We start from the raw sequence: 121,365 nt of genomic DNA, 5'->3' as shown, positions 1-121,365 counted from the left end.
ACAGAAAGGCTGTTTGAGAACACAATGCTTGTTTCTTTAAAAAAAAAAAAAAAAAAAAAAAAAAAAAAAAAAAAAAAGGTTTGCTAAGGGAGATGGACATTTTCCATCTGATTTTTAGGCTGCTGTTGCCCTCTGGTGCTCATTCCTGAGCTTTATTTACCGGTGTTCCCTTCTGAGACTCATCATCACAGCATGAACAAAAACAGAGTTTTAATTAGAAAACAAGCATTTGAACAATATATCAAAATATGACAAGGCTGAATAAACAAAATATGATTTTATTGAACAGTTGTATGTGTAAACATCTATTTATGTCAGGTTATGTCACACTTGTATCATTATTTGTTTAGAAAGGGTAATAATGTAAGTTGTTAGAGACATTCACAATGACCTCATTTAAAGCACCATGAACATATTTAAGGCACGAATGCATTTCAGCATCTTTATTAGAGAGAGTGGCTTTATTGCATATTTCAGCTGATCACGAAGGAAGGAGCGGTCATGTGATTGAGTCTTCAGTTCCTGCCGTCCCGCTCCACACAGCCCAGTCCTACAGCGTTGTCTGGACATCTGCATGAGCGGCCAGCAGGAGTCGCCAGACACAAGTGAGTGCAGCCTCCGTTATTGGTCGAGCAGTAGTTCTGACCTGATGGGGAATATTGACCACATTACGATACCATTAAGATCATTTAAACCTTTGTTTTAGGGGTTCAGATTAATACATGAAAAGCAACACCTGTTTCATTTAAAAAAATAGACAATGTGATTGGAGTGCCGAGAAAAGCGCTATATAAATGTAAAAAATTATTATTATTATTATTGGTTACATTAATAAACCAGGGATGAAAAATATGGTAAAGATGAAGATACACATAGCTAAATAGGCCGACCAGGCATATCAATATGACCACTGACAGGTGAAGTGAATAACACTGATGATCTCTTCATCACGGCTCCTGTTAGTGGGTGGGATATATTAGGTGGCAAGTGAACATGTCCTCAAAGTTGATGTGTTAGAAGCAGGAAAAATGGGCAAGCGTAAGGATTTGAGCGAGTTTGACAAGGGCCAGATTGTGACGGCTAGACGACTGGGTCAGAGCATCTCCAAAACTGCAGCTCTTGTGGGCTGTTCCCGGTCTGCAGTGGTCAGTATCTATCAAAAGTGCTCCAAAGAAGGAACAGTGGAGAACCGGCCACAGGGTCATGGGCGGCCAAGGCTCATTGATGCACGTGGGGAGCGAAGGCTGGCCCGTGTGGTCCGATCTAACAGACGAGCTACAGGAGCTCAAACTGCTCCAGAAGTTAATGCTGGTTCTGATAGAAAGGTGTCAGAATACACAGAGCATCTCAGTTTGTTGTGTATGGGGCGGCATAGCCGCTGACCAGTCAGGGTGCCCATGCTGACCCCTGACCCCGCCGAAACACCAACAGTGGCATGTGAGCATCAGAACTGGACCGCGAAGCAATGGAAGAAGGTGGCCTGGTCTGAGGAATCACGTTTTCTTTTACATCACGTGGATGGCTGGGTGTGTGTGTGTGGCTTACCTGGGGAACACATGGCCCCAGGATGCATTATGGGAAGAAGGCGAGCCGGCGGAGGCAGTGTGATGCTTTGGGCAATGTTCTGCTGGGAAACCTTGGGTCCTCCATCCATGTGGATGTTACTTTGACACGCTCCACCTACCTAAGCATTGCTGAGACCCTGTTCAGCCTTTCATGGAAACGGTATTCTGGTGGCTGTGGCTCTTCCAGCAGGATAATGCTCCTGACACAAAGCACAAATGCTTCAGGAATGGTTTGAGGAGCACAACAACCAGTTTGAGGCGTTGACTTGACCTCCAAATTCCCCAGATCTCAATCCAGTCAAGCATCTGTGGGATGTGCTGAACAAACAAGTCCGATCCCTGGAGGCCCCACCTCACAAATTACAGGACTTAAAGGATCTGCTGCTAACATCTTGGTCCCAGATACCACAGCACACCTTCAGGGGTCTAGTGGAGTCCATGCCTCGACGGGTCAGCAAAAGGGGGACCAGCACAATATTAAACCTAATTTATGCCTGATCAGTGTAAATAACACAAGCACTGCTGCTTTTCAAAAAGAAAATCCAGAATTTGATTACATCACATAATAGCATTCATGACATTCAACTTGAAGATGGTCAAAAACGGACATCATTAATGAAGAATTTAAGAATAAAGGCTCATTCACTTCAAAGATGATAACTATAATGAAAATGATAACAATATTGTTTTAAAAATCGTTCTAAATATAAAAGAATAACAAAGCTCACATCACAACTATAATGATAACAGCACAGCTTTTTCCAGCTGACAGCCAATCAGAATCCATCCTGCTTTTCGAGCTCGAGCATTTAAAGAGTAGATGACAAAACTACAGGGCGCTTATAATAAACAGACGATATCATCCTAATATATTTAGTTAGTAAAGGGAATCAGCCTTAAGAACTGGAAGACATGAGAAAGAGGAATCATACCTGAGGGGCACTGGGAGTGAGCGACTGTGATCCCGTACAGACGCGTCCGTTTCTGAGGCTGGAACTCATCCACCTCTGTTCTGGTGTAGCGATCCACCACGACTACAGAACCCCTGATCCAACACACACACACACACACACACACACACACACACACACACACACACACACACACACACACACACACCTCTTTATGCTTATAATACATATGAATGTACAGCATATCTTTTTTGAAAGAAGTCTCTTCTGCGCTTGAGTGCCTTGAAAAGCGCTATATAAATTGAACGCATTATTATTAATTTTCTGCTCACCAAGTCTGCATTTATTTGATCAAAAATACAGTATTTTTTTTACATATTATTATAATTTCAAATAACTGTTTTCTATGTGAATGTATAGTAAGGTATAATTTATTCCTGTGATCAAAGCTGAATTTATCATCATTACTCCAGTCTTCAGTGTCACATGATCCTTCACTAATTATTAATAATTTGTCTATAATTTGTCTGTAACTAATAATAAGCCCTCAATTATTAATAATGCAGCGTGTAATTGGCTATTGTTCCACTTAGCAGCATGTGAAACAAAACTTTTATTCAATGGATTATAGCTATATAGCCTGGAAAACACGAAAGAGCGCTCACTTTAATTACTTATGCTGTCACTCATCTCAGTTCGCAAACTCTCATTATGCAGTGTAGACAACTTTACTGCTGCAGTATCTCTTACATCATGTCTTTGTTAATGAGAGAATTCACGAGAGAGAGCAAAACTCAGCACTGAATAAAAACTGAGTGGATTAAAACTTAAACATCTCTGATTGGCCATTGCGTTCCAGAGATCAACAAGCATGTCTGTGATTGGCTACATTTCTCACCGCTACAAAACCCGCTGTGAATAGGAATATTTCACGTTCCCCAGAGCGCAAACTCCAACGCAATGTTTGTCAAATCTGTTTAGTCAATAATATTATACTGTTACTGTATCAAAGGAGGGTGCGCTGCTTTCGTTTAAGGGTGCTTATATTTGAATTAGTGATGTTTTTTACCCCATGTAATAATTTTATTTATCGAAAACATTAATTGGCGGTTGACCTGCAGTACCACTTTGGACCCCTTAGGGGTCCCTCGACCCCCGGTTGAAGACCCATGCTTTAGTTTAGACACTAAAGGGTGGTAATTATAGTAATGATTATAATTATTATTACTGTAAAAAATATTAACGTAGTGTCTGTGTCATCACCCATAGGATTCTGAGAAGAGTCTTTGAAGTGTAAAGTCGGCCATTGCCATCTTGGTCACACATCACTACCAGATAACAGAAAATGGGCAAAGAGGCGGGACGTGGGCGGAGCTGAGGTGACGTGTTGATAAATAATGGCTATCCACCTGTCACTCAAAGTGGCCACGCCCTTAATTATGCAGAACTTTAAGGCTTTATATAATGTAAACGAATAAGTTATAAAAAACTTCACCCCCCTCACAGAAGGGCAAAATTAGCCGTAGACCAAAACCACAATTTGTACCAGACTGTAAACGTTTTATCCCGCTGTAAAGTTGGGACCGATTACTCTGGCAGTAACTTGAGCTGCGTGTTGCTCGATAATCTCATGACACCAGCAGATCTGACCGCGTCTCTCAGATAATGTTACACTGACGTCCGTCCATTGATAATATTGCAGGAAATCCCTTCACGCTGCTAATTGGAGCAGGATGTGACGACACACGGACTGTGATAAAGGCATTTTCCTCCTAAATTCTCTCTGCTGTAATGCACGCTGAGTTGTTTTTGTCCTGCTCATTATTCTCAATAGCTATAATAAGCTCTATTGTGACTGTTCACTAACAGAGAGGAAATGGCTGTAGGAAGATCAGAGAGAGGCCGTTGGACATGCCGTGAAATTGCACGCAGCTGCCACAAGCCTCAAAACAGGCCTCTTGACCCGACCTCAGCGCCTCTGCATAGCAAACACATTCAGGGTTAAAGTGCCAAATCTGTGCCGACTGCTGTTGAGGGAATCCACGCTAGCAAACAGACACATCAAGGCCTCAGAAGAACAGTCACCGGTTTAGTGGACTGAACCTTGACCTTGCTTTCCAATCTTGAACCACAAACAAACAGACCAAATCTGATGATTTTCCAACATTATTCCTATTATTCTCTTGTTATACACTACTATTCAAAGGTTTGGCGTCAGAAATAAATACTTTTACTCAGAAAGGACGCATTAAACATACATTTCTATTCAATTTAAATAAAATGTATCACCGTTTCCACTACTGTTTTCAACACTGATAATAATCATAAATGCATCTTGATCATCATATTAGAATGATTTCTGAAGGACCACGGAGGATTTCTAAATTGCGTTTGGGATGTAAAATGTGTTATTTTGGCAAGGTTGCCTGCTAAAATTCGCATTTCTATGTCTATATATCACATAAATGAGGTCGTTTTAACCCGTGGGAAAAAGCGCAGACTTGGCAACACAGTGCAGTAGAGCTCTGTTGATATTTGACAACTAACGTTATGTGTCGCTCCGTTGCTCTGATTGGTTGTAGGTCTATCCAATCAATATCTTTCCTGGTTCGGTTGAAACGCCCCATAATCACAGCCCAATGGAGCATCAGACTCATATTCTGACTAGAGCTGAGGATGAACACGTCAGGCTATTCTATCTGTGATCCAATGTGGACTCTGAAATATTTATATTTAATGCATAAGACTATGCCATTACTATAGTAAACATGGTAAATATGATCGCTTGAAGAAATCAGACCAATCATTTCGGGTGTCACAATCGTGTGTTTATTTAATCTTTTAGTACATCTCGTCTCATCTCTTTATACCGGACTGTCTGATATCCATATTTAGCTCCACGTCATAAAATACTGTTTCTCTGACTGAAAATACTGCATTTGGACTGTCACTGGAGAGAGTACTAAAGCTCCTCAGGTCGTATTTTTGGTTAAAAAAAATGTGTAGAAATGATCATTCTTTCTAAATGTGATGTAAACTAGGGTGACCATATTTTGATTACCAAAAACCAGGAAACTCTGCCCAGCAGCGAGATAATTGTAGATTTCCCTAGTGTCGGTCAATTACATGCCCCAACGAAAAATAATGAAAACCAGGACATTTTCACCACTTTATAAAAAACAGCCAGGATGGCCAGGACAGGACTTGAAAACAGGACATGTCCTGGGAAAACAGGACATTTGGTCACCCTATGTAAACTGTGCTGTGACTAAATAAAACAGACATGACTGAGTACAAGTGTGTCCTCTTTCTTGTGTGAAATAACGGTAAACCCTGTTGAAAAAAACAGCATATGCTGGTTAGGTATGTTTAGAAGCACAGCAGATGATTCGAGCTGGTCCTGAGCTAGAGCTAGTTTGTTTTAGGACCAGCACCTTGACAAGCTCAAACCAGCTGCCATGCTTCAAAGCATACCTAACCAGCATAAGCTGTTTTTTTTTCAACAGGGAATACCACTTTATTTCTGTGACTAATGTGTAATCTTAAAACAAAAAAGAATGCATCATGGTCAATGCATCACTTATTATTGTAAAACTGTGGTAAAACATTGATGCTTAGGGTTTTAAATCTTTAAGTAGTCAAAAATGGCAACAAACAACCGCTTTTATCATGTTGGTTTGGCAATCTGGCTAGTTTCCAGTGATTTCTGTCCGAGTAGTTTTTTGATCAAACATCCATTAGTTGGTGAAATGATGTGTGTGTGTGACATTGTTCCAGAGAGGTGTGTTACGGGTGGGTTTGAGTGAAGTTCTGCAGTGCTTCTGGCCCGACAGTGGAAACACAGTGTGGTTTTGGGCTCGGCCTACAGGTCTGAAGCTATTAGCCCAGCTTGGCCTTTTGAAAGCCATGGCTCACACTGGCCCAACGGTAGAAAAGCAGCTAATGTTTACATTTTGAGTGAGATAAACCCATCAATTGTTTACTAATAGTAGTCAATGAACAATAAACTGGGAAAAGAGAATGCATTCTTTTTTTTTAAATCACCTTCAAAGGAAGTGTATGTAAGATTGTGACCAAAACTGGCACTACAATCACTATCCCCTCTCCCCCTCCCTCTGACTCGAGGTTGCCAGATTGGCTGCAGGATCAGAAGGAAAGTTCTGCAGCTGTGGTAAGTAGAGCAGATCTGGCAACCCGGATTCAGAAACACTACTGACTTCATGATTGGTCGATAGGTGGAGGGCGGAGCTTCAGGCCAAAACACAACATGTCAACATCAACATCAGTTGAGGGCTGCAACAACAACTTATAACATTTATAACATTTATGATTAATTGAAATACATTTTTTACCTACAGTTCCTTTTAAATTGAAATAATATTTTATAATACTGTATTTTTATATCAAATAGATGAAGTCTTGGTAAGCAGGTGAGACTTCAGTTAACTTCTCATTAAAGTGTAGTGCTGTTGAAGGGAAGGTTTACCTTGTCCAGTCAGTGTAGTACAGGTTTTTTCCATCAGTTGTCATTGCGAAGGGATACTGAATTCCCTCCATGAGCTGCGTCCGACTGCCCTGCTGTGGATTCATGCACTCCACTTTATGCGTGCCTGCATTAAAAACACCAAACATCACCATCAACACGAAGATTTTGTTTTTATGGAGCTTGTGGCTTTAGTGAGCTAAAATAAGTTGTTTTCCTGCCTAGAGGCTCAAACAGCTGTCATTTTATTGCACTAGTGAATGTTTTTCTGAACTGGAGACGTACCGGCATCCGCCCAGCACAACAGAGACGTCCGCGGGTCGAAAGTTAAACCATTGGGGAGGCTTAAGTCATTCTTGGCTAGGACCCTCCGATTTGTGCCGTCCATGTAAGCCATCTCAATTTTGGGGGAGTCCCTGTTCCAGTCAGCCCAGTAGATGTAGCTGATGGGGGAACAGGCATTGAAAATGCTTGGTACTTTGGGAATCATTCAAATTCATCATGCCAAGTATATAAATGGTGACACTTTAAGACTCTGTTAGTTCATGCATTAACTTACATTAACTAGTAATGAGCAATTCATTAGTTACAGTATTTATTCATCTTTGTTAATGTTAACTGTTAGTTAGTTCATTAGCACAGGTTCATTAAACAATATTAACTTAAATGTATTAGCACATCTTGAAATTAACATGAACTAAATGCTAAGTTTAGAGCTATTTTGTTAACATGTTAACAAATCTGACACTGTATCCAGAGTTCAAAACTAACAAATTAAATGTGTAAATTCACCTGCCATAAATATTTTGCACCAGCCAATACATTTTTTAAAAATAAAAGTACATTATTATGCCAAATTTTCACCTCAAATGTAGCACAGAAGTGTATAGTTTGATCCTAGGGGCTGAGGTGGGTCTGACCAGGCATAATTAGTTCTGACTTTTATGCAGCATTATATCTTTACTTGAATTATTTCAAGTATAATACTTTACTTACATCTTGAATTTTGAGCAGGCACAGATCTCACCTGTGTAAAAATTCTTTATTATTGAATATTATGGCTTGGCATTAACTTTTTTGCCCACCAGTCACTCAGTCACTCTTTCTGGTTTTCCAAATTTACTAGCCACTCAGCATTTTCACAAGCCACAATTTTGACATTGATACCATGGGGGAAAAACTGCCATATAGATATCTTCAATATTATCTCATTATTTGTTAGCAGGTTTATTATGCTGCAGTCACTTTAAAACCTGATGCCCTAATCCTAACCCTAACCATTTCACTGTTACACATGTTTTCTTTCTCAACTGTTTACATTCACATAAAACAGAACTGACTCTGTTTACGTGAATACTCGCCAATACCGGCATTGACATTATAGTGTGTGTTTTTGGCTGTTTAAGGGCAAAAGGCAGCGTAAAAGAACTCAATTTAGTGCTGAGAGTGGCTTTATGTGGTTGTAAGCAACAATATTCATCCGGAGCAAATGAAGCGAGTTAGTGAGGAGAGGCAGGTTTGTGGGTCACTCGCTGTCAGAGAGATGCATTGCAGTTTATTTCAGATGCATTTTTAAAAGACTATATTTGAAAAATTCAACCTGACAAAGTGGCTAGAAGCCACTGCTAAAATACACCCGCATTTGGCGGTTGTAAATGTCAAGCCCTTTTGAATATTATTGAATCACTTAAAAGGGTCAGATTATCCTTCTTACAATTTGATTTAATAGTGTGTTATGTTGCATTTATATCCGAGGAGGAAATAACATTTTCTTTACTTGCCAAAACTACTCTGAAGTGTGCATTTTAGACCTTGTGGCCAGTTGCATGAAATGTCTTAATAACTAGTCTGAGCAACTAATCAGTCTTACTTTTCTGGATTCAAATTAGAAATAGAAAAATCTGGATAAATTGAAGACTAACTTGTAAGACTAGTCTAAGCAGTTTATGCAACTGGCCACTGGTTGTTCCTAATTAGTCACACACCCATTGGTGGGGTCGGTGAGGATGGCTCTCGGGTTAACCAGGTCTGTGTTAATCAAGACGCGTCGCTTGGAGCCGTCTAATGAGGAAACTTCAATCCTGTCCTTCATGGAGTCTGTCCAGAACATGTTTCTGCCCAGATGGTCAATAGCGATGCCCTCAGGACTGCCGAGATCTGAAACAAAAGTCATAATTTTGCAAACATTATGGAAGTAATGTTCAGAGAAAATTTAAAAGTAACATATCGAACGTGTAGTTGGTTGGAAATGTTGGGAAACGTAGTTTGCGCGCTGGAGAGAGAGAGAGTTGTTGGCGATTCTTCCTCCTGTACACTCATGCAGTGTGAACGCTCCTGTCGCCGATCCATCGGTCAGTGTGAACACAGCAGTGACTGACTGCTACCCCAGATAGTCATGCAGTGTGAAAAGAGCAGTGACCCAACCAGTTTAAAAATCATGCAGTCTGAACTAGGCTTTAGTGTTGGATCGTCCTTGTTCCTGTATTCTCCTGAGTATTTTGGGATTTAAATTAAAGTGAATCTCCTTTGTCGAGTTTATTGACTAGCAGTACGGGACAACTATGTAGTTTTATTTTTACATTTGATTATTCAGTTTCTTACTTGAATGATACTGTTAAACAGACCTACTGTACAAAAAACAGCATATTTCATTTGTATCTTTATTAACGGTATATAGCATTTGTCATATTTTTTTGTATTGTGCATCTCTGTTCTTACTTTTAATAACAATAAAATAATTAAAATAAAGTTGTATTTCATTTAATTAATTAATTAATTTAAATACATTCACAAATATTGTGTGTGGGTGGGGGTCTGGTAAACCCTACATTATGGGGACAAAAAAATGTTGGTCCCCATGAGGAAAACAACTTATAAATCATACTAAGTGATGTTTATTAAAAATGTAAAAATGCAAAATGTTTCCTGTGATGGGTACGTTTAGGGCCAGTGTAGGGGGATAGAATAAACAGTTTATACAGTATAAAAACCATTACACCTATGGAAAGTCTCCATAAAACTTGTAAACACAACGTGTGTGTGTGTGTGTGTGTGTGTGTGTGTGTGTGTGTGTGTTTGTGTGTGTGTGTGTGTGTGTGTGTGTGTGTGTGTGTGTGTGTTTGTGTGTGTGTGTGTGTGTGTGTGTGTGTGTGTGTGTGTGTGTGTGTGTGTGTGTGTGTGTGTGTGTGTGTGTGTGTGTGTGTGTGTGTGTGTGTGTGTGTGTGTGTGTGGCCTGGTAATCCCTACGTTATGGGGACAAAATGTCCCCACAAAGATGGCAATATCTGAAATCCTTGTCCTTGTGGGGACATTTTTAGGTCCCCATGAGGAAAACATCTTATTAATCACACAGAAGGAGTTTTTTTGAGAAAGTAAAAATGCAGAATGTTTCCTGTGATGGGTAGGTTTAGGGACAGGGGCAGTGTAAGGGGATAGGATGTACAGTTTGTACAATATGAAATCCATTACGCCTATGGAAAGTCCCCATAAAACATGGAAACACGACAGTGTGTGTGTGTGTGTGTGTGTGTGTGTGTGTGTGTGTGTGTGTGTGTGTGCGCGTGTGTGTGAGAGTGTGTTATATATCTAGCAAGTCGTACTTTATAACTTAAGTTTATTTTGCTAGACACAAACTCGCCATTGCGAGAAAAATGTCAGAATTGTGGGATATAAACTTGCCACTGCGAATTATAATGTCAGAACTTTTACGATAAAAAGGTCACAATTATCTTTTTTTAATTTTTTTTATTCCCTAGTGGAAACAAAATTTATAGCATACTACTCAGTAATTAGCCAAAAAACATCTTGTCTTAAAAACTAACATGAAAAAGCCTGAACTTTATTTTTTTTTTAAATATGGCCCACCTCTAGTTTGAGGGGATATTAACCAGTGTCCCATGAATCATGCAGGTTTGGAAAGACATTAGGGCGAGTCTAAATGAACTCCACCTGATTTAATGAGATGGACGGGCTCTCCTCCTTGTAGATTAGCTTTGCTAATGGCAGGTGTGCTTATGTCTGTCCAATACACCATCTTCTCCACGCAGTCATAGGCAATCCCAATCACCACTTTCTCCTGGAAAACCAATAAAAAGATCTCACAAACATGCATGGAAGTGTTTAAGATGACAACACGGCACTAGTGTTTCCCTCCAGCATTCATTCATTAACTAAACATCTGTGAACGCTGTCTAGACAAAACATGAAACCACACATTCAGAATGTGAGTGAGTCAAGTTTTAATTCTAACGCATGGCTGAGTTTTTCCTTGTTTAATAAGCTTCAGTTATGTTAGTCATTACAGTAAGTGCTGACATGTGAGCAATAAATGAGAGCAGATGGGAATGAAGATTCACTGAGATTTATGATTTCCTACAGTGCTACACACACTGACGTCTAAAAGTCAATTTCAGGAGTCAACAGATGAAAATATAAACCTTGTGCATATGCCACATATCTAGCTAAACAAAATAGTTGGGCAAAATAATCAGGAATAGTGAAAAAACTAATATTTATGTGCTGACTGCTGAAATTTCTTATAATGTACTGTATATCTAAGTCCCTTTTAAAGGGTTACTTCAGCGATTAGCATATAGCTTTGTATCAGTAGAAACCCTGGAGAATATTCAAATGATTGTGCTTTCCCCCCTCATATCTCCCTGAGACAAGAGATTTATGCATTTTATTTCTGGAAAAATTCCTCCTATGATGCAAATATCGTCAATTTGCATCATAGGAGGAATGTTTGGGCAAAGGCTAAAGACTACAGCCAGCAGAGGGAGCCATTTCCGCATGTTTTGAATCCGCGCATGGGGGATGGAGATCACACTCACAGCTCAGCTCAGCTACAGGCACTCAGCTATGGTGAGCAATGTAAGTCTTTTAACTTCTCAAATTAATTTCTATGAAAGTTAAGCTTCCAAAGGCATGAACTGAAACGCGCCAGACTGAACTTGCGTTGTGAATGTATGCCGTGAGTATAGTCGCGATAACCTCAGCTCTCATCACGAGAGCTCATCAGCTCATTTATCTCACTCCTGCAGTCAGTGCTCAGTGCTGTGAGACTCACGCGGTGACTCAATCGTTATATTGAACAGACACGTTCAGTTTTTAATTGTAGTGTCTTCTCCAACTCAGTCACAGTAATCCAGTAGCGGTGGCTTTGGGAATGGCCTCACAGGGCAGCAAAGCATTCTGGGAATTGTAGTCTTTCATCCCCATGAGACAAAAATACATTTTCTGTCTTTTCTCAGTCTAGAAGACACCAAACTCAAAAATAATTTCACATTTCTACTACATTGATGACCCAGTTTAAATACAGATTCATCTTCCCAGCGCTGAAGTACCCCTTTAAGGAAAGTATGTTCACTGGGCGGCCATATCATCCAAGCCCAAGTCCTATTTATTTGAATGTGGAATCCTGAAATCTCATAAACAGCTTGTCGAACTCATAATTAAATAACATATTTCAAATTGGCAACAAAATCTGACATGACCAGTCCTATAAACGTTGTTTCTAATGTTCATATAGCATTAAAAGGCTTATTTTTCAGGCTGGACCAGCCAATGAGCATGTGCAGTGATGCGATGACTTTAAGAATCAGCGATTGGCTCTTTTATTTAGAAGGCGGGACTTTTTCTGCCATATTACACATTGCACTTTCTCCCGTTCTTAAGTAAAATGAGTAACGTCTTCCTAAATATAAAGTAGTCTTTGGAATAGCTGAGAGATTACCTTTGGAAAGATGATGCAATATATACTAACAGACCCAATATTATCTGAAATGTAAGAGGCTTAAAGTTATTAAAGACCTCCTGTGGTGAAAATCAAGTTTTTTAATATTGGGTAATTTTAGCAATATAGCAGGTGATTATGTATATTATAATGTTATGATGATCTATATGCCTTTCTCCACTGATGTTCTGAGTTGTTCAAAGAGTTTCTAAGGACGCTGATTTTCAGAAGGCAGACTGAGATGGCGAACGGGAACATGGTTTGTTCCCGTTCCCATTCTCTGAGCTGGTGTAAGTGAGTGGAGGCTGGGCTCATTTGAATATTCATGCATATTCATATACTAAATGAGGCAAGGGTGTAGAGTTACATTCAAGCTATTTTAAGGCATGAAGAAATTTTCAGAGGGAAAAACTTTAAAAATGTAATTTTGGCGATCAAAGATAAGTTTTAAGGGATACAATTATAGACTACAGCGGACCATCATTAAAAAAAAAATTAATAGAGCTAAGTGTGCTTCACTATTGTAGCTGAAAGATAGCAAAGTTATTTAATAAACAAACAAAAAGCAAGTGACTTACATAACTATGAATGGCCGTATTTTACTTCTGTGGTAATCAGGTTTTAGGTATTTGTGTGTGTAGATTATGTGAGAACATGTGAAGAGTTTTTACAAATATAAGGTTCTTAAAACAAGCAGTAACATTTAATACAGCACAAGTCAATAACATCAGAACAGGTCAATTTCTCAATTTGTTTATACTAATATTTATAGTTTAATACACTAGAATTCAAAGGTTTGTGAAAAGTACCTTAAAAAAACTTTTATTCAATTAGTATTAAATTAATTAAAAAATATTCTTAAGTATATTGAAATAAATTGAATTGAATTTTCTATTTATCAAAAGAATCCTGATCAGTTTCCACAAAAAATGAACTGTTTTCAGCATTGATTATAATCATATATGTTTGATGAGCAGTAGGGATGTGACAGTTAGGAAATTTCCCCACCGGTTAATCGACGTGTGACAACACCGGTATGATATCACCGACTGGGGGCTTTTAAAATGCTAATTTCAACCCGAAAATAAAATGTGCACAGTCGCTCTGGCATTCATAATGGTGAAAAGCAAAGCAAATCTGTTTTCAATGAATTTCTTCAATGAAGCTTCCACAGGAATGTAACTAAAAACGCGCCAGTGAACGCACACTGTGAACGAATGGCAGTGCCAATTCTAATGGTTTAGAATTAGTGCCAATTGGGGGGTGAGTTGCTTGAATTGTGAGTGCATTAGCCTATTATTCTTAATGAAAAAAGCAACAGAATAGTACAAACTCCTTTAAATAGGCACTTTCACATTTCGCTTTGAAACCAAATCTTCTGTCATTCAGCTCCTCTTGTGATGAATGAGATCCGACTCCTGCTGCGTTTGTGCACCGACTATCGTTCGGCTTACGCTGTATTGAGCAGACACGTTCCGTTTTTAATTGTAGTGTCTGTTTTCGAACTGAACTAAATTATTTTATTCCTATAAAAATCTATTTATCAATTTAAAAATCTAATCTTTATCATACAAAGCATTAAAAAAGCTCACCAACCCCAAACTTTTGAGCTGTAATGTACATTTTTAAGCAACAGTTCAATCCAGGGTGTCTGCAGAAAACATGCATGCTAACATCGTCTTCTTTTGTAAATCGTCTGGTCTGTTTCTCCTGGAATCTCTCCTCACATACGTACGGCTAAAGGATGGCGGTTATGTAATCAGCGGAGGCAGCATATGGTTCTGATAAACACAATTTCTCTCGTACGCATATTTCCAAGAAAAACAGAGTTAAGCAATCCTAAAATTCCCCAGCAATCCCCCCAGAAGTTCTCTGGCTCTGTGTTATCAACAGTTTAGCCAAGAGACACAGACTACGAGGAGAACACAAACTGCACGTTCACTCTGAATTTGCTAACATCCCTAAACAGGCTTTGTATTTATGCATACCAGAGCAGGGAATGAATCCGGGTAAAGACTTCTGGGTGAATCTAATAGTTTTGTGAATGATGTGTAAAACATACTCCACGCAAGCACTTCTAGACACACCAACTCATTTCTTAACCAACACAATTAGTTTTTTCCCTTCTACATTACACTAACAGACTTTACCGGGAGGTGCAGTGCAGTCTTGGCTTCATTCTTCTTCAGGTCATGACCATCCAGAGGAACATACTCAATCTTCCCGCTCTGGGTGAAGAGGATGTAACTGCCCGGAGGCAAAGGAGTAATGTTGGGGTTGGGTGTTGGTCCAATCGGGCCGGGGCCATCATGAGCAGGACCTGAGGAACAGAGGATGAATATAAATGATTATGGAAATTCATATCCTATATATACAGAAAATGGTCCCTGTGACAATAAAAACTAGGGATGTCCCGATCAGGTTTTTTTGCCCTCGAGTCCGAGTCCGAGTCATTTGATTTTGAGTATCTGCCGATACCGAGTCCCGATCCGATACTTCTATAATACATAAAAAAATTATAAAGAAGAGCGAAAAAACGAACCAGGATGTTCCTTATTTTTTATTTTATTCACATTATTTTAACATTCAACAACTCTAACAAACAGAGCACTGCTGTGAGGTAGCTTGAACAATCAAGTAATAAATAACATAAATTCTTCACTTTTGGATTTTAGTGCAACAGTAAATATAAAAAAGTCCGGGACCGGAGTTGCGCAGAGCAGGAAGTACAACGGTGATATCAAAAGCACACCCATACTCTCACAGATGCAGAACAATTCATTATGTTGGTGTGAAATAAACAGTTATGGAAATTAAATTAAATTAAATAATCTGCTCCCAAAAATCCTGAAAAAAATCTGTTAGTGCCTCAGTGACAACACTCAGAGAAGACATCGATCTCAGCTGTCAATCATGACGTCACACAGCCGTTTTTATAGCATCAAATAACTAACTTAAACTAAACTTATTTAAAAAACAAACACTTTAAATGAAATCATTGTGATGATAACTGCCTACAATGACATAAATCAACTTTGGGGAAAAAATATTTGAAGTGTAATTTGACTGAATTGTAATTAACAATGTTTTTCAGGTTTTTATAGGTCTAACATTAGTTTTTAGGTAGAGAAATTTAATAAAGTAGGGTAATGAAATGTAAAATAGCTACATATTTAACTGTTTAAATTAAAGAATAATCCTTACAAAAGCTATTTAAATCAAGAGCAGTGAGTGATTCCTTATCTTTTGTTTGGCATTAAACAGACAGCAGTAAAGGCTACTGCCCCTTTAAGACCTAATGGAAGGCTCTGTCGTCTTTCTCGACTGTATACAGTCCTCTTAAGGCATATTCAGACTATGTCTGCTTGGATACTCATCAAGATGGACATGCTGACATACTTCTTGTGTGAGTTGGTCCGTTTAAGCGCAAGTCTTAAAAGAGAACTCAATATTTGCGCGCTGTGAGACGAGTGCGCGCTTTCGGATGATGCACAGAGACAGATCAGCGCGCGCGTTCTCATTCGCGTCTTCTGGCGAATATACACGGGTGATATTAGCGCTGTTGTAATGTATCACCGAGGAGCCAGCACGTGTATCCATCTACAGAAACATACATAAAGCATTATTTTCAAGTTACAACCCATATTATTGATGCGTCATCATGCTCAGCTCACCCCAGAATATACATTATATCCGAGTCCTGATCGGGATGTAACGTCCGATTCCGATCGAGTCTGAAATCACGTGATTGGGCCCGATTTCCAATCATGTGATCGGATCAGGACATCCCTAATAAAAACAGTGTCTTTCTTCCCACTGGTTCTCACCCAAGGGGCATTAACAGACCATGGTTTATAGACCATGGTAATGAATAAAATGTTAATGGTGCAGTGTGTAGTATTTATGAGTATCTATTGATAGAAATGCAATTTAATATACATAACTATGTTTTCAGTGGTGTATAAAGACATTTCATAATGAACCGTTATGTTTTTATTACTTTAGAATGAGCCGTTTCTACTGTATCTACACACACACACACACACACACACACACACACGACGGATGACGACATCTTTGTACTGTGTCGGCCACCATAGCTTCGAAAGGGAGGCGTGAGCGGTTGCGATTTGCAAACTCACCACTAAAATGAAAAGTCATGCTTTTTCTTTTTTTTACATTTTATTATAATTTTTTGTCAAGCTCGAAAATATTTGAATAATAGTTTAGTAATAATTTAATAGAAATTGCTATTTGTGCATAAAATGTAAATATATTTATTTAAAAAACTGTAATTACAAATGACAAGAAAAGTAATGTGAATTCATTGGTCGTAAAGTGTAAACCCTGAAACATTCTCACTATTAACTATTTTGCTTATTAGCATGCATATTGCTGTTTATTAGTATTTATAAAGCACATATTATTGCCTTATTCTGCATGATAATATACTACATCCCATTATTCTACCCAATACCTAAACGTAAACGTTACAAAAACGACCTTAATTAGAATTAATAAGCAGTAAATTAGGAATTTATTAAGGCAAAAGTCAGTGAATATGTGTTCCCCATACTAAAGTGTTACATTTTAAAGTGTCCATATTTTGGGGTCTACTAGAATAAATTTACATGACTTAAGGCCCTGTTTACACCTGGTATTAAGATGTGTTTTGGTCAATCAGATTACAAGTAGACAAATTCCTGTTTACACCTGGTGTTTTAATCTGTCTCTTTTGTCCGCTTTTAACCATTTCTGTCCTGATTTCGTCATGGGGAGGGTCTATGGGTGGGTAAATGTGTGGGTTTTTCCAGTTCTTTCAGTCTAATGGACAAAATTAACTCGTGTAATTTACATATGAATGTGTCCGGAAATGGCAAAAAACATACAGAGAGCAGCTTTCGTTTCTGCTCTGTTAACCATACTGAATGCTGTGAGGGTGTGTTAGAAATCAGGAATGGTGAGAGAACATTATGCTTGGTATGTTTTCATCTTTACACCAAACTTGGATCTCCAGCCGACAAAGTTTTAATCCCATCTGGCTAGCGTCCATCCCATAAAGTTTAGCATTAGGTCAGTAGACGGACTGTAGAGCAGTCTTTTGTGGCTGTTCCAGTGCATTCGACCACAGGAGCGTTTACACTATGAAAGTAATCTGGTTGAATGTGTTTTTAACTACCTCTTGAAGTGGATGAAAGTGGACAAGAACAAAACATTTTAGATCCCATTTACACTTGTATTTAGCGTTGTCCACTCGCGATCTGATCGACCAAAGCGCATCTTAAAGGGTTAGTTCACCCAAAAATGATTTTTTATATAACTGATGACTCACCCTTATGTCGTTCCTCACCCGTAAGACCTCCGTTCATCTTCACACACAGTTTAAGATATTTTATATTTAGTCCGATAGCGTATGCAAGTGTATGCACACTATACTGTCCATGTCCAGAAAGGGAATAAAAACATCATCACAGTAGTCCATATGAGACATCAGTGGGTTAATTAGAGTCTCTTGAAGCATCGGAAATACATTTGGGTCCAAAAATAACAAAAACTACGACTTTATTCAGCATTGTCTTCTCTTCCGCGTTTGTTTTCAATCCTCAAATAAAGATTCAAACGGTTATGAATCAGCGAATTGAATCATGATTCGGATCGCGTGTCAAACTGCTGAAATCACGTGACATTGGCGATCCGAATCATGATTCAATTCGCTGATTCATAACCCTTTGAATCTTTATTTGAGGATTGAACACAAACACGGAAGAGAAGACAATGCTGAATAAAGTCGTAGTTTTTGTTATTTTTGGACCAAAATTATAAAAAATAATCTAAAATATCTAAATATATTATTCTAAATATAAAATATCTTGTCTGAAGATGAACGAAGGTCTTACGGGTGTGGAATGACATTACGGTGAGTCAATAATGACATAAATTTCATTTTTGGGTGAACTAACCCTATTACACCAGGTGTAAACAGGGCCTGTGAGTAAAGCACGTGAAGGACTCACACTCAGGAAAGCGTCCAGGTCCCAAGCGGGTGCCAGAGATCTCCTGTCCATCGCGGTCCACACACCAACACTGCCTAATGCTGGCATGACACTGCATGGGTTCGTATGCGCCACGGTCATCACAGGTCGGCACATACTGACCGGGCACAGGACGAGCACCCCGAGGCTCAAACCCAGAGCCCAGAATGCTCTCCCTATGCAGCTCGCAGCGCGTCCTCCCACGTTCTGAACAAATGAAAAAAACACACACACTTGACCCTTTAAATCCAACTGAATCATATTAGATATGCACATTTCTATGGCCTCTAAATAATCAACATGATCAAAACTTTGCTGATAATAATATTTAAACTGGACGGAAGAAGCTTCAGTTTACTTGATTATCCAGACATCATTTATTATAAAAATCACAAGTATCAAATATTATCATCAGGCTTTTGAGGAAGGTTTATTAGTTTATCTGTCAATCATAATTGCATTGCATTATACGTTTTAAAACTACAGATCTAAGCATAAAACTAAGCATTTAAATATCATCTTACTAAGACGTATTATTGGCAGATATTGATATTTATGCATTTTATGTCAGAATCTGCCATCTCAGTGATTTAAATAACAAACATCAGAATTTCATCACTTTCTGTCCATATAAATATCAGCTTGAGCACCAAATTGTATATTTTTGCTTAGTTTTGGCCTTTGAATAAAATTGGGGTGTTTTTCCTCCATATTCTCACAATATCATACTACAGTCCCTGACAAAAGTCTTGTCGCTTATCTATTTTCTAGAAATACCTGATATTAACCTGACTTTTAATTAATTCATTGGTGTTAGAAATAGCTCATATGAAAAGCTAAAACCCTCCCAAATGATGTTTAATGCACTGAAATAAATAATTTTCACAGAAAAAATATTTATCATTTAATCAAGACAGAAAGGTCAAATTTTGGCAAGACAAAAGTTTTGTCGCCTATGCATAAATTGAACAAATTTACTGCAAATACAAAAATATGTCAGCAAATTAAGTTGTGGTGCTGTGAGATCCAAATGTAATATCTTGTATGACTTCCATGAGCTTGAAGGACTGCATCCATGCGGTTTGGCAAGGATTCATACAATTTATTGATGAAGTCATCAGGAATAGCTAAGAAAGCAGTCTTGCTTGCCTCCCAGAGTTCATCAATATTCTTTGATTTCGTCTTCCATGTGTCCTCTTTCATCCTACCCCACATATGCTCAATGATGTTCATGTCTGGTGACTGGGCTGGCCAATCCTGGAGCATCTTGATCTTCTTCACCTTGAGGAACTTTGATGTGGAGATGGAAGTATGCGATGGAGCACCGTCCTGCTGCAGAATTTGGCCTCTTTTATGGTTGGGAATATAAGAGGTAGCTAAGATTTCTTGGTATTTTAGACTATTGATGTTGCCTTCCATCCTGCAGATCTCTCGCACACCCCCATACTGGATGTAACCCCAGACCATGATTTTTCCGCCACCAAACTTCACTGTTTTCTGGGTGAATCTCGGATCCATTCTGGCTCCAGTAGGTCTCCTGCAATATTTGCGGCGACTGTGGTGTAATTCAACAGAAGATTCATCTGATCCTCCTTCTGCCACTTTTCCAGCGTCCATCCTTTTAGCAGGCTGTGGGCCTTGGCAAATGCCACACGGTTTTTCAATTGTCTTTTGTTTAGTGCTGGCTTCTGGGCATCATTCGACCATGGAGGCCATTTCGAGACAGAATCCGACAAACTATTCTGGTTGACACAGGGACTTCAGGTGACCAGGTCTCGTGGAGCTCTGCTGCAGTGGAAAATGGGCTGGCCTTGGATTTTCGAGCCAACAAACGGTCCTCTCAAGCAGTTGTCTTGCGGGGTCTGCCTGACCTGGGCTTGTCAAAAACGTCTCCAGTCTCTTCAAATCTTTTTTTTATCCTCTGTACTTGATGCTGAGACACATTGAAGGTTTCTGCCACATCAGCAGTGGATCTGGTCTTCAGCCTCATGATAATCAAAACTTTAGTCTCAGGGTGAATCTTAGGCATGTTTGCAGAGGTCTAGTTGCAGTTGATGTGAAGGTCTAGTGTACTGGGGTTCTTTTTATACACACTTGAGACCTAATTGATCCATTATTAGTCACAGGTGAAGCTCATATGACAAGGTGACAACACTTATGTCTTTGCAAAAATTGACTCAATGGGCTTTACCAAGCTGTGAATATTAGAATACTTTTTGAAAGTTTAGTTTTTCACTGAAACATTATCACAAAAGCTGGTGGGATTAAAATGAGCCATTTCTTGTAAAAAAAATCTTGATTAGAAATATATTTCAGCGGCACTTTAGGTCAATTTGTACACAAGCGACGAGACTTTTGTCAGGGACTGTACACTGCCGTTCAAAAGTTTGGGGTCAGTGCGATTTTTTTGGACGAGAAATAAAAGAATACTTTTATTTACCAAGGATGCATTAAATTGTAAAACAATAATATAACAAAAGACTCCATTTCACATAAACACTGTTCTTTTGAACATTATATTCATCAAAGAATTAATGAGTTTCCACAAAAACATGACAATGATAATAATCCTAAATGTGTGTTGATCATCAGATCCTCATATTAGCATGATTAGTGAAGGATCATGTGACACTGAAGACTGGAGTAATGATGATAAATTCAGCTTTGATCACAGGAATAAATTACACTTTACTATATATTCACATAGAGAACAGATGATTTACATTATAATAATATTTCACAATTTTTACTGTATTTCAGTATTTTATCAAATAAATGCAGCCTTAGTTCGCAGAAGAGACTTCTTTCAAGAGCATTAAAAAAAATCTCACCAACCCCAAACTTTTCAACATTTACTTTTTAGGAGTACACTAGCAAATGATGACCTTCCATCTCAGAAACATGAACTAAAAGTCACAAAACTCTCTGAGAAACCGAAGCAACTGGCCCGTTCCCAGCAGACATGCAGCTGCCGTGCTGATATTCATGACGGCAGGGTTAAACCTCAAGCTTAGAGGTCAAGATGCCAGGTCATGTTGTAATATTTAAAGAGTTGAGGGTCGTCTGTCATTAGAACGACTGATAAGGTTTGTGGTTTGAACTGTGAGTAAAAACAGCTCTCAGCTTCCTTTCCACTCGAGGCATTGAAACTTTGCAATACTGTAGAGTTGCTCAAGGCTGGATGCTTAAGCAAACATTCTCCAAACCACGGCATGCAAAAACCTAATGAATTTTCTCTAAATGTGACAATAATACCATTCATTTAAAGCTGTAATCTACCTGTCGAGCAGCGGAATCCGTCGCCATAGAAACCAGAGTTACACTGACAGGAGAAAGATCCAGGTGTGTTGAAACAGACGGCATTCTCATGACACTGGCTCACCTGACACTCGTCTATGTCTGAAGAGAGAAAGAAATGCCCATTTTTAGGACCATTAAAGGGTGACTTAACCCACAAATGAAAATTATTTCATTAGTTACTCACCCTCATGTCGTTGGACACCCGTAAGACCTTCGTTCATCTTCGGAACACAAATTAAGATATTTTTGTTGAAAGCTGAGAAAGGCTTCAGAAAGGCCTCCATTGGCATTCAGTACATTCCCACTCACAAGACCCATAAAGGCACTAAAAACTTCGTTACAAAGTCCATCTCACTACAGCGGCTGTACAATAAGTTCACAATGCGACGAGAATAGTTATTGTGCACACAAAAATCAAAATAACGACTTTATCCACCAAGTTATTGACTTGACCTCGACGCATGCGCGAGAATATGACGCAGATCCACCGTTCAATACATGACCCGGAAGAGGAGGAGCCGCTATCACCTGAGTTCACGTCCGAGACCTACACGGAAGACAATAACTTAGCGGATAAAGTCATTATTTTGATTTTTTTGCGCACAAAAACTATTCTCGTCGCTTCATCAAATTATTGCACATCCCCTGTAGAGAGATGGGCTTTGTAACGACGTCTTTAGTGCCTTTATGGGTCTTGTGAGTGGGAATGTACTGAATGCCAATGGAGGCCTATCTGAAGCCTTTCTCAGCCGTCAGCTTTCAACAAAAATATCTTCATTTGTGTTCTGAAGATGAAAAAAGGTGTTACGGGGGTCCAACGACATGAGGGTGAGTAACTAATGAAATCATTTCCATTTTTGGGCGAACTAACCCTTTAAGACATTGAATAATTTGTTTAATTAAACACAGTGTGGTCGACACAACCCTATGGAAGCATGTTTCCTCCACAGAATAAAACATGTTAAAAGATAATTCTGACATCACTACATAATTCTGACTTTATATCTCAATTCTTATAACTAATAATAATTCATAATTATTATAAATTCATAATCATAATTCATATCTCATAAGTCCAACGACATGAGGGTGAGTAATTAATGAAATCATTTTCATTTTTGGGTGAACTAACCCTTTAAGATTGTTTGCATTTGCATGACAGCTAATATAACACAAATATTTAATAAGCAAGGAATAATTTGTGATGGCCCACTGAATTAGTAGAAAATAATGCACACCTGAGGTGGTCATGTGGCTACATTATTCAGTTTATACTACAGTTCCCACACCTCAAGACATTGTTCAGATGTTGTATTTAAAGACATTTGTCAGGTTTTGTCTTTAAAACGCTCTTGTATGTTGGACCTCCGTTGCTAATGCCAAACTTCATTTTAGTGGCTCAAGTAATGGAGGCTTGAGCCACTGACAGCAGACTCATGCAGAATAAATCAATTGATCAATCAAACCTGGCCTGCGTTTCCCAAAAGCATCGTTAGCCAACTATAGTTGCAAGTTCTGTCGTTATCAGCAAAGTTCAACCAGTCGGTGTTTCCTTTCGTGAGTGCCCCCCGGCCTGCCAGGGGCGATGGGGGAATGTGGCAAGCAGCGGGGCGAGGGGCCGCGAGAGCGGGCCGGTGACTAGTGGTAATGAGTGCCAGCTGCATGACACACCGGTCTCGTCTCGCGGCCAAGTGACGGGAGCATAAAAGGAGGAGCGAAGGGAGCGGAAGACGAGAGAGGACCAGGCCTGGACTTTATGTTATGTTTACATTTTGTTTTGTGTGTGTGGGCAGTCGTCCGTGAGGGGCTGCCCGCGTTTGATTTTGTGTGTGTGTTTGCAGGCAGTCGTCTGTGAGGGGCTGCCCGCGGTTTTACTTTTGTTTTGTTTATTTATTTTGAAATTAAAAAGTTTGTTGAATGTTTCCCGGTTCCCGCCTCCTTCCTTCCCAACTACGAACCCTGTTACAGCGACAATACGGTTTTGGAAACAGTCGTGACGAGCTAGTTGATTTCTTCAATGATGCATCGTACTATGGTAGTTAACCAGCGAGTTACGTCGTTGTACGGGAAACACACCCCACATCAGGCAAGTTTATCAGCCAATAATGGCCAAATATCTGCTGAAAAATAAACAAACACATTGTTTCATCGTGCACCTGAATATGATATCTACTGCACTGATCAATGCATATGAAATTCAATATGTCAGCTAGTACAGTTTCACATACAATGGTGTGCATTCTTCCTGTCTTGTAATTTAAAGTGTGTCTAGTAGGGATGCCACAATACTCAAAATAATAGTGAACCGTTCGGTACGGCATTCACGGTTTAATACGCGCTGGTGAATTGCGTTTTTTTCCAGTTTTGCATTTAATTAATTATTTCAATTTTCCTCCGTTTGAAATATTCCTCTATGTTTATTTCGGCTCTTTTTGAGTGTGCCTGTGAGCCTACACGCTGATATGAGCAAATATCCAATCATATGCACTAAAGTTAGGCGGTGTTAGCCGCGTTTTAAAGCCTTGCCGGTTAAACATTACATTTTGCGTGCTTATGCACTGTTTTGCATTGAGTGCGCGCACTAAACGTCTGTCAAACACACGTGATTACTGGACAGTCTTACTGGCAATAATACTGTCAAATACACACAAGGTTAACATATAAACACAGTCAGTTATGTGTCTAAAGTGAAAGTAAAATTGCGCGTCTGTATGAGATGTGACCAGTTGACAGCAGCGCAGCCTAGTCCTTAAAGGGACAGTTCACCTCTAAAATGATGTTATTAAAAAAACAAAAAACCTTTAATACAGTAGCTTTTAATCAATGTTGTATATTAAAGACTATGTAGTTTTAATTTTAGCCTACATATATTCATTTAATTTCATACTTGCTACTATACATCTATGAGCTGTCACTGTAAATCTTTATATATATATATATATATATTTATTTTATATTATACACTGGGAATGTGTTTTTTTAAGTAAAGTTTTAAGTTAAGTTAACTTAAGTTAAGTTTAAGTAAGGGTTTTCAAGTCTTTTAAGTAAAATCAAGAAAGAGTATTGCAATAAAAACATTTTCTTCCTAACCTTTTTCTGTTCCTGTCACCTAAAATAGCAAAAAAACGTATCGAACCGCAAAACCGTGGTTAAAAACCGAGGTGTGAATTGAACCGTGGACTAACTGTATTGTTGCGTCCCTGGTGTCTAGTATAGAGAGGAAGAGACAGCTGGTGCAGAGCGTTAGTAACTCACCCTGACAGCTTCGCCCATCTCCCATGAATCCCGGCAGGCAGGAGCAGATGTAGGACGATCCGCCGGTGTAGCTGCATCGAGCGCGTTCAGGGACGTCACAGTCATGAGTGCCAATGCGGCACGGGTCTACGGGACGCTGCACTTCTACGGGTTTCAGTAAAACCAATGTTCAGTAAAACCAATGTAGCTATAATATAGTTTAGGAAGTTCAAACACTTGCTAGATTCATTTTAATTTGAATTTGAAACAGGAGTGTCTGAATATCCCCACAGGAATCAGAAATCATATAAGAGATATCTAAAAGGTGCAGTTAATCTTGGACTAAATCGCCCACCGTAGGAGTTAAAACGAAATCGGCATTGAGAGGAACTGAAACTTATATTCACTGGATGGTATACTAATATTCACCTTTTCACCACTAGATGGGAGAAAATATTACACAGTTTAGCTTTAAATGTGCAGTGTGTACATTTTAGTGGCATCTAGTGGTGAGGTTGCGAATTGCGTGCGCGCCTCCCTTTCGAAGCACAGAAAAGCTACGGTGACCGACACAGGACAAAGATGTCGTCGTCTGAGACAGCAGAGAGTAGCTAGCGCTCTGTAGAGAAGTTTGTCCCTTGAGGGCTACTGTAGAAACATGACTGTGACTTCACTATAAGGGTGTGTGTAGATCGAAACGGCTCATTCTAAGGTAATAAAAACACAACGGTTCATTATGAAAGGTCGTTATACTCCACTGAAAACATAATTATGGATATTATATTACATTTCTGTCAATAGATCCTCATAAACACTACACACTGCACCTTTAATTATCTCAGTCTCACAGAAATTAGATTAAATAGAGAGCAAACTGAGACTTTTGCTAAAGTCTACAGCTTCTTAGATGCTTTAGAGAAAAAAGTCAGTAATCTAACATGCATCTCCTTTAGCGATGTAATCAAAACTCACAGATCTCAATCCTAAACATTTCTCCTCAGAGGATATGAGCTGCTGTTCACATACATTTTAACATCAATCAGGCATCCAATTTTATATATATATATATATATATATATATATATATATATATATATATATATATATATATATATATATATATATAATGTTTTCGAAAGAAGTCTCCTCTGCTCATCAAGGCTGCATTAGTGTTAAGTTCATCAGCTAGATTTTTTAATTTAGTCTGTTTTAGGCCTGTGTCAAATGTGCTTTATAGTTATCATCATATTGAGTCCTTAACATACCTTGTCCTGTTTTTGTTTAGTCAAGTTCTAGTCAACTAAATGTCTGAGCATTTTAGTCTAGTTTTCATCACTGAAAATAACTCTTTAATATGTGAATATATAGTAAAGTGTAATTTATTCCTGTGATCAAAGCTGAATTGATCATTATTACTCCAGTCCTTCACTAATCATTCTAATATGATGATTTTGATGCTCAACAAACATTTATGATTATTATCAATGTTAAAGTTCATATTTATTTGAAACTTTTGATCAATTTAATGCATTCTTTCTTGGGGAATCAAAATATTTATTTCACTTAAAAATATTTTACTTTATTTTACAAGTTTGAGGTCTATTTAACAATGAATCCTGATTATATTTATTTATTGCCACTTTGTTAATTTTATTCACAATTTGTATTGTTATATTGTATGTTTATTTTCATGTGTAAAGCTTTGGCACTATTGTATGCAAACACAATCATCCTAATAAAGTATTTAAAATTTTAAATTGACATCTATAAAAATGTTCATATGTTACAGGTTGAGAAAATGAGAAAAAATACATAGGGAATTTTTTGGAGGGGTCTTATTCTTATCAGAAACATAATAAGCCCCTTTCACACTGCACGTCGGACCCGCAATATTCCCGGAGCATTGCCGGGTCGCCTTCTGTGTGAAAGCAACCACGTCCCGGCATTGATTACCGAATTCGACCCGGGTCGGGGACCTAGTAATATTGCGGTATTCGACCCGGGACGAGCGCTGTGTGAACAAAAGCCGAAACTAATGCCGCATCGTGTACGTAGTTATCGTGCGACTCCTAGAGCTTGTTTTTTCAATAATACAACCCTGCAGTGCCAGAAGAGCTCGTCGGTGTTTTAAACGCAGAGAGTGTTCGTATACAAAAGAAACTAAAATTAAAGAAGCAGAAATGAGCGCAAACTGGACACAAGTCGAGACCACGGAGCTCCTTACTATCTGCGCTGAAGCTGAGATCGCTCGCCGTTATACGGCACATCCGGATGTCACGTGTCAACTCGACCCGGGACCGTTACGGGTTGTGTGTGATAGCGCTCATATTACGGTATTTCGCTCGCAGTGTGAATGGACCAAATCTAGCGGCCCGGGAACAAATGCCGGGTCGCATTATCCGTGTATTTGCCGGAATCGCAGTCTGAAAGGGGCTATAAAGGAAGAGACTCTGACTTAAATATCCATTGGCTTTCCATTTAATCTCAGTCTTGTCTTGGAAAAACAAATGTGATTTGTTTCATTAAAAATTTCCCCATTTCTTTAGAATATATTTAGACCATTACTTTTTACAATGTGGACATTTTATGGTGCAAATCGACTGAATTTAGCTTTATATATCTAAATAGAGGGGGATTTTATCAACAAATAATGATGAAGATGCACACAGACAGACATAAACATGTACAGACACACATACCAACACATGTCCGTCCATCACTAGCGAACTGGAAGCCGTCCTGACACTCGCAGCGAAATGTTCCTGGCTGGTTATTACAGACGGCGTTCGGCCCACAGATCTGAGGGCTTTCCCTGCATTCATCGATGTCTGAGGACAAAAGGACAGCAGACTAAACTTCCCGAACTGGGCTGTAGTGAGCATTTCTACGACCTCTTAATGCTAACGTAAACAAAAAAGACGTCCTTATAGTCACATTCCCATGGATCACTAACGATGATACCATCGGTTCTCGTAATTACATCTTTTTAAGATAACATCTGTCCCGTTTTTGTGCAATTTCCTTTCAGCATCAAGGGATGGGTCACATCCTTAGAGGTCTGGGGGAATATTTATGTAGACACGGATACAATTTTGACGTCTGATTAGAAGATTGCTTTGGGAACGACCCCCTTAGGAAATCAAGCTCTACTTTCATGAAGAAAATTGATTTCCTTTTGAAAGGAAGCAGATTAGTGGTCGTTTTAGAGGGAAATGAAACAGGAAATGGTTTTAATTAAAATGAGGATAGTTGTAATTGTGGTGAAATCTCAGATTATCCATACCATAGCAGGCGCGTCCGTCTCCAGTAAAGCCTGCGGCGCATTCGCATGTGAACTGGTTTCCTTGTCCGGGTCTGCACACAGCATTAGTATCGCAGCCGTGTCTGCCGGTGAAGCAGGCGTTCTCCTCCGTCTGTCCACCTGTGGGTTTTGTACAAGAATCAATTGTTACTTTCACAGATTATGAATACACATTAAACTTAGAAATTGCTCACACCTCATGTCGTTGCAAACCCATCTTTCGTTTATCGTCAGAACACAAATGAAGATATTTTAATGAAACCTCAGAGATTGAACCCACTCCACTGAAAGTCTATTCACCCAAAACGTTCATAACGAGATTGTAAAATAAATCCATATGAATCGAGCGGTTTAATCCAAGTCTTCTAAAGAGACATGATTGCTTTATATCAGGGCATAAAACTAACGTTTGTTAGCTACTAACTGGTGGCTAAAATGTTTCATCCTGTTTTTGGAAAAACAGGCAGTAATGACACCAAAATATTAGATACCAGTGAAAACTTACAATTCGCTATTCTAATTTTGATACCACAACTAAAACTCCTAGCCTAACTAATATAAATACAATACATTATTAAAGGGGTGATGAATTGAGAAATCAACTTTCCCTTGAGCCTTTGATATATAAAAGGTCATGGTAATATAAAAATATCCTGTAAGTTTCGGAGCTGAAAACTACCCACCAATTCGCGGAGCTAAACGAGCAATAAACACGCTGAAGATAGCAAGATAATCATTTGTAAACAAGACACAGGTCGAGACTGGATTTGCAGACATATTGAGATTAAAACACAATGCTGTGCTTCTATATTGGATACGACAGGAATGGTGCAACACACTTATGTGAGTAAAACATGTTTTTTTTTATGTGATAGTATCGCATTGTTACAGATCGATTATATGTACGTGTCTAACAGAAAATACCTTAGCACGCTGTCACAGGCTGGAGAATCCTTTATTTGCTGGTTTATTGCGATTCGGGATCAGAATAGATAAGATCGGACATGTAGCCTAATGTTATAGACCGGGGCTCGCAAAGCCCACTATCCCAGGGCTGTGTGTTTTCCAGACCAAAACGTAAGCACGTCGGCAGGCCGGTGAATCTTCAATAGTAAAATAACATTAATTTCTTGATCTGCGTTGTTAATGTTCACTCCACTCTGCGTCCGCTTATGTGTGTGCGGTTCGCACTTATATCCACCGATCGGGCAGGCAAAGTAATAAAAAAATAAATCATTGCAGGTGGATGAGAGATAAATCATTGTGTTTGTTTGATAAATTCGTTTTGAGAGTCCTGTCAGATAATTATTCCGGTTGCCGCTTTCAAAACAATCTCTTCCGGGAACTGACAAGGGAGATGAAGCTCATTAAATATGCAAATCTTATCCAATCCTAGCTGTGGGCGTTAACTTCCAAGTCTCCAGTGACACGCCCATCAAAACCCAGCGTTTAGGAGAGAGCCTCAAAATCAGTGCAGAAAATAGCCTATTACTTAATAGTTATGATGTTTTTGAATGTAAAAAACACACGAACATCATTAGTTGGCCTCAGACAACAGTATAAAAAAATAAAAAAGCCAGTTCATGACACCTTTAAAAGACAAGTAAACAGTCAGTTATGCTAAAGAAAAAAATTAATATAATTGAACAAAGATATAAATGAAATTAAAGCTGTAAGCAACGATGAAAGGGCCCTTGCACCCGGGGCCACCGCCACCGCCACATTTACATTTATTAATTTAACAGATGCAGACCAGGTGGCCTCAGGCAAACAGTAAATAGGCATGCATTTAAGCGGGTAAATATAGTAGAAATATGGCAGTCACTTCGATGTGCCACTCTTACTGTTGCCAGCAGGTGGCACTTTGACTATAACTGAATATTGCCAAGTAAATGTCTTTAGGTCAGGACTCTTATCAAACATGAAGATTAAGGCGTATCAGACATTGTAGGCCTGAGTTACAAAAACTTCTTGTTTCATGGCGAAACATCAAACTTTGCCAGACCTCCACGGACACGCCCTTCAATGAAAACTCAAGATCTTCACAATTTAACATCACCAAGACCTTTAGATTAGACTGACTAAACATGATGTTGTTCTGATTAAATCTCAATGAGGAGTTAATCACAGTGTAAAACATGCCATTTCCTGTTGCCAGTAGGTGGTGCTATGACTGTCACTGAATATTGCCATTTAGATGTCTTCAAGACTGGACTCTAATAAAACGTGAAGATTGAGAAATATCGGACATTGTATGCCAGATGAGTTATAACAACTTCCTTTTTCATGGCGAAACATCGAACTTTGTCAAGCCACAGACACACCCTTCAGGGAAAACTCAAGATCTTCACAATTTAACATCATCACGGCCTTTAGATTAGACCTACCAAATCTGATGATGATCCGATTAAAACTGTAGGAGGAGTTTGTTAAAGTACGAGGCCTGGAAATGTCTTACATGTTTGAAACGACATGAAGGTGAGAAAATGATGAGAAAATTAGAAATGGGAAAATTACTGATTTTTCATTTTTGGGTGAGCCATTTCATTACAGGTGAATAGGGTAAAGAAAATTACTTACTGATATTTCCCATTTGACTGATGATTGCATGAATGCATGGAAAATGACAATATTGCAAGTTTTAAATATGCAAGATGCATTATCTAATTAAATATGCACTCATTTGCATACATTTCCAGAACAGAAACATGAAGATTGGAGAAAGCCAGTCTTGTTTGATTTCGTTGACATTAGTCTCTTTTTATCACATAAATCAGAAAATACTGTCAACAGCCAAAAAAAGGCACGTAATATGAACAAATTCTAGCTCCAGAAGAGGAGATTTCTGACTCAAACTCACTGCCTTTAAATATATGGATTATAATTGTATAGATAAAGTTAAACAAAACAAACATGTAAAGTGTATTTTGGAAGTTTTCTAAAACAACACTTTATGAAAATCCAAATACTCTAAAATGGTTTTGTGTGTAAGGAATTATTTTCACAGATCAGCCCTCACCGTTGACGTCTCCAATCTTATTACTCATGGCGTAACGCAAGAGCTGCTCATCCATTTTGTACATGACGAACACCTGGTCGACGCTGAGCATCTGTGTGGATGGCGTCGCCCTGACGGCTTCATCATGCTGGCAGCCCTGGAACGTGATGGTTTCTCTGAAGTTGTAGCTTCTGCTCTGGGTCGAACCGTCCTGTAGGTTGAGCACATACTCCCGTGTCGATGAAGAGGTGATCACTGACAGGAAGAGACACACATGCATCAACATCCTTTGTAAGAGCAGTTTGATGCATTAGATGTGCCGACCCTGAGTCTCCTGTCATCCCTAATTGGGCAAAGTGGGAGGAGTTTCTGATTAGTCTCCTTTGCTAATTGCTTGGTGTATATAAGAGTGATGTGTATCATTATCAGTAGCTTCCTCTGTGTCATAGACCTCCTAAAGAGGTGGCTCTGTGCACTGATGTAAGCTCTTATTGATTATTTTCTCATTCGTGTTTGTTTGTAATTTCCGAAGTCATGTAGTGTATTCATATATTCTATTATATGTTTATTTGTTTCTTTGATCCCTAGACTTCTGTTTGTTTCTATTCATTCTTTGTGGTGTTCTTTCACTTTAATAAACTAGTTTTATTAACTAGAAGTGTTGTCCGTTTTCCCCTTTTTATGTTGCGACTTTCAACAAGCGGGTCGTAACATAGATAATACTGTGCGTCTTGAGTCTCTCACACTGCTGTACAAATTTTTGTGGTTGGTGACTTCATGCTTTTAAAAGACGTCTCTTATGCTCACCAAGGCTGCATTTATTTGATTAAAAATACTGTAACAATTGTAAAATATTATTATAATGTAAATCATCGGTTCTCTATGTGAATATATAGTAAAGTGTAATTTATTCCTGTGATCAAAGCTGAATTTATCATCATTACTCCAGTCTTCAGTGTCACATGATCCTTCACTAATCATGCTAATATGAGGATCTGATGATCAACACACATTTACGATTATTATCAGTGTTGAAACAATCATATTTGTGGGGAAACTGTGATAGATTATATTTCTCAGGATTCTTAGATGAATAGAAATTTCAAAAGAACAGCGTTTATTTGAATAGAGTCTTCATTGTGAATGTATTAAATGGAAATTCAGCTTTGATCACAGGAATAAATTACACTTTACTATATATTCACATAGAAAACAGCTATTTTAAATTATAATAATATTTCAAAAAAAAGTATTGTATTTTTGATCTAATAAAGTCAGCCTCGGTGAGCAGAAGAGACCCTTTCAAAAACATTAAACAATCTTACCAACCCCAAACTGTAAAAGATTAGATGTGATGATGAATATGATACTGATTTTTACTGCTGTACTCATTAAATATTCAAGAAATCTTCAACTAAATTGTGTTGAAAATACAGTAAAATAGCATTCAAAAGTTTGGGTCAGAATAATTTTTTTAATGTTTTTGTTAAGTCTCTTCTGCTCATCAAGGCTGCATTAATTTGATCAAAAATACAATAAAATGTGTTCGAAATACAGTAAAAGTAGCATTTAAAAGATTGGGTTTAGTATTTTTTTTTATATATTTTTGATAAAAGTCTCTTCTGCTCATCAAGGCTGCAATAATTTGATTAAAAACACAGTAAATACAGTACAAATTTTGAAATATTATTCCAGTGTAAAGCATCTGTTCTCTATGTGAATATATAGTAAAGTGTAATTTATTCCTGTGATCAAAGCTGAATTTATCATCATTACTCCAGTCTTCAGAGTCACATGATCCTTCTTTCTCATATGAGGATTTGATGATTAAACTTTTGACTCCAAACTTTTGAATGGTACTGCAAATAAAAAAGCAATTTTTCTCTTTTTTCACTTCCAAAGAAACACTTTTTTGCACTATGGCAAACTGAAGTGCAAAGGATACACAGACTATTTGATCATTCATGTGCTGTGAATGATGGGAAATCCTGCATGTTTGACTCACAGTTGCTGTTGTACTGGTAGATCTCGGTGTAGGGGTCGATCTGGACCGTGGCTCCCTGAGGAACCTCGGGAATCTTCCCTTCGAGTCTGGTGTCAACCATCAGGTGGTCGTGCTCATCGATGCCTTTGAAATCCTGAGAGATGGTCAACCTCTCTCCACCCGGCTGGAAGGTCACGTCGGCCCGGCGTTTGAACTCTCCGCCTGAGAGACAGGAGAAAGATGGGAGTTTCCATCAAACATATCAAACAACTCAAACCCATGTGTCAAAGCAAAGAGTGTTTACACACTAGAGTTTGCTGAATATCCGTTGAAATAGTTGTTAAAGGAACACTCCGCTGTTTTTTTAGAAATATGGCTTATTCAACTTCTTTCCTACACTGCAAAAAATGCTTTTCTTACTTAGTATTTTTATCTTGTAATCAGATTATTTAGCTTACTTTAAGCAAAAACTCTTTTAATTTGTAGTTATTTTTCCTCAAAACAAAACAATTTTTACTGGTCGAGTAAATGTTTCTTAATGTAAGAATTTTTGTGATATTTAGACGATTATTTAGTTAATTTTAAGCAAAAACTCTCATAATGTTGAGTTATTTTCCCCCCAAAACAAGACAATTACTTTTGCTTTTCTAGTAAATACTTCTTGTTTTAAGACTTTTTAGATGTTTGGACTAGAAACAAGACAAAAATACTAAGTAAGAAAAGCTTTTTTTGCAGTGCATTTAGATATGTGGGCAAATGCATTTTTTGTCTCAGTGCATGCATTGTTTTAGTTTGGCAGAGTTGCCGCTAGCTTAGCTTAGCATAATTAATGAAATCCTATGTTGCCAGCTAGCATGCCCGAAGTAAAAGTGATCAAAAAACAAAACAAACACCCAACCTAATTACTTCTAGTGGCCTGCGTATTCACAACGAGTACAAATAGAGATGCGGATTAAGACTAGGCGATTTCCTAGGCAGATATTGACTTGGGACTATCTTATGGGGAAGCACAGGCGAAGCACTGCTACTTTACGTGCAGAGATATCACGCAACACATTGCGATCGCTCAACAGCCAGAGGACGTGAGGATGAATGAGAGCCGTATATATAATAAGCTAAGCTAGCGGCGACCCTGCCAAACTAAAACAATTTTTATCCGTTCTAAATGTACCTTAAATTATTATTATTCACGTTTTAATACTCTAATCAACATTGGTATTGACAAATATGCATGATTTATGCAAATGTACGTTTATTATTAATGAAACCATACTCAGAGCATGAAGACTAGTCAGAAATTTTTGTCCAACTTTTTATCTTATTCTGACTTTATTACTTCAATTCCACACAATTCTGAGAAAAAACTGTTAGATATAAAGTTTGAGCTGAGAAAAAAAAGTCAGGAATGTAAGATAAAAAGTTGCAATTAACTTTTTTATCTTTTATTCGGGTGGAAACAAGATTCCTGGAAAATCTAAATAACATTTTTTTTTTTGGTAGCACTTTATTTTACAGCCCTGTTATACTATATACTTATTATAGTAATTACAATAACTAGATCTTAGCCCTGAACCTAACCTTGTGTTGCAAGAAAAAGTGTGTGAACCGCATGCAGAATCTGTGAAAATATGAATAATTTTAAACTAAATGTGAGTTAATACAAAAAGCATGTTATTTTTTTATTTAGTGCTGTTCTGAATAAGATATTTTACATAAAACATGTTTACATATAGTCCACAAGACAAAAAAAACAGCTGAATTTATTAAAATGATCCATTCAAAAGTTTATGAACCATTGATTCTCAGTACTGTGTGTCGTTCCCTGATGATCTACAGCTGTGTGTGTGTGTGTGTGTGTGTGTGTGTGTGTGTGTGTGTGTGTGTACATGTTTTCTAGCCTGGTGGGGTCTTCAAACTGAATGCACACAGACTCATGTTACTGTGGGGACCTAAATTGAGGTCCCCGTGGGTACAAAAGCTTATAAATCATACAAAATGAGTTATTTTGAAAATGTAAAAATGCAGAAAGTTTCCTGTGATGGGTAGGTTTAGGGGTAGGGGCAGTGTAAAGGGATAGAAAATACGGTTTGTACAGCATAAAAACCCTTACGTCTATGGAATGTCCCCAGAAAGATAGTGCACTAGACGTGTGTGTGTGTGTGTGTGTGTGTGTGTGTGTGTGTGTGTGTGTGTGTGTGTGTGTGTGTGTGTGTGTGTGTGTGTGTGTGTGTGTGTGTGTGTGTGTGTGTGTGTGTGTGTGTGTGTGTGTGTGTGATGGTTATTCTTGTCTCTCTTGTTTGTGCTGAGCGGTTAAACTGCCCAATGTTCTTCAGAAAAATCCTCCTGGTCCTACAAACTCTTAGGTTTTGAGATCCAGCTTTTCACACTGAGGACGATTAAGGGACTCAAACACAACTACTAAAAGGTTCACACATTCACTGAAGCGCCAGAAGGAAACACGACGCATTAAGAGCCGAGGGGTGAAAATTAGTAAATTTGAAGATCAAGGTAAATTGTGCTTAATTTGTCTTCCGGGAAACATGTGAGTGTGTTCTGTTGCTTCTGAAGGGCAGAACTACATGAAAAAATGCTATTTAAACAAAATAAGAAACATTTGGACCCCTTCATCCTGAAGCTCTTAATGCGTCGTGTTGTCTTCTGGTGCTTCAGTGATTGTGTGAACCTTTTTAGTAGTTGTGTTTGAGTCCCTCAATCGTCCTCAGTGTGAAAAGCTGGATCTCAAAATCCTGCAGTCACTGCTGGAGAGGGTTCACATATGCAAAAGATGCTGGAAAACTGAAGAGTTTGCAGGACCTGGAGGATTTTTCTGAAGAACATTGGGCAGTTTAACCGCTCAGGACAAACAAGAGACACAAGAACAACCATCATACTCACACACACACGGCTCATAAGGGAACACACAGTACTGAGAATCAATGGTTCATAAACTTTTGAATGGGTCATTTTATTAAATTCAGCCATTTTTTTGTCTTGTGGACAATATGTTAAAAAAAAAGATTTTTTTTTTAACTTAAGCCGGGTGCACACTGCGCGATTTTGGCCACGATTTGGCCGTCTGAGACAAATTTAGGAAATCCTAAAAGATTCCTCAGATCCTAGGCTAAAATCTGACGTCTTTGGTCGTTAGTTTGACATGTTCACCGGCCGCCGATTAATGAGCTCTGCGATCAAATTTTACCTCAGACGAAATTCTGGCAGTGTCAGAAGATTTGGCACACAATCCTGCAGTGTGACTTCTACGACGACAGTCAAATATCTCCGTTTTTCAAGACAAACTATGATCAAAACGAGAGCTAGAAATTTATTTGTAGCCAGTATTCAGTCCCGCGTGTAATGCAGCTCACTGTCACTGAACGCGTCATTCATTGATGATATAAAGCTCCGGGTGAGATTTCTTGCGCGCGTCCGTTTTTAGCGCGCCTAAACTATCGTGCAGTCTGACATTATGGCAAATGAGATCTTACAGTGTGACATGGCGATCATGTTCGTACAGTCTGACAAGGGACATTCGCAAAGGATTTTGAAAAATCGCACAGTGTGCAGGACCCATTACTTGAAAATCTTATTCAGGACAGCACTAAATAAAAAATAACGCATTTTGTATGATCTCTTATTTTGTTAAAATGGTAAAACTTTACAATAAGGTTGATTAGTTAACATGAACTAATGATGATCTGCACTTATAAAGCATTTATTTATCATTGTTAATGTTAATTTCAACATTTACTAATGCATTATTAAAGTCTTGGTAACATTAGTTAATGGACTGTGAACTAACATGAATAAACCATGAACAGCTGTATTTTTATGAACTAACGTTAACAAAGATGAACTAATGCTGAACAGAGGGGTTGTTCATGGTTAGTTCATGTTAACTAATGCATTGACTAATGTTAACTAATACAACCTTATAGTAAAGTGTTACCGATAAAATTATTATTTTCACTGATTTTGCAAGCGGTTCACATACTTTTTTCTTGCAACTGTACCTTATTAATCTGTGCATTCTTAGATAAGTACACATAAGCGCACGTACTGTAAAATTAAGTGCAACCATTTTTTTCGAGGTTGACACGGGAGTGGATTTTCAAACCTCTGCCGTCCCACTCCCACAAAAAATTCCTGTCCCATCCCAATCCCAGAAGAATGACTCCCGTTCCCTCCCACTGCCGTGTTGTTCTGTCGGTTACAGTAAAACATTCAGTACTGATCACAGCATGCCCAGCTTAATAAAAACCCAAAATGTTGTTTTTGTTTAAGATGGCTTTTAGTTCAGTATAATAACGATGCACACACATTCAATTCCACGTAAATCATCTATGCAAACACACACACGAGCGCACACAGTAAATGTCTATGCCGTTTTCACGTCTTCTTTTTGGTTAATTCAGACTGCCCTCGGTGAGCTCAACTGAGGAATCGTTTTCCAACAGTAGTCGTTGCAGCATAGCTTTCATGTCTGACTCAATTTTGATGATGATTTCTCAGCTAAAAAGTGCATGGGGAAGCCTCCTTTCTCTTATTATTGGTGGTTGGCATTGATCAGCAACTGTTACGGGTGTGGAGTTCGTCATTCACTGAACCAGCCACACTAAAGCACACAGGAGAGCTTAAAGAGACAGGGCAACTAGAATTGAGTCAAAATTAAAACGTATAGTTAATTTATATAAACAGTATATTTGTATAGCTGGTATCATATATGTTATTACAATTCCCGGTCCCGCCCACTCCCGGTTAAAAAAAAAAATACTGCTCCCGTCCCAATCACGTGATTTTATTTCCCTTCCCACGGGATTCCCGGAAAAAGTTTGCCTAGAAATCTAGACGAACCCTAGCGGCAGCAAATCTAATCTGCCTGCAATTGTCGTCTAGCAACTCTCAATACCCTTCTGAGCTATAAACGCCAAACTCTGGTCGGGCCAATCACATCGTGTATAGAGACGGTGGGCGGGGCCATAATAACGGCGGCCGAGTTGCGCTCGTGCTTCTAGTAAACACAGAAACTGGCGAACGGCGGTCTTTCGTAGCTTTGACCACGACTCTGGAAGACTTGAGTTAAGCTTTTCTCTGAGAAAAGAACAAAGAACGGCACTGAAGTCATTCTTAAAAAGGGAAGATGTGTTCGGAGTTTAGCCGACCGGATACGGCGAATGTTTAATCTGTCAGCGAGCTCTGCTTCACCTTCGTTGCTCTGGTTGGTTGTAGCGCTATCCTATCGCGTGCAGAGGGAGTTTGAAAGACAGCCGTTTATCCGCCCCTTGGATTGAGCCGTCAATGGGGAGTTTCCAGACCAAACATCTTGATGTGGGTCAGGCTCATCAGGCTAGAAAAAAGTGTCAGCCTCTACTGTAAATCTCACCGATGACGCTGAAGCCATTCTTAAAGCCCGGCTGCTGAAGTGCAAAAGCCCATCCGATGACTGCTCCCATTGACGACAGCGGCTGGAGAGAGAAGCCCACGACTGGGGGAATGGCGCTGATGGCCACATAGGCCCGTCCGTCGTTGACCACCACATACGAGTGCAGATCGTTACTGGCAAAGTCCACCGGCACCGGCGAGTTTCCCACGAACACACGGCCGCTCACTTTACCGTTCATCCTCTGAGGGACGCCTGTGGAAGAGCCATCAGTTCACATTATGCTTTTCTCAGGACTCAACACAGCACCAGATACTGTATAAAAGAAACAAAAATACTCAACAACTAATTATATGTCAAACTCATATTCTATTTTATTTTTGTTGTTGTTGAGAGAACCACAAGGGATTCGTGAGATGATGAAATGCTAATAATTACATTTATTTTAATTAATTAATTAATTAATTAATTAATTAATAGTTATTGTAATTACTATTATTTTATTTTATTTTATCATCAACATATTATTATTATTAATAATAAATATAAGTGTTGTAATAAAGCATAATAAAAATATGTTTATTTTATTATATTATTATTATTATTATTATTAAATATAAGTCTTGTAATAAAAAGCATAATAAAAATATTTTACTTTATTTTATCATCATCATATTATTATTATTATTAAATATAAGTGTTGTAATAAAAAACATAAAATATTTATATTTAATTTTACAATCATATTATTATTAAATAAAAGTGTTGTAATAAAAAAGCATAATATAAATTATTAGATATTATTCTATTAATATCTAATATTAAGTTATTAATATCTAATATTAAGTTATTCTATTAATAACTAATATTAGTGTATTTCTGTTTAACTTGATGTACTAAAATAACTAAAACTAAAGATTAAATAAAATAAAAAATAAAAAAAACTATAGACATATTTTTTTTAAAAAAACTAAAATTAACAAAAAATGACAAAAACTAAATTATAAAAAGTTTGCAAATGGAAAATATTAAAATTATATACTAAATGACACTAAAATAGCTGCTGTAAGCATGAATATTAAATATGGTATTAAATTCTGATTATTATTATATATATTTATTATTAAATTATATGTTATTCTATTAAACTTAACATTAACTGAAATAAAATACAAAAAAATGAGAATTTTAACTTGATGTACTAAATTAACAATTAAAAAATTAAATAACTAAAGCTGAAATAAAGATTTATCAAAACTATATAGACATATTTCTAATAAAACTAATAAAATGACTAAAAATACAAGAAAAATATTTAAAATATTTAAAAATATAAAGATACTTAATGACACTAAAATAACACTGCTGTATACATGAATATTGAATATGATATTAAATTATGATTATTATGTTATTATTATATATGTGATACTTAATGACACTAAAATAACACTGCTGTATACATGAAAATTGAATATGATATTAAATTATGATTATTATGTTATTATTATATATGTATTAAATTATTGTTATTCTATTGAACCTAATATTAACTGAAATAAAATAAAATAATCAAAAAACATGAATTTCTTTTCAACTTGATGTACTAAAATGACAACAACAAAATTAATAACTAAAACTGAAAAATATATATCTAAAAACAATAATATAGACATACAGTTTTTCTAATAAAACTAATAAAAATGACTAAACTACAAGAAGATTATTAAAAAATTTAAACAGGTATATATTTTAAGAAAATATTTTAATACAAAGATACTAAATTACACTTAAATAACTGCTGTAAACATGAATATTGAATAAGGTATTCAATTATGATTATTATTATATATGTATTATTAAATGTATTATATGCTATTCTATTAAACTTAACATTACTGAAATAAAACAATTTCAACAAGTTCAACTTGATGTACTAAAATAAAAACAACAAAATTAAATAACTAAAGCTGAAATAAAACTTAATATAAACTATATAGACATATTTCTAAAACAACAACTAATACCAAAAAAGACTAAAACATCAACAAAATGATTAAAAATATAAAAATAAACACTATTTCAAAATATAAAAGATACTAAATGACACTATAATAACAGCTGTAAACATGAATATTGAATATGTTATTAAATCATTGAAATATTAACTTAAAATCTAATATTATTTTTTTTTTTTTTGCTTCAATGCATTAAATATTCACATTTTGACAGGCTGTCAGTGGTCATAACTAAAGCAATAACAGCCAAAGTCCATTAGCGAGAGGCATTACCATCAGACACACACTGAATCCCATTGCCGTAGTATCCCGGCTTACACTGGCAGCATCGTCCACTCGGATAATTCCTACATTCGCCAAATTTGGAGCATCTGTGCCCGCCACATTCCCCAGAGTTGTATGTAAACACTGTAGGCAAAGAATAAGAGTCATTTTGGCTCAAGAACTACGGTGGCCGGGAAGTGCAAAACAACATTACAAAGTGTGAAACACTTTAACGAAGCACAAGACAAATTTACATTCTGTAAATCATTTTTACCTGTCATAAAACACAATTACATGGGAAAAACACTTTGACCAAGGACGAAACTAATTATGCACATGCAAATCAACTTTCTCCTGCCACAGCCAGCGGTATCATTTCTGTATGTCATGCACTAGCGTAGCTCTGATTGACAGCTTGCCCATCCTGTCAGATCCAGGGAAATACGTTTTTTAATAATAATACTATTTGTTATGCATTAGAACTCTATTCTAATATTAATACAAAATATGCTAATTCGTCTCTTCAGTTAAGTCACGTTTTACGTAGTAATGTTACATAGTAATGTTATCCTTTGCTTCGCGGCAGTCTCCGGATTCTATTCCAACTAGCAGCGCCTTATTTTGTTATTAAAACATGGAAAAACTTAGCCTAGAAATCTAGATGCCCCCTAGCGGCAGCAAATCTAATCTGCCGCGAGTGTCGTCTAGCAACTCTCAATACCCTTCTGAGCTGTAAACGCCAAACTCTTGTCAGGCCAATCACATCGTGTATAGAGTCGGTGGGCGGGGCTATAATGACGACGGCCGAGTTGCGTTTGCGAGCTTCTAGTAAACACAGAAACTGGCGAACGGCGGTCTTTCGAATCAACTTTGACCGCGACTCTGGAAGACTTGGAGTTAAGCTTTTCTCTGAGAAACAAACAAAGAACGGCACTGAAGTTATTCTAAAAAAGGGAACATGTGTTCGGAGTTTTGCCGACGGGCAAATATCTTCAATTTGCGTCATCTGAGAAATATTTGGCCAGAGGCTAAAGACTACAGCCAGCAGAGGAGCTACCTCAGCTCTTATCACGAGCTCATCCATGACTGTCAATGTAATCTGACTCCTGCAGCGTTTGTGCTGTGACTCTCCCTCAGCGGCTAAATCATATTATAAAGAACACACACGTTCAGTTTTTAATTGTAGTGTCTGTTCTCTAACTGAACTGATTTTATGAAAATGAACGCGGTCGCGGTGGGAAAGTGAAAGTGATCCAGTAATCTAGTAGCGGTGGCTTTGGGAGTGGCCTCATAAGGCAGCAAAGCATTCTGGGAGTTGTTGTCTCGTCCTGTCATCTTTGTCAATACGTGTTTCCTTCTTAAAGCAGTACTTCAGCGCTGGGAAGATGAATCTGTATTTAAACTGGGCCAATAATGTAGTAGAAATGTGAATTTTTTTAATTTGCTGCTTTCTAGACTGAGAAAAGACAGAACATTTATTTTTGTCTCATGGGTATGAAAGACTACATTTCCCAGAATGCTTTGCTGTCCAAAGCCACCGCTACTAGATTACTGAATCACTGATCACTCTCCCACCGCGACCGCGTTCATTTTCATAAACTCAGTTAGAGAACAGACACTACAATTGTAAACTGAACGTGTGTGTTCAATATGTGATTTAGCCGCTGAGGGAGAGTCACACAGCATAAACACTGCAGGAGTTTACACACATTCATGATGAGCTGAATGAGCTCTCGTGATGAGAGCTAAAGTAAACGCAACCGTGTTCGCGGCATAGATTCACAGCGCATTTTCAGTTCATGCCTTTGTAAGGGTTAGGAATTAATTTGAGAAGCTAAAACACTCACTTTGCTCCACGGGCCGCACTGTTTACAAGAATGCCTGCAGCTGCGAGCCAAGCGCTGTGAGTGTGATCTCCATGCGCGAGTTGAAAACATGGAAATAGCTCCCTCTGCTGGCTGTAGTCTTTAGCCTCTGTGCAAAAAATTTTCCAGAAAAAAAATGCATAAATCTCCTGTCTCAGGGGGATATGAGGAGGGGAAGCACAATCATTTGATTATATTCCAGGGTTTCTACTGATACAAAGCCATATGCTAATCGCTGAAGTAACCCTTTAAATGTAAATTTGTTTCGTCCTTGGTAAAAGTGTTTTGCCCATGTAATTGTGTTTTATGATAGGTAACAATGTTTCCCAAAATGTAAATTTGTCTCGAGCTTCGCAAAAGTATTTCACACTTTGTTATGTTGCTTTGCACTTCCCGGCCACCGTAAAGAACAGAACAAAGGTTTTATTCTAGTAAATAAACCGCGGGTGCTGACCGTCCACCTCGATGTTGTCTTCATTTTCGATTTCCACCACCTCGGGATCTCGCGGTGGGAACTGAACCGTGTGCACCTGAACGGGTGGAGGGTGTTCTGGGCGATGGTAAACTCCATCCAGGTTCTCCTGCGGGACATCAGGATAGACCTGCTGCTGCTGGATGTGGGAGTCCAAGGGAAAGTCCGGCACTTCTCCAGGAGCGATGTTGGTGAAGTGAGGGAACGTCCCGATTTCATACACCCACACGCCGCGCTTCCCGGAGTTAGTCTGCCTGGAAAAACACATTCAACACCGGTGTGGGAAAACATGCTCAAAGTACAAAAACAGTGGACAAGTCACCCAAACATTATTATTAAATCACCTAAAAATGAAAATCCCAATCCAATCCACTTTGCTGTTACTTATTTTCTAAATTATTCTAAACTATTTATTATTTTAAGTACTAAAATTACTAAAACTAATAATAATAACAGTATTAATAATTATGTATAATAATCGTGTAAAGTTATAGGGATTTCCGCCTGGATTTGGCCGACCCAAATTGAAAACCCTCCCATACACACATACAGTGGTCCAGGTTCAAAATGTTGGTGTCATTTTACAGGAAACCCTTTGAAGTTACATAAAACACTGCTAAAAGTGATAAACATGTAAGTATATGTTGTGTAAGCTGTAATAACCCCCCAAAAAAGTAGGCGCTGCAGAAGAAGTTTGTCTGTGTCATGTTGTATTCCAGATTTATTCAAATGTGCCTGAAGGGATGACCCCCCTTTTTCCCTTTCCCCCCCTCCCCCGACCCTGCTACCCCCCTCCACCATCATGTACAGTGATATAAATGCAATATCCCAGTGTCATTAAACGTGCAGTATGCAACTTTTGGCCACTAGGGGTCACTCATTCAAAATAATAACAACTGACGTACTTTGGTGACGTCGGGAAAGTGCGTGGGCTCATGGGAGTTGTTGTCATTATTGCCACTGTCAACCAGCGAATCTGGCATCTCCAGCAGAAAACATGTTCACTGACAAGGTAATTGATTGTTATATTACATCTCTATTATTGTTAAGTTTAGTTACGGCTTTTCACTTTATGAAATGTCAATCTAATGAAATAGCAGCGAGCTACCGTTACTTAACAAACTTATCAGTAACGTTAGCTAATGTGCGAGACAGAATGTTGTGCGGGCGGTCGCTATGCCAACATACCTATAAGTTGGTAGGCTATGTTGACATATTAACCGCGCATCATAATTTGAGTTACTCAAATTATAGATATATTGACATGGCATCCGCGATTGTCGAACATTCTGTATATCAACTGTTCAATAAGGAAATACATTTCAATTTAGTTTATCATTACCAACATAAAACATAGTAAATGAGAGAACCAGCACCAGCAATACGTTGTTCATTGGAACACGCGCTGTGTCGCTCCCCACGTTCATCAATCCTTCTAATAAACATTTATTTTGGAACTCGGAGATATATGAATAAGTAGATCATTATTAAATCAATATTATATGTAGCTAGTATTAACATATGATAAAAGTGACGGTCACCTTATATTAATTGACCAAGATAGTGGCATATTACCTTATGAAGCTAACGTTACTTTCTCCAGCTACATATAAAACCAATAATAGCTAGTCCATCTGCGTTTTACACACGACATCATCGTGTCACCAAATATACGGATAGAAATACTTTTGAATCAGTTTTTAAAAAAATAGCTCTTTCAGTCTCCAAAAACAGAGAATCCGCCTGTTTGAAAAGCCGATACAAAATGTATAACATTACGTATTCAGCTAAACGCGTCTCAATGTGGTCAAGATCGCTATGCAATATGCAAACATACAGCATGTTATGATTATATGATTATTATGTTAGCTGAATGGTTACTTAAATGACCTGTTTATTAAAACGCAAGCGAGATCAGCATATCTCTGCAGTCCGAGCTTGTCACGAAGATTTCGCCATCTCCAAAGGCTTCTCCAAGGTTTACACGTCTCTTGCTTCTTCTACTGTACCAAAATCTTCTCGGGTCATTTTTTTCACCCGTACGTTTGCGCTTTGTTGAGCTGGCAAAACGTACAGGCAAAGAGTAGTCATGATCCATTATCATACAGACTTTTTTATACGGGGGTTCCCCTTATACTGTCTGTCAGTGTTCCTCTTTGAGTTTGGCGGTTCCGCCGAGTTCCGCAGGAAGCAAGACGCAAACGTGGATATGACGTGAAAGACTGGCGACATAACGGAAATAAAGACACGGTCCGTGTCTTCGAATTAAAATATTAATTTCTCTGGATTTAGAAGTTAATTAGAACTGTCGGGATAATGTAAACACACAACTTTTCAAAATATATAACATAGATATAGTGATCTTTTATATTTTTAATGCTGAAACATTACATATTGTGCCTTTAAATTAATTATACATGCTGGAAGCAACCCAAACTGTCTGCAGGGTCCTAGAGCACACAGGGCCTGAGTTACACATTTTCCAAAATTAATTTATATTTTAAAAAAAATCAAAAAGCGCCTAATTTTTGGGGGGGGTTATAACAGCTTACACAACATATACTTACATGTTTATCACTTTTAGCAGTGTTTTATGTAAGGGATAATGTACACCCAGCCGGTAGTTATCGCAGAATAAACCCCCGACAGAGTGTTTGAAGGGGTTCTGTTTTACAATCTGAAGGGGTTTATTCTGCGATAACAACCGGCTGGGTGGACATTATCCCGCTTATTACACGGCTACTAGTCTCAAATAAATAATTATTAGACACAAAATATTGTCTTGAGATTAAATATTTTATTAGCTCTTACGCAAAGCTTCTGCAAAGAAAAACAGTTCCAACCTGCTTTAAGCCTTTATCTATTGCTGCTAAATGTTGAAAATGAATGCTGAAAGGGTTAGTTCAGCCAAAAATGAAACCAAGCCTCTGATTTACTCACCCTCAGGTCATTATAGGTGTATATGACATTCTTCTGTCAGACAAATACAATCAGAGTTATATTTAAAAAGTCCAGGCTAACGTTAATCCCAGCAGTAGTTGTAGTTGTGTTTGAAGTCCATAAAAAATGCAGCTGTCCGTCAAATAACGTGCTCCACACGACTCCGATGGGTTAATAGAGCCTTCTGATTCCAATCGATGCGTTTGTGTCAGAAAAATATCCATATTTAAAACGTTATAAAGGAACCCCGCCTTGAAGTCTTCCATTGTAACCCACGGCTGTTTAAGCCACAAGATGGCGCCAGCGTTAAACACAGAAGTAGCACCGGTCAAGATAACTCGTAGTACCCGGATGAGCGGTTGTTATCTGGAAATAACATACCGCTGGAATGCGCGATTGACCAATCAGAATCAAGTATTTCACAGAGCCGTGTAATAAGTAATTTTAAAGGCTTTCCTGTAAAACGACACCAACATTTTGAACCTAGACCACTGTATGTCCACAAATCCAGGCGGAAATGGCACCAGAGTAATTTAGTGTAAATACATTACTATGTGTAAAACAAATGCCAAAGTGATGTATATCTCCAGAAAGTAGAGACTCTAAGCTTTCAACTGGTACCACATAGACATCATAGCTCCTCCACAGACATTTCAAATGGAAAGTAAATACATGACAATGTCATTCCGAACCCTGTTACGAGGTTAAGGAGCATTATGGTGTTTTCTGGTCATTTTCGTAGCTTGAGACGTGGTCAATATGATCCAATTGTATGGAAACATATGCCGTGAAGTTTCATCAGAACGTCTGCTTTTCATTTCTTCAGAAGAAAGAGTAAATGATGGCAATATTTCTGGTGAGCTATCCTTATAGACCCACACAAACAGCAACTGAACTTACTCAGCCAAGCTCCTGACCGACGCCTCGGTGTCGTCCGTGATGCGATAGTACGGTCCTGCTTTCCTGAAAAAGAGTGAGTATGTCTCCTGTCCTTTACTGAAGCCGGCGTGCATCGTGAAGCCATGTGTGCTCTGGAACTGCATCGCCTCTCTCGGGTAGAGAAGGATCGCGTAGGACATCGTCTCCACCGAAGCAATGACCAGTTGAAACGTATTTCGCTACGAGATTAAACAACATGAGTTATTAACTCTGCCTTTTTATACTATTACTTGAATCCAAGACTGTGTTATAATTCACACACAGCAATCTGAAATGACAAAGCCGTCATTTTTAAAATTAGAGTCAGTGATTTAGTTAAAAAACATATTTTATTGTACTTATCTGCAAAGGCAATATTTCGCATTTTAATTTAAAATTACTAACACAAAAAATATATATATATATATATTATACAGACATATAAAAATCAATTAGCTATAAATAAAAAATATAAATATATTATATAAAAAAATTATAGTTTTAAAATTAAACTATTGAACAAAATAGTTAAATAAATAAATAAATAAATTATATATATATATATATATATATATATTTTTTTTTTTGATAATATTTAATAAAACTATTAAAATAAAATCATTATTTTAATAAATAATATAAAATTAATTAAAAAAATTTCAATTAGCTATAAATAAAAAAAAAATTATATAAAAAATTAAAGTTTTATAATAAAACTATTGAACAAAATAGTAAAAAAAAATAAAATAAAAAAAAAAAAAAAAAAAAAAAATATATATATATATATATATATATTTGATAATATTTAATACAACTATTAAAATAAAATCATTAGTTTAAATAATAATTGTAAATTAATTTAAAAAATGTAAACTCGTGTGGAAAAGGGTTACATTAGTTTCATATTTCTGTCATGCTACTGAAACTTATATAAATAAATACTTGCATAAATAAATATTTATTGTTAATAATGTATATTAGTGCTGTCAAACTGATTAATTGCTGAAAAATTGCTTAAACTAATTAATACAATTTATAATAAAAACAATACAGACATATAAATATAAATAGATATTAAAAAAATAAAAAAATAAAAAACATAAAAAATATATTAAAAAATCATTCATAATATTAAAATAAAACTATTGTACAAAATAGTTAAAATCATAATTAAAATACTATGTGTGTGTGTGTGTGTGTGTGTGTGTGTGTGTGTCTGTGTGTGTGTGTGTGTGTGTGTGTGTGTGTGTAAAAACAAAAACTCTTAGTTTTTATTTATTTTCCCCCAAAACCAGACATTAATTTTTACTTGTCTAGTAAATGTTTCTTAATGTAAGAATTTTTAGATATTTTAACTAGAAAATAGACAAAAACACTAAGTAAGGAAAGCATTTGTTTCAGTGAGATGCTATGGCATGTTTTGCAGCCGTACACAAACGCAAGGCGACCAGCAGTAGGAATGACCAACAACACCCTAATTAAAAAATACATGATAAAATGACAGAAACCGCCCACAAATAAACTGAACCTCACTCTTCCGGTGTGTTCCAGGCCGTCTCCTCTGATCTCGGCCCTACGAGAGGCCACATCCACCCATGTAACCACCAGCGCGTGGATGGGGTTCACCAAATCGTCCTCAGGAAAGGCTCTGTTGATGTGATCCGCCGCCTGCTGGAGAAGAGCCGGATTGGAGTCCTGCCGGAAGAAGACTTTTCCTACGCCGTCGCTGGTGTCCAGGTCGCCTTGCAGAGCAGCGATCATCTTAAAACTGGCCGGCATTTTGCCGAGGTACTCTGACTCTCCTGTAGGACTCTCCAGGGCAACAAATCCATTGGTGTTGATCTACATGTGAGATATAGATACAGAAGACACTGATTATAGAGATCAACATGTGTTGTCAATCGATTAAAGGATCAGTTCACCCAAAAATGAAATGTATGTCATTAACTCCTCTCCCTAATGTCGTTCCACACCCGTAAGACCTCCGTTCATCTTCACACACAGTTTAAGATATTTTATATTTAGTCCGAGAGCTTTTCTGTTCCTTCAATGAAAGTGTATGCACACTATACTGTCCATGTCCAGAAAGGGAATAAAAACATCATCACAGTAGTCCATATGAGACATCAGTGGGTTAATTAGAGTCTCTTGAAGCATCCAAAATACATTTGGGTCCAAAAATAACAAAAACTACAACTTTATTCAGCATTGTCTTCTCTTCTGGGTTTGTTTTCGACCCTCAAATAAAGATTTGAACGGTTATGAATCAGTGTATTGATTTATGATTCGGATCGCGTGTCAAACTGCTGAAATCACGTGACATTGGCATTCCGAATCATGAATAAATATGCTGATTCAGACCCTTTGAATCTTTATGGAGTATTTCTGTGTCAAAAATGCTCCTTCCGGTTTCTCACAAGTTTCAGAGTTTTTTTCGAGTATGGCTCGGCTTGACGTTAATAGAGCGGAAGGTCCTTGTATGGGCCGTACGGGCTCTTCTCCCGGTAGGGTGCGCGCGCGTGACTAGAGCGAGAGAGAAAATGCACGGCCATAAACAGTCTCTCAGGTGCAGATCTAGTCATCTGTGAACACTTCTGTCGCGCCGCGCTCCACTTTATTCCTATGGGTGACGTCGAGCGACTTCAACGCTTCAGCACAGCATTCCGGGAAGGCAGCGCTGCATTTGAACCGATTTGAACGCAGAAATGACGGGAAGCTTCACAACATACGCTTCAGTCGCGTCTCAAAGTGGATTTACACGCCACTGCTGTCAGGACTTCACCAAATCATACCAAAGAAGTGTGTTTTTGACGGAGCAGTCCCAGCGATAAAGGTTCGGTCCTGCTTTGGAAGCAGCCGGTGAGTAAAACTGCTTCAAATGTCTGTGCTGTCGGCTATCGTCGCGTGAGTAAACATCAGTAAACGACACAATCACGTGCTTCGTCATTCAAATGCGCTAACGGTTTCTCCATTGTTGTTCTCTGTATAACGTTACACTAGTCTGACGTGCAAAACCGTTTTGCTTGCTACTGCTAAGGTTTAGTCGCATACAATAGTCCATAAACCGAATCATGTCCTCATAAACTGCGAGTAAACACACACAAATGTTGACAGGGCACTAAATACAGTCCATACCACAGAGACGGACGTCCTGCTGTTGTTGTTTCTCCTATTAAATTTGATTCTGGATCATTATCTGTATTAGCTGAGATAGCCATGGGTTTCTCCACGCTTGAGGACGTCACCGCTTTGCGCGCTCGTCATTCTTTAGCTCCGCCCACACGATACGCCTCCAGACGCTCGTTTTTTTCCGGAAAGACTCGGTACAGCCCATATTTCTTTTATAAATATAATAAAACTAAAGACTTTTCGGAGATATGAAGGATGCAATACTACTCTATAGGTACTCAAGATTGACATGAGATTGACTGAAACTGAGTGTTTCACCCCCCCCCCCCCCCCAAATATATTTATATATATTTATATATAAATATATATATATCTTACAACCCCTACATCACCACATGTTGTTTGGGAGGGATTCCTCGCTCATCCAGAAACAAACTCCAGCATATTCAGCTGTCAGACACGACTGGAAATTTAAAAGGGACCTGGTTCTGTACACTCTAAAAACTAATACTATGATTTACTCAATTTTTTTTGGTGAAACATTTTTACACTAAAAAAATTGAGTAAATTTTAAAGAAGTGAAATCAATTATAGACACCATATGATCTGAGTAAATGTAAGTAAAAAAATTAAGTAGATCTGAGTAACTGCATTTGTTACATTAACAAATTCAATTGAGTAGAAAAAAATGGGTAAAAGGCATTTTAAAAACCAATATTTATGACTAATATGAACTGTTTTTATTTATGAGTATTACTAACTTGTATAGTATAACTTTAATTTCCTCTAAACCTTTGTAAAATACTCCACAGTCCACACAAACACACTTATACATGACATGGCCTTTATTGTCGATGAGTACTACAGCAATAACGTTACAGCATATATTACTCTTTTGACATGTAAAGAATAACAGTTATTTTACAACATTTAAACTCATGTAACAAACATTTTAGAAGTAAAAATTAAACATTTAAAAGTAATTCAAGTGTAATCAACCGGTCTGTTATCCCATTTCCACCGTATCAGCGCTGTTTCTCGAGCCTGAGATGCGGTCTGCGGGTGGACTTTGAACTTGAGACCGCTGTCCTGCGTTTCATTCGTAGCTGAAAGATGCTGCGAGGCGCCAGACTCCATAACCTGACAATTAACAAACAGTGCCCAGTTTTAATAAGATTTTATCATCCAAATTCATAATATTCATTATCTTTAGGAATAAAGTTGTGTGTTTTGAGCAACACAGCAGGCGTTTCAAAGACCAACGCCACACATTAACTTAAGGTGACTCACACTGTCCCTGTATGTTGTTTTGAATTAAATAAAATGCCTTTTAGCACAGTAATGATTATATAGATAATAAAAAAAAACATACAAACCTGAATTTCACAGAGGAAATGCCCCAATTCTGCGACGCTGAGAAGAAGAAACTGCTCTGGTGACTGAGGAGAATTCAAATATCCGCACTCACTCAACCGTCGAGCTGTCGTGGCGTCAGAGGGTGGGGGAGGGGCACATTGTTTTAATCGAGTAAACTAACTCAATTTCTTCAGTGTGTGTTAAATATTAATAATCTTGATTTTAATTAAGTAATATTTGTGGTTCTTTAAACAGATCGGTTTAATTCTCCATTCTCAAATATTTTGAAATAAATTTCGCAAATGTATTAAGTATATTTAAAATAAATAATTGGTTATTTGAATACTAAATTATTTTAGTGAAAAAAACTTAAATATAACTATACATTTTAGACAAAATTAACTGTTGGATTTTTAGTCAATTATTTTGGTATGTTTAACTAAAACCATTAAGTTAATGATATTGAGAGATTTTATTAAGTTAATAAAGTTAATTATTACTGTGATATTTACTAAGCCACTGAATTATTTTTTAGAGTGTAGTCAGATATTAATCACTATAAAAAGAGCTTTTGGGCAGCAAACGCACCAGATCGGTTTGGTGCAAACAGGAATAGAAATTACCCCATGCCCATGGTTAAATACACCGCTGGATCTTTGATGTTGTGGCCCTATTTTTTTGACATCTTATTCAGACACATGGTATAATGGATACCAACAAATAAAAAATCTAAACCTGACGGCCTCTGCTAGAAATCTTATAATGTGCCATGGTTAGATCTTCCATCAGGACAACGATCCAAAACAAATATCAAAATCAACACACAAATGTGACTGAGCAGAAAATGAAGTTTCTGCCATGGCCGTCCCAGTCCCCTGACCTGAACCCTAAAGAGAATGAGTGATGAACTGACGAGAAGAAGCGCAAGCATGGATCTGTGATCTGAAGGATCTCGAGAGATTCTGTACACTCTAAAAAATGCTGGGTTAAAAACAACCCAAGTTGGGTTGAAAATGCACCGACCCAACAATTGGGTTGTTTTAACCCAATGGTTGAGTTGTTCTTACCCAGCAATTGGGTTGTCTTAAGCAACATTTAACCCAACCACTGGGTTAAAACAACTCAACCACTGGGTTAAAACAACTCAACCATTGGGTTAAAACAACTCAATTGTTGGGTCGGTGCATTTTCAACCCAACTTGGGTTGTTTTTAACCCAGCATTTTTTAGAGTGTATGGAGAAATGTTCCTGATCTCTTGTCAGGTGTTCTCCAAACTCATCAGGCATTATTGGAGAAGACTCAGCGCTGTTATCTCGGAAAAAGGGGGTTGCAAAAAGTATTTAAATTAAAGGATACTAATAAGAGTATCCTCCTCACCGCATATTAAGACGATACACACACACACACATCCTCTTCCAGGCAGATTCATAACATCTTTAGTTGATTGAACTTCTTAATTATTGCCCTGATGGTGAAATGGGGTCTTTAAATGCATTAGCTGTTTTCTTATTTTGTGAAGCTCAACAATTTTTGCTGCACATCAGAACTTTATTATGTGCTTTTACTTATTTTGATAAGGGATTTCGGCCTTTGTGCTTCCTTATATTTATATCCCTGTGAAATAAAAAGTCATAGCTAGACAATTTCATGTTCTAGAGTCACCCTAAGGTGCTAAAAAAAAATGTAAATATGAATGGGAATATACTTCAGAGATATTTTACTCATAAACATTTCTAGGGGGTGCCAGTAATTGTGTCCAACGTGCTTTGGAGAAAAACATTTATTTCATAATGTGATCTCTCTCTCTCTCATCTCATCTCTCATTTGCAAAATGATATTTTATTCATATATGTCCTCTGTAGGGGACACAGAACTCTAAATATAAAAAGTCATGGAAAAAATACCAATCAATTTTTACGTTTCAGGATTTTGCTTTATGCAATATGTGTGTAAATATGTAGGTTTTCCCATTATACACAATGTATCTATACACTGTCTCTAATTTGCATATTAATGTGTTCTTGGTGCAACAGAAGTATAATATTGGGAGTAGTAAAAAGATTTTCATAAAAATATCTAATATTTCATAGGAATATTTAAATATAATTTCTTTCCCACTCTCCCAGAATGCCTGATAAACATGATTTAAGTCTCAGTGTCCTCTAGAGAGAAATCAATGCCCTGTATCATAAAAGAAAGTCATATTTTGATTTGAAACCCCATAACATTTTCGTGAGATGTTAATTTATGACAAACAATTTGAAAATATGTCATATGTCCATAAGAGCGTTAAATTTGATCGCTAAATTAATGTCAGTCATTTTTAAAGTCCAAGGAGAGGCATTTATGAAACTTCCAAACATTTGGTATTTCTGAAAAGCCCTAAATGTGCTCTTTACGGGACATCCAGACGTAATATTGTGACATTTATTATATATAAAAAAATATAATGTCCACTACAAAGGACAAAAGTCTGTTCCTGGGTCTCGGGAGGATATTGAACCTTAAAGGGTTCCGTCAGGCGCTTCGTATTCAATCATGGGGTCATTTATGGATTTAGTTTTTAATTAATTATTTTATTTTACCTTGACTATATCACAACTTAAAATGTAATATTAGAAAAATAATGAGTTATTTCAACTTAAAAAAAGTGTCCAAGCTTGACTTAAAGGTTTAAGTTTAGGTAAATAATGTTAGATATTTAAGTTCCCTCAACACATTTTAAGTTATAACAAATTGCAGCAACATGTTTACAGTGAAAGTATTTTGAAACCATTTAAGACATTTTAACTTACAAAGCACTTTATTGGTATAAAATGTTATTTAAAACTGAGTCAAGAAACCTAGCATCCTTTATAGAACCACATTAAACCTTTTTCCTGACACTGTAAACCCAAACAAGTTGGCAAACTCAAAGATACTCCACTGCAAAAAATATTTCCATGATTTATCACAACTTTTTATCATTTGTCAAATCAACTTAGATAATTAATGTGGTTCAGATAACAATATTTTGAGTTCCTATGTATTAAACCATTATCCTTTGTTGTATGAGCTAAAAAAAATTATTTCAATGAACTCAGGCAAACAATTTTAAGGCAACCAGGTAACTTACTTTAAGTTAAACCAACAATATTTCTTTACAGTGTAGTAACTTAGTTAAGTAGATTTGACTTAATTATATTTGTGAATTTAAATATAATTAAGTAATATTTACATACTTTCTTTATGAATGTTAAGCTCAATAGTCATTTTACTTGATATTAATAACAGGTAAGTAGTACAAAGCAGTAAAATATACTTTAAATGTGTTAATACAAATTGTTACAAGGATATTAGTAAGTAATTTTTTTCAGTGCAAGTTCCCATAAAAAGAGTAAATAGTCAAATGTGCACTAAAATCAACAATAACCCAGTTGGTGTTTGTGATGGCTTAGGGAATAAAGTCCCATTGCCAAACACCCACACGTGTACACACACTGTAAAACAATGAAACTATTCTAATAAAGCTAAAACAATACTTTGAACATGTAATGGGTTGTTATCATAGTTATCAAAATCCAGTGTTCTGTATTTTCCGTACGTGAGTATTTGTTGTAGCTGGCTATATATCAAAAAAAAAAAAAAAAAAAAACAGTTGTGTACTGTGCTAATTAATTGAGATTTCTTACAGCTCTTACAGGTTGTTGGCCTTGTTTGTTTCGTTGCTTCTATTGCTCTCCCCTTTTTTGTAAGTCGCTTTGGATAAAAGCGTCTGCTAAATGATTAAATGTAAATGTAAATGTAATGTAACACAAATGACAAGAACATTTTAAATACAGCAAAAAATGCTCTTCTTATTTAGTATTTTTTTCTTGTTTCCAGTCCATATATCTACAAATTATTAAATCAAGATGCTTTCACTAGATAAGTAAAATGACATAAGCTATTTGTTCTTGTTTTCTGGGGGGGGGGGGGGGGGGGGGATTTTTAAATGAAGTGAGTTGATGCTTAAAACAAACAAAATGATCTGTCAATGTGGTGAGAAAAATAATCTGGTTTCTGATTGGGACAGAAACAAAAAACAAGATTTTAATCAGAAACAAGATTATTTTTTTCACCCCATTGGCAGATCATTGTGCTTGGTTTAGCAAAAACTCACTTCAATTTGATTTGATGATCAAGAAAACAATAAACAATATAATTTAATTTTAATTATCTAGTAAAATCATCTTGATTTAAGAATTTTTAGATATTTAGACTAGAAACAAGAAAAGTAAATACTAAATAAGAAGTGCATTTTTTGCAGAGTATTGATGATTGTGACTTGTTAGATAACAAGATATCAAAGTCTCCAGTGTCTCTACATCCAGACTATCAAGTCAAATATTAAAGCTACACTGTGTGATATTTTCCCCCATCTAGCGGTGTAAAGGTATATGACCATCCAGTGAATATTAGTTTCTGTTCCTCTCTTTCTGATTTCGTTTTAACTCCTACGGTGGCCGATTTAGTCCAAGATTAACATGGCAATCCCCCTCTTCACATTCGACACGGTGCCATCGAGTGTTAAAATGCGAAAGGCAAAGCTTGAGTTTACGGGTATGTCCCTCTTTGGCTACTGTACTTTCAAGATGGAGGGGCAACATGGCGACCGGCATTCGAACCCCTCACCCGTATGTATTTTCAATGGCATATTATAAACTTACGAGAATACTTTATTACGTGAAAGAAGTAAATATACATTAATGAGCACATATATTTTTGAAAGAACTGAAGTGTTTTTAGCTAAGAATAAAAAAGTTACACACTAGCTTTAAGTTACTCTGATAGTCTAGTACTCAAATCCTCAGCATAGACGAATCAGACCAATCCAAAGGCCTAATCTTGTGATCATGGTCTTCTTATGCTTGACCAGATTCCCTAAAGCGTCACCCAAGAGACTTACAAACATAATGATTGTTTTCAAAGAGGTTTCCGGGCGGGTCATCCTGGTATTGTTTCATGAATACACTGTGCGTCAATATATATTCACATACTGATAGCTGCTTTGGATAAATGTGTCTGCTAAATGTATAAATACACACTCACACACACATATATATATATATATATATATTCACAAACACGCACTATATAGGCTATATATATTATATATACATACAGATGATATAGATGCCACATGCATACATATATATATATACACACACACATATTCACAAATACTCGCACACACACGCATATATACACACAAACAAGCACACATATACATATATATACACACACACACAGACACACACTCACTCACACACAGGCTATATACACACACAAACACGCACACACATATATATATACAGACACACATATTATATAGACACACATATTCACAAACGCGCACACATGCACACACACACACATATATACACACTGTACGCCAATATATGTTCACATACTGCAAGCGGTGCTTTGGATGAAAGTCTGCTAGATGCAGAAATGTGCATGTAAATGCTGTTTCGTCTCTGCACATTAAAAAATATATCATAACAGATACTAAAAACAGCTTGGATAATATTTGAAATGGCATATTCGTCTGAGGAAAAAAAGCTAAGTTTAACATATTGAATAACAAACGACTAAATGTTTTAGCGGTTTAAAAAGGAATGTCGTGCACGTTTTAATAATTTGTACACCTCACTAAAACAGATGTGCATGCTTAGAGTGTGTTTCCAGATGTTGTCAGAATCTACAAACACATGCACTTTTATTCAGCTGGAGATCCTATAAATCCTGAATGAAGGAAACCTCATTCCTTTCTTGTGACTTTGCCATTCATTCATAATTTGCTCCAAAAACTGGAGTTTTGTAAACTACAAACCAACAAAAAATGTTATGAAGTGATGCATTGTGCTCAAATAAACAGTTCATGGTAAGACCCACAATGCTTGTCCTGGAAAGGAAACTGGCGGAGGAGACCTGTGGGAAAGGAAGCATTCACGGGATTGTAATTACGAATGTTATTGTTAGTCAAGTCCTCTGAGATTATTCTCCATAAAGATGTACGACATCTAAAGCGGTCCTGTGAGCCAGTCCACCCGATCAATAGCCTACAGACATGAAGGAATGTGTCCTAACTACAGAATCACCTGAAGTCTCAACGAGAACGCAGAACCGGCTCTATTTACACTTGTGATAAGCATTCCTACTCTAGCTGTTAATGATTCATCAATGCAATCAATCAGGCACTCAATTCTCAGAGGATAAAATCACATCCTGTCCTAAACAGCATATATTCTACAGTGAAATGCACTAGTGACAGATCATATCATGCTCATCATGTGTTTCTGAAGCAGGTAAACCTGAAATAACAATAGATCTATCAATCAATTAGCACTGGAACAGCACATTTCTATTTTAAGAGGAGTGTAATGAGCTGTGTGTGTGTGGAGGGGGGTAGCTATATGTATGTGTTTATATATATATACACACAGGCTATATATATATATATATATATATATATATATATATATATATATATATATATATATATATAAACACAAACATCATATTATATAGCCTATATATATAGGCTATACACACACAAACACACACAGCGAGAGAGAGAGAGACAAGGTAAATTGCGAACTTTGGGTCCTGAAGGGCAATTTAACTACCATAGTGCATATATATTGCAATTATTTTTAACTTCGATAGTTAATATCCCAGAGTGTTGTTGTAGGGTGACATTACTCCACAATCAGACGCATCTGACACACTCACGTAAATACTGTTGAACTGTCCGTCGTAAAACGTCACGGGCTTCTCCAGCGCGACCTCGCGCGTCTCATCGCTCCCGCTATTTAGAGACTGATCGCCAGCGTTTCTCCCGAATGAAAACAGCTCATGTCGTGTTATCGCGCTAACCGACACTGATAATCCGAATAATAGGATCCACACCGACCATCTCTGCCCCTGCCGACCCATTTCCAGTCCCGAACCGACCCTGAAGCTGCCCTGAGACTGACTGAAGAAGCGCGTGTCCGACTGACCAGCAGCGCGCGCGCTCCTCCCTCAAACTTCCCGAGTTCAGTCACACACACTCTCCCAATCTCCCGAAGTTCTTCCCAAAAAATGCTGATTTTTTGTTTTGTTTTTTGTGATTGTTGCGGGGAAAAATCCTTGATTTTGCGGCACGTTTTCTTAAATCCGATGGAATATGAGGGATATTTATCCGCGTATTTCATTGGTAATTTCATCGCGTAAAATTGCAAAAACTGCGGATTAATGAAGAAGAGAAAAAAAGTGATTCCCCAACACCCAGTTCTCACTAGGCTACTACCATAATTTAAAGAGTATCTCTTATTACTTCCTATGATATGCAAGCATACTAGGCTATGGCCTACATCACAGAAAGGGCTGGGAATTTACTTCTCATCTTGTTTTATTTCAGACCTTAATAAACACATGACTCAAACAAGTTCTGTAGCTTTACAAAAGGAATATGCAACAACTTCTGTAAAAATGAATAAATAAAAAGAAAAAAGTGTGGTAGCTATGCAAAACAGACATTGGTAAAAAGTGCAATCTCTTACTGTAACGTAAAAATTACATTCTACTAATATATTTGCAACTGTAAACTGTAAGGTTTTTGACACTAGCATGATTTAGCCCACTGGTAACAAAAAAGTGCAATCTTACAACTGTAAAGTTGCATCAACTCCTGAATGAAATTTGCATCAACTATACATAGATATTAGTGCTGTCAAAATTAGCACATTATTTTTTCTGTTAAAGTCGTTAAAAATATTTAGAGCCATTAACACAACATCGTCATCCCATGGCCACATTACATTATACGATCACGCGCTTTCTATCATGCAAATGCTTAAGCATCCAAGCAAGACAAGAGAAACGAGAACGCGCTGTCTGTGAATGACCTGACTATGACACACACACACACAATGCTCAGAAAGACACGCTCTCAACGAGCTACTGGAGCTCAAACTGCTCCAGAAGTTAATGCTGGTTCTGACAGAAAGCTGTCAGAATACACAGAGCAGCTCAGTTTGTTGTGTATGGGGCGGCATAGCCGCTGACCAGTCATGGTGCCCATGCTGACCCCTGACCCCGCCGAAAGCACCAACAGTGGCACGTGAACATCAGAACTGGACCAGCAATAGAAGAAGGTAGCCTGGTCTGAGGAATCACGTTTTCTTTTACATCACGTGGATGGCCGGGTGTGTGTGTGTGTCTTACCTGGGGAACACATGGCCCCAGGATGCACTATGGGAAGAAGGCGAGCCGGCGGAAGCAGTGTGATGCTTTGGCCAATGTTCTGCTGGGAAACCTTGGGTCCTCCATCCATGTGGATGTTACTTTGACACGCTCCACCTACCTAAGCATTGCTGAGACCATGTTCAGCCTTTCATGGAAACGGTATTCTGGTGGCTGTGGCTCTTCCAGCAGGATAATGCTCCTGACACAAAGCACAAATGCTTCAGGAATGGTTTGAGGAGCACAACAACCAGTTTGAGGCGTTGACTGGAGCATCCAGTCACATAACCCAATTAATATTCATGATGACAACACTTATCACTGCCTCAGCAAATCAGGTAGTTCTACTCATTAACATTATGTTTCATAATTAACACAGTGGCATTAAACAAATACTAGCAATTGATCTTTTGTTCATATAATAATGGAGCAACATCCAAAAGACCATGGCCTTGTTTTTGGCACAATCACACTCCCTTCGAAACGAGACGATAATTGGCAATAATATCCTGAGTTCACTGAACTGAGTACAAATAAACAGTGACACAAGAACATTCCAGATTATTGGTAACTGCCAAGTGATAAACATGAGTGTAAACTAACTGATCTGGATGGTTACTTTAGTTAATTTAGGATTATAGGGTTAGTGTCAGACAACATGATTAAACAAGTAAACCAGGTGCTGTAATATTAGATAACAGCGCTGTCTAGTGGTCAATCATATCTGTACACACATTCTGAACTCAAGTGAGAAAAGATTATAATTCTGATTCCGAAATTTTAAAGGAACTAAAAAATGAATACTTGTCATTTTAAGCACAAAATATTAAGTTTAAATAAATTCACGTAAGTGTTGTGCCAGTATCAATTAAACCTGCACACAACACTGAACTGCAATGTTCAATGTTTGAAATTCCACCTATAGACATAAGCATTTATATTAAATATGTTTAACTATATGGAAAGCCGGTTTCAGGCACTAAATAAAAATAATAAAAAGAGTAATTGTGACTTTTTATCTCAGAATTGTGACTTTATAACTCGCAATTGTGATTTAAAAAAGGCAGAATTATGACTATAACTCACCATTATGAGAAAAACTCAGAATTCTTAGATAAAAAGTCGCAATTAATTACTCTTTTTATTTAGTGACGGAAAAAGGCTTTTATATTTTTAGACCATGGTGGAAGAACACATCATTTCTGATCTTCAAAGTGGAGCAAAACAACATGAAGTGTGTTTAACAGATGGAAACCTTGATCAAAAAACAAAATAATAATAATCTGCTCTGGAACATTTTAGTTGTTGTGTTGGACTCAGTCCCTCTATTGTATGATTATGTTGAACATCTTTAATGATTCCTCTTTCTGTTATTCCATTTAAATTATGGCAAATTATATTCAAGTTCACACTGAATGTAAAGGGAGACGGGTTTTAATGATGCTGCATGAAATTGAAGGATTATATAGTTATAAAATATTTGTATTAGTAGTATTTATTGTCAGTCATCAGTAGATTATATTTATATTTCATTAGGAATAATGACATTTTAAAGCTCAACTGTGTGCTATTTTCCCGCATCTAGCGGTGTAAAGGTATATGACCATCCAGTGAATATTCGTTTCTGTTCCTCTCCATTCTGATTTCGTTTTAACTCCTACGGTGGCCGATTTAGTCCAAGATTAGCATGGGTTCCAGTTCGACCTCGTCCATGAGTGCCATCGAGTGTTAAAATGCGAAAGGCAAAGCTTGAATTTACGGGTATGTCCCTCTTGGGTTAATGTACTTTCAAGATGGAGGGGCAACATGGCGACCGGCATTCGAAACCCTCACCCGTATGTATTTTCAATGGCATAGTATAAACTTACGAGAATACTTTATTACTTGAAAGAAGTAAATATACATTAATGAGCACATATATTTTTGAAAGAAGTGTTTTTAGCTAAGAATAAACTAAAAAAGTTACACACTGTAGCTTTAACTCCAGATATTCCTCACATTATTTCTGTGATATTGACTTTCAGATCAAAATTATAATCCGAGACACTTATGAAACATGAAAGCATGCATGTCATTGCCCATTATAACCACATCACATGACCTTAACGTGATTATTACTGCACTGTTGATGGATTTGCGTGACCTCTGACATCTGTTGAACGAGAACCCACGCTGCATCAGCAATAATTCACAAATACAGTCGAGGCGAGGCGCAGACACACAGAGGGTTCCCACGGCTCGAAGAGGCTTGTGGTGAAACCAGAGGTTAGTCAAAAGTCAGCGACAGACGCTTTAAAGTTATAAACCCTTCAGACTACAGATGTAATCATGCAGGCTGTACTGAGGTTACAGTGACACTGGATTGGGTCCCATGAGCCAACACAGTCTGAATGTGTGACAAAGTCTGAGGGTTTAAAATGGACAAACCCAGCAATTGGGTTGTTTTAACCCAGAGGTTGGGTTAAATGTTTGCTTAAGGGGTTAGTTCACCCAAAAATGTAAATTCTGTCATTAATTCCTCCTGTGGTTAGACACCCGTCAGACCTCCGTTCATCTTCACACACAGATGAAGATATTAGTGTTGACATCCGATGGCTCAGAAAGGCCTTCATTGACACCAATGTCATTTCCTCTCTCAAGACCCATAAAGGCACTAAAGACGTCGTTACAAAGCCCATCTCACTACAGCGGCTCTACAATCATTTATGAAGAGACAAGAATAGTTTTTGTGCGCAAAAAGGTCTTACGGGTGTCCAACGACATTAGGGCAAGTAATTGAGAAAATTTTAATTTTTGGGTGAACAAACTTTTGGGTTTGTCCATTTTCAACCCAACTTGGGTTGTTTTTAACCCAGCATTTTTTAAGAGTGTATTGATTAGCTTCCTAACTTGAATATTAAATTACCGAAATAACTATTCGTCAGCATCATAAATTAGCCCAGACGTTGGTTAATCAGAGAATAAAGGTTTAGAAACAGTTTTACTATAATTTTTTAACAAAAAAGGGCCAACAATATGCAATACATTTGATAAAATAGGTTTTTCTGATCACACTTGACTCAACAATAGCAATGTTTAGTATAGTAAATTACATATTTGAAATAAAGCTGACATAAAATATAGATTATAATCAAATATAATATATAATAAAATATTAGATGAAAAGCTAATTGAAATAAAATAATTAAGATCTATATAGATTTATAACTGAAATAAAACCTAAATAGGAATATAAAAAAGCAAATAAAATGACTCAAACGTAAATAAAAATAAAAACTGTTGCATAGTATATAATTATTATTATTATTATTATAATTACCATATATATATATATATATATATATATATATATATATATATATATATATATATATATATATATATATATAATCATACAAGGCAATAACCAAACTAGGCCCCGTCCACACGGAGACGCGTTTAGCTGTATACGTAAACAGATAAATCCGGCATTTTGGGAGCCTGTATGGAACCAGTATTTAACGGGTCCGAGAGTGGATACATCTGAAAACCACACCCTTGCGTTTTTGTGCGTGCAGCCAATCCGTATATTTCGTGAAGCGGTGATGTCATCACACCACGTCCCGCACGGGAAAGACTAGAAGGGACACAGCTACGGCAACACGGGGCATCGCACATTAATATTGCGTCATTTAATTACTGTATTTGCATTACTGTAAGGGTAAATTTAGGGTTGGGGTAGATGTTGACACACTGTAAAAAAAATCAGGTCTCCAATTGAAAATTGTAAATAAAAATAAAAACTGACAGAATAAAATAAAATCTCTAAATATAAATACATATAATTAATACTAAAAGAACACATCACTGTAACAATTTCTCTAAGAAAAAGAAGTTAAGTATGATTATTTCACTTTCAATTTTCAACACCAAAATATATGGTATAAAATGTATATTTTGCATGCATATTGCTGGCTAACAACTGATATGAATTATACATTCATGCAGTTGGCAGACGCTTTTATCCAAAGCGATTCACAAATGAGAAACAATTCATCAATATAATCATAATTTTAAAACGCCAGCTACTGTACCAGGTTCATGTTGCATGTAATGTTGAGCCATCTGAATTGAAATATTAGATATTTAAAACATCTAATAGCAACCAAATTCATAACATTTTCAAGACTCTTCTATATTTGAATTAAAAATGATTTATCATAAGTCATAATTAAATAATGCATTAAACAATAATTTAATAATAATAATTAAAGGTGCAATATGTAATATTTTTGCAGTAAAATATCCAAAAACCACCAGGCCAGTGTTATATATTTTGTTCAGTTGAGGTCTTACTGTAACGGACTGCTCTGAGACAAAAGGTTGGGTTGAAGATCCAAACGCAGTATTTATTGAAGGGTAATCTGAATTTGTAGTACATAAAACACACAAAAGGTCATACACAGGCAATCAGTCCGAAAAGGCAAACAAAACGGGCAAAAGGGTAATCCATGGGAAAGGCAAGAAATCAAAGTCCAAGATACATGAAACCAGGGAAACGCTCAGAAATGCAGTTGTGACACTAAACAAGACTTCGCACGGAATGACTGAGAGAACAAGGTGATGAGAGACAGGTGTAAACATTGAGTGCTAATGAGTCCGGGGAAAGGATTATGGGTAATGTAGTTTGTGATGGAGTGACAGTCCGGCGTGGCGTGCCCTCTGGTGGTGATCACGGGCACTCACACTGGTGAATTGTGACAATATCCCAAAAGTACTATTTGTAAACTATGAGAAAATTGCTATTTTAACCAATGAACTGAGACGTCTGAGGGAATCGCCTGTCGGTGGCGTCATATCTGCGTTCCCCTCGGTTTCCGGTTTTATTCTGCAGAAACGCTTTACTCACTGCAGTGTGAACAAGAGTCACAGGAGCCGCTGAGCGAACACACAGAGTAACGTCATAGCATCATTTTAAACACACTCAGATGTGTCTAATATGATCAACAGAGCTGTGTTATCTCACACTCATGACTGCAAAAGTGGAAATAGCGCCGACGACTGTGTCCCGTTATAATAAAAGTCTCACTGCTCGCGAGTCGTGTGTGTTTGTGTAACAATCTCTCCAGCGGCGATGCTCAGCTCACTTCACACTACAGTAATGTTAATAATCTCATTTATGAACATCATTTCTGCCCGAGTCCTATCCCGATTATTTCCCACCGGCTGTGAAGTGAAGACCGCATGTCCCAAGATTCTGCGCTCAAGCTTGGCGTCATCAAACTACACCTTCGTTTTGAATAGGCGCCCTCTAGCGGACGGAAAAGTTGCATAGTGTATAATTATTATTATTATTAGAATATTCTTTTTTTTTCTTCAAACTGCTTACACACTAAAAGTGAAACTTGAAACCCTTCGCTCCTGAAGCTAATCTTTAGACCGAGTCTGCAAAACGACAAGCATTGCTCTTGAAAACTTTACATTAGACAGATGACTCAAAACGATCAGCTCTCGTGTTTCATTTAGAAAACACAAATCATTTAAATGCCACATTTAAATAATTTCCAGATTACCTACAGTGAAAACACTAGATAATTTGAGAAACAAATATATTTTTCACCCTTGCATTTCTTTAAATTTTGTAAATATTTACTGAATATATATATATATATATATATATATATATATATATATATATATATATATATATATATATATATATATATATATATATATATATATATATATATACAGGGAGTGCAGAATTATTAGGCAGATGAGTATTTTGACCACATCATCCTCGTTATGCATGTTGTCTTACTCCAAGCTGTATAGGCTGGAAAGCCTACTACCAATTAAGCATATTAGGTGATGTGCATCTCTGTAATGAGAAGGGGTGTGGTCTAATGACATCAACACCCTATATCAGGTGTGCATAATTATTAGGCAACTTCCTTTCCTTTGGCAAAATGGGTCAAAAGAAGGACTTGACAGGCTCAGAAAAGTCAAAAATAGTGAGATATATTGCAGAGGGATGCAGCAGTCTTAAAATAGCCAAGCTTCTGAAGTGTGATCATCGAACAATCAAGCGTTTCATTCAAAATAGTCAACAGGGTCGCAAGAAGCGTGTGGAAAAACCAAGGAGCAAAATAACTGCCCTTGAACTGAGAAAAGTCAAGCGTGCAGCTGCCAAGATGCCACTTGCCACCAGTTTGGCCATATTTCAGAGCTGCAACATCACTGGAGTGCTCAAAAGCACAAGGTGTGCAATACTCAGAGACATGGCCAAGGTAAGAAAGGCAGAAAGTCAACCACCACTGAACAAGACACACAAGCTGAAGCGTCAAGACTGGGCCAAGAAATATCTCAAGACTGATTTTATGGACTGATGAAATGAGAGTGAGTCTTGATGGGCCAGATGGATGGGCCCGTGGCTGGATTGGTAAAGGGCAGAGAGCTCCAGTCCGACTCAGACGCCAGCAAGGTGGAGGTGGAGTACTGGTTTGGGCTGGTATCATCAAAGATGAGCTTGTGGGGCCTTTTCGGGTTGAGGATGGAGTCAAGCTCAACTTCCAGTCCTACTGCCAGTTTCTGGAAGACACCTTCTTCAAGCAGTGGTACAGGAAGAAGTCTGCATCCTTCAAGAAAAACATGATTTTCATGCAGGACAATGCTCCAGCACACGCGTCCAAGTACTCCACAGCATGGATGGCAAGAAAGGGTATAACAGTGTCTGGGAGGCTGTGGTTGCTGCTGCACACAATGTTGATGATGAACAGATCAAAACACTGACAGAATCCATGGATGGCAGGCTTTTGAGTGTCCTTGCAAAGAAAGGTGGCTATATTGGTCACTGATTTGTTTTTGTTTGGTTTTTGAATGTCAGAAATGTATATTTGTGAATGTTGAGATGTTATATTGGTTTCACTGGTAAAAATAAATAATTGAAATGGGTATAAATTTGTTTTTTGTTAAGTTGCCTAATAATTATGCACAGTAATAGTCACCTGCACACACAGATATCCCCCTAAAATAGCTAAAACTAAAAACTAAAACTTCCAAAAAATATTCAGCTTTGATATTAATGAGATTGTGTTCATTGAGAACATGGTTGTTGTTCAATAATAAAATTAATCCTCAAAAATACAACTTGCCTAATAATTCTGCACTCCCTGTATACATATATAAAATCACTTGCTGTTTGTGTGTAGAGATACTACCCAAAAATAGTATTTTTGGAAAAGTTAATATAGTTTTGATTTAAGTGTCTGCTTTTGAACGAGATGAAGTTTTGCATATTGTGTGTGTGTGTGTGTTTTGTGTGTAGAGTTTTGAGAAATTGAGCCATAGTTTCAAAAACTGTGTAAGAATTTTGGAAAAACTGTAAATAATATAACATTTATAATATAAAAAGTAATAATTAACGGTCAAAAATTACCTTTTTTATTTCAGTGAAGTATTTTAATTCGATAATATTTTCTATTTAATATTTCTAGGGGATTTTATGGTACTAAATTATATTTATTCAGTGATTATAACCCATTTATTCACATTTTTTGAGCATGGACCTGAAAAATAAAATTTCCCACAAACGGTCTTGCCTCTAATGCTTAAACACTTCAGTTTGGTCTCTTTTTAAAGACACATGGCAGATTATTGAAAAAACGTTTTAAAAAGGGAACTTGAATCATACAATATTTGACATTTATTGTTATTAAAAATAACACAAAAAACTATATGAAATATATATTTCCCAAAAACACATTTTACTTAAACTGAAAATCAAAAATCAGAAGTTGTTACACATTTGAGGTTGATATCTCAAAAAATTTGCTTTCAGTGAGAGTTAAACCAGACATGTACCGAACGCTTCATTTCCAACGCGCTAATTTTTTTTAGTGTTTCAAAACCATTTAACATTTTTGAATCATGTCCATGATTTTTTGTGTGTGTGTGTGTCAAAACCGTTATGACCAAGCACCACCAAATCATAAAACCAAAAAGAAAAATGAAAATAAAACAAAATTAAAAATAAAAAGTTGCAACTGCCCCAGATTCATACTATAATTGCTTATTTAAAAATATGCATCGTGTTTTATTATTGTCGCGGTTTGAGTTTTTGTTATTCTCCTAGTTCCATTGTGTTTTTTGGTTCGCTTCCCTCCAAAATCGTTAACTGAGGCAATAACCAAACTAGGCCCCGTCCACACAGAGACGCGTTTAGCTGTATACGTAAACAGATAAATCCGGCATTTTGGGAGCCTGTATGGAACCAGTATTTAACGGGTCCGAGAGTGGATACATCTGAAAACCACACCCTTGCGTTTTTGTGCGTGCAGCCAATCCGTATATTTCGTGAAGCGGTGATGTCATCACACCACGTCCCGCACGGGAGAAGGGACACAGCTACAGCAACACGGGGCATCGCACATCCATATTGCGTCATTTAATTACTGTATTTGCATTACTGTAAGGGTAGGTTTAGGGTTGGGGTAGATGTTGACACACTGTAAAAAAAAAAAATCAGGTCTCCAATTGAAAATTTTCCAAATTTAATTTCTGTGAATTAAATTGCATCAATTCATAGAATTTCAATTCGGCCAACTAAAAAATGTAGATGTGATCAGTCACCGGAAAATTTTCAATTGGAAACCTAATTTTCTTTTTTACAGCACATTAATAGATCACAATCTAGTAAGTAGCAAATTTATGTATTGTTATTTTATTAAGAGATTTTGCCTCACATTGCTGTCACGACTCTTCTATTCTAAACGAATTAAAATATTTAAGCTTTAGGGCCAACTGAAGGAAAATACAAAAAAGTAGCACACCTGTAAAAAAAATGCAGGTCTGCAATTTAAAATTTTCTACAATTTAATTTTTCAGTTGGCAAAATTGAATTTCTGTGAATTAAATTGCATCAATTCACAGAATTTCAATTCGGCAAACTGAAAAATTTAGATGCGATCAGTCACTGGAAAATTTTCAATTGGAGACTTTTTTTTTTTTTACAGTGTAGTTGCAATTGCCTCTATAAAATGCAAAATTGTTTGATTATGTAAAGGAAACAGTGCTTCATGTGCAGATACTGCCTGTGAGTGACAGCCACATTAGGAAGAGAGAGAAACACCAGCATCCCGTGGGAAGCTGGAGCAGAGGGTTAAAGGTACAGTAGCGCACGTCAGCACCGCGTCAGAGAGCCATCTCCCTCCCTCCTGCTTTCACTGCCCGCTGCACAATGAGCCTTCCTGCCAGCTGAATGCGGCTCACGCAGGAGGAAGTGCAGCCTGCTTTCTTTTCCTCTTTCGTTCTCATTTCCTTCCCCTAAATCCCAACGCATTTAGTCAGTCTCTCAAGCTCGCTCTCTGCAGACGGCTGGTCGTGACATTGGCTCTATTGGGATTTTAACAGGAGAAGGAGGAGCTACAGAAGCCGGCAGACGAGGAAAGGAGACCCATGGAGGACGAGTCTCTGCCTCCTCTGCCCACCTTCAGCCCAGCCGTGCCTCCGTATGTGAAGCTGGGTCTGACTGTGGCTTACACCGTCTTCTACTCGCTGCTCTTTGGCTTCGTGTACGCGCAGCTGTGGCTGGTTCTGCGTTACAGACACAAACGCTTCAGCTATCAGACTGTGTTTCTGTTCTTGTGTCTGCTGTGGGCGGCTTTGCGCGCACTGCTCTTCTCCTTTTATTTCAGAAACTGTGTGACGGCCAACACACTCGGACCTTTCTCCTTCTGGCTGCTCTACTGCTTTCCCGTCTGCCTGCAGTTCTTCACGCTCAGCCTCATGAACCTGTACTTCGCACAGGTGAGTTAGACACACCTTCATACTGTGGTAAACCGGAGAGACTGCAGGTCACATGTACGTTTATGCGAGTGGGTTACACTATGAAAAAGTATTTTGCACATTGTAAATTGTAAGCGAGACGAGATGTTCTGTCTTACAACTGTTCTAGGTCTGATTATGGATAATTCCTTCTAAAGAGAAATTATCTATTTTAATATTTCATCAAAATTTACTCTTAAAATGTTCCTTTTTGCTTAATGTCTCTCCTTATTTATCAAACCACCTCCTGTGTTATTTAGTATCTATTATAGTTTAACTGGTTTGATGTTGACAATGTGCCTTTGCTTTAAATTGATTATATATATATAGTTAAGCTAGAAATTTCATTTTTCAGGTCCATGCTCAAAAAGTGAATAAATGGATTATGACCACTGCATAAATATAATTTAGTGACATAAAATCCCCAAAATATTAAAAAAAAATATTGTTGAACATTATATATATATATATATATATATATATATATATATATAATAAAAGTTTGTGTTAACATAATATGTATATATATAAATAGTATAAATACATACACATTCATATTTATAAAATTTATATATAATTTATATTATATATAAATATAAATAATTTATATATAACTGTAAAAAATAGACATGCATATGTGTGTATGTATATATACCATTTATATATAATTAATTAGATTTTATATATATATATATATATATATATATATATATATATATATATATATATATATATATATATATATATATATATATATATATATATATATTCATAATTAATTTAAAATATTTAAAAACATCTAGTGCAGAGATGCCCAAACTAGGGCCCGCGGGCCAAAGTTGGCCCGTGGAAACCTTTGATTTGGCCCACCGAGGTCCGAGAGAGAGAGCCTACATTTTGAAATGATAAACGCTCAAACATTATAATAAGCATGCATGTTTATTTTCCGTCAGTGAAACAACTCACTGCAGCCTGTAAAACAATTAAACAATTATCAGTAAATAATGGTAACCCAAAGAGTATAAGAAAATTAATTATTAGTTAAAAAAAGATTTGTAGATAGATTCCTAGCCTTTTCCCCCTTAAAGATGCGTCCTATGCCGGTCTGCGCTTTGAGATGAATGTGGGACATGAGCTGGATAGACACCTTTTCTAATATCTTTGTCTTCGTGATGTTGCAAAGCAACACTTGTTGTAAAAGGGCTGAAGAGTGAATTTTATCTTCCACAGGGCCAAGACATTTAGGCTATGTTTGATTATGCACCGCTAGAAAAAGCGAAAGTAAAACCGCTGGGTGCACGTGAACTGCGCTATTCAAATAAACTTCACGCGCCTCAAATCTAATAACAAGCACAAACATAAAATTTATTAAAATAAAATTTGTCAAAAGGTATTCGTCCTACAGTCTTTACCATTGATGTGAATGGGTATAATATACTTAATTATACGCAAACGAAAGGAAGAAGCATTAATATTTTCCTGTGAAAATGAGTGCGACGCGAGTGATCGATTTGAGAAAAGAAACCAGATGTCCATCAAATCGGGTGACCAGAACGCAAAACAGAATTAAAAAGCTGGCAGATCTTAAATTGGGCTCAGCCCACCTCTCTCATCCAGGGCTGCAATGTTACATCTGCGAATTTATTTCCTTTTTAAAAAAAGTTTTGTGCTTTTACTCCTGTGGTAATATTCACGTAAAACAGCATTCATACCAAACACTGGGTTAATGACGAAGATAGAGCTTTAAGTAGAAAATAGTTTTTATGTAAAGAGATAAATTAAAATAAAAAGTGCACAACTCTTCTTAAGTGGAAGGAAGTTACCTTTTTTCCCCATCACGTGGAACCTAGTGCGGGTGAGTCCTTATTTGGGTTAATAAAATAATGAAATTATAGTTTTTAAGTAGAAAATAGTATTTATGTAAAGAGATATAATTTACTATACTCTGTATTTTATCTTTTTATAAAAATAAAAATAAACGACGATATCATCGTCCATTGCGATGTTTTACTGTAAACATTGTCAACTGCCAATTTAGGGGATATCGCCCAACCCTATTTGCAAACAGTCTGTTCCTTTTTTAAAAGAGTAAAATATCCGTCAACATTATGAATCTGGATCATTGTGTATTTGACATTGAACCGTATTTTACATTGAACACTTGGGGATTGTTGCCCATTTAATTGGTCATTAAAATGCAACACTTTACAAATAAAACTGGATTAGTTAATCAGATTACATTTGTTTTATATTTATTGTAAACATTATGAAATGAATAAACCCATAGCAACTTTAATGTAGGCCTAATACAGTTTGATTTATGATTTTTTTTTTTATTACTTTCGGCCCACGTCTCTCAATCAAGTTTGATTTTTGGCCCTTCATAGGAAAAAGTTTGGGCACCCCTGATCTAGTGGCAACCTAATTCACTAAAGTGTTTTCTAAATTTTTATGTAATTTAAAAAAAATATTAATTACAATATTTAAATTTTGTATAAATCATAAATAAATAATAAATGTAACAATTATCGAATAAAAATAATTAAATCATATAAATAATAATAATTATAATATTAAACAATTATAATATTAAGTTGTATAAAATGTATAATATAAAATAATAATTAACCCATCTGGTACTCATGTTTCAGTCAGATTAAATGATTGTACAATATTTTAGTTCAATAATATTTTTTATTTAATATATTGGGGGATTTTATGACACTAAATTATATTTATGCAGTGGACATAATCCATTTATTCACTGGACCTGGAAATGAAATTTCTAGCTTAAATGGTCATAAATCTGCACAGACTTAAAGGAATAGTTCACCCAAAAATAAAAATTCTGCCATAGTTTACTCACCGTTCTGCTGCACAAAGATATTTGGAAGAATATTGGTAACCAAGCAGATCTCGGCAGTCATTGACAATCATAGTATTTGTTTTTCCTACTATGGTCAATGGGGCCTGAGATTTGTTTGGTTACCAGCATTCTTCCAAATATCTTCAAAATTTGGAATATGCATCACATCAAAAAGCATAAGGATGTTTAAAAAACTGGCCAACCATCCAATCTAGCCTCTTTAAGAGCCTTGTTATTATTGATTATTATTCACACACACACTAGCGCTCATGTCAGTTCAGTTCAGATTCACATGTATTGAAAACTTCTCAGAATTAATGTTGTTCGAATGATGTTGCCGTATAAAACTATACTTCCTGTTTTATTGTGATTAAAGCTGCATATGCAAATGAATCATATGTGTGGGAGTACAGCGTGAGTAAAAGAGAGAAGTGAAATCATTCACTGCGGTCTGATGCATTTACACTACACTGTAAAACACTACAGTAAAACCTGTGGATTATTTACAGTGAAAATCACCATACCTAACAACTGATTCAGATTTAACAGAACAAAACATGCGTTCTTACTTTTGACATGTAGTATATACGGGTAAGAACAGTTAAAGTCCCCATGAAATCAAAATTTTAGTTTTTTGGCTTTTAGTATTAATATGTGAGCCTTACTGTTATCTATAAGCGAGTGTGCTCCAAAACAATGACAAAATTCACATTTACATACAGTCTTACTTCCACCAATAAGGATCAATGATTTTGATGACATCACTGCACTACAGCTTCTCATCAGATTTTCTATCCAATCAAATGCTCTCTAGAATCGGAACATTATAAACAGAACGGCTGAAATCGCTCAATTGTTCACACATTTATTATTTTATACATGGTGAATGGCACATAATGCAATTTTTTAAAGCGATATGGAGGAGATTCACAGGAAACATTGGCTTTACCAAGCTCAACAGCTGAGCTGTGATGTAAACAAAATGCTATTGGCTAATTTAAAAAAGGAGAGGAGCTGCTCGATATGCCCGACCCTGTCTTCCTGTTTCAGTGGAAATTACGTTCACTCATTCACACATTGAATAAGGCACTTCAGTGGGCCTTTAAGAAATATACAAACTTGATTCCAAAAAAGTTGGGACACTGTACAAATTGCGAATAAAAACAGAATGCAATGCTGTCGAAGTTTCAAATTTCAATATTTTATACAGAATACAACATAGATGACATATCAAATGTTTAAACTGAGAAAATGTATAATTTTAAAGGGAAAATAAGTTGATTTTAAATTTTCATGGCATCAACACATGAAGTTGGGACAACCACAAAAAGTTGGGACAAGGCCATGTTTACCGCTGTGTGTCATCCCCTCTTCCTTTTATAACAGTCTGCAAACGTCTGGGGGCTGATTAGACAAGTTGCTGAAGTTTAGGAATAGGAATGTTGTCCCATTCTTGTATAATACAGGCTTCTAGTTGCTCAACTGTCTTAGGTCTTCTTTGTCGCATCTTCCTCTTTATGATGCACCAAATGTTTTCTATGGGTGAAAGATCTGGACTGTAGGCTGGCCATTTCAGTGCCGGATCCTTCTTCTACGCAGCCATGATGTTGTAATTGATGCAGTGTGTGGTCTGGCATTGTCTTGTTGGAAAATGCGAGGTCTTCCCTGAAAGAGACGACGTCAGGATGGAGCAGATGTTGTTCTAGAACTTGGATACACCTTTCAGCATTGATGGCCTTTCCAGATGTGTGAGCTGCCCATGCCACACACACTCATGAACCCCAGACCATCAGAGATGCAGCTTCTGAACTGAGTGCTGAGAACAGCTTGGGTTGTCCTTGTCCTCTTTAGTCCGGATGACATGGCATCCCAGTTTTCCAAAAATAACCTTAAATTTTGATTCGTCTGCCCACAGAACAGTTTTCCACTTTGCCATAGTCCATTTTAAATGAGCCTTGGCCCAGAGAAAACGCCTGCGCTTCTGGATCAAGTTTAGATATGGCGTCTTTTTTCACCTATAGAGCACGGTTGATTGTGTTCACCGACAACTTTTCACTGACAAATCACTAGATTGTGTTTTCTGGGAGTATTCCTGAGCCTGTGTTGTGATGTCCATTACAGTATCATTCCTGAATGTTCTGCAGTTGAGTCTAAAGGCCCGAAGATCACGGGCATCCAGTATGGTTTTCCGGTCTTGACCCATCCACACAGAGATTGTTCCAGATTCTCTGAATCTTTGGATGATATTATGCACTGTAGATGATGATAACTTCAAACTCTTTGCAATTTTTCTCTGAGAAACTCCTTTCTGATATCGCTCCACTGTTTTTCGCTGCAGCATTGGGGGAATTGGTGATCCTCTGCCCATCTTGACTTCTGAGAGACACTGCCACTCTGAGAGGCTCTTTTTATACCCAATCATGTTGCCAATTGACCTAATAAGTTGCAAATTGGTCCTCCAGCTTTTCCTTATATGTACATTTAACTTTTCTGGCCTCTTATTGCTACCTGTCCCAACTTTTTGGGAATGTGTAGCTCTCATGAAATCCAAAATGAACCAATATTTGGCATGCCATTTAAAAATGTCTCACTTTCAACATATGATAAGTTATATACAGTGCCCTCCACAATTATTGGCACCCCTGTTTAAGATGTGGTCGTGGACTTCTAAAAATTCTCCCTTTTTTTAAAACAACATAGAACCCAAATGCAAAAAAAGAGAAAAATCCAACTTTTCATTTAAGCACATTACTTTGGTGGTAAAAAAAATCACACATTTAGGGAAAAGAAAATTTGAAATCACGTGTACCACAATTATTGGCACCCCTAACAATTCCTCTGAAAAATGTAATTTATTTTTTTCTAAATATATTTTTCTGTAGTTGCTGAAGTTGGTTAGGGTATCTAGGAAATTTTAATTAGTAATTCATGAGTTCCTGCTTCCCTGGGGTATAAATATGATGTGACACAGAGGCCTAATTCTCTTACCCATTTGTCAACATAGCAAAGACAAGAAAACACACCATTCAAGAAAGGCAGATGTGTGTCGACCTTCATAAGTCAGGCAATGGCTACAAGAAAATAGCCACTCGCCTTAACTTCCCCGTATCTATAGTCAGAGGAATCATTAAGAAGTTTAAAACAACTAAACAGTGACAAACAAGGCTGGAAGAGGTCCCAAGTTTATCTTGCCACAACGCATAGTGAGGAAGATGGTAAGTGAAGTAAAAAAATGTCCTAAGCTCACCGTCACAGAATTGCATCAAAAAGTGGAATCTTGGGGTCACAAAGTCTCCAAAACAACCATCAGGCGCTCTCTACATGCCAACAAGCTGTTTGGGAGGCATGTAAGGAAAAAGCCTTTTCTCACTAACACTCACAAGCGTAAACGTCTGGAGTTTGCTAAGTGGTAATGGGACTTCAACTGGGATCATGTGCTTTGGTCAGATGAGACTAAGATTGAGCTTTTGGCAACAGACAATCTAAGTGTGTCTGGCGTAAAGCAAAAGATTAGTATGCCGTAAAGCACCTCATGCCCACCGTGAAGTATGGTGGAGGATCTCTGATGCTGTGGGCCTGTTTCTCTTCCAAAGGCCCTGGGAACCTTGTTAGGTTGCATGGCATTATGAATGCTTTGAACTACCAGGACATTTTAAATAAAAACCTGATGGCCTCTGCCAGAAAGCTGAAGATGGGTCGTCATCACCAGGATAATGATCCAAAACATGTGGCAAAATCTACACAAAAATGGTTCAGCAGTCACAAACTCAAGGTCCTCCCATGGCCATCTCATTACCCAGACCTCAACCCAATCGAAAACCTGTGGGGCGAGCTAAAGAAGAGAGTGCATAAGAGACAACCCAGGACACTATGATCTAGATTGTGCAAAGAAGAATAGTCAAAGATCCCTCTCTCTGTGTTCTCCAATCTTGTGAAATGTTATAGGAGAAGATTAAGTGAGCTCTTGTTGGCAAAAGGGGGTGGAACAAAGTATTAACATCAGGGGTGCCAATAATTGTGGGACATATGATTTCAAGGTTTTTTTTTCTTTCCAAATCTGTGATTTTTTTTACCACCAAAGTAATGTACTTAAACGAAAGGTAGGATTTTTCTCTATTTTTGCATTTGGGTTCTATGTTGTTTATAAAAAAAGGAGAATTTTTACAAGTCCACGACCACATCTTAAACAGGGCTGCAAATAATTGTGGAGGGCACTGTATATTATATTGTAAATAAAATATAAGTTTATGAGAGTTGTAAAATTATTGCATTCCTTTTTTATTCACAATTTGTACAGTGTTTCAACTTTTTTGGAATCGGGTTTGTACTGTTGACACAGTTTTTTACAGTGCATTTTTTTAATAAAAGAGCTTTTGAAGAATGAACTGGGTCATTTATTTTTACACCTGTAATTTATAAGAGTCAGATCGGGTTGAAGTAACAACTGTACATTTTCACTTTTTACAACATATAATGAAACTTTAGTCCCTCAAAATCAGATCATATGTGATAAGAGCATGTTGACAAGACAATGTTTATAATGGAGGCGAGCAGTAAACCTGACAATCTTGTTAATGTTATGTTCAACGTGAGGTGTGACCTGAATGTTATGATCCTAAATGTGTTATTCTTGGCCTTAAAAATGCTTTTTGCATGTGATATTTACACCAACTTACAGCTTGTTTTCTGGGACAGGTCATTTTCAAGGCAAAGTCTAAATATTCCCCAGAACTTCACAAGTACAGGTAAATATGGATCCATAAAATGATCACCTGAAACTTCTGTACTTCTAAAAGTACAGTTTGTTTATTATTTTTAATGATAAATATCTTTATCGTCAGGCTGCCGCTGTACCTGCTCTTCCTGTGCATCAGCATCATCTTCCTGCTGGTGAATTTGACCTGCGCGCTGCTGGTGAAGATGACGAAGGCTGACACAGAGACTGTAGTGCTGGTGCGCGTGGCCATCAATGACACTCTGTTTGTCCTCTGTGCCGTCTCACTCTCAGTGTGTCTCTACAAGATCGCCAAGATGTCTTTGGCCAACATCTACCTGGAGTCCAAGGTGATGAAACACAAATACATATGACAAAACTAAACAGATGACAGCTGTGATGCACTACTATACCAAGGCCGAAACCATGTCTTGAACATCGGGGGGCTCTTATTGGGATGTATTGGTCTTATTGGTTAATTTTAATTAATTAAATAATTACAGAATTTAAATGGATTTAAGGAAATAAAGAAAAATAATTAAGAACTAAAATTTCCAGGTCTGTTATGAACTACAAATATGCACACATTCACTCTTATTTGTATGTCTAATATGTAAAAAATTAAAATTGGGTGCGTCTCTATCCGCTCCCTAGTTCAGTAGTCAGGGCACTGAGCAGCACACAAGTCAATGGGCTGACTGTTTCTTGTCACATCAAATTCAGATTTACATGAATCATGTAAATAATAGCATATTTTCAATTCAAAACTGAGAAATTTCATAAAAATGTTGAGTCGTTTGCATCACTGGATATTACTGTCGGCCGCTAAGTGTTTCAATCGTGAAACACTTGTCAAATATTAAATGTTTCGTTTCTTACATCTTACGACACACTCATTCAACGCTATAACTAAAGTGTTGCGTTGGAATTTGCACTAACAGTAAGCCCCGCCTTCTTTGATTTGATTGGCCATGTCACTATTGACAGTGACAAGCGCTCAACCAGCCTAAAAATGTAACATTTAAAACGTTTTGTTCCCTAACAACAAACAGAGCGGTGCGTAATGCAGAGCAGCATTAACCATATCAAATATTCGGGGGTAGGATGTGTGTGTGTGTGTTTGGGGGTCTTTCCCTCAATGTCTATGGTGGTTAAAAAGTACATTTACTCATTCAAAAATGTAGTCAAGTAGAGAGTAAAAGTTGCTAATATCTTTGATACTACTACAAAGTAGCCAAAAATATACTTAAAGCTACACTTTGTAACTTTTTTAGTTTATTCTTAGCTAAAAACACAAAATATGTGTGCTTATTAATGTATATTTACTTCTTTCAAGTAATAAAGTATTCTCGTAAGTTTATAATATGCCATTGAAAATACATATGGGTGAGGGGTTTGAATGCCGGTCGCCATGTTGCCCCTCCATCTTGACAGTACAGTAGCCAAAGAGGGACATACCCGTAAATTCAAGCTTTGCCTTTCGCGTTTTAACACTCGATGGCACCGTGTCGAATGTGAAGAGGGGGATTGCCATGTTAATCTTGGACTAAATCAGCCACCGTAGGAGTTAAAACGAAATCAGAATTGAGAGGAACAGAAACTAATATTCACTGGATGGTCATATAGCTTTACACCGCTAGATGGGGAAAATATCACACAGTGTAGCTTTAAGTATCGTAAGTACAGTAACTAATTACATTTACTCCAATATTTTACACCACTGCTTTGAGAAATATTTTATTAATGTTACCAGAATAACGTTTGTTCATAACTCCCTTGCCAGAATATTTGCTAAAGTATCCGTTCCCACCTGGTGGAGTGACCTGCCGATCTCAATTCGTGCTGCCGAGTCTGTAGGCATTTTTAAAAAACATCTTAAGACACATCTCTTCCAATTGCACCTGACCAATAGAGAATAGCACTTAACGATCCATTAATTTTTGTTTGTTTGTCCAAAAAAAACAACAACAACAAAAAACTGTGTACTGTGCTAAATTAACTGAGACTGAGGCCTTGTCTGTTTCGTTGCTTCTATTACTCTCCCCTTTTTTGTAAGTCGCTTTGGATAAAAGCGTCTGCTAAATGATTAAATGTAAATGTTATATGTAAAGTACTGAGGACAGTCCCTGTTAGCTGGGTTGCACATTTTTGAATCCTAGAATCCACGAACAAACGAATTAACAGGCAAAGCATTTTAACGGGTTAACCAGAAGGAAACGGCCTCGTTTTAAAAAGATAGTATGGAAAAGCATTTACAGTGTATTTTCCATACACTTTCCCATGAAAGCTTGTTTCCGCCACAGAATAAAACATTTTTAAAGATAATTGTGACTTTTTATCTCACAATTGAGAGTTATATAGTCAGAATTGTGGGTTAACATCTTGCAATTCTGACTTCTTTTCTAATAATTTTGAGAAATTGCATAATTGTGAGCTATAAAGTCCAAATCTGAGAGAAAACATTTAGTTGAGTTTACATCGAACATTTCTGACTCTAAAACTCGCAATTTAGACTTTATACTACGCAATTCTGAGATAAAACGTCAGAATTGTACGATAAAAAGTCGCAATTACCCTTTTTTTATTATGTGGCGGAAACAAGCGTCTTTCTTTCCAGACATTTGTTGTCCTTTAACACTGTGCCAGTCTTCCCAAGTCCCCTGTATGCCCATCTAAAAAAGACGAATTGCAGTTTTTTAACCCCTTACACTTTTTTTAATGCATTTTCCATTAATCAGTCAAAACGCATTACATACAGGGTTGCAAAGGCACATTGTCAAACATCAAACCTGTTAAAAAAGATTTTTCAATGTCATTCTCTTCAAACTCATTGTGTACATCTATAACAACAAAGGTTTTTTTTAACCCCCCTATAGAGTGGAATAGATCCTAAAGCCAATGTGAACCCCTGTTCAGAAGACTGTATTTTTTATCCATTGTAAAATGAATAGGATGATGTTTTGTACCAAGAATTGCGTGTGAATGTGACGTCTCATCTCGTCTGTCCAGGGAACCTCAGTGTGTCAGGTGACTGTGATCGGAGCGACGGTGATCCTGCTGTACTCGTCTCGGGCGTGCTACAACTTAGTGGTGCTGGCACTGACAAAAATCAAGAACATCAACTCATTCGACTACGACTGGTACAACGTATCAGACCAAGTACGTGCCAAAAAACCATAACAGAAAGGTACAGAATGTTTCAGGTTCAATGCAAATTAAACTGTGATAATATTCAGCTGTATCAAATGACAATTACCACAGAAAAGAGCATAACAATTGTGGTTACAATAATGCACGTAAATTTACCCAACGTTCAAGAGGATCTTTAGTACTTTTGTTTTCATGATGATGTATTAACCTTATAAAGCCTACTGTGTCATATTTGATACCATGGGCGTCTGAACCATTGTGTGTGTGTGGGACAAGACCCACCCACTTATTATTTGCTTCCGACGCCCATGTTTGATACACACATTTCTAAGGCCTCTTACATGATCTGATAAACCTGTCGCACCTCCAGTCCTTCTGTCGTCTGATTGATAGTTTAGACTGTTTTGTCAAGTTAAAGTCTTTTAGTATAATTGTACAAACATCCACCTTGTTATAAATGTAAGAAATATAACTTTATACAGATCAGGCATAACATTATGACATGTAAAGTGAATAACACTGATGATCTCTATCACGCCACCTGTTAGTGGGTGGGATATATTAGGCGGCAAGTGAACATTTGGTCCTCAAAGTTGATTAGTGTTAGAAACAGGAAACATGGGCAAGCGTAAGGATTTGAGCGAGTTTGACTCGGGCCAAATTGTGTGGGCTGATGGCCGAGTGTGTGTGTGTCTTACCTGAGGAACACATGGCCCCAGGATGCACTATGGGAAGAAGGCGAGCCGGCGGAGGCAGTGTGATGCTTTGGGCAATGTTCTGCTGGGAAACCTTGGGTCCTCCATCCATGTGGATGTTACTTTGACACGCTCCACCTACCTAAGCATTGCTGAGACCATGTTCAGCCTTTCATGGAAACGGTATTCTGGTGGCTGTGGCTCTTCCAGCAGGATAATGCTCCTGACACAAAGCACAAATGCTTCAGGAATGGTTTGAGGAGCACAACAACCAGTTTGAGGCGTTGACTCGGCCTCCAAATTCCCCAGATCTCAATCCAAACGAGCATCTGTGGGATGTGCTGAACAAACAAGTCCGATCCATGGAGGCCCCACCTCGCAACTTACAGGACTTAAAGGATCTGCTGCTAACATCTTGGTGCCAGAAACCACAGCACACCTTCAGGGGTTTAAGTGGAGTCCATCCCTCAAAGGGGCAGGTGGACATAATGTTATGCCTGATCAGTATATATAATTTTTCTATATAATTTTTTTTGTTATTAAAGTTATATTTTTACTATTATTTCACATGTCAGGGTTGATGAAAAGGTCTTGATGAATTTGGTAATATTGCTGATTTCTTTAATTCTACAGGCAGATCTGAAGTCGACGTTGGGCGATGCTGGTTATGTGGTTTTTGGGGTGATCCTGTTTGTTTGGGAGCTGCTGCCCACTTCCCTGGTGGTCTTCTTTTTCAGAGTCCGTAAGCCGGCTCAGGATCGGGTATGACATTTATCATTTTTAAATGGTATAACCGATGTGACACTGAAGACAGATGTTCACAGATGTTGAATAGCCCTGATGTTAGACTCTCGTCTCTCTGGCTTATAGAGCGCAGCAGTGATCCCTGGGCACATGTTCTCATCACGAGCTTATTTCTTTGACAACCCGCGCCGTTATGACAGCGATGACGACCTCGCATGGAGTATCATCCCACAAAACATTCAAGCCAGGTACCAGTCAAGTCTTTTAAAAGCCATATGAAAACAAAAGTCATCAGATTTACGTTTCAATTGCACATTCCTGGTCTTATTGTAAAATATTAATCTTTATAAAATTACACAATTTAGCTTTGAATTCAATGTAAAGTTGTGTTTCTCTAATTTGACTGATGTCAGACAACATCAAACATTTCATGAATTAGCCCTCTGGTGCTCTTCGGTCACTTTTAAATTAGATTTTTTTAATTGTAATTAGGGGTGTCCCCGACTAAGGATTTACACATTCGAATCCGAATTTTCGAATCTCTTTATGGTCGACCAAAAGTCGAATCATCTGTGTGTGTGTGTAAACCATAGACTGGAAAAAAAATAAACGGTATAAACTGGTTGGGAAGGGCAGGACACTAGTCAGCAGGAGGCTAAGGAGTGTTTACTTTACACACGGCACACAGCCACCACTTTTAATAAAGTGATCAAAAGTAGGCAACACCACACATTCGTAAATTAACCGTTCTCTCATAACTTTTAAAAGCCGCGAACGAAACACAGAACATCACACAAATATATAAAAGAACATTTTGATAAATAAACCTAAAAAAATACCTGCCTAGAGAGGAAAAGAACACTGAGTGCGTTTATATGCCCGTTCTTAAGCCGATTGTGCCTAAAGGGGATCTCACACCGGACTGAAGCTCAGCGCCGTGTCTCAGGATCTCACACCGGACTGAAGCTCAGCGCCGTGTCTCAGGATCTCACACCGGACTGAAGCTCAGCGCCGTGTCTCAGGATCTCACACCGGACTGAAGCTCAGTGCCGTGTCTCAGGATCTCACACCGGACTGAAGCTCAGCGCCGTGTCTCAGGGATCTCACACCGGACTGAAGCTCAGCGCCGTGTCTCAGGATCTCACACCGGACTGAAGCTCAGCGCCGTGTCTCAGGATCTCACACCGGACTGAAGCTCAGCGCCGTGTCTCAGGATCTCACACCGGACTGAAGCTCAGCGCCGTGTCTCAGGGATCTCACACCGGACTGAAGCTCAGCGCCGTGTCTCAGGGATCTCACACCGGACTGAAGCTCAGCGCCGTGTCTCAGGGATCTCACACCGGACTGAAGCTCAGCGCCGTGTCTCAGGATCTCACACCGGACTGAAGCTCAGCGCCGTGTCTCAGGGATCTCACACCGGACTGAAGCTCAGCGCCGTGTCTCAGGATCTCACACCGGACTGAAGCTCAGCGCCGTGTCTCAGGGATCTCACACCGGACTGAAGCTCAGCGCCGTGTCTCAGGATCTCACACCGGACTGAAGCTCAGCGCCGTGTCTCAGGATCTCACACCGGACTGAAGCTCAGCGCCGTGTCTCAGGATCTCACATCGGACTGAAGCTCAGCGCCGTGTCTCAGGATCTCACACCGGACTGAAGCTCAGCACCGTGTCTCAGGATCTCACACCGGACTGAAGCTCAGCGCCGTGTCTCAGGGATCTCACACCGGACTGAAGCTCAGCGCCGTGTCTCAGGATCTCACACCGGACTGAAGCTCAGCGCCGTGTCTCAGGGATCTCACACCGGACTGAAGCTCAGCGCCGTGTCTCAGGGATCTCACACCGGACTGAAGCTCAGCGCCGTGTCTCAGGATCTCACATCGGACTGAAGCTCAGCGCCGTGTCTCAGGATCTCACACCGGACTGAAGCTCAGCACCGTGTCTCAGGATCTCACACCGGACTGAAGCTCAGCGCCGTGTCTCAGGGATCTCACACCGGACTGAAGCTCAGCGCCGTGTCTCAGGATCTCACACCGGACTGAAGCTCAGCGCCGTGTCTCAGGGATCTCACACCGGACTGAAGCTCAGCGCCGTGTCTCAGGGATCTCACACCGGACTGAAGCTCAGCGCCGTGTCTCAGGATCTCACACCGGACTGAAGCTCAGCGCCGTGTCTCAGGATCTCACACCGGACTGAAGCTCAGCGCCGTGTCTCAGGGATCTCACACCGGACTGAAGCTCAGCGCCGTGTCTCGGGTATCTCACACCGGACTGAAGCTCAGCGCCGTGTCTCAGGATCTCACACCGGACTGAAGTTTAGCGCCGTGTCTCAGGGATCTCACACCGGACTGAAGCTCAGCGCCATGTCTCAGGGATCTCACACCGGACTGAAGCTCAGCGCCGTGTCTCGGGTATCTCACACCGGACTGAAGCTCAGCGCCGTGTCTCAGGGATCTCACACCGGACTGAAGCTCAGCGCCGTGTCTCAGGGATCTCACACCGGACTGAAGCTCAGCGCCGTGTCTCAGGATCTCACACCGGACTGAAGCTCAGCGCCGTGTCTCAGGATCTCACACCGGACTGAAGCTCAGCGCCGTGTCTCAGGGATCTCACACCGGACTGAAGCTCAGCGCCGTGTCTCAGGGATCTCACACCGGACTGAAGCTCAGCGCCGTGTCTCAGGATCTCACACCGGACTGAAGCTCAGCGCCGTGTCTCAGGGATCTCACACCGGACTGAAGCTCAGCGCCGTGTCTCAGGATCTCACACCGGACTGAAGCTCAGCGCCGTGTCTCAGGGATCTCACACCGGACTGAAGCTCAGCGCCGTGTCTCAGGATCTCACACCGGACTGAAGCTCAGCGCCATGTCTCAGGGATCTCACACCGGACTGAAGCTCAGCGCCGTGTCTCGGGTATCTCACACCGGACTGAAGCTCAGCGCCGTGTCTCAGGATCTCACACCGGACTGAAGCTCAGCGCCGTGTCTCAGGGATCTCACACCGGACTGAAGCTCAGCGCCATGTCTCAGGGATCTCACACCGGACTGAAGCTCAGCGCCGTGTCTCGGGTATCTCACACCGGACTGAAGCTCAGCGCCGTGTCTCAGGGATCTCACACCGGACTGAAGCTCAGCGCCGTGTCTCAGGGATCTCACACCGGACTGAAGCTCAGCGCCGTGTCTCAGGATCTCACACCGGACTGAAGCTCAGCGCCGTGTCTCAGGATCTCACACCGGACTGAAGCTCAGCGCCGTGTCTCAGGGATCTCACACCGGACTGAAGCTCAGCGCCGTGTCTCAGGGATCTCACACCGGACTGAAGCTCAGCGCCGTGTCTCAGGATCTCACACCGGACTGAAGCTCAGCGCCGTGTCTCAGGGATCTCACACCGGACTGAAGCTCAGCGCCGTGTCTCAGGATCTCACACCGGACTGAAGCTCAGCGCCGTGTCTCAGGGATCTCACACCAGGCAGACGTGAACATTATATACCCCCGAGCTCAATTTTGAATCGACTTCTGACAGAAGAGCTGCACGATGAGTGTATCTTGTAGCACAGGATGAAATCAGTATGTACATTCACGATTTGAGGGAAATATACATTTATCCCCGCGGACAGGCGTCGAATGCCGCCGTCGGTGTATGTGTTCGAATTTTAAAGGCGCGGGGCGTCCGGTGCGAAGCTCAGTGCCCTTAAAGGGCGATCGCTCAGCGCCGCGACACGTCTTTATAACACTAATATTGAGCACACCCATATTGCCAAAATGGTATGATCCTCGTTTCATAACACCCGCGAAGATTCGACCATGAGATCAGTGGTCGAATCCGGTCCTGCATATCGATGCATCGAATCTTTGACTATTAGGGGTCACCCCTAATTGTAACTCATCTGGGGTGTATTTCCCAAAAGCATCATTAGCTAACTATAGTCGCAAGTTCTGTCGTTATCAGCAAAGTTTAACCAGTCTGTGTTTCCCGAAACCATCGTTACAGCGAACTTTCGCAAACAGCATCGCAAACTTGTGTGGTTGCAACGCAGATCTCGAGCTGTGGTTAGAAACTGAGTTTCTCGTTTGCATGACATGTGGGCTTTAAAAATCCTTTTCTTGAGCAAAATAAGCAAGCTGACATTTAGTACAATCTATATCTTTTATTTCAAATACATACAAATGTAATTTATGTCTTTTATTTTGTCAAGAGATTTAAAGCACCTTTTTTGAAGAGTGCGCATGTGCGGCCGTGCTCTAGTACGTAAGAACGAGCCTATGATTGAATCAGGAAATAAAGCAAAATAGCTGAGAAAAATAAGATTTATAATTCATAGCAAAAAATCTAGCATGAATTCGATCTCAAACTAATTCATTAAAAGCAGTTATTACTTCACCACCTGCGTGACTTCATTAAAGCCGCACTTGGCTACTTTTGCTCTCGGGGTCCCCCTACAGTTTGGAAAAAATAATGTCCTCAACTACTGTCGTAAGCTCTGTCATCCTACATCAGGGGACGCCATCGCGCGTGCATTTGTTGACATGACAACCCAGATAGCCCTGAACTAGTGATGCGCGGGTCGTCTCATAACCCGCGGACCCCGTATGTTTATTTAATGGTCGTGGGTGCGGGGCGGGTTGTAAAAATATATACAGTGGTGCGGGGCGGGCCAAATAACTTCATAAAAGCGTCCCGCGGGTCGGTGCAGCACTAACAGTTCCCCTGAACACTGCAGGAGGAGTTCAGAGTTCTTCTGGCGTCGCGTGTGAAATGTCTTCATCCCAGGTACAGTCAGTGCCATATGCTTCAGCATGTCATATGAATATAATTTCATGGGTTTTATTTTTTTCAAACGCCAAATAATCACGATGCTCAAGTTTACAAGCCAGTGTCATTATAGTAGTCTATTGGTTAGTGTTTTACAGAATCTATATGATACTTCAGTTCAATGTTTGAGTGGTCGGTAATCACCGTAACAAGCAGGACAGCATCGGTCGGGCATGCCTCCTTCAGCTCACGCCGACGAGCAAACGCTGGTCACATGTTGATCCTCGTCCTGCCTTTAATCACATCACTTTTTCGTTTCCTCTTATTGCTTTCCTCCAACAAAACCTTTTCTTTCTTATTTGTCTCTGCTGCTTCGGACATGACTATATTATCCGACGAACAAAGTTGGGCTCGCACGTCCGAATGTAAGGAAGTGTGGGTGGTGGTGGAAGTGACGTAAATGCCGTAAAGCAGTCGAATTTTGTAGTTCTTTTTTTTCTCGGGTTACTACCCGAAACCCGAAGTTTAAAAGTACGATTAAAAACGATACGGCTTCCGGTTTGAGCGATGACGGCGTAGGTCGCAAACTGGGAGAGCTCTGTTGAAATCCTTTCTAAATTAGACTACTCTATATTTTACTATTACAATTAACTTGAGTAAGCCTGTGTGAAAGTGTATTTAAGATGGGGAAGCCGTCCAAAAAGCAAAACCAACCCACAGAAGGCTCTTCAGAGGATAGCCACGATGCCGGAATCCAAGCTAATCAAAATGAACCGCATGCTGCTAACAACGCGCCGCTAACCCTAGCAGACATGGAGAAACTCCTCAACTCAATGGAGGACCGCATAATAGCCAAATTGTCTGTCCAACTTTCTGCTGACCGTGCAACGATTGATAGGCATGACCAGACCACCCAACACATGGAAACATCCCTTAACGATATGGAATCCAGGCTACTGACCCTCGAAGCTACCTGCACGACCCTGTCTAGAGAAAACGAGGCCCTCAAACTCAAGACGGACGATCTGGAAAATAGATCGAGGCGCAACAATATCCGTGTTATTGGCCTACCTGAAAAAGTTGAGGGATCGCATCCAACGACTTTCATGGAGGTATTCCTGTCTGAGACCTTTGGTGCAGAGGCCTTCTCTTCACCTCCATCCGTTGACAGAGCGCATAGAGTTTTGGCCACTTCGCGCAAGAAACAGGATGTCCCGCCGCGCCCGTTCATTGCACGGATCCACCGTTATCAGGACAAAGAGCGCATCCTGAAATTGGCCAGAGAGTCTACTGGGCCACTCTCCTTTCGCGGCTCTGAGATACACATCTTCCCCGACTACAGCGCGGAGGTTTCCAAAAAAAGAGCAGCGTACTACACAGTGAAGTCGCAGTTGAGAGATGCTGGATTTGGATATCGGATGTTTTTCCCTGCCAAACTTCAAGTCACAGACAAAAACGGTCAGAAATTAACCTTTTCCTCTCCTGAAGAAGTTTCAGCTTTCCTTCTAAACAATCGGCCAGGTAATCCTCCTACTCCCACTACTTGAAAATGAAACATTAATGAAACATTAATCTTGACGCTGACAGAACTACTCCGAATTAAGAGCGGACTTCCTGTTACTGGGGTATTTTGTGTCTTTAATCACCCCGTGATGTTCGAGCTTGAAGTCAGTCACTCTCCGTTTTACTCGTTAATCTACTGAGACAGACGCACTTCCTTACGGCCTTCCTCCGCTCTCGTTCGAGTGCACCCACTTCAAGTGCGCTCGCGCGCTCTCACGCAGTTACTATCACTAGCCCAAAGTCCACTGGCAGATGGAAATGTTGGTTCTTATTCGATACTCTGCTCCTTACACATCTCTTCACGTTTGCTAAAGCTGAACTGTCTATTACACATACATATTCACTTATTTTGAGGGCTGCAGCTTTCAATTGTTCCAATTCTCTTTATTGTACACACAGTGTCTTTGCACAAGTGACATACTAAAATATGCAATAGTCTTAATTGTTTTGTTCTTTTGTATAACAGAGTTCTAATGTAAGTTAGGAGTTCTCTAAGATGGTAGCTTTGAGTTCTTTTCGTGTTCCCTGTCCCCATCCAGATGCCCTTTTCTCCGTTTTTTTTTTTTTTTTTTTTTTTCCTTTTTTTTTTTTCCCTTTTTTTTTTTTTTTTTTTCTCTTCTCTTCCTTCTTCTTTTCCTCCCCCTCCATTCCCTTCCCATGCCGCTGCATATTTACACCCCCATCATTTAATGTATGATGGCATCTAAACCTAATTACAACCAAAACCGGCCCATTCACTTTGTCTCCCTAAATACCAAGGGGATGAATACCTGGTTGAAAAGGCAAAAAATAACATCCTATCTACAACAATTAAAATCAGACATAGCCTTTCTACAGGAAACCCATCTTAAGAATGACCATATAAACTATCTCAAAAGAGGCTGGGTTGGACAAGTGTTCCACTCCAAGTTTAACTTTAAGGCCAGAGGGACAGCAATCCTTGTGCATAAAGACATTCCTTTTCAAGCTGAAGAAGTGATTGCTGATAAAAATGGGAGATATGTTATTGTAGCAGGCCGGCTTTTCACCAGTTTGGTCATTTTGATGAACGTGTACGCTCCAAACTATGATGATTACAACTTTTTTAATAAACTATTCTCCGCTATCCCCTGTGACAATAACTATAATTTAATAATAGGGGGAGACTTTAACTGCGTACTCAACACAACGCTAGATAGATCATCAAACAAGATCCTTCCCCTCACTAAATCTGCGAAAGTTATCAATGATTTTATAGCTCACAATGGTGTCTCGGACATTTGGAGATTTAAATTTAATAATCAACAAGTATTTTCCTTCTTCTCTAATGTCCATCACACCTACACTCGCATCGACTACTTTCTTTTAGATGATAGACTACTGGGTTGTGTTAGCTCTTGCTCTTATCATAGTATTACGGTCTCAGACCATGGAGCGATCTCATTTCACATAGCACTACCTAATTGTCTTAGGCCATCCCGCAATTGGAGGCTTAATCCCCTCCTCTTATCCGACGAACAATTTGTAAATCACGTTTCCTCCCAAATTAACTTTTTTATTGAAACTAACACCTCCCCAGAAGTTTCCCAGTCAATTTTTTGGGAAACTCTCAAGGCTTATTTACGGGGGCAAATAATTGAATACTCTTCCAGGAAAAAAAAATCAAGATACTCCAAATTTAATGATATCTCGCGTGCTATTGCTGAGATTGATAATCAATATTCCTCCTCTCCTTCCCCAACACTTTTCAAAGAGAGACTCAGATTACAGACAGAATATGATTTACTCTCTACAGATAAAGCCACTTATTTACTCACTAAAGTGAGTTCTAAATTTTACGAATCAGGGGACAAGGCTGGCAGGATACTCGCCCAACAAGCTCGCCAAGCCCAATCATCTCGCCTTATCCCCAAGATTTATAGCCAAACTGGGGAGATTGTATCAGACTACTTAGAAATTAACAACAACTTCAAACAATACTACAGTAAATTATACAGCTCTGAATGTGATGGTAACCCCTCACAGCCCAATTTCCTTGATAACCTTCACTTTCCTTCTATTCCAGCTGAACAAAAAACACCACTGGAGGGTGCGATCTCCAAGACAGAGATTCTAAAAGCTATTAATTCTTTGAAAGGCAACAAGACACCTGGTCCTGATGGGTATTCTTCCGAATTTTACAAAAAATTTGCACCTATTTTATGCCCTTTGCTCCAAGCCATGTTCAATGAATCTCTGTCAGCCGGACAGCTCCCTCCTACTCTTCGACAAGCTGCTATAATTCTACTTCCAAAAGGGGGAAAAGATCCGCTTCAGTGCTCCTCCTATCGCCCTATCTCTCTGCTGAATACGGATTATAAAATTCTATCCAAGATTCTGGCGACTAGATTAGAGACAGTTATCCCTCAAATTATTGCAGCAGACCAAACAGGCTTCATCTTAAATAGGCACTCCAGCTCAAATTTTAGAAGACTCCTTAATATTGTTTATTCCCCCCCATCTCGCTCCCCGGAAATGGTTATATCCCTTGACGCTGAAAAGGCGTTTGATCGGGTGGAATGGCATTATCTGTTTGCAACCTTAAGGAAATTCGGTTTTGGAGACCTCTTCATCTCCTGGATAAAACTCCTCTATTCTCATCCTACTGCCACAGTAATTACTAATGGACAGCAATCAGAGTACTTCTCTCTAGGCAGAGGCACTCGTCAAGGCTGTAGTCTGTCTCCTTTACTTTTCGCCATTGCCATTGAGCCACTGGCCATCGCTCTTAGACAATCTGGGGACTTCCGGGGCATAGAACGTTGGGGCCTTACACATAAACTATCCCTTTATGCAGACGACATTCTTTTATATGTCTCAGACCCACTGAGCTCGGTTCCGTCCATTCTCAATATTCTGACTCAATTTGGAAACCTCTCTGGCTATAAAATTAATTTCGAAAAAAGCGAAATGTTCCCTCTCAATCAGTCAGCTACTTTAATACCAGCTGCACATTTCCCATTTAGAATTGTCAATAAAGGCTTCAAATATCTCGGGGTAGAGATTACTCCTGCTTTCTCCTCCCTCTTTACAAAAATTTTTAACGTTTTGTTTGAAAAATGTAAAAAAGACATGGCTAGATGGATGAATCTCCCGCTGTCCCTAGCAGGACGAATTAACCTTATCAAAATGATCATGTTACCAAAATTTCTGTACCTCTTCCAAAATATTCCCATCCTGATCAAAAAAGCATTTTTCAATTCGTTGGAGAGTAATATATCCTCTTTTATCTGGAACGGTAAACCGCCCAGAATCAAAAGAAGCACCCTGCAAAGACCTAAAAAGTTGGCTGGTCTAGCTCTCCCCAACTTTATTTTTTATTATTGGGCTTGTAATATAAAGACTATACTACACTGGCTGGGAGGAGAGAGCCCTAATGGGAATGAAGCCTGGATACGGATGGAGTTTGCCTCTAGCTCATCTGATCTAGCCGCCATACTTTGTGCCCCTTCTCCCCCCCCCTCGAAGCCAATTGCTAATCCGGTGGTCTATCACTCTATTAGAATCTGGTCTCAATTCAGAAGACACTTTAAGTTGCAAACGATGTCGGTGCACTCTCCCATTAAAAATAATTATAATTTCCCACCTTCTCTCACAGACTCTACCTTTGGAACTTGGGCTTCTAAGGGTATTAATTCTATCTCAAGTCTTTATGTAGATGGCAAGTTTGGATCTTTCGCCCAACTTTCTCAACTTTTTGATTTACCCTCGTCCCATTTCTTTAGATTTCTCCAAATTAAACACTTTGTCCAGAAAAATATAACTTCCTTCCCAGACTTTCCAGCGAACAACACTGTCGACCAGATTCTTTCGCTAACCCCTTCACGTAAAGGCCTAATCTCGACTCTCTATAACTGTATAAGCAATGTCTCCCCACATTCTTTGCAAGATATCAGGAGTCTGTGGGAGAACGATCTCGGTAAGGAACTTACAGATGATAACTGGAAGGCTGTGCTTGACTCAATTTATACTTCCTCTCCTTGTGCCAGGCACAACGTGATTCAACTTAAAATAGTTTTAAGAGTACACTTAACTAAGACAAAGCTGGTGAAAATCTTTCCTAATGTCGATCCCTCATGCCCTCGCTGTAAAGGTCAACCAGCAGATTGTATACACATGTTTTGGTCATGCCCTAGACTTAACACATTTTGGGCCAACATTTTTGGTGCCTACAATATTATGCTTCAAAAAAACATTACCCCCAACCCTGTAAGTGCCCTGTTTGGTTTTATCCCTGAAATTCACCCCAAAAAATGTCCCCTAATAGCATTCACTTCCTTGATTGCCAGGCGCCTCATCCTGCTTTCATGGAAGGAACAAGCACCCCCTAGTTTCACAAGATGGATTAGAGATGTAATGCATTTTCTAAAACTTGAGAAGACCAGATATACCCTTAGAGGCTCTATCCAAACATTTAGGAAGGTCTGGTCCCCCTTTTTAGAATTCTACGAGAGCTTGCAAACTCCATTAAATAAGGATGACTAAGGTGTTATCATCAGAGTTAAGCGACTGCTCCCCCCCCTCCCCCCTGCTCCCCTCCCCTTTCCTTTCCTCCCCCTTATTATTATTTATTTATTTATTTATTTTATTATTTATTTTATTTTATATTATTATTATTTTTTGTTTTATTTATTTATTTATTATTTTACTTATTTATTTATTTATTTTATTATTATTGTTAGTTTTCTTATAAACGTTGATGTCTAGATTTATTTAGATAGCTTATTTTCAGTATTATTATTAGTATAAGTTACTGTCCTCCATTCATTCTATTACTGGTCTGGTATTCATTTATCTTGTTAGTTTACGCTACTTTGTAAATGCCTTTTCTTTAATCCTTAGTTGGACAAGAACTTTAATGGTCAATCATTCTTAGGCCAATCTGGATTTAAAGGGACAACTGGGAGGGTTGGGTGGGTTGGGTTGGTGGGGTATCTTTCATACTAGTTAACATTTGTATTATACAGCCACAACATTTTTGTATGCTTAAGATTCACTATGTGCTGCTGAAAATTCCACATTCAAGTGAAAAAATCCAATAAAAACTGTTAAACGAAAAAAAAAACGATACAGACCCCATCAGGCTATGGCAGACGTGTCATTCAACCTATTGTAAGTCGATTTATCCTCACAAGAGTCTTAAAAAATATATTATGAAGGTTGAAAAGTTACCTAGTGCTGCTTTAACCAACGTGATTTGCGACCATACGGTTTTGGGGACACAGTCGTGACTAGCTAGTTGATTTCTTCAGCGATGCATCATATCGTACTGTGGTAGTTAAGCGGTGAGTTACGTGGGTGTACGGCAAACGCACCCCAGAATGGTACAGAACGATGGTACAAAATCAATGTGAACATACAAAACTTAGACATGACTGGAAAAGGCTAAATGGCCTCAAAAAACAGTGACACTCGTAACCATAGACCACTATAAGAAATGAATGGGAAACACATCCACAAATCAGCCATGATAAAGCATCTTTACATTTTGATGTTATGCCTTCTCTGTGTTCAGGCTTGACTGTTATAATGCAAAAACGGACACTTTTATCTGTAAAATTTGAACCACTGAATTTGTGAAAGCGAATTTGTATAAGCGCAATAAAATGGACAGAAAATTGGCTGTCAAATATTATAGGTTGTATTTTTAAACAGAATATGTTGAAATCTGAGAGGTGAATATGGATTATTATTTTAATAATGAAAATGTGTGTTTTGAATCTAAACACTCACATCTCAAATATACAACCATGTTTGAATTTCAGCCCATAAAAACGCAAGCATGGTTAATGCAATGCATATTTTTTTTACAGTGTAATATTTGTATTATTTTATATAGAAATACATGGTGCATATTTTAAAGGGTGAATGATCTTTAGTACGATAAAAATCTCCTTGTAATGCAAAATATTATCGACTAAAATATAATATTTAGGTTCATCAAGGTGTTCGGTCACTTTTGACCAGGAGGAGTACACTGTAAAAAATTTTTTTGGGTTTTTTGTTGGTTTAACTTAAAAAAGTAAGTAACCTGGTTGCCTTAAAATTTTGAGTTTATTGAAATTAAAAATTTGAGTTGATACAATGAAGGAAATTTGTTTAATAAATAGAAACTCAAAATATTATTGTATCTGAACCACATACAAAATTTGATAAATCATGAAAATAGCACAATTTGGCATGTTTCACTGCGTCATCAGAAATAAAACACACACAATTACCCAATATGCTCACAAAATCTTTTAATAATATTTTAATAAAGGTTGTCGAATTTCAAAAAAAATTAATTGTATTAACGCAAATTTTTAATGAACTCAAAATGTTAAGGCAACCAGGTAACTTTTTTTCTTAATAATTATTTGCAGTGTAAAAAAAAGTCACAGCCTGAAATTTTTAAGTACAATTGACTTGGATGTTTAAGTTATTTCAACTTAGATTATGTTAAACTGACTTAAAAAAAATAAGTTGCATCTTGTATGACTATAATGTAAAAAAAGTTTAACATTTCTTAACTTATTTTGATGAGTTAAAACAATGTAAAAACACATGTTGTCATAACTTATTGAACATATGATTTTTTACAGTGTATGAGTGTGACCACCAGAGGGTTCATTTGACCAGAACCGTTTAATTCATTGCCTATTTCTCTTCATTCACAGCCTCACGCCGGACAGCTATGATTGGAGCTCCAGGAATAACAGTTTCACCGCTTACGTGGAAGGAGACGAGTCTCATCTCGCACCGGAGGAGTTAAACCCCTACTAGCACTTTCCTAATGAGGAGTCTGATTATTTTGCACATTCCCCGTCAGTCATGGATAATAGTACATACCACAGATTTTTTTTAATCTATATTTATTAGGGTATCTCCTTTATAATACAACAATTGGGCTCTGGAAGCAAATCTACCAATCATCAGATTCTTACCGATAATGTGCCGTTTTCAAGTCCTCGTCTGAGTGAAGCGCTGCGTTATGTTTCCGTAGATGTAAATGTGATTTCAAAAAACACTACCCACAATCCTGAGGAGAGATCAATCAGAGATTACCATCGAAATGGTTCCGCCCCCTCTCCCATGATGCATTGCAAATTAATTAATCGAGTCGGCCTCCCGACAGTCCACATGCTTGTACATTTAATCGCATCCCAAAAAAGTTTGTTTACATAATTTATGTGTGTGTACTGTGTATAATTATTATGTATATCAAAATACACACACATGCATGTATATATATTTAATAAAAATGTGTAATATTTATATATAAAATAAATTATATATATATATATATATATATATATATATATATATATATATATATATATATATATATATATATATATATATATATATACTGTTTAAACATGCAAATATTTCTTAAATATATTATGCATAATAAATACAATATGCATTCAAGTGTGTATGTGTGTATTGTTATATACATAATAATTATACACAGTACACACACACATATTATGTAGAAAACTTTTATTTCGGACGCGATTAATCGATTTGACAGCACTATTTTTAGACTACTTTAAATATAAACCTAAAATGTGTTTAAGTCAACTTTAAGTCAATAGTTTTATATTGCAAATCTGTTTTTGCAATGCCTTATGGGAAAAGTAGTTAATTGCCTCATTAAATTAGTATAATTTCTTATACCTTTGTCTTTTCATCCTATAAAGAAAATGAATGGGACTGAAAAAGTGTCCATTTATAATAGCGTTCAATTTTTACACTGTCTAAGAATATATGAATTAATATATTATGTATACTAGATAAGTATGCTAACATTCCTTGTTTTGCTGCTCTATAAACAAAATCAGCATCTTTATTTCAGCTCTGTTCAGATCTGGGACACAAACCTGTTTAACAAATCTTGGCCTGAACTGTGAAACATTATTGACGCTCTCCCATTGGAAAATTTCTATTTTTGGAGATACACATTTTTCTATAGACAACTGCATTAACAGAATGATAATTTTATGAAGACAATAAAAAGTATTTATTTTGAAATGTTCAGAATTAGGGGTTGGATTGTTGTCCATTGTTTTTATAAATACATTTTTAGTGTTTGATTGTACAGTTTGTTAGCTTTTGCACTCGTGTGTCACTTTGAAAGACTTTGTTCGACTTTGTTTTCTACATTAATAAAAGAGAAATTATCAAAATGACTTTCATTTTGAATTTCAGTGAAGCTCAATGACACAGAGACAGAAACCCCAGGATCAGATTACATGCATTATTATTTCAGCAAAATAAAACAATAATGACTGTTTTTATAGGTTATAACAAACATAATGCTGTGTAAACGTCTGACAATAAGCAGCAGCATGTGCTTTCTACTATAGAAGTACAACAATGGAAGTAATGTTGTTTTTGCCAATAATATACTCATTCATATCTTTTTCTTTGGACGCACACTGTATCTGCTTGTCCATTATAAAAGAGTGTTGTTTTGTCAAACGCCTTCATTCATTGAGACGTACAACAGAGCGCTTGGGCTCACAGTGACGTACATTTGGCATGTTTTTCTCTGGAAAAATAAAGCTTCATATATAAACTCAAATCTATGATAAGTAAATATTATACAATCCGGGCTACTAATTTTAATGGATAATTGGGTCCCTATCATACACACGGTGTAACGCAAGTGATTTTCTGCTAGTTTCAGCTAGTTCTCATTTCCACGTCCAGCCTCACGTTGTTTAAATATCAAATCCACTGGCGCATCTGTTCACCCATGGGCGTCTGGTCTGAAAAGCAGGTGTGTTCAGGAGCATTGTTGGTGTGTTTTTATTTTGAGGAACTGAAATCGACTGACCATTGACCAACACAAACCGGCTCTAAAGTCAATAGTGCAGTATTTTTGTATTATTTAAAAGGACCCGCAGCAACACACACATGCCAAATATTAAAAATAAAAGAATTCCTCTCTGGAGAAGTGTGGCGAGGTGAATGAGCGAGGGACACGGGAGGAGCGAGTGAGACCGGGGATGTGATTGCGAAGGAGCATCACCTGCGAGCCACACCGGTCTCGAGTCCTCTCATGAGGGAGCTCGGAGGCATTTAAGGACGAGCGACACCAGTCAAGGACGAGAGAGGACCAGGCCTGGACTTTACGTTGAGTTTTGTTTATGGTTTGTTTATGTGTGTGCGGGCAGTCGTCTGTGAGGGGCTGCCCGCGGTTTACTTTCGTTTTGGTTATTTAATAAAAGTTGTTGAATGTTCGCCGGTTCCCGCCTCCTTCCTTCCCATCTACGAACTTTATTACAAGAAGCATTTAGTCTTTCCACTCGAATGTGAATAGTGAATCTGTCATGGTGTGAGCACAACTGGCTTTTAAAGGGAACGGGAGATGAAACTCTGATTGGTTTATTGCACGTCACGCCGAAAACTCACACATGACTCATTAAGAGACGAGGGACAACCTTTTTGGACCATGCGCCTCGAGCGCCGATCGTTTTTTGCGTCGTTAAACTAGTAAAAGTGGATTCGGACTCGCCCTAAATGCACCTGCGCCATGAGCTTCAGACCATGTGCTCAATTCGTTAAAATATGTTGTTAGTGATAATTTACTCACCTTTATGTTGTTCCTAATCAATATGACTTTCTTTCTTCATTGGAACATAAACAGAGAAATTCTGAAGAATGTTAATGCTGCTCTTTTCCATGAACTGAAAGGACAAAAAAGCACCATAAATGTTCAGTTTGTCTAAGTATTTACATTTTTCATTTATCCATGCATTTCAATGTGTTATGATGATGTAGAGTTGGGTAACCTTCTATGGAGTGGATGCACTGACGGCAGATGAGCAGCTGCATAACTGGATTTATTAGGGGAAACGTGATTAAAACAAACAATTATCAGTTTAAACTAAAGGTTAGACTTGATATATATTGTTCCTTTGAACAGAGGTTTTCAAACTTTATGATGCCAAGTACCCCCAAATATGATGAACTTTTTATGAGGGACCCCCTTCCTAAAATTCATCTATTTATTTTTATGTATGAAAATCATTTAAAATGTTAGATAAGTAACAAAGTGTGACATTAGAAAAACAACATTTGTCTCCAAACTTAAATTGGCTACTCTTAAATGTTGGAAGTATAAACCTGAAGAACATTCAGTTCTTCACAAGAACTTTCACAATAAATGTATGTAATCAGCTTAGATACTGCATTAGGTATACTGTAACTATAGTGAGAAAAACTCTCTAGAAAGTTACAAAGCAGACATATACAATTCTGGAAAGTATGTATACAGCAAGAAAGGATAGAAACGTTTAGAACTGAAACAAATCGAATGTTTGGGAGATTTTATCAATTTTTGCTTAATTTTTTTAATCTCTGAAATTTTCCCTGGGGGTCCTCAGACCCAAGTTTGAAAACGCTTGCCTTACAACGTACCAAAGATCCAGTGATCTATGGATATTGACGTACAGCCAGAAATCGTGTTTCCTGACATTTTTATGTGCCTGATTTTGACGACGGAGAAATACATTAAATCAGCACCAGGTAACTTTTCAACCTTCATAATATATTTTCAAGACTCTTGTGATGATACATCGAGTTTTTAAATGAATAAAAGTTTTTAATCGTACTTTTAAACTTCGGGTTTCGGGTAGTAACCCGAGAACAAAAAGAACTACAAAATTCGACTGCTTTACGGCATATACGTCACTTCCCTCACCACACACACTTCCTTAAATTCGGACGTGCGAGGCAGCAGAGACAAATAAGAAAGAAAATTTTTGTTGGAGGGAAGCAATAAGAGGAAACGAAAAAGTGCTGTGATTAAAGGCAGGACGAGGATCAACATGTGAGCAGCGTTTGCTCGTCGGCGTGAGCTGAAGGAGGCGTGCCCGACCGATGCTGTCCTGCTTGTTATGGTGATTACCGACCACTCAAACATTGAACTGAAGTTTTTATATAGATTCTGTAAAATGCTAACTACTATACTATACTACTATAATGACGCTGGCTTGTAAATGTGAGCATCGGGATTATTTGGCGTTTGAAAAAAATAAAACCCATAAAATTATATTCATATGACATGCTGAAACATGCCACTGACTGTACCTGGGATAAAGACATTTCACACACGCCGCCAGAAGAACACCTGCATGTGAACTCCTCCTGCAGTGTTCAGGGGAACTGTTAGTGCTGCACCGACCCGCGGGACGCTTTTATGAAGTTATTTGGCCCGCCCCGCACCACTGTATATATTTTTACAACCCGCCGCGCACCCGCGACCATTAAATAGACATACGGGGTCCGCGGGTTATGAGACGACCCGCGCATCACTAGTTCAGGGCTATCAGGGCTGTCATGTCAACAAATGCACGCGCGATGGCATCCCCTGTTGTAGGAGGACAGAGCTTATGACAGTAGTTGAGGACATTATTTTTTCCCAACTGTAGGGGGACCCCGAGAGCAAAAGTTACCAAGTGCTGCTTTAAGCAAATTTGCCTGTGAACACTTTATATAATACAATATCGGTAGGTCTAAATCCGGGTGATCACTTGTATCGGTGTTATATATCTCGTCATATCGTCCAGCCATGCAGTGGTGTAGGGCACTGGACTCTAGAGCAGAGAGACGTGTTCTCTGAAGCAACCAATCACGCTTCTCTGTCTGACAATCCCATGGATGTGTCTGGGTTTGGCGGTTGCCAGAAGAACGGGAATTGCCTGACAACATTGTGCCAAGTGTATAGTTTGGTGGAGGCGGGATTATGTTGTGGGGTTGTTTTTCAGGGTTTGGGCTTGGCCCCTTAGGGCCCCTTTCACACCGCAAATCTTAATGCTCAATTCTGATTTTTTTGCTCAATCTGATTTTTTGTTTGGCTGTTCACATTACCTTTTAAAATGTGGCCTATATCTGATTCCAGTGTGAACTGTTTGAGGTTTCAAACTAACACACAAGTGCAAAAAACAATATCAATGACATCAGACGCAGCACGCTGTTGCACTAAAGTTCGGGAGGTTATGGAGGAAGTAAGCAAAAATGTTTGTGTAATGGAAGCCATAACATTAATGAGCATGTGCTGAAGAGGAGAAGAACGAAAAGAAAAAGAGCAAAATTGGTTATTTTGGCCTTTTGCCACATTCTTTTGGCACTGAAGCCACGTTTTTCTGTGTCCCCACTCTTCCATTTTGTGTGCTATTTTTTCAAAAACAGAGCGGTTATGGTAGGATACTTCTAGCGTAGCTTTAATTAAAGTATCTCCCCATAAATTAATTAGGCCTATCACCTCGCTCTCCCTCCACTGACTCGCTCCATCGCTGTTCTCCATATCTAGTCAAGTTTTTAATGTTACTGTCTGTGTCTGTTGTGTCTACGGCTAACTCGCCGGCGCATAATTGTGACAAATGTCGACATAGATTGACGTAAAAGTCACATCAAATCCACCTTGGTGGTTCACACTGCGGCCGCTTTGGAAAAAATCAGATCTGGGTCAGATTCAGGACCACATATGTATGCGGTCTAAATCTGATTGGAAAAAATCAGATCTGGGTTAGATTTGAGTGTTCACACTACCTCTGAAGAGGTTTGACCTGGTCACTTGACCCCCAAAAAATCAGATTTGGGTCACTTTAGCCTGCAGTGTGAACCAGTGAAAGGAACTCTTAGGACTGCAAATCTTAGTGCTCAATTCAGATTTTTTGCTCAGATCTGATTTTTTGTTTGGCTGTTCACATTACCTTTTAAAATGTGGTCTAAATCTGATTCCAGTGTGAACTGTTTGAGGTTTCAAACTAACCCGCATGTGCAAAAGAAGTAAGCATTTTTGCTTTTATTTAAACAAGTTTGAGTAATGGAAGCCATAACATTAATGAGCAGGAGGTGAAGAGGAGAAGAACGAAAAGAAAGAGAGCAAAATTGGTTATTTTGGCCTTTTGTCACCTTCCTTTGACACTGAAGCCACGTTTTTCTGTCCCCGTTCTTCCATTTCGTGTGTTTTCAAAAACCAATCCAATCCAAAAACGCTATTCTGAAAACACATAAAATGACTTCTGTCAAAATATTTCTATTTGATATTTATAAATTCACTATTGATAATTTCTTTACCGTACAGAACAGTTAACAAATATGAAAATCAAATACACACCAAACATTTTGACATAAGAGTCAACACCTACAGCTAAGTCGAAAATTAATATCATTCTGGCCTGTAGTTGCTGTTGAATCCTCCGAGTTGACATCTTGTTCCAGTAATTTCGACAGTAATGACTATAAGGCAACATTACCTTTAATCTCGTGTATATATTTAAGGAAAAAATAACAAACTTGCAGACGTTGTGTAGAACAGAAATGCACGTGAGGATAATCAGCGTCAGCGCAGTAACAGCGACAGCTAGCGGAAAAAGACGAGCACTGCCACAGAAAAAAGAAAGAAAAAAAAACTAAAATGGTTACAATTCAAAACGATATTCTCAAGAAAATATGTTTGAAATATTTTTTAGATCGAAAAAAAAAAACACCTGGATTTTTTTATATTTATGTTTTCATTTTAGAAGATAGTATTATCCCCCCAAACTAAAGCAATAAAATAAAATAAAAATAGTATGCTACAATTTTTTGTTATTGTAATATTGTAATAAAAAACTAATATAATTTAAAACCATGTGAGATTAATATTTTATACAATATTCTATAATATATAAGTATTGTAAGTATTAACACATATTAATGACACATTTTATTTTTTCTTAATTTTTTTCTTTTATTTCACACATGTACACATACAGCACATTTGTCAAAAATAATCAGTTGTTCCCAGCACTCATAATTGCATAAATGCATCAATTTTGCATCCAACATTACAGTAATGATGTGAAATTACGTTCATGGTCAGTTTTTGTAAAAAAGTAGCCTCACAACATCTTTAAAATGTATTTTTAGACTGACAATGAAGTGCAACTTGTGAAATATTTAAAATATATTAGAAAATCTGAGAATAATTCTCAATATTTTTATGACTTTATGATATCTCCTTAATAAGAGATCATTAAACAGTTCATTAAATAATGAATACATCAAGAAATTAATCAGAACAGGAAGTTGTAGCCTGTCCGAAGTACTCTTGCGGTAAAACGTTCTCCACCAAACTACAGAGGCAGGTTCATTACAAACACATCTCAGATAGTTTTCTGGCTTAGCAGATTCTGATCCAGAGAGAAAAACGTCTCAAGTTTTCCTTTGATGTCTTTTGCATGTGGCCTGTCCTCTGGAGTAAAGGACAGCATCTCCTTGATGAATTTATTCTGGAAAAGATGCATAAAAAAGGGCTAAACTCAGTCAAATCAATATTTATGTGCAGAAAAAGCAGGGTGCGATTCACGGAGGGCTTTTGGGGTTGGGCTGAAGGATCCAAAATAACAAAACACTGAAATGGGAGCGCACAGTTTATCTGTCAGTCAATTATGAGTGACAGTTGAGTTTATTACTATAATAGTAAGGTTTTGCCTCCACGTCGTGTATTAAAATCGTTTAATGCACTGCTAGCCATGGATTATCCCGCTTATACCATGGTCATTGGCCAGTATTGACAACTTTAAGCTGTTATTGATGTTTGCAGCACAATATTTGACTGGACAGATTTAAATGATAGTTATTTTTATCAGTTATGGCTTATTAAATCCACCATTCTTTGAATCAGACACAGAGATAAAGCAGTAAGTGTGTAAGATTACATTTATTTGAATTAATTATCGCTTGAGTGATGTGTGTGTGTGTATTACCTGTGTCTGTTCAGTGTCTCTTTCTATTAACAACGAAGCTGTGTTTATTTTCTTCAGAATAGTGATGTAACCGCCTCGTTGCTGAGAAGTATATTGTAGCGATTGAGTAGAAAACTATTTTAGCTATTACTAAAAGTCGCGGAGCAGCTGTGCTTTAAACGGTTTAATTGCACACCTTCCAGCCAATCAGAATCGAATGTGTGTGTGTGTGTGTGTGTGTGTGTGCACCCACTCCCCCCCATTGTGTATTCGCACCCTGGGTAAAATCAAATTTCTTACTTCAGTCGGATAACTGTCACAAAAACCTTCCGGAAACCTTTGATTTCTCAGATCTTGCCACAGCTGCAATGTCAAAAAACATTTTTTTAAAAACAATGTTTGGAAATATCACTACAAACAGTGAATACAGTCAATACTGATGAAAATACTGACCTCCACTCTCTCCATACCAGTGGACAATTTCCAGAGCATCTCAAACCATATGAGTCCAAGGGGGAAAATGTCTGTTTTTTCATCATAATTCCTCTTATTTTCCTACGGTAAACAACGATATTTAATTTATTAGTATTATTTTACTTATGTATTTGGTTATTTATAAATGTATTTATTTATTTTAAACATAAAATAGTTTAAAATCCTCACAAATGGGTAAGGGTACTCATATAAACAAAAAACAATAGCTCTAATCTTTGTGAATACACTAAAAAAGTAATATTAGGGACTTTAAGCAACAGCCACTGATGGAACGGCAACGGCGTTCTGGCGTTCTATTGCGCATGCGTGACTTTAAATGCTACTTCGTGACGTTCTACTGTAACCGTCTACTACGGGAGAACAGCTGATTTGCCGTAGTCAGTAATACGTGACAGATTAGATAAGTAAATATAGTTATGTGGAATTTTAATTGTATCTGTTTATAATTTAATGCCAAAAGCAACCATTTACTTGCTTTTTAAATTACATGTTTCTTTATATTTGGTCAAATTATATTTTGCGTTCTTTGGCTACGGCAGTTAAACATTTACTTCCGGTCGCTGTTGCCGTTCCATCAGTGGCTGTTGCTTAAAGTCCCTAATAATAAAAGTGTGTCACCTGCTCAGGACTCATATATTGCAGTGTTCCTCTTCTCTTTGACCTCTTTATAGGGTCACCGCTGTGATTGGTCTGAGCCGCCACCAGCCCAAAGTCTCCGATCTTCACTTTGCCATCGGTGCCAAACATTATGTTATCAGGCTAAAAGGAAAGCACAAATGGCTGAATATGGGAAAAAGCTTGTTCGTTTGCATGGTAAATCACAATATTCTCCCAGTCACTAAAAGCAATACCTTCAGGTCTCGGTGGATGAGATTGTTTGAATGGATGTATTCCACTCCACTGATAATTTCATGAAACACTTTATGGATTTCCTCTGTGTTTCTCTGTTTGTTTTTCTGATTTCTGTCCTTTATCCACGCAGTCAGTGTTCCTCCCTCACAGAACTCCATCTGGATCAACAAATACATCTCGCTGCTGAAACAGAGACATTTCAAATCATCATTATGCTTACATTGGTTCTTTCATCTGGCCCTTTAAATTAAATAAGTATTGTGACCAAACCAGCTTTGAGAAACATTATATTTTAGTTGTAATAGTAACTAATTATATGCGTTACTACCCAGTATTACATATGCATTACATGATACAAAGAATTAAATATATTTTATTTTTCTTTGTATTTTCATATAAATATTGTACTCAATTATTTTATTCAAGAATGCATTTCAAGTCAAGTCAAAAGTAATCTAAAAGTAATCAGTAATGGACTGCAATTTGTAAGTAATCACACACTGTTTGTAATTGTTAATCCATCTTAAATTTAAGATGACAAAATTATGGAGAGTTTGTGTAATTGCATGTATGATCGTGAAATTAAATGCTAAATTAAATGATCCGGGAAATGCAGAGCAGCAGTTTGGTTTAAATTGATGGTTGTTTTTGGACTAGTTTAAAGGTTAAAGTAAAATAAAATCTGTTTGTGGCAAGGGGGGCGTGGTTCAGCGAGGTCTGCAGCGGGAGAGAGAGCCGCGGGACGAGCGGTAAGTGAGTGGGTTGGACGCAGATTGATAACACCTGTTTCTGATTCCAGTAATGGGTGTGGAGAGCATAGATGGTGGAGAGAGCTTAAAACGCTGGCAGAATCGGAAGCATGGGAGAGAGAGACGGACTGCTGACGTTCCCCACAGAGACATTGAGCTTGCCGGAACCCGGAAGTGGAACGACCCGGAAGCGAAACCGAAACTGAGCAAAGGAAAAGTCACACGCTGAAGTGTGCACGTTGTTGATTTTGAGTGATTAAATAAAAGAGACGTCAGCAGTCCAAGCCGACCCCTTGTCCTCTTCCTTCCTTATCTACGAACTCTTTACACTGTTATTTACAAAAAATCCAGTTGTTGTATCATGCATTTATTGTAAAGAAATAAACTCACTGATTTAAAGGGTCCAGGTTTCCTGAGGGCCCAGCGGCAGATGCTGATCTGAGAACAGACAATCAAAGCCGTGACCAGTTGAACGAACACTGTAATGATAGTTTACTCTTTTAAATTTCACACTATATAGAAGTAAAATAAACAAGTGTCTCATAAGACGACTGCTGGACATACTCTGCTGTCACAACCAGACTCGCCATTCCTGATGTGACATCATCGTTGTCATCATCATCGTCGTCATCATCATCATCGTCATCATCATCATCATCGTCATCTTCTTCACAGCCGGCTTTCTCAAAGGTCACTACATCTGATGAAGAGCCTGATGTTCTGAACATAACACACATAAACGTCATAATAGAGAAGCACTCAATGTTTTAGCAAAAGCAATGGAGACCTGCTTACTTGGACACGTTGTTTCTTTCTCGCGTTGATGTGCAGTTCTCAGAATCTGGCCAGCATGTAATGTAGCGGACTATGTGTGGGTGATCTAGCCTGGCCAATGCCTTCACCTCGGAATCAGCTTCCCTGTTTTAAATGAATGAATGAACGAATGAATGAATAATGAATGAATGAACGAATGAATGAATAATGAATGAATGAACGAATCAATGAATGAATGAAAAAAAGAATGAATAAAATAAATTAATGCATGATAAATGAATGAATGAATGAATGAATGAATAAGGAAATAAATTATTGCATGAATAAATAAATAAATGCATGAAACATTAATAAATGAATGCATGCATGAATAAACAAAATGCATGAATACATAAATGTATGAATAAATTAATGCATAAATAAATTAATGTGTACATGAATGCATCAATTCAATAAATGCATGAGTTAACAAATGCATGGACAAATGAATGAATGTACGTATAATCAAATGTCAATTCTGTGATTTTTATGTTGTAACACATAATAATGACAACAAAAAATTTGAACTTTATGACTTGTATAAACTTACCGAGTTAAGACGACTTTCTTCACAGCGTAGATCTTGCCATCGAATTTATGCTTTACTTTATAAACACAACCGAAGCCTCCTTTACCAAGCACTGTGATCACATCAAAACACTGAGACAACCTACAGATGACACACATGTCAAACAGCAATACAGAATTCATCATCATTATCCTATAAACAATGCATGTATTTAAAACATTTCTCTTTGGTGGACTTACCCTGAATTTGAGCCCAGTCTAAAATCACTGCATGGGAAATAAAACAGGAGCTATTCAATAACACACCATTTAAAAAATATATTATCCTAAACACTGGCAAACCATGCATTATACAGTCTCACGATTGTTTTAATCAAATAAACACAACACAAACCTCTCTGGGGTGTAACTCCCATTGCTCTCCTCCTCTTCATTCAGTGTCCACATGCTGGTTTTGGCACATTTCTGTACTTTTCCCTCCCGCTCCATGCTGTACAGCTGTTTCTTTATGGTTTTTGATGGCTGTCCCAGCTCTTTGGCGACCTGATGGGCTTTTAAAGCTCCTGATCTCAGCAGATCCCTAACACGTTTCTCTTCGCATGTGTCTCTTGTCGCCGGGGACTTTTGCTCTGGTTTAAGTGTTGGTTTGATTTCATTCCTCTTCTCCATTAGATCCCAAACAGGAGGAGTTTCATTAGTTCCGGACACTTGTTTTGATTTCTGTAGTTTGTATAAATGCCTGTTCACGATGGATCTGTTCAGTCCGAATTCTTTAGAAATGATCAAAGCTGTGCTTTTGCCATTTCGTCCCAAGAAGTCTAAGATCTTCCTCTCCATTTCAGTCTCGGCAGACATTTTGCTTCGGTCCAGATTTAGATGCTGTCAGATTCTCGGTCCAGAGACCAAACCTCTCACGAATTCCGTGTGGGAATTTAAACCAGCCTTTAACTTTCAGTTTCGTTTCCTCCTGGCTTTCCTCGGCTGTGCTTTTCTAACATGTTATAACACGCCCATTAGTAAGTTTCGAGTCAATATCGTGAACATTTTTTTTTATTCTTCAATTTCTTAGTTAACATAGCCTAGGCTACAGAAAATTGGAAATTATATAGTAGATAGCCTAGGCCTATAATTAGGCCTATATAGCTATTCTACAAAAAATGTGTATTGGGGAAAATAGTTTATTGGTTATTTGGAAACATATCAGTTTAATACAAAATTTACTATTTCATTATTTATATATTAATAATTTAATTTTACAGTAATGGGTGGCAAATCGCGCTCTGTTCTGAGCATAGCAAGTTCGCAGAACTAATTTAAAGGGACAGTTCAGCCACTTCTTTAATTACTGTCCCACTTAAGTTCATGAACAGATCATAAAATTAATCCATATTGAGCGGTTTAATTAATATTTTCAGAAAGAACTATATCGCTTTAGTTTACAGGATGAAACAGGAAGCCCGTTACCGCCACAAAAAATACAAATATAAATATCCCAGATATCTCTTATCCCAGAAATCTGACTTCATAACTCGCAAGTGTGAGAAAAAAGCTCAGATTTGTGGGAAAGTCAGAATTGTGACTTTTTAATCACACAATTGCGAGTTTATATCTCAGTTATCTTTATAACTCGCAATTGTGAAAAAGTCAGAATTCTGAGATAAAACGTCGTAGCTTTTATTTGGTGGCGCGGAAACGGGCTTTCACAATGAACAGAGTAACATTGATCAGCGAACATAAAGCTCAACATCAAACAGAAGAAAAAACCTCTTGATGAAGCTCAGATGTGATGCATAACAATCCATTCATGCATGCATGCATTTCTCTTTATCTACCCTTTAATTTGGACGTTTTTAATATAACATTTTACATTTTTTATATAGATGTTTGTTTATAATAAAAACGCTACACAGATTTTGTTTGACATATTTGCAATCCTTTATTTAGTACTTCGTTCGGCGGTTTGGAGTGCACACTCACCGGCTTGCGTTGTGCTACTTCTGTTAGTTTCTTCTGATCCTTGTTTTCTATTGAGTTTAAGTTACCGTGAGATGCTTTGGAGTTGAGAGGGATGGCGTTGGTTGCGGTTTGTGTGTGTGTGTGTGTGTCCTCCGTCGCTGCGGTCTCAGACGCTCATGCAGCAGCGGAGATTTATCCGCTCGTCGATACCAACTAGAAGTGACGTCATAGGTGGGGGCGGAATTTGATTTGAGGTTTTACTCGTTGCTATTATTATTTGTAGGTTTACAATATTATTAGTTTGTCATTTTATTTACTTTGATTTTGTTTGTTTTGCAAATAACTTGTTGCTTTATAAAATGTTGATTGTATGTTTCCCCTTGTCTTGTTTAAGTGAGCTCACCGTGCCTGTCTGTTGTTTTAGTTAAGGGGTCAGTTGTGTTATTTTCAAGGTCTCCTTAGTGTTCTATGTATATTGAGTCAAGCCTGTTTTATTTGACCTCAGTTTATTTAAGAGCTAGAGTATTTGTTAGATTAAATAGATTTATTTTGTATTCTTTCTTTATTTGTATTTCTTATTTTTTGGGGGTACAACCCACTTTTTGCTGGAAATTCAGGGTCCTCGTGCCTTAGTACCTGGCTTTATCACGTCGCTGAAGCTGCTGCGTAACACGAGTGAACCTTACTGGTTCTCGCATGTCAAGAAAACATTAGATGTGTGAGTTGATGAACGTTTACAGGTGAATAAAAGCCTAAATTAAAGCTGAATGAAAGTCTTACGGGTTTGAAATGACATGATTGAACTAACCCTTTAAGGTGAAATCATTCGTCATGTATTTTCCACGTCACTCCCTTTTACTACTGAATATGAAGTTTTAACACTCTGAACTTTTACATATGTAAAAGAATTTATACATAAATGAGTAGACATTTCATTTGAGCTTTCTTTAACCAGTCAACAGGATTCTTACTTACAATGACAACCTGGCAATTTAAGAGTTTATGTACTGTTACCGACTTTTATTTTCATGAGAACATCCCAACAATATCCAGTCAGAGTCACAAACAGCAAAAGATGGGGAAAGAATACTGCCTCAAATTTACTTTTTCCCCACATGAGATATGATTCCATAACCTGTAGAAAAGATTAAAAGCCCCGAATATTATGCAATAGACACAATAAGACAGGGATAAAAGCTGACGGCAATTCATACAAACAGGTAACGGAGTGAATCAGCAATGTCAAGATTATTCATGTAAACATACAGAATGAATTACAGCGATACTGATTAGAAATGAGCTTTAGACCTAATGTAAATTGCATGATTTGTACTTTTTCACCCTTAAGTTTTTTTTCTTTTGTGGGACACAATGACATTCTGCTCAACAACAACAAAAAAAGCATGAGGATGAGTAAATTAAAATTAAATTTTTAAGACTGAATTGCACACTTGCCATCTGTTGACATATTACATTTAATCATTCAGCAGACGCTTTTATCCAAAGCGACTTACAAAAAGTGGAGAAATCTTGACTAAATCTAAAGCACTTTTTGTAGTGCTTCGCCTTAAATGTTACAGTATAAGCAACTGCTATTATTATAAAGGCATAAAGAGAAGAGATCTCATCAGTCTTTATCTGTCTTCAGGACTGTGTAGTTTTGTTCCAGCTCTCTGATCAGCTCTGTGGCGTCTGGTCTGTCTTCCGGCCTGGCACTCAACATTCGCTCAATGAGCTTGTGCTTTTTCATCAGCATCACACGTAACGCAGCCGTGAAGAATGAGATAACATGTTAGATAATGCTCGCCTCTGAGTAACAAGCAGGCATTGATCATTTCTGCATGTACACCAAAGAAAATGCATGCTCAAGTTCAGCATTTTGATCGTGGAATTACACTCACCTCAAAGCTAAAATTCTGGGAGAAATTTGGTGGAAAAACCCTACTTCTTACGTCATCCCAAATCTAAAAGTCACAACAACAACAAAAAACATACTTACTCATAACAAATCAGATATAGCTCAAGATGAATGCATAGATTGTATTATTATATAAAGGATTAAAAGAGGAGTCAAACCTTTTTCTTTTCATGCACTGTGCTGATATTATAGATGAGCTCAAAGTATACGAGACCCATAGCATATATATCCACCTTTCTGTCATAGGATCGTTGATTCTCCTAAATATTCATTTTATAACAATACAAAAGTCAGCACAAAAAGCATTAAACCACTGTGTTGATCAATATAACCAACAAATAAATCAAAATCGACTCTACTTTCTGATTCTTCAGTGAGCGCTTCAGTCGTTTTATGTGTTGACATTAATGCACGCCTCTTGACTCACCTGCTCCGGGCTCATGTAACTACGGGTTCCTGTTCTTTTAGTCCGCTCCAGGAGCTGATCATCATTGTCATTTTCTGCTGCAGTCACGAGGCCGAAGTCTCCAACCTTCACTCCTCCGTCACTGCTGAACATTATGTTTAGCGGCTGAAACAAAGAAACAGAGCTGAGAATTTATTTTCAAACTGGGTTATAGTCAATGATTAAAACCCATTAATTGTTTCGTGTTCCTTAAATAAATGTTAACTGAAATTAACCTCATGTTATAGACATATACATATATATAAAACAATTATATATAATGCACACAGCAAAATTACTAAACATTAAAAAATGCAAACAGAAAACAAAAAAAGTAAATAAACACTATAATAGTTAATAATACTAATATTTATCTCATAAATTGAAAATGACACGCATGAATCTGTGGGCGGGGCTAAACAGGCAATGACGTAGAAGTGGGCGTTGCCATTCTTCAGGGTCGTTCATCGCACTATGATGCAATAATCCGAAACAAGTCTTTTTGGGAGCTTGGTTTCAATTAAAGCTGTTTTTGGTCAGTTGTGGTCAGAATTATTGGCCCCCCTGGTAAATATGACAAAAGATATACAATGTAGAACAATGATGGCTGTAAAAATAATCTACATTGTTTATCCTTTTGATCTTTCATTACATTTTTTTTTGGTAAAAGCTAACCTTTCATTGAAGTAAAAGAATTTAAAGTAGAGTTAAATCACATTATGAAATAAATGCTTTCTCCAAAACACATTGGACATAAATATTAGCCAGGGGTGGAACTTGTCACCTTTCAGCGAAATTTGCAGTTTTCTACATTATCGTCTTGCAATCGGGCAGTCACTGTGAATGACATCAACACACTTGTGCCGTCCGAAGTTACTCGTTTACGTGAGGTTGCTGTGCTGCGTGGTCACAAAAACATTTCGTTTGCATGCGTTTGTAAGCAATGTTTCCATGGCTGCGAGGTAACATTTAATTCCAGACCTATCATTTATTCTGTAAATAAAGGGCTGTGCGTCACTCGTGTCATAATATTCACGTAAAACAGCATTCACATAGCCTGACGTGGTCATATAGCCTGGATGCCAGTCGAACTTAGCCCCGGCCACAACATTTTTAGGTCGGGCAGTTCGGTCTGGACTCGATCCATAGAGGAGTAATTATCCCCGAACAGAAACTGTTCAGACCAATGAGATCATCAGGGCGGGCTTTAGACGACGACGGACAGATGATCAACAGTAACGTAATCATCACGTCATCAAAGGGGCTTGGGTTATATTTGTTCGAATCCTAAACGGAGAGCTTGTTTGTATCTGCATCACCTTCACTATTTCTCTCAGAAATGATGATCTTGTTTGGTAAGTACTCTGTGTATCATTAAATTATGTTATTTTTTTTTCAACACCAGCAAAGATCGTTTATTCCAGCGTGCAGACAGGGTTGCCAAGTTTTTCCAACAAAACCCGCCAACTACTAGCCCTAAACAATAGCTTCTCGGGGGGTTCTCCAGGGAAAAATGGTGTTTGTGGGGTAAAATGTGTGTTATTTTGGCATGGTTGCTGCTAAAATTCGCACTCATGGGTCTATATATCACATAATAGTCGAAACAAATGCGACAAATGACGAATGGAGCATCAGACTCATATTCTGTCTAGAGCTGAGCATGAGCACGTCAGGCTAATGGTCATCCTCAGCTCTAGTCAGAATATGAGTCTGATGCTCCATTGGGCTGTGATTATGGGGCGTGTTTCAACCCAACCAGGAAAGACCTCAATTGGATAGACCTACAACCAATTTAGAGCAACGGAGCGACGCATAACGTTAGTTGTCAAATGTCAACAGAGCTGAATGCATAGACCAACAAGCTCTCCGTTTAGGATTCGAACAAATATAATCCAAGCCCCTTTGATGACGTGATGATTACGTTACTGTTGATCATCTGTCCGTCATCGTCTAAAGCCCGCCCTGATGATCTCATTAGTTCCAACAGTTTCTGTTCGGGGATAATTACTCCTCTATGGATCGAGTGCAGACCGAATCGCCCAACCTAAAAATATTGTGGGCGGGGCTAAGTTCAGCTGGCATCCAGTCTAGTATTCACATACAAAAAAACTGTTTGCCCGTCCAACCACTACCGGTGCTACTCAGCCACTGTGGTGGTAAAACCTGCCACTGTCACAGCCCTATTCAACACATACTTCTTTTGAAAAAATCCCTTAAACTTTGGTTTAAGGTTTAATGACCCTTTAATGACCCCTTGTGTACGAGCCTGATGTTAGCTCATTTTAGCGAGGTCTCACCTTAAGGTCTCTGTGGATCAAGCCTTCAGCGTGAATGTACTCCACAGCCGTCAGAACCTCTCTGCTGATCTGTGCCGCATCCGCTCTCCTCTCTGGGAAACGTTCAGTTGAAGAGTTCCTTGTATTAATCCATGCAGAAAGCGTGTCTCCCTCACAAAGCTCCATCTGAATGTAGAGGAACTCTGTCCCCGAGCCACTGCCAGAACTAAAAGCCAATATATAGATAACATGGATTTTAAGCAGAAAGAATTTTCCAAAAAAAAAGTCCAATACAAATACATGTTAATATGAGTAGAAATACAGGGACTGCATGACTATTCAACAATTAGTGTGAGTCGAGTAGTCATGAAACACTTTCAGTGATTTGATTTAGAGCGAGTTGTGTTTGCTGAATTACTCTGAGATGGTCTCTGAAGAATCGTGTCTGTATGCCGTCTCCTCTTCCCAAGTTGTGTAGTAGCGGACGATGTTGGGGTGATTAAAACCAGCTAAAGCACGAACCTCACGAAGGGCTTTTCTGGGGAGATACAAATGATGTCATAACATTATGTTATGTAGAGCCAATAAAAGCCAATCAAATTACATTAAAGGGACCTCTTATGCAACTTTTCACAAGATATAAGTCTATCGTGTCCCCAGTGTGTGACGTTTCAGCTTAAAATACCCCTCAGATCCTTTATTATAGCTTGTCAAATTTGCTCCAATTTTGGTGTGAGCAAAAACACTTTTGTGCGTGTCCCTTTAGAGGTGCGGTGTGTAGTATTTATGAGGATCTATTGACAGAAATGCAATATAATATACATAAGTGTGTTTACAGTGGAGTATAAAGACCTTAAATAATTAACTTTTTTGTTTTTATTACTTTAGAATGAGCCGTTTCCACACACACGCACACGCACACGCGCACACACTCGCACACACACACAGGGGGTCCCCTTAAAGTGAAGTCGCTGTCATGTTTCTACAGTAGCCCTAAAGGGACAAACTTCTCTAGAGAACACTAGCTACTCTCTGCTGTCTCAGACGATGCCATTTTTGTCCTGTGTCAGCCACCGTAGATTCTCTATGTGCTTCGAAAGGGAGAGGTGAGCAGAGGCCGGTTGCAATGCACAATCTCACCACTAGATGCTGCTAAAATGTACACACTGCACCTTTAAATGCAAATAAGCTGCTGTTTCCCACCTCCTTTCCAGAAGAAGGCGGAGCCTTTACAACTCGTGCTTTGGATACTGTTGTGGCAAAAAATATGTTAACTCCGTTGCATTTCTGAATAAGAGACAAACCTAAGCCAATTGTGTCTTTATAAAGATTTAATCCTTGCAAGAATGAATTCACAGTCAACACAACCAGGTAATGCCTGCATCGAGTGTGAACTGAGGAGAAAAAAGAAGCTTTTATACCCTTCATTCTCCCAGTATCTTTCCGTACAGGGGGGAGGTAAGAAACACACACACAAATGGCCCCCCTTCTGTCTTAGAACTAATTTAAATGAAAAGCAACAAACAGTGGTCTTTGATCTAATTTAGATTAGCCGACACCTCTGATGAGGGAAAACTCTCAAACTAGGGTTCCCGCCACTACCCCCTGGGTTTCAAAAGACACTGTCTTATGGTGTTTTATTATGGCAGAAACAGATGTTGACTTCGTGTGTGAACTCAAACCTAAATTATTAAAATTTCTTCAACAATACTCCAGCAACAACAATATTGGAGAATGTCAAGCAGCCAAAATGTCAAAACTTGTCAGTAATGGCCTTACATGTCGTAAACTTTTGAACAAATCCAGCGTTTAACTGAACCTCGTTTGTGAAGCAGTCCAGCGTAAAATGATTTGCGCAAATATATTACACTTTAATGACTTTCTTCGCCACATTTCCGTCATAAATGAACTTCAACCACGGTGTTCTCATTGGCTCAGATGACAGGAGTATATGGAGACTCTTAGGTTCGAACATCCAACAACAGAATATTTGTTTTTGGCTGCAGACATTGTATATCTCTAGCTGCTACAAGCGAGGAAACAGAAATGGCGGCTCACCAGGGCGGGATCTATGCTAATAGGGCAGATTGTTATGGGCGGGGCTTAAGTTAGAGTAGGGGTCATCTGGAAATGTTGCATTAAAGGTCCCCTTTAAGATGACAAACTTAATGGTCATTTACTTACTCTCGACTCTTCACTATCTTCACAGCATAATATTTGTTCTCCAGCTTTTGTCTTGCCTTGAAAACTCGGCCGAAGCCACCTTTGCCAAGCGGATTTATTGAGTCAAAGTCTTTTAAAAACCTAAAGAGATTTAAAAAAACAAAACAAAAAAACAGATTCAGAACAATGGAGAAACTATTTTCTAAAGTTATCCTGATCGACACAGCATTTGTAATAAAATGCACAGGTAAAAATTAAAGCAGGGTATGATTTACCTTGACTTTGTAGCTTGGTTTGAAGGTCGATCTACAGATGACTTTGTCAGATTGTGTGCATTCTTGTTAGGAATATTCTGTGAAAATTATTGGAAGAGGAAAATATAAGAAACAATTAAATAAAAGAAAAAGTAACTTTTCTTACACTTGGAGATTCATAAAGACCAAGCTAAATTTTTCAATAAAACTGTGTAAAATGAGACCATTGGAAAGAGAAAATCATTTTTTTTTGTATACTCATATATTAGAGCTGCATGATTCTAGATAAACTGAGATTCACTTTCTTTTTATGTGGAGATCACAATTCGGAATAGGCAGCTAAATAAACAAAATAACACGTAATTTACTACTGACACAATATCAATTGCCACAAACTATTTCAAAATGTTTAATTAATTAGAATTTCTAGTGAAAGATTCAATGACTCACTCATAAAGACTTCACTTGCTTCATCACTGGATGAATCAGTGTTTTTGAATGAATCTCTTGAATGAATGACTCAGGGTGCGTTCACACTTGTAGTTCGGTTAGTTTGGTCAGGACCAAAAAACAAAAACAAAACATATAGCCCTGGTCCGCTTAGCGTTCACACTGGCATTTTTAACAGCGAACCTAGAGTTACCGAACCAAAGGCACAGGGAGACGGTCACAACCTGATTGGTCAGCTTATATAAGTAAGTAAGCTTACTTACTGAACATTCAAAACAATGCTGTGTGCTGGTGTAAACGCCATCATTTTATGCGTGTACATGGCATTATTTTTACCAGCTGAGAACTCATGAAGCGGTCATAAAATGTCCAAAACAGCAGCAGGATTTCCTCCGTTTTATGCAGAAAAGAGCCGGCCGGCGTCTGTACCGTCAAATGGGCAACACGGGTCCTTTGATGAGATGAACCAGGTATGCTTTTTCCAAACATGCTCGTCGGACCAAATATTGATGAGACACTAACCTCCTCGTTGCTCTACGTTTGTCCTCTAACGTTAACTTTATTCATTTAGAATACACCAATCTTTCCGCGTTGTCAAATCAGCTGACTATGCGTCGCATCTTGTGACATACGTCCTGTTTTTGGTCCGTTTATATGTCTTTGGTCCGTGTTGGGTTCATATGTCAATCGAGTTCGTTTGGAAGCGGACCGAGACTCCTCTCTTTAGCGCTCTCGGTCCGCTTGTTTAGTGCGCACCAGGGTTCGGATGGCAGCGTTCACATATGTTCAAATGAACCGCACTGAACGAGCAATCGCACCAGGGTTCAGATGGCAGCGTTCACATATGTTCAAATGAACCGCACTAAACGAGCAATCGCACCAGGGTTCAGATGGCAGCGTTCACATATGTTCAAATGAACCGCACTAAACGAGCAATCGCACCAGGGTTCAGATGGCAGCGTTCACATATGTTCAAATGAACCGCACTAAACGAGCAATCGCACCAGGGTTCAGATGGCAGCGTTCACATATGTTCAAATGAACCGCACTAAACGAGCAATCGCACCAGGGTTCAGATGGCAGCGTTCACATATGTTCAAATGAACCGCACTAAACGAGCAATCGCACCAGGGTTCAGATGGCAGCGTTCACATATGTTCAAATGAACCGCACTAAACGAGCAATCGCACCAGGGTTCAGATGGCAGCGTTCACATATGTTCAAATGAACCGCACTAAACGAGCAATCGCACCAGGGTTCAGATGGCAGCGTTCACATATGTTCAAATGAACCGCACTAAACGAGCAATCGCACCAGGGTTCGTTTTAATCCAACCAAACATGGCAAGTGTGAACGCGTACCCTCAATGACAAAGACAGTCATAAATACTTGTCAAGGGTTTAATAGCTATCATTTAGGAAGAAGATCACTTAGGTATTTGAATCGAGACTCCAATTTTATAACGATTAATCGTGCAGCTCTATCAAAAATAGTCGAACATACACAACCCTTCACATATGTTTTGCTTCCTTAAACACGCCACATTTTTTCATTGTTACAGTCATTGTTTTTTTTAAATTCTTAACAGAAAAATTTAACTTTTCACAGATGGCTTAATTTTGTTCAACTTTAATACGTTCAGCATAACATTGTGTGACATTAATGTTCCAATACCTCTTTACCCGGAGGCTGGACGATTGGTGACAGAAGAAATGTTGGTGCTAATCTAAAAAAAATAATAATAATAATTGTTTAGTGTTATTTTATATTATTGATGATGAAATTAACGTGCAATTAACTGTAAAATCTTACTTTATTTTTGGCTTTACATCCAGAGGGCTCACACACTGTAATACAGTTTGTATTTCATAAGTTCACATATAAAGTGTTAAAATACAATCTCATAGCCTCTCATAAGTCAAAAATGCAAATGCTGCCAATAACATAGACTGGACTTACGGGACTTATCGCCATAGGAGAACTGACAGCAGATGAGTCTTTGAACATGATGAAATCGCTAGAGCTGGGAGTTTCAGACGAGCCGTTTGATGACAGTCGTGCATCCTCGGATTTACTATGAACAGATAAACAGTGAGCTGCAGTCTATCTTTATATCATATATTATATGCAACGTAATGTTGTTTCGTTCATTTAAACGTACGATGTCTCTGGGGTTTGTGAAGAGGTGTCATCTTCAGAACTCTGTTAATTAGAAACATGTGCATTAGTCAACAATAACATCTAGAATACAGACATAGCAGTTTTTATTAAGGGTCCTGCCTGTGTGGTCCAGCCAGACTGATCGCAAATTTCACTCCAAGCGTGCTGAGCAGCTTGTTGCTTCGCATCTTTTGCGTTCTTTCCTTGTCCTTCAGGGTATTCCTTCCCGTCCATGACAACTTTATACACAAACCTGAAGAAGCAAATGTTAGTTTTACTTTTTAACTCTGAACAAATCTGAAATGTGGTGTTTGTGCGAGACTTACTCTGGGTTGTGAGGAGGGCCTCTTCTCTCCACTAATTTGAAATCATACACACGCTTATTTTTCTGGCAGTAGTCATTGAGATATGCAATGTAGTTTTTGTCAAGAATGAAGCCTCGGGAATCATCAGCAATACTCAAACGGTCCAGGCTAGGGCTTAAATAAAGGAAAAAATGTCAAAATAAACAGATCATCATGTACAAAATATAGTAAAAGAGCCTATTAAAGGATTAGTTCACTTCAAAAGGAAAATTTCCGGATATTTTACTTGCCCCCATCTCATCCAAGATGTTCATATCTGTCTTTCTTCAGTTGAAAATAATTTTTTATTGAGGAAAGCGTTCCAGGATTTTTCTCCACATAATGGACTTCAATGGGAACCAACAGTTGAAGGTCCAAATCAATGCAGTTTCAGAGGAAGAGCTTCAGAGGCGCTGACGAGCATTTGTGGTTAAAAAGTATGTGTGTGTGTGTGTGTGTGTGTGTGTGTGTGTGTGTGTGTGTGTGTGTGTGTGTGTGTGTGTGTGTGTGTGTGTGTGTGTGTAAAAAAAAATTAGCGGAAAACGTCCGATGGTTTGTCTGGACTGGATCAGACCCTATTCCTCTGGGATCAGTCAGCGCCTCTGAAGCTCTTCCTCTGAAACTGCATTGATTTGGACCTTCAACCGTTGGTCCCCATTGAAGTCCATTATGTGGAGAAAAATCCTGGAACGCTTTCCTCAAAAAACAGAATTTATTTTCGACTGAAGAAAGAAAGACGTGAAGATTTTGGATGAGATGGAGGCAAGTAAAATATCAGGAAATTTTAATTCTGAAGTGAACTAATCCTTTAAATCAGTCGTTCCCAACTGGGGAAAAATGCATTTCAATTAGTGGAAGCTCATCAAATGAGACAAATTGCAACATAAACAGGTTGCATGAAATCCACTCATCCTCAAAAACCACCAAAACTTCACAAGGTCAGATCAAATATCTAGACTGTGGCTTGTATTGAAAATGGATTCTGTTGCAGTGAGGATAAACATGGTTTGTGTCGAACAATGTGATTTTTAGTGGCAAATAATTTTTAAAATAAAAATATGGCCTATTATGCTCTAAGCCCTGTGTTTTTGGGATCTACTAGAAAAGGTTGGCATGCATTATTTCCCCATATTCTCCATTGTTGCGGCTCCTCTCTTCCTAGTCTGTCAGTAACGCTCTTTGTAGTTCCTGTCTCTATGAAGCCCCGCCTTCTGAGAAAACACGCTCTGATTGGTTCGGCTGGAGCAGCGTGTTGTGATTGGTCAAGCGCATTTGGGAAATGTCCCGCCCCTTAAAATAACCGCCAGTTTCTAACTCAACCAGGCTCCGCCCCTTTATTCTGAGGAACATTGTGACGTGTTTGTTCCCAAAAGAAAATTTGTGATTACAATGGAGGCGTTTCAGGGAGTTCAGAAACACTGACACTGATGTAGAGAATAACTTCCACTGGAGGGATTCAGGAAACCTTTTTGCTGCTCAAACAGCAACTATAACGAACGTTGAAAATGTAAAAAAAGCATAATAGGTCCTATTATGTAATTTCAGTATTTTATAATTATCTATTTAATAATTTCAGTTCTGTGGTGGGTCATTTGGATCTAAATTGACGTCTGATGTAGAGTCCTAAAGTAAGACCAGTTGAAAAGCACAAGCATTATTACTGTCAATCATAATGTTGTTCATTATTTACCTACAAGCTCCAACCTCTGACCTCTGTGATCTATTGGTGTTCTCGTCAAAGACCTTAAATGCAAAATAAGATGTCAAACACAACTCATAAATGAGCTTTTAGACAGTTCAAGTAGATAGATGCAGTGTTACCTCTGTACTTTGTGTTTTACACAGCTCTTCATAAACACGGAAAGCGGCTGCTTCTTTGGCTTCCTTCTTATTTTTTCCATAAGCCTCCAGAAACTCTCTATCACCGCAAACATACTTACAAGCAAAAGTGCCCAATCTGCAAAAGAGATATGAGAGAAGACTGGACTTAATTCAGCAGTTTGAGCACATTTTCCAGCTGGACCCTGTGAATCAGAAGATCAAGCATATGTGTGAGTAAATGTATTGAACACTTACTGAGTAAGGTTTGCTGGATCCATCTTAGTGGTCTCACGGGCCTCGAATACTAACTTGTTCTTCTGTGAATGTTCATTGAGCCAAATTGAGTAAGTCCGTAGAGTTAAATTTATGTTGTTGGAAATATTTTGAACAGATGATGTTGGCTGTAGGTAAAGACATACACATTCATTTCTCAACACTTCACCAGAATGTATTTCTGTGTGTATTTTTATAATACAGAACTAGACTGAGAGACCATCTAAAGGCCTTTGCAGGTGTTTTGAGTTCATTAGCTGATTAAAGTGTGGCACCAGGCGTCTTCAATATTGAACCTTTTCAGAATATTCTAATTTTATGAGATAAATTTGGGATTTTCCTTAGTTCTCAGTTATAATCATCAAAATTAGACAAAATAAACATTTAATATATAAAATATTCACATATATAAAAATACAAACACATGCATGTATTTTATTTACGAAAAATGTGTTATATTTATAAATAAAATATTTATTTATATATATATATATATATATATATATAAATTATTTGAATATACATAGTATATATATGCAAATATTTCACATGCATGAGTGTGTATTTATATACATAATAATTATACACAGTATTTATTATGTAAACACAAACAATTATTTTGGATGTGATTAATTGCGATTAATCGATTTGACAAAACTAATATATAAAGTATATTGCTCATTGTATTATTGCTTTTTAACAAAAAATT

At 38.1% G+C, this 121,365-nt stretch overlaps 3 protein-coding genes across 3 annotated transcripts in view; 1 reads left to right on the top strand and 2 right to left on the bottom strand.

Moving 5' to 3' along the window:
- Window positions 1-262: 262 nt before the first annotated feature.
- nid1a (nidogen 1a) lies at window positions 263-58,911 on the bottom strand. The gene is made up of 20 exons (XM_067422139.1): window positions 58,639-58,911; window positions 48,930-49,238; window positions 47,379-47,596; window positions 43,521-43,792; window positions 41,211-41,345; window positions 38,923-39,174; window positions 33,564-33,764; window positions 31,580-31,813; window positions 28,543-28,680; window positions 27,959-28,087; window positions 25,281-25,424; window positions 22,005-22,124; window positions 18,708-18,932; window positions 14,844-15,013; window positions 10,908-11,034; window positions 8,945-9,116; window positions 7,245-7,402; window positions 6,963-7,086; window positions 2,498-2,610; window positions 263-646 (listed from the first exon to the last, which is right to left on the bottom strand). The coding sequence occupies exons 1-20, from the start codon at window positions 58,840-58,842 to the stop codon at window positions 516-518; spliced, it is 3,576 nt and encodes a 1,191-aa protein (XP_067278240.1). The 5' UTR covers window positions 58,843-58,911; the 3' UTR covers window positions 263-515.
- Window positions 58,912-69,307: 10,396 nt separating this feature from the next.
- gpr137ba (G protein-coupled receptor 137Ba) lies at window positions 69,308-95,569 on the top strand. The gene is made up of 7 exons (XM_067420987.1): window positions 69,308-69,918; window positions 77,498-77,547; window positions 77,644-77,866; window positions 80,526-80,675; window positions 81,995-82,123; window positions 82,232-82,353; window positions 95,093-95,569. Exons 1-7 carry the CDS (start codon window positions 69,568-69,570, stop codon window positions 95,196-95,198), a joined length of 1,131 nt encoding a protein of 376 aa, XP_067277088.1. The 5' UTR covers window positions 69,308-69,567; the 3' UTR covers window positions 95,199-95,569.
- A 6,622-nt stretch (window positions 95,570-102,191) lies between these two features.
- LOC137045572 (probable serine/threonine-protein kinase ifkA) overlaps window positions 102,192-121,365 on the bottom strand; it is a 22,197-nt gene continuing 3,023 nt past the window's right edge. The window contains exons 3-30 of the mRNA XM_067422280.1: window positions 120,639-120,784; window positions 120,384-120,519; window positions 120,253-120,305; window positions 118,545-118,697; window positions 118,339-118,471; window positions 118,220-118,260; window positions 118,018-118,132; window positions 117,871-117,905; window positions 117,733-117,784; window positions 115,630-115,706; window positions 115,376-115,495; window positions 113,610-113,729; window positions 113,213-113,417; window positions 110,898-111,041; window positions 110,629-110,730; window positions 110,454-110,516; window positions 110,204-110,293; window positions 106,991-107,475; window positions 106,837-106,863; window positions 106,619-106,738; window positions 106,051-106,173; window positions 105,820-105,975; window positions 105,646-105,693; window positions 104,506-104,689; window positions 104,273-104,413; window positions 103,613-103,714; window positions 103,460-103,522; window positions 102,192-102,703 (exon numbers count right to left, since the gene is read on the bottom strand). Coding sequence (XP_067278381.1) covers window positions 102,578-102,703; window positions 103,460-103,522; window positions 103,613-103,714; window positions 104,273-104,413; window positions 104,506-104,689; window positions 105,646-105,693; window positions 105,820-105,975; window positions 106,051-106,173; window positions 106,619-106,738; window positions 106,837-106,863; window positions 106,991-107,475; window positions 110,204-110,293; window positions 110,454-110,516; window positions 110,629-110,730; window positions 110,898-111,041; window positions 113,213-113,417; window positions 113,610-113,729; window positions 115,376-115,495; window positions 115,630-115,706; window positions 117,733-117,784; window positions 117,871-117,905; window positions 118,018-118,132; window positions 118,220-118,260; window positions 118,339-118,471; window positions 118,545-118,697; window positions 120,253-120,305; window positions 120,384-120,519; window positions 120,639-120,784 — 3,360 coding nt within the window. The 3' untranslated portion in view covers window positions 102,192-102,577. The remainder of the gene's footprint in view (window positions 102,704-103,459; window positions 103,523-103,612; window positions 103,715-104,272; window positions 104,414-104,505; window positions 104,690-105,645; window positions 105,694-105,819; window positions 105,976-106,050; window positions 106,174-106,618; window positions 106,739-106,836; window positions 106,864-106,990; window positions 107,476-110,203; window positions 110,294-110,453; window positions 110,517-110,628; window positions 110,731-110,897; window positions 111,042-113,212; window positions 113,418-113,609; window positions 113,730-115,375; window positions 115,496-115,629; window positions 115,707-117,732; window positions 117,785-117,870; window positions 117,906-118,017; window positions 118,133-118,219; window positions 118,261-118,338; window positions 118,472-118,544; window positions 118,698-120,252; window positions 120,306-120,383; window positions 120,520-120,638; window positions 120,785-121,365) is intronic.

The sequence above is a fragment of the Pseudorasbora parva genome, chromosome 17 (genome assembly GCF_024679245.1).
Source record: "Pseudorasbora parva isolate DD20220531a chromosome 17, ASM2467924v1, whole genome shotgun sequence".
In the NCBI taxonomy this organism is placed as follows: domain Eukaryota; kingdom Metazoa; phylum Chordata; class Actinopteri; order Cypriniformes; family Gobionidae; genus Pseudorasbora; species Pseudorasbora parva.
Note: the sequence above shows the minus strand (reverse complement) of the source record. Positions and strands in the feature narration are given on the sequence as shown.

Bases quoted from the DNA above. Each gene is read 5' to 3' on its own strand.
- nid1a (XM_067422139.1), bottom strand. From the start codon at position 58,842: ATGGGTCGGCAGGGGCAGAGATGGTCGGTGTGGATCCTATTATTCGGA. The intron at 28,681-31,579 runs GTGAGGGCTGAT...CAAAACCCACAG, and splicing joins TAAGATTGGAGACGTCAACG to GTGGACAGACGGAGGAGAAC. The intron at 25,425-27,958 runs GTATGTGTGTCT...TGAAACCCGTAG, and splicing joins TGATGGACGGACATGTGTTG to AAGTGCAGCGTCCCGTAGAC.
- gpr137ba (XM_067420987.1), top strand. From the start codon at position 69,568: ATGGAGGACGAGTCTCTGCCTCCTCTGCCCACCTTCAGCCCAGCCGTG. The intron at 80,676-81,994 runs GTACGTGCCAAA...TTAATTCTACAG, and splicing joins GGTACAACGTATCAGACCAA to GCAGATCTGAAGTCGACGTT. The intron at 82,354-95,092 runs GTACCAGTCAAG...CTTCATTCACAG, and splicing joins CCACAAAACATTCAAGCCAG to CCTCACGCCGGACAGCTATG.